A 144,179-nucleotide genomic window follows, 5' to 3' on the forward strand; every position below is an offset into this window, starting at 1 on the left:
TTAACCTATCTCGTCCTACCATGTGTTATTATCTAAAAATACAATTTTTGTGGATAAATTTTCGGGTAGATTTTTGTGTATTTTTATAACTTTTAAGTTTATTTTCTGAATTCTTTTATAATCTTTAGCGAACTTTATTAATATAGACTGTTGGATAAATTTTTGTTGCAATCTAACAACCTAGATTGTGTCACGTCACCCAACAATAACTTTAAATTTTATTTTCTAATTTTCTTTGTTTTTTTTTTTAATTTTTGAAGAGAAAAATCGATAGTTGATTATAAATCCAACAACCCAAGTTTGGACATATGTCCTAACCATTAGGATGGATTTGAGTGCCTGCAAGTGGGCCTTGCCGCCCGCTTTTCGTCAGCTCACTCTCCTTCTTACACAAGTGAAAGTCATGCGCCTGACAAAAATAAAAATTTAAAATCGTGGCTGACGTCATATCACCTTAGTTAGTGGGTTGGGCAATTCTAGCCCGTGTGGTCTGTCGAGCTCCCCTGAAGCCTAATTGATTTGGTAAGGCAGGAGTGATTTTGAGAAGGTTGGGGGATTGGATTGCCTAAGAGCATCTTCAATGGGAGTCCCTATTTAAAGACTCCCACCCCCACCTTTGAAGACTTATTTAGAGGGAGATTATATTCACACACCCCAAATTACTTCTCCCACACCTTTTAATTTGTTTCTATCAAGTGTTAGTGGTGTGTAGAAAATATTAAAAAATTAAAGGGGTGTGGGAGAAAGTAATTTGGAGTATGTGAATATAATCTCTCTATTTACATACTAAAGAGAATCTTCGAGTCCTTAAAAGAATATTCTCTCCAATGACATAGTCTCTATAGTATAAACCCTAAATTTAAGGACTATATAATAAAAAAAACTCTAGGTTAAATCTGGAACGTTCATGTATACAAAAAATAAATAAAAATATGTGAGACTCAGCCTACAGCTATCTGGCGACTAGCATCCACCTGCACTGCTGGAGCAAGTGGATGAGCTACAACATCACTCAAACCCAATATTTGGAAGAAGCATGTAACCTTTTACGTGGGTGGGCCTCCATCCCCACTCATAGTTATCCCTATGTATAGTCCTCAAATGTGAGGAAATTTTTTAGTACTCCGGCCAATTCCTATACCATAGGGACTGGAGCTCCGCCCCACTAGAATTCACAAAGTCCCTAAATTTAAAGACATACGGTGGTAAAGCATGGTAAAGACTTATTAAGGGACTTCACTGGAAATGCTCTAATAGCCCAAGTTATTTTCTTGGGGTGGAGTTGCTCTAGACATAATCTTTTAGCCCCTGGATGGCCTGATAGTCTATTTAAAGTTTTTTTTTTTTTTTTTAACAAACGATATTATTTAAAGGGATGGGAGAGTGGATTAAACCTCACAATGAGCTAGCAATAATGTGATTCAAATTCACTTTTTGCGAGAATCAAACCTAAGACCTCTCACTTACAAATGAAGATAAATATCACTAAACTGCAGTACTAAGTAACCTATTTTAAAAGCATTGCATACCACTTAAATTTTCAATGTAAATTTTTTTTCAAGCTCTCCAATGATTTCATGTTCCCACAAAAGGAAATAAAAACAACAATCATTGAGGAAATGGCCCATTTCTATCATATCCAGTTTTAGAAAAATCTATGTGCATAGTCTGTGCATATCTCAAAAATCCTACTTTAGTCTTAAGATTAAGGAAATGACCCATTTCTGTCAATTTTCCTATATTATTCCAATCATCCTTATAACATGAATATAAGCTCAAAACAAAGAGGACAAAACTTTATCATTGAATCAGACTAAACAGTACGATCCAAAGCATATACATATTGTTGCAGATGAATGAACTAACTCAATCTATAACAGCATATGCCCTCTGCCCTCTGGTTAGCAGGAAAGACCCCACTCTAAACGCGCAGGGCAGGGCGGAGCGTGGTGGATAGCAAAAATCACCTTCAAAGATGAAGATGACAGCCGCCTCCGCTTCTATATTGAAGACCAAGAAAAACAAGGAAAAGAAAAAATAACAAGACAATTACAACAACAAAAGAGATGCTGTTAAATTAACTTTTCTATCCCACTGTGAGTCCTAATTTTCTGCATTTCGACGCAGATTTATGGTTTGCAAAAGGAAATGAAAACTGCCATGAACCAGACTTTCCTACAATGAAACTAATCAAAATACAAATCACCTGTCTCTGTAGGTGAATTTGGTAACATAGTTTAATTACAATAAAACAACATACGTCCGGTCTCAAGAAACTTCTCGTTCATTGCTCTTGCATGTTTCGAACTTCATTGAGGGACGATTCATCTGCATATATTGACAGTAAAATGAAATTTAATTCAAAAGCTTGGTAAAGAGAATCAGACAAAGTTATAATCCAATTACCCTAAACCCTCTACAATAATCAAAATTAGAACAGAGAGAGCGAGAGAGTAGGCATGTATGACCTCATCATAATCATTAAACGAAAAAACAAATGCAGAACTAGACCGAACAGCAGATATATCCACAACTACTACAATGACAGTTACAAATATATATTAGAAGGATCAACAAATACAGAATACGTGTGTTCGTTGGAGTGCAGTTGCAAAGAGAGGTTTTGGGTGGGGATGAACATAACTTGTGTTTAACAACAAAGGGGATTTCTCTAATGATAGTAAAGTAAACAAACTCACTCAACAAGCATTCAACCCATTTGCACATGCGAATTTCAATTGTCAAAATAATTACTGTCTTTTTGCTAAAAGCAAGCATAAACTCAAGCCAAGATTATAAACTCACTACTTTAGCATTTCAAATCACGCCAAGACAATGAATTCACTGTATAAAAGAAGATATGCTATGTGAACTTTACCGTCTTCGCAGCATTTCTTCCTTTTAGTGTCTTCATTGCTGCTTCTGCAAAAGCTTGTGCTGCTTCTGCATCAGCTTCAGCAGCCTCAGCTTCCCTAGCTGCCTCTTCAGCTTCAGCAATGGCAGCTTCCGCTTCTTTCACCGCTTGAGCAGCAGCTAAAGTAGCTTCCCTGGGGGTCATAGTCCTCATCTTCGCAAGCTCCAAATCAATTTGGGCTTTCATCAGGATGGTAGCCTCATCATTGTCAAATTTTGGAGATGCCATATATCTTCCCTCAAAAGGAGACACCAACGGTCTTCCCTCAAAAGGAGATGCCATACGTCTTCCCTCAAAAGCAGAGGCCACCTGTCTTCCCTCAAAAGGATACGTCGAGGTATTTCTTCTTTTTTCAGATAATGCTGGGGTAGGTGCAATCCTATATCTGCGTTTTACCTGTCAAAATAAAAACACAAACTAGTAAGATCAAACTCTAATCAACTCTAACCATATTCAATTCCAGGGTTAACATCCCTTGAGGAACATCATAGCATAAACGAGTGTCCTTTCTTTTTTTTAACAAAGAAAATCCCAATTGAAGCACATGAACAAGTCGGTACTGTAGACCAAGTAAATTATATATCCAAGTACCAGCAAGCATTAAATCATAATATCCACAATATTTATCCATCTAGCAAGAATCAATATGATACAATGACATTTTTTTTACACTCCATTCAAAATTTCCATCCAACTTACACCGGTATCAATATTTTCTTGATTTCATCAACATTTCCATACTTTTACATATGGCATGACATTTCCATTTTTTGTCCAATGATAAAAAACCAACGTGATCAAAGATTCTCAAGCCAAGCCAAACTCTCTTGAAGCTGTGATTCATAAATAATGTCTTAACACTTCCATTTACTCATGTAAAAGTTGGTTTAGTATAGTATGGTATCAAATAAGATATAGGCAGCTGACATACGATGATTTCAATAAACATTTAATATGTGAGTAAATTAGAATTTTACAACAATTCAATCACCCATATCTTCACTGCATTCAAAGTTTGGGGAACAATAAGCCGTCAAAAGAAAGCGGCTTTGTTTGTTTATCTACCAAATCTAAGAAAAACTAAGGTAAAATTCTCAGTCAATCATTGTACTACCATGGAAAAATCAAAACCCAACTCTGAGTTGTTAACATGCAAACATGGACCACAAAAGAAGCAAGTAATAAACATAAAAATAAACCGTTCATATCAGAACCTGACATATTAAGCCCCCACTAAACCTATATCATGGGACCACTACAGAAACACTAAGATCGGACCGAAATGGTTATCTTGAAGCCCTAAACACTAAAATAAAGGGGAAAATCGGAGTAGGCAACAGAAGGAAAGAGAGAGTCGAATGCAAGGAAAAGAAAAATACCGACTTGAACCTCTGCATCCTTCACCCCAAAGCAAGAGCACTGTGTTCTCTCTCGGCCTTTGTTTTTGGCCTTATCCCCAAAGCCAACAACGAAAACAAAAAGGGGAGGGATACTACAAGGTAAAAAGAGGAAAGGTGGACCGAAAAAAGCAGGAAATCAAGGAGAGATAATATATCCGTTTAGATACCTACCTGTTGACTTAAAAGGTAAGGTTCTTTTCAATTCAAGATGTCCAGATACTGATTTATTCAAATAAAGAAGTTCGGGAGATTTATGGAAACTACAACACGTAATACTAAATTTCTTTGAATTTAGAGAGCATAAAAGAAGAATAGACCTACATGCGTACAAATGGAGTGTTTAGCAGTCTGACCAGATTGGCGGAACCAAGGGAAAAGGCACTACATGGGCCATAGAAAAGTGCAATTTATTGTGAGATCAATCAGATCTCGAATGATTAAAAATAGAGAAAATCTAGGATGAAAAAACCTGTAACACTGTTTAAATAGTTGATCTTCTAAACCTCATTAATTAATTCCGGAAATTACCATGTAAGGGAATTTCAAACAGAACAAGCATGAAGTTGACAATCACCTATGAAAATTTGTTCCTTTCATGTATGGAGTAAATTGACATAGTTATTGAAATTATTATTGTCATGTGGCACGTGTAGCTCCAGTTGTAATGAACATATGCTCCCATACTGAAATCGACAGTTTGATCTCCCTACCCCTTTGGCCCCGTTATTATCAACCAGAACTTTCTAGTATGTGGCAAATTCCCAAATGATCCTTTTTTTTTGGAGTACACATTCCAATATGATGACAAACCTCGGAAAACCTAACCTTTTTATAAATGTGTACAACGTTTGATCACTTGCCGTACAACAATCAAAAACCACATTGCATGCAACAATTCTGACCGTTTTAAGTCCAAGTTACTTGTAAGTGTATAAAAATGACAACTCCATGCACATTAAGTAGTCATTAATTGTTTGTTCCACAAAAACCACATAATCTAACACCAATAAAAAACAAAAACATAAAAGCTATACAAATAGGACAACATTTTGAGATTATTAGACCACAATATATTTACCTTAATCAGTTTACGGCTTGCTGTCAAGAATTTTAATTTCTCAGATAATAGCCTCTTGAAATCTTGAGGAGGCCAATATTCGTCCTACAAAATAAATCTCTTAAGGTGAACTCATTACACAAAATAATAGCAAGAAATAATGCTAGCGTATAACATAACTCGACAGCATAAAAAGACAAATAGATGCAACCTATGTATTGACAGTAATTACATAGCATAATTATTGTTAAATTATTGTAGATCTTATTCAGCAGTATGAAAAAATTGAACTATAACCTATCTAAAGTATCGGATTTCATGTACCATATGAGTAGATATCATAACCACTCTTCTTGACAAGGCTAGGCTATCATATGCGGGGTTTACTTTACAAATTACGTTAGGCTAGGAGATGAAACTGGACATTCAAAGTTAACGAGACTTGCACAAGAATTCATTTCTCTTGGAAAAGTGTACGGACTAAACACTGGTCCAACCACTCTTTAAACTTTTTTTTCCTTTTTAATTTCTTAAACTTTAATGAATTTGAAACCCAAGAAAGCAATTCATGACAATGTCATTAACAATGTTGCAGAAGCTTATCAATGAATATCAATGTCCACTTGTCTTGTACCATATACTGAAGGCTATTTTATTACCAAATATTGTCAATCTCCAAGCCTATTAATCGGTGGATCTTTGGATTAAATTACATTCACACTTCCCTACCTTGTGTGTGAAATCTTGAAAGGAAAAAAAGAGACAAAATATCCTCAAGGAATCCAAACAAAGAGTAATAGAGAAAGCAAAGAGTAATATAAAATTTAAAGCTAAATATCCGCAACCAAAAACCTGATGTGTGCAATCAAGTATGTCTGTATATTATACAGAGCCTCCCTGCAAGGGACAATGAAGAGAGGGTTCAACGTGCGCCATCAGCTTAATATATATTCCTTCTTTTTTTTTTTTTTTTTGTGGCTAGCAATTGTTCTTTATTCCCAACCCTGATGCTTTCTAGAACAGCAGTGAGAAGCCCCATATAACCGAAATGTAATAAACTCCTTTAAAATATTCGCTATGAAAATATTAGCTAAGTGAGCACACTGAACTACATCACTAGCTCATGATATTTGTCAACTTCATGAAACATGTAGTAAACAGTTTGATATAATCAACCAATTTATGACCAGATACTAATGAAGTGGGACGTGCCATAGAAAATTGCAAATAACACATAATTTTTGTCAGACATAGAGGCTACCTCTATATATGCAGCAATAGTCGTTTTATTAGATCCACCAGGCTCCTTCAACCTTGTTATAGCTTCCATGATAAGATTGTCCAGCCTACAAGCATTAACAACAACAAAGCATCGAAGTTACAGCAGAGTTTAAAATTTTGAAGTATGACAAGAAAAAAAAAAACTGAATAATAGCTAGTAGCCTGATTTAAAACGAATAATAACTAACTTACAGTCAATAATTGTAAACGATAAAATAGCAGCAACACCTACGATAATTGCAAATAACAAAGACACCAAAATAATTTCTCTTTAATATCATGATTATTTCAGTGCTGGACAAAAGGAATGAAACATTTGTCAGTACGCCCCAATCTAATGTTATTGCTTAACTACAGAGATTATCTAATCCACTTGGGAAAAGAAGATATGAATTCAAAAAGATGACTGGTGTCCCTTTGCTTTTGTGCCCCCAACAAATTATATATGTCCATTACTATTGTTCAAACTACCAGTTCTCTATTGTTTTATAATATGTAATTGTCTGCCCAAGTTAAGGGGTCACCATGTACTTGCAACTGTAAAGATCAGTCCAGTTCACAAGGAAAGAGAAAAACCAGGTAAGCGTCTACAAATTATGGAATAAGAGCAAGCATCTCTCTAGTGAAATCGGACTGCTAAACAGGAGACCATAATATACCTGCTAAACAGTGATTTAACTCTATGGAAGATTTTAGACACCCCATTTGATTTTGTATATCTTCTCAATTTAATCTGAACCCTAACACCTTTAAAAATGAAGTACCTAGTTGGACAATTGATTGAGCCAACCTGCCTTCAGCCTATCACAATCCACTGTAAACTACAAATAAACAAAAAAGCCATGCAACAAAGATTACTGGTCCCCAACATTTAGCATGTCAAATTATGAAAAATTTAGACAGAGAACTCAACTAGTGAACTTCTGAATCTTAATAAGTGTCACACACAAAATGCTCCTACATGTAAAAAAGAGAGATGCAATGCTGGGTGCATTTCAGTTTTATATCTTCATAGTTCAATCAGTTCTCCCATATGAAAATGAAGCCACTAATCTTGCACACTAACCAATCTGAACCCTTCAAGATGTCGTGAATAACATTTACAAACAAATCAACCTGCTGAATTGCACAAGAGTTATTGGTCCTCAAAAACTGAATAGAATATATCAGATGGGCAATATTTAAATACAAGATTTGGCAAGGACTTCTAAAAAACAAGAATTCGAAAAAGCCAAGAAATCTGTCTAACCTCACAATAGATTTTCTTGGACCAGAAATCTGCTGGGTCTCACTAGAAACTGAAATAGGCTTAGCATCCATCATTTCATCATCGCTTTGAACAACAGTACTGAGAGGCATAGAGTTTTCATCCTGTTTAGAAATCGGATGCATTCTTCTAAGTGCTGTCTTAGCTTTCTCTCGAGAGCCCCATCCATTTGCCATGACACTCATATTTCTCCACTTATCCTACCCACGATGATACAAAATAAAATTAAATACTCCATACGAACACAGACCAGCAAATAGTTTCAAAAATCTATTGAAGAATTGATAAAAGCATCGGTACACTTCATGTCCAACGAAATGAGTAGTACAACAAGTATATAGTGTTAAAAGAAACCCTACCTTAAGATCTACATTTGAGCGAGTATACAGAACGCCACTAAATTCTGGATCTTTAAGTATGGTCCGCCATTTTCCTGCGCCATGTTTAATAACTCCAGCTTTAAGGGCTGATTCTTCTTCCGGCGTCCATTTCTGCTTAGGAGCACCCATAGGGGGTAACACAGAAGAACTCCGCCAGAGAATCAATCTGCAAAGCCTTAGTGAAAAGCAGTGTAAACGAACACCAGTAATTATTATTATTATTATTCAAACCCTAAAAGGCTAAAAGCATCCATAGCAAATTTCAACAGCCGAACGAGAAATTTCCATACCACACAAACACAACAAAATCTAAATTCCCAGCATTTATTCAAAAGGAAACCCAACACAATTCAATTTCCCAATCAAATGTCACGAATTTGTTCAAATCACCTCGAAAATCCACGAATCCAGACAATAAGAATCGAAATTACATGAAGGGATAGGGAAAATTACCAGAAATCGGCGTCTGATTCATCGAATTTGAATATGAATTCGATTGCCAAGTTTAAATTCAATTCGGTGTTCAGGGCTCTGAGATTTGATTTGAATTCGGTTCAGAGGGTGCGGGCCTCTCGCGTCCACCTTGGATTTTTGCGGATCGACACGAAAAATCAGTTTCACGCCTTGCTGCCCAAAGAGTGACATGCAATTTCCGTTGTGCTCTGATATGGTAGTGACGTTTACAAAGGGCACGCACATGGGACTCCGGAGCTATTTATTTTTCAAGTTGTGTTTATTTTTCTTTCTTTTTTTTTTTTTTCTTTTTTCTTTTTTAAGTGGAGAAGGGTGATTCGAATTTAAAAATATTGAAATATTATTACAAAATTGAACTAGTTAGAGATACGCTCCATTTCTGATATCTATATTATTGTCCGTTATGTGAGTTTAAAGTACAAATGTGATGTGTTATAACTTATATAAATTGCCAATAATTTTGAAATTTCGTTAATTCAGTTAACTTCGAATTACCGTTGTACCAACAACAAAGAAAAAAAGGGCACGAGTGGGGGTAGCGGTTGGAAGGCACAGACAACAATTTTGGCGGTTCAATATTATCATCTTTATATGCTGAAAACAAAAAAAATTATAAAACGAAACAACAAGGACAACCAGATGCCATAATTGTTTTATTATTGTCATCATCATCATCATTCTTATCTTTCATTTCTTCGCAAGGTAAAAGTATTTTAAAAAATTATGAAACTTTTTTTGTTTTTGCCAACATTCAGATGTATTTGGTAAAGAATTACAATATGAAATCTTAACCATAAATTTCAAATTATAAGATTAAGGATAAACTCAAACGTCTTAGGTTAGAATCAAATCAATTGACTTTGTTAATTAAATGACATTCAATTGAATCGAATTGAAAAGGAATGTACAAATATTGAATGACACGATTAATTTGAATGACATTCGACGGAATTGAATTGATAAGGAATATACAAATATTGAATTTTAATCATAAATTTCCAATTATAAATGCAAGGATAAACTCAAAAATTTAAAGTTCGTGTCACGTCATTTGACACGATTAAATTGAATGACAGAATCAAATTGATAAAAAATAAAAAAAAATAAAAACTATACAAATATTGGCTCTTCATCATAAAATTTCAATTATACATACAAGGATAAACTCAAACATCTTAAGTTCATGTCAAGTCATTTGACATGGTTAATTTGAATGACATTCAACTGAATCAAATTGATAGGATGACAACTAAGGCATCCAAAGTATCAATTTTTATTTTATTTTTAGTTGAGGAGAGGATGGCGATTCGAACTTGAAACTTATTTAACTATCACTTGTGATCAATTAGGCCTCGTTTGTTATGTTGTATTAAACACCGGATATAACTATTTAATAAGAATCAAGTTTGATACTCTTATCTATTAAATTCCCGCCAATTAATACGAACCCACCGGTTTTATCTGCCTCACACCGTATAACTTATGCCGCTACAAATCGTCAGTATTATTTAGTCGGGTTCTGAAAAAACGCTAAAACAAAAACTCACGCTCGCTCTTTCCGAAACCCTTCTCTCGCGATCTGCCTGTGCGGCCATCTTCTTCTCCAACTGAAAGTATTCCTTCTTCTTCTATTTCTCTCTCTCTCTGGATTGATTTCTTAAGTTCTTGTCACTGCCTTTTGGGTTTTCTTCATTGCCATCACCAAGAACTTGTCTTTGTTACTGCAGACTTCGTCAAAGCTTTGCTTTTTGGATAAAAAGCTTGCTTCTGTGATGGGTATTTGAGCTTCTGCCTTACTAGGTTCTAATCAAATTGAATTTTCGTCTAATTTGACATGGGTATTCGATTTCAACGACCGCGTCGGTGCCGGCCATGAAAACCCAGAACCCAACCACGACCGGCGTCCACTGCTTCACGGGGTTGTGTTGTAAAACCAAAAAAAAACAAAAAAGTGTGTTGTTGTAGAATGAGGGAAGGAATGCGATAATAATTCTGCAATCCGTCCAAGACCCAATTCTGTAATCCTTCCAATTCTGCAATTTCTCATACGAGCTCAAGTCTTGCAATCTCTTATTGAGTAAATCTTTCAATCTCTCGTTGAGTGGAGATGTTTTAGTTGCTGCTGCTGAGCTCTCAAAACAAATGGGTAATCACCATTTTTCTTCCTTTTTTTCACTTTTTTATTTTCCTTCCAACAACCAAGATTTGCGCTGGGGCGGAGGCGAAGTCAGTTTGTGCTTGCATATGGGTATTTTGGATTGAATAAGTTTTGTTTATGGTGATTGTGGTTGGAAATTGGATGATTTTGGATTGAATAAATTTTGGCATTGGGCAAGTCATGGGGTTTGTGAGTTGTCTTGGGTTTTGTTTTTCATTAATCATCAAATTTTCTCATTTCATTTTGAATTCCTCTTATCTGATGCATTATCAAGTATAGTATAAATAATACAGTCATTAATTTGATATTGCATCAAACGGTCAACTAATTTAATTAGTATTATCCGTCATTTATCTTATTTGACTGAAATAGTTTGTCCAAACTGCCAAACAAGGCCGTAGAGTCTCTCTTCCATCAATAGGAACTCCCAGCCCTTTGACCACACGTCTTAGCATAGCCTTTGCCGCATGAACATCTACAATGAATTTAGTGTGCTTTGGCAAAACTCGTTGAAATCGGATGTCGTTAGTTATTTAATTGTGACCTGATAAATAGACGAACATAATGTTATTAATAAAAAGAAATTTTCACAATAATAAATATGGTAACAAACAATTTTTTATTTAAGTGAATAATTCTTACAAGGATGACCTGTGATTAATAATGACCTAAACATAAATATTTTAGATTACAAGAAGCATTGTGGACCATGCCCAAGCAAATGGTTAATGCGTATTAATTAAATTACTAATTAGCTTTTGAGAACTCCAGTGTTAATATTTTTATCTTTCATTTCTTCAGAAGGTATGAAAAGATTTTTGATAAATTCATGTATAATTTATGGGAGGCTACAATACTTACATATATTTTATACAATCATCATCTGATGATTATATATACACATATGAATATATGTATTTAATACAATCACTATTTGATAGTTGAGATGGTGATGGTATTAAATACATGTAAGTATTGTAGCAAAATCCATAATTTATAGGGAAAACTAATCAAAAGAGCTTCAAATCTTTGCATTTTAACAAAAAATTATCTACTAACTCTATTTAATGATAAGGACAAAATAATAAAAATTAAAAAAATAAAAAAAAACATAAAAAACCCCACATGCTGGCGCGTATACGCCTCACCCCACCCCTCCATTTCCACTCTTTTTCTCCCCATTGTCAGATACCATTAAGACTTTTTTTTTTTCTTAGAATAAGAGAAAGACTTCAAATTGAATTACATTTCCCTGTTTTATTTTTGTGGTGTTGTTTCTTAATAGTAGTCAAGATGACGAGAGATTTTTTAATGTGCTTGGAACACTAGGTAGTTGACACACTCCGACCTGGAATGTCCACTAGGACTCCAAATCGAGCTGTGCTAGTTGACACTTGGAAGGTGACGAAGCCATAAAGTGTAGTGATGTGGAAAAATGTGAATAAATTTAAACCTAAAGTGCCTAAATACAAGAATGCGCTGGTGAGCTGGAATGAACCAATTTCACACGTGATGTCAGAGGTGAACATCCTCGGACGTACCATACTACTTCTTTTCACTACGCCACGTGCGAATAGGTCTTCATATCTTTCTCGATACTCAAATCACTCTAACAATGAGAGACTAACTCGTACTTTGATTCTACTATCTACCTACGGAAATGATCAAAGATGTGGCTAATCGGAAAGGTTCTGTTTTATCTAGATAGGTGATAAGGTAAAAACAACCATGAGTTTATTGTTCTAGTACAAAACTTACTCCTAAGTTTCGTCATGTAACATCCCACATCGACCAACGGAGAGGGGGTGATGTGCTTTATATGTACATACTCCCCTCCCTATAGCACGAGGCCTTTTGGAAACTCACTGACTTCGAGTTCCATTAGAACTCCGAAGTTAAGCGAGTTTGGGCGAGAGCAATCCCAGGATGGGTGACCCATTGGAAAGTTGCTCGTGAGTTTCCATAAACAAAACCGTGTGGGAATGGTAAGCCCAAAGTGGACAATATCGTGCTACGGCAGAACCGTTCTGGGATGTGACACGTCAGCTCAGGTAGTCACTGTTAATCAGTCTATCAGTCGCGCTGCTAATTAACACATTTATGATATTTTGATATTGTTTGTTACCCTTAAATTGTAAACCAACGTCCTGGCATAATGGTATCATTCCCAGACGCTAGTACTTGTGTCTAGTACCAAAAATCATACTGCCTGAATACTGGTTAACAGTTCTTGAATATCGGACAGTATCGTCAATTAGTAGCGCCATCATAGGCTGATTACAGGCTAGAGCCCACTGGGGTAGTTGGTTTCAGATGATTAGAAAGGAACTGGTCCTGTGAGTTGGTTTTCATTAATTCTAGGGAAAAATACTTACTACTTCGGGGTTTTCTACTGACCGTAGGTATAACAACTCGTACACTTATGCCTATGTTCATCGAAATGACGAGTACATCACCAAAAGAAATTCGGAAAACTAGTATTGGTCGGAACGTCCTAAAGCCGAAAAGGAAGTTGTTATTAATCTACTTTAGAATGGACTTAAACGGAAGTCGATCTTCCTCCTAAAAACCCGAAATGATCACTAATGCGTTTGAAAAGTTTAGTGCTATCGGGGACCAAAAGTGATTATCCCAAGATGTTATTCCGTCGAGTGCTACCGTTTTAGCACCACATTGTCACACAAGACATTTCTGAAAATTTTGACGGAGCAAACTTCGTAGGAATTCTAATAGATGATATACTAACAGATGCTGCCAAGAAATCAAACTATTTATGGTCTTCATTTTCAAAAGGGTTGGTAGAAATGACTAGATATGGTAGTGGAATTGGTAGGTAAATCCCCGGTAATGCACAATTATCGATATGGTAGCCCTGCCTTAGGGCCATCAACTTGTCTCAAATTTTCATCTTTCCTTGGCAAGGAAATTCTTCACTTAAAGTTTAGAGGCGATCACCAAAGCGATTTTCTTGAATGTCAATAAGTCGCCTAATCCGCCCAAAACTTAGGAAAACCTAACACGTTTTTCGTAGTCAACGAGGTGGCAAAATTCAACATTTAGGCTCAAGAATCGAGAATGCTTACATCATGAGTGTGATGAATGCAATACTGCCCAAACTTATGCTCTGATACCAAACAAACATCATCATAACATCCACATGTACAAGATACCTCGTACTGGGAGATTATGGTGATATTTTCCATCTCTTTTCAAATATAGTAAGTGATTATCTATTGACTTGACAAGTTAGCTTACCTTCCGTTGGTTCGGAAGGACTACATTTTAAACCATTTATCAAAATTTTTCATTCTTGAACTATCAAACTTTTTGACATTTCGATCGACATCTACTTTGACCGTGATTCCATAGTCACATCTTTGTGCCGGAAGGCATTCCAGTCAACCTTGGGTACGTGATGACCCCATTGCACTTTGTATTATTTTTTATGCAGACAGACAATCTAGAAGAATTGCTCAGACATTGAAGTTTTAGTTGTGACCATTAATTTTTCAATCACCCAACAAATACTCTATTAAGCGAATCGTTACCGTTGGTGATTGAATATTTCAGAAACTACCGTTGTAGCAAGATGTTATGCATTAATCTAGTTACTTTGTATTCTAGATTGATGGACTTGTTATGCATTAATCTAGTTACTTTGTATTCTTGATTGTTCTTTTAGTCTTCTCGTCACAGTTTTTCATTAAACTCAAGAGAAATTTTCATAACGAATCTACTTGCTAAGGCATATGTGAATTACAATGTTCGATTGCATAGTGTACATGACACTATTGTATCTCACTGTGATGCGCGTTTCACTTCCAAAGTCTTAGGAAGCCTTCTTGAAGGTTATGTGTATTAAGTTTTGTCACATACCACGTTTCACCCTTAGACTAACGGTCAGTTTGAATGAACTATCCAGACCTTAGAGAACATATTGCTTTTGTATGTTTTACAGTTTTAGCCGGTTATGTTAGACACTTATCTCTGCTTATGTTGCATACGACGATATTTATTATTCTGGTTTGGCTATGGTACTATTGAGCCGTAGTATAGAGATTCTACGCACAATACATGATTGATAGATAAGTAATTTGAACATGCATTCGAATAATCGTGATTACAATTTAGGAAATTGTGCTAGTTATATTGTCGCTCGAGAGGGTAGTACGTGAGCGCGGTAGAGGCACTAATCAGACGATGTATGTATATTTCCCAATGGGGGGCATGATGGTAATATTACACCCCCAGGAATTGGTTACTTACTTATCGGGACAACAATGAGTTATCGGTATTGCGGGCTGCAAACCAGTATCAATAACTTATTCGTTGTGTTCGTTAAGTAAGTAGACAATTAGGCCGTCTACGTTAGTATTTTCATCTATTTGTTTATATAGTTATATATTTATTTATTTACTGTTTAGGCTCGACCCAAAGTTACTACATGCTTATTCTTGGAGTACGTGACTCTACAAGTGCATATGTGAAAATTTTCTATGCGCAGTTTTAATTTCAATACAATTATTATATATATGTATTTTGACGAAATGTTATTATACATATATAAATATTTTCGACTTTATTTTTTTATAAAAAGGTATTATAGTATAGTATTGTGAGGAAGGAGAAGGAAAATATGAGTTTCGGGGCATGAAAGAGTAATCACTGCACTCCGATCACGACACAATGACATTCTCTTTTATGTAACCGCTCTAACTTGATACCTTCTTTACATATTTATTTTTCTGCTGTCTTTTCACTATTTTTGAATAACAAATGATTTCAAATTTTGGGGATGAAATTTTTTTAAGGTGGGTAGATTGTGATAACTCGTTCCTAATTTTACAATTTTATTAATTTTGAAAGAGTGATTGGATGAAAATGCCCCTAGAGGTGAGGGTATTGACTTTTGTTCACCAACGTATAGTGAGACATACGAAATATCCTTGAAGCACTGGACGATACGAACGCATAGGCGCAAGTAGAATTGAATTTGGAGCTACGATTAAGATTTTACGGAAACGCGATGGCAATTTTGGTAATTTTTCAAGTAGAGATATTTTCCATTTCAGACCATTCCCGTGCTGACACATGGCAAGAATTCCTCATTTTTCCCGGGGGGGGGGTCCTTTCCTGTCTTGTGATCTCTCTCACTCTATTTTCTTCTTCTTCTTTCACTCTCACTCACCTTGACTCTCTCTTCCTCCTTTTGCCAAGACACACACACACACCTCTACACCTGCACCCACAGCAAAGCAACACCCCCACCATCAGCCCTTGTAATCCTTGTGAACCATTGGACCTAGAAATAGGAGAAAAACACCTTGAAAACCACCTCTCTACACTGCACAGTCCAAGCATTGTGCATCACTTTTCTCCGGTGAATTCTAGCCATTTTCAGCCAAGGTAAGCCTCGAAATTGGTCCCTATCATTGTAGATCATGGCTAGGCTCATGATTAGTAAGTTTTGGGTGGTTTTGGTGTTGTAGGAGCTTGGAAAACACAAAGGAATGTCACTGTTCATTTCTGGAAATTTTGAATCCGTTGTCGTTTGGCCACTTTCCAGCCATTTTTCCGACCAACTCTGATCTCCATTAGGCCTTCTAAGGGTATGAATCTCTTCTTTACATTTCTAACTTCAAAATGGTTATTGAATCATCAAGTTTGGTTAAGTATCAAACTAGAAATTAGCTATGAAAGTTGGGAAAGTTTTTTCCAGATTTCTGGAAAATTTGGCCGTGACCATCATGCTACTTTTAGGTTGTTCCCACGTCCAACTCTGGCCACGATTGGACCGCTAACTGGCATAAACCTCTTTCCCACATTCCTAGATTCTAGTTGGCTTTTGAATCATCAAATTTGGTTAAGTATCGAGTTAGATATTAGCTTTGAAAGTTAGGATGAAATTTCCCAGATTTCTGGAAAACTAGGATCCGTGGTCATTTGGCCACTTTCAGGCCATATTTTCGTCCAACACCATCCTTAACTCGGCCCTAATTTGATATGGTTTTGTTCCCTAAATTTCTAACTTCAAAATGGCTTTTGAATCATTGATTTTGGTAGAGAATCGAGCTCAATAGAAGCTTTGGAAGTTGGACCAAAAACTTGCAAAATTTCAGGAACTTGTGAGGAAGGCAAGTACGTACGTACTCGCAGGCACATGGAGGAACCTAAGATCCCTTCTTAGGTTTCTTGACGCGTCGGACTTGAATCCACCCTCCATTTTTCCGAAATTTGACCCTTTTAAAATATTTTCTTTATTAGGTATACTTTGTATGAAAACGCGTTAGTACGTTACATATTTACATAAATGGCTTCGTTTGTAGGTGAAATGCATCGCAAGGACTCTCGATGCTACGAGGCGAGTTTGATTCAACGACTTGAAATGTGAGTGGGTCTTTTCTTTGATATATACATACATACATATATATATATATATTGGTTAGTTTCCACATATATATATATATACATTTATTAATAAATTCTCTACATGATTGCCATTATTAAATTAACATTGATAAGAAATGCCTTAATACTGGAAAATGATGAAATAATCCTACATGATGCATAGGTAAGCTTACTATAAGGGGATGTCTTAATTATATTTAAGGAAAACTAATGAAAAGTCCAAAAAAACTTTCCTTTTAATGAAAAGCCATTTTTAAAGGTATAGTGAATAGTACCAGGTAAAGGTATAAATGTGATTTTTCGTTAAAAGTGAACAGTACTGGGAGTGTTTTGTTAAAACTCCCTTATATTTATGGTCATGAATAGTATAATATTGGCTAGAATTGTCGAATGGTTGCGGCATGATTATAGTTATGTTATTTGGTCATCATACATTGCTGCACCCGATGTTAGTGCTCGTTCAGGGCCAGGGCCAGTCTTTCATGTGTATGTTCACATCCGCACCGCATGCTCGCCTTAGATCCAAGTAGGTGCCAGTCATGTCGTACAAGTTGCAATAGGCAACTCCGATATCTTGTTGTACATGTTGCAATAGGCAATTCCGACTCGTATATGACCATGAATAGTGCCAGTCTTCATGTGATTATAACACCCTGCTTTTTTTTTTTTTTTTCAAAAGCACTTTCACAAAAAAAGTTTACCAAACACTCTGCTGCGTTATTTTGCAGTTGCTTATTCTCACAACACAACAGAAGCAGTTTTTTTTTTTCAAAGCACATCAATACCAAACCAACCCTGAATTGTTGGAAACATTGGTTTTAGTTCTCTTGGGGATGCAAGGGGTGCTAGCAGTGACGCAACATGCAACCCCAAAGGTGACGCATGTGACGACCTATCCCTAATTTTCTATGTAATTTTATCCCTAAGTATGTAAATTGACGTTTATGCCCTTTTTGGAAAAAGTGGAACCTGACGTGGATGTAGTCATTCGGCATTTAATTTATTTTTCTTGTTATCGTAATTAAATAGTACTCGTTTTTACGAACGCGTGAGCACGAGTTAGACCCGAAACAGACTTGTAATGTAAAAGTTACGTTTAATTAAAGTGAGTTAACAACATGTATATTTGTACACGTGTGTGTTAATTATTTAGTGTAGGAAACTACTGTTTTTGATAAGGTGCGTTAGATTTTGTTTGATTTCAAATTGTACAAAACTTTATCATTTTTCTCTTTAAAAATATGACTCGTGACTTGTTTCACCCACCAATCAATCACTCTTCTATTTTCCTTCACCCAATCAAAACTCTCTCATCTCTGCCCAATCAGAAAATAACCTTCTCTCTCTCTCTCTCTTTCTCTCGTACTGTAGCCCTCTCCTCTCTACAACCACCAAGAACACACATCAAAATTCATAGATCGAGCCTAAAATTATCACCATCGAGATCCTCTCATGCTCACAAACCTATTCGTACCAACCGATCACGAAATGGTTGAGTTTGAACCTCTAACTCGGAGCTCCGACTCGGGTGTAGGTTGTACGACGCTTTCCCAGCTGTGTTACAAGGTTTTGGAAGTTGTGGAAGCATCCACACAACTCCCTAGAGTCCTTAGACTAAGTTTGAAGTGGAGTTAACGTGTAGAAGCACGAGTTTGAGACGTCAAGTTTAGGTTTGAGACTTTTGAGCCAATTTCAGTCCATTTTCCTCCAATTTTTGGACTTTTAAAAGGTATAGACTTGTTCTACTCCTCATGAGCTTCATTTCCATATAAAGTACATCAAAAATGGTTGAAAAATGAAGAAGATATGAAGTTTTGAGAATTTTTCTAGAAACCGACGACTTTTTCCAGAATCTGGTGAACCAGACAGCGGTGGAGGTGGCGGCAGACGGCGGAGTGTAACAACCCGTTCCTAAAAATTATGATTTTTATAATTTTAATAAGTGAAGTTATGAAAATGCCCTTCGAGGCAAAGTGTTGACTTTTGTTGACTACCGTATCATGTTACGTAAAGTTCGTCTTCTTGGCGTATTCTTGTAGTTCTCATCGATACGGATGCGTGAGCTCAAACAGGGCGTGATTTAGAGTTATAACGGAAGAGTTATTAACGTTTAAAGTTAGGGATATTTTGGTAATTTTATTTAACTTGGACTGCTCCAGATTTCTGGAGCAAAGATTTGTGAGGCCACGTGTGTGGCTGGGATGGAAGGAAAGAAAGAAATTGACGGCTGGGATGAGAAGGAGAGAAGAGAAAGGAGGAAAGAAGGGAGGAAGGTGACCAATCAAAAACAGGAGCAATGAGGGGAAATGAGAGAAGAAAAGAGGGGGAGGGGGAGACACGGGTTGGCCTGTGTAACCCGTCGGGAACCACCCACATCGCCGCCTTCCCGACATTTTTTTGTCAGTTTTCCGGCGATCTAACCCTCACCACCACGTAAAAACTAATCCTTATCTTCCCCTCTTCCATTTCCAACTAAATTTTATTAAGTTTGAGCTTGAATTCGAGTAGAACAAAACCTGTGGGTTTCGTGGGTGCCATGGAGAAATCCAATGATCGTGAACTTAACCCAGCAAATTACCACCACCACTAGGCTCCCTACAACCCCAGGAACAAAGCCCAAGAAATGTTTGAGGCATTTGAGTGAATTTGTAGGTTGAATTGAACACACCCAAGTTTAGGGTTTCGTGCGGTTCGAGCTAAATTAAGGCTTTTCCTGGTCAAATTGGCCTTAGTCACAGGTATGAAAGTTGCACCACTCATTGAGCTTCATTCCTGTAAAATTTAAGAATTTTTAGAAATAATTGAATTTTCCGGCAAGTCGAGGCGGTCGACCGCCACCTGCAGCGGCGCATGGCCAGTGGATCACTGATGCAATTTTATGTTAAATTGATACATTGATCTTACATTTGATATCCATATGATGTGATTTGATTATTGTGAATCTAGTTTGATTAAGGTACATTACTTGGTAAAAGTATGAATCGATGATCCGACCGTTGGATTGTCACCAAAATTTAATATGTTATAGTATGTAATATTTGAGGATCATAGGAACTTACGGATCGAGAATCCGATGCCCGGATCTTCCCAAATTGGATTTGTAAGTTCGTAAAATAAAACTTTAATTGCCACTTGAATTTGCAATTGGCGGAGATCCAACCATTCAATCATAATGAAATTTTAGAATGATGTTTTAGAAACATAATATGGATCTTTGGAAGTTACTAATCAGAAATTCAAGGAGCGAATCTTCCAGATTGAGTTACGTAGGGTTGTGGACCCTATCGTCGATCTTTGACTGATGGTTGACTTTTGGTCAATGGGTCTTAAATCATTCTAGATCGTCCTTGAGGGATGTGTTTCATGTAAATTACGTGTTCTATCAGTAAGGATTCTGAGAGGTGATTTGATATTTGCTTTAGGCGTCTGTCGTTTGAGACATCTCGATATTCATGCTAGGGAGTTGTAGTGCGTACTCCAGGTGAGTGGGTTTTTGGTTTTCTATATATACATATGTATACTTTACGTTTTTCCTAGAAATTGTTTTAAATGAAATGTGATTGAAATGCCATGTCATACTTGCGTTATATTTTAGTATATGCATTAGTGTAGTTATACATAATGTTGCATGATGCTGCAGAGCCCAGGTATGCTACAAATGAGTACATTATGATGTTAGTGGTTGTGATGTATATGGTTATGCTAAGATGCATTTGGTACTCATTATCCTGCACCCTGGTGGTAGTGCTCTGCCCAAGGTTAGGGCCCAGCCTTCATGTGACCGTTCACCTGTTGCACCACATGCTCACCTTGGATCCAAGGCAGGTGCCAACCTGTCATACAGACCACATTAGGTGGTTCCGACTCATAGGTGACTTGCGATACTTCGTACAGCCTTCACGTGATCGTAGCATTTGAGCGTATTTATTTACACATAGCCTGTCGTACATACCACATTATGTGGTTCCGACTCGTGTGCAAGAATTGTTTATGAGCTATAGATTCAGTCATACAGGTCAGGTTAGGTGACTCCGGCTGATATATCTTTTTATATTTGCTAGGCGGCGTGTGAGGGCACGTCCGGCCTCCGGCTGACGTGTGGTCGACATGTACGAGTACGTGACTTCGTGTGGAATGTTTTTGTATATTTAAACCCTCTGTTTGAGCAAACTATGAGGGGTTTTCCTAGCCTTTTCGTATATGTCCTTATTAATTAATTATTATTAGTTGTTTCGCATATAGGGGAGAATTATCCTGAGGACGTACGAGGTCAAGTAAGGCTAGGAGGCTACGATCCGACCACATATCACTGAGTGGGCATTTGTTTTTATATATTATATATAAAGTTTATAGTTTCCACAAATATTTTTAGATTGATTTTAAGCCTATTATGCCATGATTTATTTAATTTTAAAAATGCTATTATGATGTTGGGATTTATATATTGTCATGGCATATTCACATACATTATACTTGCTCATCATACATGCTTGCACCGGTGTAGTACTCGCCCTGGGCCAGGGCCAGGCTTCACGTGTATGTTCACATCGCACTGCACGTTCACCTTCGATTCATTATAGGTGCCAGTCCTGTCGTACAGGTTGCAATAGGCAACTCCTACTCGTATGTGATGCGGTTAGCGCTAGTCTTCACGTGATTGTAGTACTAAAGCGTATATTATGATTATACCCAGTCCTGTTCATGTTAGATTCCCTCTGCATGAACTCATGTGTTAGAATAGATTGATGAGCACCTGATTTTATTATGCTACTGTTGAGATATTGTGATTTTAGCGTATTTTTGGATTTACTGTTGATTTGCATTTTATTTCATGCTTATACGTAGTATGATTTTCTAGAAACTATACATGATTTACGGCGAAGGGTTAGTATGTTCGGAAAATAAATGTGTTTTATAAACCTTTGTTTTTGCCCACTCACCCTTCTGTATTTCGCCCTTCCAGGTCTTAGATAGCAAAATTCTCTGTGGCATACGAGGAGACTCCAGTGGTTCTGACATATCCATAATTAAATGTAAGGGGCTTTTCTCGGTTGTGTATTAAGCACTTTAACTAGTTTCGATTGCACACTTTTATTTCATTTATGCTATGAACATTTGTGTTTTATGGGTTCTTCCCACTACTGCACACTCGCTACTTTAGATTAAATAATTGTTAGTTTTGGTTTAAATTTACCCATATTTTTATACTTTATTTTCCTTTTTGGTTACGTCACCTTCGGGTAACGGCCAGCATGCCTCGACTTCAGTCGGGGTGTGTTAGTTTGGTATCAGAGCATAGGTTTGGCAGTCCTGTATTCCTCGTATGTGTTATAAGTCCTAATAATTTTTTATCTCTTATGTTAGAATCATGCCACCTTGTAGAATCTGAGGTTTGGATCGATCATGTTGAAAAGACTTTTCGTGTTAAGCAGCAACATGGGAATCTTCCAACGGAGAGATGGGTCGAGACAACGACTTGGTTCTTTCATCTGGGAGCGAAATCATGATGAGCTCAGGAGTCATACCTGTTGTTTGCTCATGATACCATAAACTGGGATGTTTTCAGGCGTATGTTTGAGGCTAGATTCACACATCCGGAATACAAGGATCGAAAAAGAGACGAATTCATAGAGTTGAAGTAAGGTAAAATGTCAGCCATAGAGTACTACTGAAAGTTCACTGACTTATCTCGTTATTGTCCCGAGATCGTTGGGAATCCCAGAGAGATGCTCTATTATTTTAAGAAGGGACACGTAAGCGACTGCGTTCTTTGGCGACTTTTACTTCATGCTCTACCTACCTAGAATTCTTTAAGGTTTTGCTTCATGTTAAAATTTTGGGAATGCTCCTGATGATGACGATGATGAAGAATATAACAATAATACTCGGAAGAATAATAAGAAGGGGCAATCATCCTCTGGCCCTCAAAAAACTCAGAATTTCAAGAGAAGCGGTAACAGTTCTGGATCGTCGAGTGGTGGTTCAAGTTCCAATACGCCTCGAAGGGGTGGCAAGTCTATTGGTAGCTCACGTTTTTAGAGTCAAATAAACCCTAGTAATTCTAGTGCTCAGTTCTGCCACAGGTGCAATAGTCGACATTATGGTGAATGTAAGAAGGGAAGTAGTAGACGATACACATGCGGTCAGATGAGGCATAGAGCTACTCAATGCCCTCAAAATCAGAAACCTCAACCTCTTACTCTACCACTTGCAGTTCCTTTCCAACAGATTCCAGGTTTTGGTACCTACCAGCAGAAAGGTTATGGTGGTACGTTTCATTACCAGGTGACATATCCTAGTATCTAGGAGGAGCATATCAGTACCTACATGATGTCCTATATTACCAGGGTGGCAATCTGTAGTACCAGGTATGCTGTATCAGGGCGGCAGAGCTCAATGGTATGTTGGAAGACAGTACCAGAATCTTGATGTAGCTTCTAGCAGTGGCAGTTCGACCAAGCAGACTAATCAAACCAACCAAGGTCGAGGTAATCAGGGACGCGGCAACCAGGGAAACAGGGGTCGTGGAGGCAAACAATAGGTATACGGTCACGTCAACAACATTACCTTGAAGGATGCTCAGGGTAACACTGACTTAATCATAGGTACGTTGAATGTTCTTGGCCATCTTGCTAAAATTTTAATTGACTCGGGTGCTACCCATTTAGTTATTCCCATATGTTTGCTCAAAAGACTCAACCTCACCTCACTCCCCTCAATTATGAGTTGGAGTTTTCGATGCCTAGGGGTGAAACTTGCTATGTTGGTTGGGAGTATCGAGGATGTCCTATTCTTATTGAGGATGTCATAATGCCAAATAATCTTGTTCCCTTGGACATCGTTGATTTCAATGTTATCTTAGGCATGGATTGGTTAGATTACAATCGTACCATGTTGAATTGCCACCAGAAAATTATTACTTTCCATCGACCGGGCATGCCTATGGTAATTTTTGTCGGCGAACGTAGTGGTCTAAAACACGAAGTTATCTCTGCCATGAGGGCAAAGCGTATGTTGAGGAATGGTTGTCAAGGCTACTTAGCTCATGTAGTGGTGATTGAGGAAACTTTTGCTCGTGTGGAAGATGTTCGGGTAGTCAGACACTTTCTTGATGTTTTTCCTGAAGATTTACCTAGCTTACCACCGGATCATGAAGCGGAGTTCACTATCGACCTAATTCTAGGTACCAACCTTATTTCTCTAACTCTTTATCATATGGCTCCTACAGAGTTAAGGGAATTAAAAACCCAGTTACAAGAACTTGTTGATAAGGGTTTTATTCAGCCGAGCACTTCCCCTTAGGGAGCTCCGGTCTTGTTTGTGAGGAAGAAAGATGGAACTTTGAGGCTATGTATCAATTATAGACAGCTGAATCGGGTGAAGATTAAAAATCGGTATTTGTTGCCTCGTATCGATGATCTTTTTGATCAACTTCATGGTGCTTGTGTTTTCTCAAAAATTGATCTAAGGTTTGGTTATTATCATTTGAAGATCAGAAGTGATGATGTTTCGAAAACAGCCTTCCGAACTCGATAGGGTCATTATGAGTTTCTCGTGATGCCATTCGGGTTAACTAATGCTCCAACAACTTTTATGGACCTGATGGATCAAGTATTTCGTCCGTACCTTGACAGGTTCGTAACTGTCTTCATCGATGACTTTTTGGTGTATTCTAAGAGAGAGGCTGACCATGCTAGACATTTACATTTGGTTTTGAAGAAACTAAGGGGATATCAATTGTATACTAAATTCAGTAAGTGCCAGTTCTGGTTGGATTAGGTGTCATTCTTGGGACACGTGATATTAGCTTAGAGGGTTCTCGTGGATCCTAAAAAAGTAACAGCAGTGGAAAATTGGGAGCAGCCTCAGACTGTTACTGAATTACGGAGTTTTCTTGGTCTTGCTGGCTACTATCAATGCTTTGTGAAAGACTTCTCAACCATAGCCCTGCCTTTCACAAGGTTGACCAAAGAAGGAGTTAATTTTGAATGGAGTGATGATTGTGAACGAAGTTTCCAACGGTTGAAATATTGTCTCACTTATGCGCCTGTTTTGGCACTTCCCGATAACAGTGGGAATTTCGAGATCTACAGTGATGCCTCTCTGAATGGTCTAAGTTGTGTATTGATGCAGCATGGAAAGGTGATCACGTATGCTTCACGACAATTAAAGTCCATGAGATGAACTATCAAACTTATGATCTTGAATTGGCAGCTATTGCTTTCGTTTTGAAAATTTGGCGACACTATCTTTATGGAGAAACATGTCGAATCTTCACTGACCATAAAAAGCCTAAAGTGTATTTTTACTCAAAAAGAACTTAATCTTCGGCAGCGTAGATAAATGGAATTGATCAGTGATTATGATTGCACTATTGAATATCACCATGGTCGTGCAAATACTGTAGCAGATGCTCTCAGTAGGAAATCTCACGGTTGACTTAATGCTCTTTATGCATGTCATGTTCCTCTTCTCACCGATCTAAGATTTACTGCAGTGGTTTTATGAGTGGATCAGCAAGGAGCCCTACTTGCCAACTTTCAAGTCGGACCAGTTTTATTGGATCATGTTCTCGAGGCTTAGATGAATGACTCAGAACCCTAGGAGTTAAAGTAAGCAGTGTTGAACAACAATAGAGGGATCTAAGGATTAGAAGGCCTGATGGTATGCTCATGCAAGATGATCGAATGTATGTACCGAATGTGGAATAACTGAAGAAAGAAATACTCGATGAGGTGCATATTTCAGCTTATGTGATGCATCCCGGGAGTACTAAAATGTGTCATACTATTCAACCTTTCTACTACTGGCCAAGAATGAATAGAGAAATTGTGGAGTACGTGAGTCGGTGTACGGCTTGTCAGCAAGTCAAAGCGAAAAGAAAGAAACCTCTCGGGTTGCTATAACCACTTCCTATACCCTAGTGGAAATGGGAAGATATCACAATGGATTTCATGTCCAAGCTGCCTTGTACATATAATGGCTATGATGGTATTTGGGTAATTATGGATTAGCTTACCAAGTCAGCGCATTTCCTATTTGTTCGTGAAAACTACCTGTTAAATCAGTTGGCCGAACTTTTCATCTCTGAAATTGTCAAGTATCATGGTGTTCTAGTTAGTATTATTTCTGATTAGGACCCCAGATTTACTTCAAAATTTTGGGTAGCTTTTCAAGGAGCTCTAGGTTCGAAATTACTCTACAGCACCGCCTATCATCCTCAGACCGATGAGTAATCAAAGAGAACTATTCAGACGTTGGAAGACATGCTGAGATCTTTAGTCCTGTAGTTCGGAGATGCATGGCACAAACGCTTACCTTTGATAGAATTTGCCTATAACAACAGCTTTCACTCCAGCATTGGTATGTCACCATTTAAGGCGATTTATGGAAAATCTTGTCGTACACCTTTATGTTGGTTTGAGGTAGGCGAAAGAGTTTTGGTGGGCCCTGAAATTGTAGATGAGACAACACAAAATATTTAAGTGATAAAGGTTAACCTAAAGGCAGCCCAGGATAGACAAAAGAGTATAACAGACAGACATTCGATCGACATAGTATACAAGGTTGGAGATTGGGTATTCTTAAAGCTGCCACCATGAAAAGGCATTGTACATTTCTAGAAGAAAGGAAAGCTAAGTTTTCGATACATCGGACCATATCAGTTCATTGAGCAAGTTGGTAAAGTTGCATATCAACTTGATCTACCTCCAAAGTTGTCAAGAGTGCATAATGTATTCCACGTGTCCATGCTACGGAGATACGTCTCTGATCCGTCACATGTGATTCCACCTCAACCGTTAGAGATTAACCCAAATTTGACTTATGATGAGGTTCCAGTGATGATTCTTGACTGGAAAGACAAGGTTTTCAGGAACAAAACTATTTGTATGGTAAAAGTCTTATGGAGAAACCACTCTGTTGAGGAAGCTACTTGGGAAGCAGAGGAGCGTATGAGATATCTTTATCCACGTTTGTTCCTTAACTATGATTTTTATTAGTGTTGAAATTGGGATGAAATTTTCTTAAGGGGGTAGGTTGTGACGACCTGTCCCTAATTTTCTATGTAATTTTATCCCTGAGTGTGTAAATTAACGTTTTTGTCCTTTTTGGCAAAAGTAGAACTTGACGTGGACGTAGTCATTTGGCATTTAATTTATTTTTCTTGTTATCGTATTTAAATAGTACTCGTTGTTACGAACGCGTAAGCGTGAGTTAGACCCGAAATGGACTTGTAACGAAGAAGTTATTTTTAATTAAAGTGCATTAACAACGGGTAGATTTGTACACGTGCATGTTAATTATTCAGTGTAGGAAACTACTGTTTTTGATAAGGCGTGTTAGATTTCGTCTGATTTCAAATTGTATAAAACCTTATCATTTTTCCTTTTAAAAATCTGACCCGTGACTTGTTTCACCCACCAATCAATCACTTTCCTATTTTCCCTCACCTAATCAGAACTCTTTCCTTTTTGCCCAATTAGAAAACAACCTTCTCTCTCTCTCTCTCTTCTTATTTTTCTTCTTCTCATTCTCTTTCTCTTTCTCTCTCTCTCTCTCTCTCTCTCTCTCTCTCTCGTATAGTAGCCCTCTCCTCTCTGCAACCACTAAGAAACTTCATAGGTCGAACCTAAAATTATCACCATCGAGATCCTCTCATCCTCATGAACCTATCCATACCAACCGATCAGGAAATGGTTGAGTTTTGAACCTCCAACTCGGAGCTTCGACTCGGGTGTAGGTTCTTAGATGTTTTCTCGGCCGTGTTACAAGGTTTTGGAAGTTGTGGAAGCATCCACACAACTCCTTGGAGTCCCTAGGCTAAGTTTGAAGTGAAGTTAACGCGTAAAAGCACGAGTTTGAGACGTCAATTTTAGGTCCGAGACTTTCGAGCCAATTTCAATCCATTTCCGTCCATTTTTTGGACTTTAAAAAGGTATAGACTTGTTCTTCTCCTCATGAGCTTCATTTCCATATAAAGTACATCAAAAATGAAGTTTTGAATTTTTTCTAAAAACCGGCGACTTTTTCCAAAATATAGCGAACCAAAAGGCGGGGCTGGTGCCGACGGACAGCGGAGGACCATCAGAGAAGAAGGAGAATATTCCGTCAAAGTTGATAGAATATTCTGATGCCATCAGGTAATGCCGTTAACTAACGTTGTTACCATTAGCGAAATATTCCGTCAAGTCTGACAAAATATTCCTTGGGTTTGTCAGCATGTGGCCTGCTCATGGGCGAGCGTGCGGCCTTGGGCTAGGCAACGCGTGAAGGCGCGTCCAACCTCTGGCCGACGTGTACAGGTTTGTGACTTCGTGTAGAATGTTCTCGTATATTTAAACCCTCCGTTTGAGCAAACTATGGGGGGTTTTCCTTATTAATTAATTATTATTAGTTGTTTCGCATATATGGGAGAATTATCCCGAGGACGTACGAGGTCAAGCAACGCTAGGAGGTTATGATCCGAACACATATCAATGAGTGGGCATTTGTTTTTTTTTATATATATTATATATAAAGTTTATAGTTTCCACAAATGCTTTTAAATTGATTTTAAGCCTATTATGCCATAATTTATTTAATTTTAAAAATGCTATTATGATGTTGAGATTTATATATTGTCATGGCATATTCACATACGTTATACTTGCTCATCATACATGCTTCCACCGGTGGGCCAGGGCCAGGCTTCACGTGTATGTTCACATTGCACTGCACTCTCATCTTAGATCCATTGTAGGTGCCGGTCTTGTCGTATAGGTTGCAATAGGCGACTCCGACTCGTATGTGATGTGCTTAACGCTAGTCTTCACGTGATTGTAGTACTAGAGCGTATATTATGATTACACCCAGTCCTGTTCGTGTTAGATTCCCTTTGCATGAACTCGTGTGTTAGCATAGATTGATGTGCACCTTATTTTATTATGCTACTGTTGAGATATTGTGATTTTGGCTTATTTCTGGATTTACTGTTGATTTGCATTTGATTTCATACTTATACGTAGTATAATTTTCTAGAAACTATATATGATATACGGTGAGGGGTTAGTATGTTTGGAAAATAAGTATGTTTTATAAACCTTTGTTTTTGCCCACTCACCCTTCTGTTTTTTGCCCCTCCAGGTCTTAGATGGCTAAATTCTCTGTGGCATACGAGGAATCTCCGGCAGTTCTGACATATCCATAATTAAATGTAGGGGCTTTTCCCAGTTGTGTATTAAGCACTTTAACTAGTTTCGATTGCACACTTTTATTTCATCTATGCTCTGAACATTTGTGTTTTATGAGTTCTTCCCACTACTGCGCACTCGCTACTTTAGATGAAATAATTGTTAGTTTTGATTTAAATTTACTCATATTTTTATACTTCATTTTCCTTTTTAGTTACATCATCTTCGGGTGACAGCCAACATGCCTCAACTCTAGTTGAAATGTGTCAACGCATGCTAGAGAAGCAAATGAACTAGCTGGCTCTCCAAATAACACCTCCCATGCAGCTTGCAATTCCATCCTTTCTCCCTAGAAACAGAATCTCGGCAGAGAAGAAAGACACAGCATTGGAAGCCAATCTTCCTCTCAGATCACTCTCCCCCTCTTTTCATATTCTGTCAAGGCTCTTTGGCCATCTCCTTTGTAACTTGTAAATATCCACACATAGTGATGTGGAAATACAAAAACTCAACCTTGGATGCGCAAAATACCTACGGGGTATGGGTAACCGTGGTTACCTGCGTATATAAAACTCATGGTTACGCTTATAGGTAACCGTTTATAAAAATAAACGGTTATGGGCATAACTGCTTATCCATCAAATTTAAATGGACAGTTATATGTATTATCCGAGGTAATAAATGGGTATCTATTTAACTGTTTATTTTAATATATGTAAAATTATAAAAAATAAAAAATAAAAACTAAAAACCTTAAAATTGTTCGACCTGTCCAAACTCCCACCGCTCATCTCTCTCCTCGCTGCACTTTATTTCATCTCTGGCAAAACATTCTGATTTGTTGCCCATTATTAGTCGTTGATGATGGCGGCAGGCACCTGGACGTGCATCCACGACAGAGTTTTACGGCGGATTATTTGTTGGCTAACGATAAGAAAATGTTATAATTACGTAACAAAATTAAAGAATTAAACCCCAAATCGAATTAAAGATAAAATATTAATCAAATAATCAATTGAAGACACTAGAACATTGTTTATAAACAATGAACGAATTGAATTTTCTGTACAGCATTCAACAATTCATAAAAAATAAAATAAACAACATGCGGCTATAAGCTAACTAGATAATGGAGCTCTGTAATTCTCATAAATCCAAATCAATCTCGACCCAACAACCATCGTGACTTGTCGAAATATTAGGATGGAATTTGAATTAATTTGCTCAAGTAATGAGAGGTATTTTATTAGTAAATAAATCAATTCTTAGCAAAGATGTTATATTACGTTCATTGATAATAGGTGAAATCATCATCGTAAACTATAATGTCCGTCATTGGAATGGTAAGAGGACTTAAAAGATTGAAATACGGGAATGCATGTTAAATATACCTATAAACGGCTTAAAAAAAATGTCTCGACAGGTAAAAAATAGGTAAATGGGTAAAAAACATCAAACGGTAAAAAAAGGAAAAACAGGTGAATGGGTAAACGGGTATACGATTAAATGGGTTCAGTTAATCGTTTATAAATGGTTATGGGTATAGGTAAACGCCATAATCATTGCCCATCCCTAACAAGGACTTGGGCCCATGCTTACTTCCCAAACTTCCCAAATACGTGTGTGTGTGTGTGTGTGTGTGTGTGTGTGTACACAATCAACATTTAGATCTGGCTTTACCCAAACTTTTCTGGTTCACCTCAACATTTTGCACTTGTCCAATTGTTGAGCAGTTTTTGGATATCAAATGGACCTCCCCATAAGGTAATTTTGATGTGGTCGATTTCCTTTCTTTTGCAATCAGTTTCACTACATCACCTGCTACTCTAATTAATTATCTACCATTTCCAAGTGTGATTTCTATGTTATGTATGGTCATGCCTAAAGGCATATCGGTTGAAGTAGATTTTTCTTTTTGATCAATCAAAAACCCTTCCCAAATTGTACAAACTTCTTCCAAAGCATACAACTTTCTGGATATAGATGATAATATCTATATAGATCTTATATATCTCGTATAAATTATCTATATATATATATATATATATATATATCATATAATGAAGTACCACATGAGTGGATACATAGGAATCAAAATAATAACTCATGTTATGCTCTTCTACATCCTAGGTCTTTCGTTCTTTCATCTGGCTTATGTTTTTCATGTAACATTCAAACCGAATGACTCTATGAAATTTCGTCGATACTTTCATATATTACAGGTAATGTAAGAGGCATCTCTATTTTTTCACGTAGGAAATCCTTAGAATTACCACTGCTTAGCTTTCAATTCGCCTCTGACCATCAAATGAAATGTGAATAACCTATCATCCTCTCTTTGAAACAAGAGGAGCTTCTGGTTCTGTAGGTGTTTGAAACAATTTTGTCTTCTCCATATTACTATATGATGCGAGAATTATACGCGCACAAATTAAACCCTCTTTTCGTCAATTGTAGTAAGTATGCAAGTAGGGATCGTTCTGGACCGGGAATTAGGAGGGATTGCTAAAACCTTGGAAACTGACTCAAAAACGTAAAAACAAGATAAAACACTAAACTAGACTCAAAGAATGTGAAACTAAACGTTAAAACACTAAGACAAACCAAAAGACTCAAAATGCTTTAAAAACACAAACTAAATTGATTTCTAACTAAATTGAACAATAAAGTAAAGGGGGATTGGATTTGGACGACTTTAAACTAAAAATGGAAACTTGGAAATAAAACAAATTGTAAATATGGATTTGACGGAAATGAATGAATGGATGCTAGCCAAGGGGTTCATCTCCACACATGTTACACTTGCATAATAAAAAGATTTCTAATTGCTTTTCAATAAACCATGAATTCTCAACGCCCCGGGTTAATTAGGTCCGCTTAAATTAACCGTCAAGTTTTCCTTAAATTAATGAATTGGATGATTGCATACGACAATCCAAAGCATTCCTCACAAGTTCCCTACATGAATTGCATAATAGAGATACAAGCAAGAATCATTAAGCATCATGAAAACTATAAGTGTTGACGAGGCATTCGTTACTATGATTGCATGAAACTTATGCCAAGAATATGTTTAACACGATTGTTTATAAGCAACCTCCACTACTTGTGAATATAAGTTCATAACTATTACGTGAAACTCACTTATATTCTAGCGTCAAATTCATGCATGAAAATTAAGCGTTCATTCTTAATAAACATACATAAATAGGTTATCAATTAAACAGTTAAACAAATTGAATTCACAACTTATGAAACGTAATTAAAAGTAATCAAATCATATTACAAACATAAACATAGTTTCGAATCACCCCCTAGCTAAAGGGGGTTTAGTTCCTCATAACTTTGAAATCAAAGAAACACTTAAACATTCCAACAACTCAAAACTTGAATTGTATGAACGTTTAAGCACTCTTCTCTTCCATTCCTTATACGTACAAAACAAAGAGAATTAAAATGAAACTTTGAAATCAAAGAAACACCTAAACATTCCAACAACTCAAAACTTGAATTGTATGAACGTTTAGGCACTCTTCTCTTCCTCGTTATTGTAGCACAAGGTTTAAGGATAGGTTGGTTGGGGGGATGGAAGTGTGGAATGGAGTGGAAATGGAGAAGATGGAGAAGGGGAAGTGTTTGTGTATTACAATGGAAAAAAATGAGATGCTTTGGTGAATGGAATGAATGGGTATTTATAGGAAGAGAATGGGTGTTAATGGATGTTTGTTTAAGGTATTTGGTGGATGGGAAAAGGTGTGGATGGTGGGAATTATGGTGGATGGATGGTTTAGTGGATGTAATTTAGGGTTTATTTAGGTGAATGTGGATGCATGGTTTAGTGGATGTAAAGGATAATGGGATGGTGTGGAATTAAAAGCTAAAAAAAATGGGATAATGGGCATTTAAGTGTGAATGGAATGGTGGGATGCACTAATGGAAATTATGGAATGGAATGGTGGGATGCACTAATTAGGAGGAAGAATTAGGGTGAAGGGCTTAATGCATGGATTTGGGCCAATTAGGGTGAAGGGCTTAATGCATGGATTTGGGCCTAAAATGCCCCCCTTGCATGGCAAGGGAAAGGACTTGGGCTAAAGCCCACGGCAATGGCTCTAAAATGGGCTAAGGTTAGGGTTTAGGTCATCTAAAAGCCCAAAGCCAAGAATAGAAACTCACGACAATGGAAACCTCCAAGAATAGAAACTTCCAACTTTAGAAACTTTGGTTACCAATTCCGACTTCCTTGCTCTTCACTTTCATTTCTTCATTTCTTAAGCTCCTTTGACCTTCAACCTCGTTCATTCCTCGTGCTCCATTTGCATACACCACATTCCAGCTCAGTTTTGCTCCAAAAGCTCCCAATTGCATCATTTCATGTAATATGTCCTTTAAACCTGAAAACACATGAAAGTAGCTTAAAAGACTACTTTAAGGAAGAAAACATAACAAAAATGCATAAGAACTACCTAACTAAGGCGCATAAATATGCTCCTATCACTATATCTCTAAAGTCAATAATTTTATATGAGGAACTACTGAACTCAATCACTTGCTATCGTTACTCTTCAGTTTTCTGTTGAGGTTTATCCTGTAAAGGTACTCAAATTGGATCAATGATCGATTTCTAGGTTTCATTGTAAACCTACTTGGTTACTTCCAATTACGTAAATTAATAGTTCAAACCACACTCAAAGGTAGGGCATTTCCCATTATTATAAGAACTTATGTACCATAAACAATGGTATCTCCAATTATAGCCACTCTGGGGTGTAAAATTGGTCCTTTCTCACCACCCCCATAGTGTATGAGACAAATTCATGCATTTCAATTAGGGTTGTATTCTATAGTTGAAGATATAATTTGTGAAAGCAAGTTCATTTGAGCAACATCTATGTATGGAATTAACAATTAAAGGCGGAATCATGCTTGTATGCACTCAAAAACAAAACTTTACCCATAAAATTCAAGGCCTAATAGTTGTGGTGAACCAAGATTCAACTCAAATCTTAAAGAAAAGAGTTGAGAAACTTTTATACCTTTGAAGCACCTCTTTGCTTAGCAAAGGATATTCACCTATGTGAGGGAATGGGTTATAATTTCCTTTCTATAGCCACTTACATTGAGTGGCATAATTGAAATTAAAACCAATTCTCCCACACACTCTCTATGGCTGGCTATGTGGGTTCATTAGGCTTTCATGCCCTTTGTGTTTTCAAGTTGTCATACAACTTGAGTTATTGGACTTAACATTCAAACCCATTGGGCCTTGAGGCCCAAAATTAACTAAAGGTCTAAAACGAACTTATTCATTTGATTAATTAACATATTAATTAATCCTAGCCATAAATAATTAAACCATTTAATTATCCTTACTTGTCTCCGTTGTTTCTTCAATCTCTAGCTTACACGGTGTACGATCCATTAGGTTCCTTTTAGCGAGGTAGTGGGCGATTAGAACTCTTCAAAACAATTATGAATTGAAACTTGCTTTTCAATTCTCCCTTTAGTGATTATACACATTTAGGGCTTCCACAAACCATGAGTGACACCTAGTAGTATGTCATGGCTACCTAAGCTAATCAGAAGAGGTGGAGAACCTATTCAGTTTGGGATTACAATGCAATACTATCTTTCTCTTATACAATACTCTTGATCACATTGTTTGGTTTGATAGTTTATTCATGTCTATTATCCAATGTGATTCTCTTACTTATATGATTACCTTGAACGTGATTTGGAATGAATTCCTAAATCCCATTCATACTCTAGCCAGAGATTCTAAATCATATCATAGAGTATTTTCCCTCAAACGGTTTGAAGGTTAGAGATCCCTTGTTGTGCATTCACTTGCCTCCATGGCTAAGTAGCTTAACCCCAACTATACCGTGGACATCCTTTGACGGATTGACCTTGACATAGTCAAAGATCAAGGACCTAACCATAAGACAACTATGATGCCTCAGGTCAAATGACTACTTTGCATTATCCCAACCATGAGTTTTCATGTGACATGAGTATGAGAACTCCTTGTTGATCGTATTCAGTGGACTCATTCTCTATTGAGCACCTACATGCTCGTCTTAGTGTTAGTCACATCAATAACTCGAGACCAGTCACTCTCTCTAAGACAAGGTATAACACGTACTAATCTTAACGGACTGTTAATGCCCAATTGGCAATCCCATGATTAGGAACATTAGGATATGTATACGAAAGAGAATGGTCTCATGAATCTAACTTCTTTAAATCACATTCTCCCAATTACATATTCCTTAGACATATCGTTTAAGCATATAACATTTATATGTGACGGCTTTAAACAATTATCTTTGCCCTTTATATTAAACTAGATTAGTTTAACATGTGAATTGTGAAGGAAGATTTGTGAAAAACATGTTCATTTAAGCAACATCAATAGCATGCAATTAACAATTAAAGGCGGAATCATGCTTGTATGCACTTAAAACAAAACATTTACCCATGAAATTCAAAGCCTAGTAGATAGGTGAACCAAGACTCAACTCAAAACAAAGTGAGTTGAGAAATCAATACCTTTGTAGATTCCTCTTTGCATAAGCAAAGGCTAATCACCCAAAGAGAGGGCCTTCATTCCTTGCATCTTAGATCCGTGGATTTGGATGGATGAAAAAGTTTCTCCAAGTTCCCAAAATTGAGAACCTCTGATGATTCATCACCAAGGCATAATGAAGAAGAAATGAGTGACCTTGGAGGAGTTTGATTGCTAGATGATCCCTCCAAGGTGGCCGAAATTTTGAGAGAAAGGAGAGCTTGTGTTCTCATCCTTTCCCCAAAAATAACCCTTAGTAAATTTTAGGCTATAAAGTCCTTTATATAGTCATTTCAAATAAGTGACCTAATGGACCAAAAGCCCTATTCTTTTACACATGGCCTATAGGTTTATTGGGCTTTCAAGCCCTTTGTTTTATTCAAGTTGTCATACAACTTGAGTTAATGGGCTTGACATTCAAATCCCATTGGGCCTTGCGGCCCAAAACTAACCCGAGGTCTTTAACGAACTTATTCGTTTGATTAATTAACATATTAATTAATCCTAGCCTTAGATAAATAATTAAACCATTTAATTATTCTTACTCATCTCCGTTGTTTCTTCAAACTCTACCTTACTCGGTGAACGATCCATTAGGTTCCTTTTAGCGAGGCAGTAGGCGATTAAAACTCTTTCTAATCGATTGTGAATTGAAACTTACTTTCAATTCTCCCGTTAGTGATAATACACTTTTAGGGCTTCCACAAACCATGGTTGACGCCTAGCAGCATGTCATGGTTACCCAAGCTAATCAGAAGTGGTGGAGAACCTATTCAGTTTAGGATTACAAATGCAATACGGTCTTTCTCTAATACAATACTCTTGACCACATTGTTTGGTTTGATAGTTTATTCATGTCTACTATCTAATGTGAATCTTGTACTTATATGATTACCTTGAATGTGATCTGGAACGCATTCCAACATCTCATTCATACTCTGGCCAGAGATTCTAAATCATATCATAGAGTATTCTCCCTCAAACAGTTTGAAAGTTAGAGATCCCTTGTTGCGCATTCACTTGCCTCCATGGCTAAGTGGTTTAACCCCAACGATGCCATGGACACCCTCATGATGGAGTGACTTTGACATAATCAAAGATTAAGGACCTAACCACAAGACAACTGTGATGCCTCAGGTCAAAAGACTAATTTGCATTATCCCAACCATGAGTTCTCATGTGACATGAATATGAAAACTCTTTGTTGATCGTGTTCAGTGAACTCATTCTCTATTGAGCACCTACGTACTTGTCTTGATGTCACACACACCAATGACTCGAGACTAGTCACTCTCCCTGAGAGAAGACATAGCACGTACTGATCTTAACGGACTGTTAATGCCCAATTGACAATCCTATGATTAGGAACGTTTAGGATGTATCAACGAAAGAATGGTCTCATGAATCTAACTTCTTTAGATCGCATTCTTCCAATCATATATTCCTTGGACTTATCGTTTAAGCATATAACATTTATATGAGACGGCTCAAACAATAATGTTTGCCCTTAATATTAAACTAGATTAGTTTAACATGTGAAATGTCCATAAAGTATCATCATATGATTGGTTTTAGGGCACATTTCCAACAATCTCCCACTTGCACTAGAGCCAATCAGCTTAGTCATCAGTGATGATACCTCTTCTGTAGTCATTTCATAAATGGCTGAGTAGTAGGCCTAGACAATGGATATCTATATGTTATCCATAGAAGCAACCTTGAGAATAACGACATCACCATTATACATGATTCTCAATCATGTGGTTCAGTCTCTCATTTGAGTTCGGACCTTGATGAGACCTTGATTCCCTAGCTTGAGCTATCGCCCCATTAGTGTCATACACTTTCTAGTTGGAACCGAATGGAGAGTTCATGAATGAACTTTCCCATCCAAACAACAATGTTGTAAGCTTCTATATGGCAATATATTTTGCATACATGATGGAACACATTAAAGTCATTTACTTTTAACGTTTCCACCCAAATATCTCTTTAGTCATAATAAAGAGATATCTCATTATCACTTCATTCATAATGAAGAGATATTCTATGATGGATTAGATTCATAATCTAATACATTTACACTTCCATTACGTTACTCTAATTCTTCCTCATTCTTGAGGAATCCATCCTTAGTATTTCTTAAATACCTAAGGATTCACTTGACAGTTGCCATGGTTCTGATCCTGGGCTTGCACTGATATCATCTTGTCCCGTTCTAGGTACAACTTATATCAATGTTTTCATACAATATGAAATACATAAATCACCTTTCTGCGTATGCATAAAGGATTCTATTTACGCATTATTTCTTTGGGAGTCAAAGGGTATATTCCCTTTGAGAAGAACAACTTCTTAGTCTCACTAGAATTGTCATTCTAATTGAAGTTTATCATCATATGAGAAACTTCCTAGCATCTCTTGTCTATTTTAGGGATTGATATAATCCAATTATATCTTGAAATCTATCATTATAGATTTCCATCCCATGTATATAGACTATGTCTCCCATATACATTCTATCATTATAGAATGTTTAAAGTCATAACTTTAACGATGAAGAATTCCTTTCATTTTCAAAATTAATATATATCATGTATATATATTCAAATTTAGGAATATGATTAACTCCCACTAATCTTTTGTAAACCTAGTAAACAAAAGATTCATTTACATCTTTATGAGAAATCAAACAATTGATCTTTTTTCATAAGACGCTTATAGCTCCCACTAGCTTGCTAAGATCCATGATGGATGGATCTCTACAACTAACCTGTCTTGTGATTTATAGTTTTAGACATATATTATCAAGACTATCTTAATAATGGTTTCGGAAACCCATATTATGTCCAAACCATTCAACTGAGACGGTTTATAAATCCTTCTGGACTACCTTGGAGCTTGTGGTATAGGAACTAGATTGTCTTAGAAGTATATATCATATATATAAGGGTAATTGATAATGTCCAACGAACTAAATCTTATTCATGTTCATTCTTCTCCTAATGGAGAAATTCATTATCTTACGATGCTACTTTCCTTGATATTTTTCAAGGAAATTAATCTAAAGTGTTACTTTTTCCTTGGATCAAATCTAAGGAGGTAAATACTTTAGACGTCTTACTCATCAACTTACATTTCTTTAATTCTTTGAAACCTTTTGCAAAGTATTCGGACTTGTGTTTATTCAAAATAAACTATAGTCCAACCGAGAGTGATCTTCGGTGAATGTCATACAACATGAGTAGTATTATGTTGTGGATAAGTGCCACTAACATCTAAGTGAATTAATCTCGACAACTTTGTGGTTCTTTCTTCTTTCCAAAAGAATAAAGATTCGAACATTTCGCCTCTATACAATTTTAACAAGAAGGTATTGGATCCGGATCTAACGATCCAAAGCATCCATCTATGACCAACTCGTAACTTATGTTTTAGAGGTATCACAACTCAGTTGGGATTAGTCACTACCTTGCAACCTTTTGGGTTTTAAGCATCATCGTATTCTAAACAGTTAAACTACCACATCATCTCTACTATAGAGACAACCAATTACAATAATCTAATTATTGATTAATAAAGAACAATGTTTTGTCAAACAAAACATTCATCCATCTCTACTATAGTGACGGATTTAAGTTCCTTAAAATTGGAATGTAAAGACAATCTTTAGTATTTTCCAATTTCTTTGGTAGTTCATATGAGGAAGTAAGTACAATCCGCTTTCGCAGAGATCTATATTTTATTCACTTTCCGAATGTGAAGTACTTTCTCTTCTCTTATTAATCTTCTACTTTTTATTAGCACACTTTTACAACAATTGTAAAACATAGTTACTAATACGGAATCATGCATTCAAGTAGAAGAACCAACTGTTTTGAACTATTTCAAGAACATATTACAACACCTTCGAAAGGTGTGTTCTTGACACTTGCAAGACATTTCTTGCAAATACCCCTTCCAATGTCCATCCTTTCATAAAGAAAGTTTGTTCCCTTGGAGTTATTTTGCCTTCTTCATTTGACTTCCCTTTTGACTACAATAGTCATGGTCCCTAAACTCCCACTATCTCTCTTGAAACTTATTTCAAATGTGTTATACACATCAAACGATTTGGAGAGCGTGCGGTTATTGTTCACTATATAGTTTACAATAAACTTAGTGAACCATTAGGATAGGGACACAAAGGTGAAGTCCTTGCCTAGTTTCCGTCTCGTTAAGTGGTTTAACACTTCAACACTCAATAATTCAAAATCATCATAAGTTCATATAAATGGACTATTTTTGTCAACCAACCATTATGTTCTAAACATAATTACAAACTTTCAAGAGTTGTTCAAGGCAACTCTCATTTCTTCATACAACAATTTGTAAGTGAAGAATCATGGCACATAAAGTGTCCATGCCCTTGTGCTTACTTCTCAAGTTCCTTGTTCGTGTAACAAAGAGACAAGCACTAAAGTTTGTGTTGATTAAGGGTTGTTCAAAGCAACTCTTATTTCTTCATACAACAATTTGTATTTGAAGAATTATGACATTAAAAGTGTTGTCCTTCTCATGTTAGACTTATCTAACATATTCTTCCAATGATACATTATCAATAGGAAGATTGTGAGGATGAGACTACTTAGTTACATCTACAAGCCATTAAAGACAATCTATGGGATTGTAGAACTAAGTCCAGAAATTAAAGCATTTGGCTTTTCTTTGTCAAGTTTTGGATAGCGTTTGCAAATATATTGGTAAACAAATACATAACGAATATAAATTGATTGATTTTAAGCCATTTGATTCGGGTCTTTAAATCAAATAGCACCACCCACTATTTTTAGCAAATTCCATATCCCTCATCGGAATTCGAGAGTTTTGGAGGAAACTCTTAGTAGGGTATGGGAGGCTCACTATTACCAAGCCCACCTCACGATGATACGATGTCGGTTAGCAATAATAATAATGAGAGAGTACGCTTACTCATTTGCATCTCTTGCAAGTACCCATCTTATTTGGCCTCTAGAGAATGTTGCCTCACAATGATATAATGTCGGCGCCATTGCACTTAGTTAAGTTATTCCCACCATGCTTAGTTCATGAAGGGGTTCAAGAATAGCCTCACAATGATATGATGTTGGCCATCCTCGTTGCCTACACTCACCTCATCATATGCGTATAGACTCCTCCTGAATGTAAGCATGCACTTTGTACTCCCCATGATAGGGTGAAGCCGGTGTACAAGTCACAAACGATTGGAGCCTACCACGGTGGAAGGCCACGAAGAGATATTCAAAGCATCTCTCGCTTATCAACTTAATATTGATTTGGTTGAGGGTTTTTTAGGTCTCATCACATATAAACATACATTTTAATCCAATTAAAATATTTTGGTCCTATTACAACTATTGGTCCATTTGATTGATTTAGTTGTATATAATACTCCCACTAAGCTTTTAAAACGGTTTTTAAAGCAAGAGTATATGATACTACTAACATAAGGTTTGCATTCATTGATGGACTATATAGTTGCCTTAGGGCCTTAGGATGACTATGAACCTTTGATTCGATTCAAACACGAGCCTAGTGTTGAATCTCGGTCTAGGGATGGAGATTGATTTTAGTTACGCGTTTAATCACATTAAGGCGTGTTGTCTTATTGGGCGTTCGACCCAACTACTCCAATTTCATGCATATCGAATAAAACAAGAAAGGAGTACTTCAAAGTAAATAAGAGCTTATGCTCTTTTACAACAATTGATCAAATCAAATTACTTTAAAGTAAAGAAGAGCTTATGCTCTTTTACAACAATTGATCAAATCAAATTACTTTAAAGTAAAGAAGAGCTTATGCTCTTTTACAACAATTGATCATATTAAATTACAACCAAAATTTAATCTATACATTCCCATGGTTCAAACAAATTTGAAAATGCCTTTCACATAGCTCAATTATAGTAGGCTTAGGTTCATAATCACCCTTTCTTTAATTAATTAACGCTTTAACTAATTAAACTTGAATGCAACATTTTCATTTGGTTTTTGTATCCATAGAATTGATTTAAATGGAGCTAAATGAAATGAAAATCCAATTCTCATTTAAAGAGACAAAACAATTTTGTTCTCTACCTAATTTGGGCCAAAATGCTATGACCTCAACTTGTTTGGGCCATAGTGCAATTAACCTCAACTTTTGGGCTATTTTGCAAAAACTTAAACTTTTGGGGTCACTTTGTAAAAACACAAAAGTCCACTACTTCATGTAATTACAACTAGAACCCAAAAATTTCCACAAAAACTAAAACTTCATTAAAGGAGCAAAACAATTTGTCCTTTTAGTGATTTTGGACCTTTACGTAAAAACGTAAACTTTTGGGTCAAAATGCAAATACACAAAAGTATCAAAACTTTATATAATTGCATAAAAGCCCCACAAGGACCCTAATTGAGTAGGGTGGCCGGCCACTTGAAACAAAGTGTATAAAAATTTCAAAGTTTTTTTGTAAGTGGGGTGTGTGTAATGGAATAAATCATTACACACCAACCCACTAAAATTTCTTTAATTTTTCAAAATAAATATCTAATATATTTAAACCTAAGAAATATTTCAAAACAAAAACTTTATGAAATAAATCAAAACTTTGAAACAAAACACCAAACCTTTTGTTCTTGGCAAGAACATATCAAGAACAATGAAGAACATCCATGAAAACCCATAAGAGCTCCATGAACATTCTTCACCCAAAAACATACCAAAACCACTCAAACTTAAGGGAAATAACATACAACCATACTAGGGTACATAGGGGTTCCAAAAGTCACTTTAAAACACTTTTAACAAGTCAAACAAGAACCCAAAAATCCACCCTTTGGATTTGGCCGAATTTCCCCAAAAACTTGGCACCAAATTTTAGCTCCAAAATTCATGCTCATATGAACTATATCTACAACATTTGAGATGGCAAATTTTCTAACAAAATTTACATTCAAAGAAGCAAGAATAAAGCTTGTAACAATTACAACATTCAAATCACAAACTGTGAACTACAAAACCCAAAAGGATTCACCAACTACTAGACTTAGGCTCTTGATACCACTTGAAGGAAGATTTGTGAAAAACATGTTCATTTAAGCAACATCAATAGCATGCAATTAACAATTAAAGGCGGAATCATGCTTGTATGCACTTAAAACAAAACATTTACCCATGAAATTCAAAGCCTAGTAGATAGGTGAACCAAGACTCAACTCAAAACAAAGTGAGTTGAGAAATCAATACCTTTGTAGATTCCTCTTTGCATAAGCAAAGGCTAATCACCCAAAGAGAGGGCCTTCATTCCTTGCATCTTAGATCCATGGATTTGGATGGATGAAAAAGTTTCTCCAAGTTCCCAAAATTGAGAACCTCTAGTGATTCATCACCAAGGCATAATGAAGAAGAAATGAGTGACCTTGGAGGAGTTTGATTGCTAGATGATCCCTCCAAGGTGGCCGAAATTTTGAGAGAAAGGAGAGCTTGTGTTCTCATCCTTTCCCCAAAAATAACCCTTAGTAAATTTTAGGCTATAAAGTCCTTTATATAGTCCCTTCAAATAAGTGACCTAATGGACCAAAAGCCCTATTCTTTTACACATGGCCTATTGATGCGAAAATTACTTGACACTCAAATTAAACCCTCGTTTGACAATTGTAGTAGAATGGATAAGTGAGGGATCGTTCTTAACCGGGGATTAGGAGGGATTGCAAAATCACTTGGAGATTGACTCAAAAACGTGAAATAAACATTAAAAACACTAAACTAGACTCAAAGAATGCAATCTAAACAATAAAACACTAAAACAAATCAAAAGACTCAAAACTAATTTTGGACGAATTTAAGATTATGGCTTGATTCAAAATACTTTAAAACATAAACTAAACAGATTCTAAGCACTAAAGAACAAGAAAGTAAAAGGGGGGGAAAGTTTTGATTTGACGAAAATTGAAATAACAAAACAAGTTAATAAACTAAGCGGAATGTAAATATGAATTTGTGATGGAATGAATGGGGTGAAGGCTAGCTAAGGGGTTCTTCTCCACACATGTTATACTTGCATACAAGATTGATTCTCAGTTGGTCTTTCGATAAATTATGAAACTCAATACTCCGGATTAATTAGGTCCGCTTAAATTAACCGTCAAGTTTTCCTTAAGTTAATGAATTGGATGGGTTTGCGCAACGCAATTCACAACATTCTCCAAAAGTCCTTTACGTGAACAGCACAATAAAGATACAATCAAAGATCATTAAGTATTATGAAAACTATAAGTGTTGACGAGGCATTCGTTACTATGATGAGCATGAAACTCGTGCCAAGAATTCATTTAACGCGATTGTTTATAAGCAACCTCCACTACTTGTGAATATAAGTTCATAACGATTAGGTGAAAATCACTTATATTCTAGCGTCATATTTATGCATGAAAATTAAGCGCGCATTCTTAATAAACATTCATAAATAAGTTATCAATCAAACGGTTAAACAAATTGAATCCACAACTTATGAAATTCCAACGAAAGTTAATCAATTCATATTGCAAATATAAACATAGTTTCGAATCACCCCCTAGCTAAAGGGGGTTTAGTTCCTCATAACTTTGAAATCAAAGAAACACCTAAACATTCCAACAACTCAAAACTTGAATTGTATGAACGTTTAAGCACTCTTCTCTTCCATTCCTTATACGTACAAAACAAAGAGAATTAAAATGAAACTTTGAAATCAAAGAAACACCTAAACATTCCAACAACTCAAACTTGAATTGTATGAACGTTTAGGCACTCTTCTCTTCCTCATTGTTGTAGCACAAGGTTTAAGGATAGGTTGGTTGGGGGGATGGAAGTGTGGAATGGAGTGGAAATGGAGAAGATGGAGAAGGGGAAGTGTTTGTGTATTACAATGGAAAATGATATGATTTGGTGAATGGAATGAATGGGTATTTATAGGAAGAGAATGGGTGTTAATGGATGTTTGTTTAAGGTATTTGGTGGATGGGAAAAGGTGTGGATGGTGGGAATTATGGTGGATGGATGGTTTAGTGGATGTAATTTAGGGTTTATTTAGGTGAATGTGGATGCATGGTTTAGTGGATGTAAAGGATAATGGGATGGTGTGGAATTAAAAGCTAAAAAAAAATGGGATAATGGGCATTTAAGTGTGAATGGAATGGTGGGATGCACTAATGGAAATTATGGAATGGAATGGTGGGATGCACTAATTAGGAGGAAGAATTAGGGTGAAGGGCTTAATGCATGGATTTGGGCCAATTAGGGTGAAGGGCTTAATGCATGGATTTGCGCCTAAAATGCCCCCCCTTGCATGGCAAGGGAAAGGACTTGGGCTAAAGCCCACGACAATGGCTCTAAAATGGGCTAAGGTTAGGGTTTAGGTCATCTAAAAGCCCAAAGCCAAGAATAGAAACTCACGACAATGGAAACCTCCAAGAATAGAAACTTCCAACTTTAGAAACTTTGGTTACCAATTCCGACTTCCTTGCTCTTCACTTTCATTTCTTCATTTCTTAAGCTCCTTTGACCTTCAACCTCGTTCATTCCTCGTGCTCCATTTGCATACACCACATTCCAGCTCAGTTTTGCTCCAAAAGCTCCCAATTGCATCATTTCATGTATTATGTCCTTTAAACCTGAAAACACATGAAAGTAGCTTAAAAGACTACTTTAACGAATAAAACATAACAAAAATGCATAAGAACTAGCTAACTAAGGCGCATAAATATGCTCCTATCAAATTCCCCCACACTTAGCTTTTGCTAGTCCTCGAGCAAAACAAACAAAAGAAAGAAAACAAAACGAAACAAACTAACCAAAACCAAAAACTAAACCTTCCAACGTTCGCCTCAGGGATTTCCAATGAAACATGACATGTCAAAATTCATTACTCACATGGCTTTTAGTCTTCCTTTCCCTCAAGCACATACTTAATCATATTCACCATTCACTAGTTCGCATTTAATCAATTAAAACATATTTTGAATGTAGTAACATGCCTTAGAGAATTCCTTCAATTCCTCACTCGTTATGCACTCAATTTTCACTCAAATTTTCTGACTACACACCCTACACTAGTTATATGTGAGAAGATTGATGTAAACATGAAAGACTAGTACTCACATACGTTATACAAAGAAAGCAATTTCGGGAGTAATTAAACGTGTATGGATATGATCTCATGAATGGGATGCTACTACTTAGATGCGAGAACCAGTGACACCATATGCTCATACCAAATTCAAACTCCACATTTGAAATGCACAACACTCAAGATAGAAGTCAAGGGTTGTAACGGGGCTTGGGGTTTTGGCTAACAAGGGAAGGTAAGGAATAACAAACGTTCTTTAAGCAATAATAAGTAAAGTAATGAAATTAAGACCTAGAATTCCCTTAGAATGCAGAAATCAACTTTTAAACAAATAGGGGAGATTCAAACAACTCTTAGGGCCTAATTCATTGTTTTGGGCCCTTACTTCAACAACCAATACTTTTCAACTATTTTCAACTCTTTTTCCATTTTTTTTCTTTTCTTTTTTTTTTTTTTTTTTTTTTTTTTTTCCGTTCCTATGGCACAAAAACTCACATGAATACACTTTCCCCCACACTTATTTTCTGCACACATTAATCAAAGGGAATTCATTCATGCTTACTATGCTTCAAGAACAAGGGTACGGATGTTCCTAATCTAGGCTAGGTGAAGATAATGTGGGTTAACAAAGAAAGTAGGCTACACAAGGCTCAACGGGGTTAAATCCTATAAAACAAATGAAAAGGGAAATATGGTAATTTGGCTATGGTGTTCACTACACAACTTCATCTTGAATACGTGTTATGCAAATCAATGACATGCTTTGAATGAAATGGGCATGAGTTCTAGCATTTGGAACTAAGTGATGAAACGCCTTCTAAGTAGCAACCAAGCAAAGAATAATGAGATCATGCAATGACTTTAGAAAACAAAGAATGCACAGATTTTAACTCTCCAAATAAACGTTTAAGCTCAAGTCTCACAGGGATGTAGTGTTAGTTTGAGCTCAGTCCTTCAAGCATGTTACAAAAACTAATTTTTTCTTTGTGATTACATGTGAATTCGTGAACTATAACTACAACCAAGCATAAACCAAAGAGTATATCAAACGTCCACCCATGTTTGTAACTTTCTTTAACCGTCATGCAATTAAAAACCAAATCCTCATCATTGCATTGGAAGGTACCCTACGACACAAACACACAAAAACAACTTTAAAACAACTCTTTTTGGGTTTTTCAAAACAATTTTTCAAATTTTTATGGGATTTTCGAATTTTTAAGTCAAAACACACTAAAACAGTTTAAAAACATTTTAAAACAGCAAGGAACAACACTTGAAGTTATGGGTGATAAAATCCAACAAATTTGCATCAACATACTTAGTTACCCCCCCCACACTTAAATCAAACATTGTCCTCAATGTTTTAAGCTTAAAACACACCAAACAAAAGAAAACATATAAAACAACAACTAAACATACTAAACATGGCAGAATGTATCTAACAAAGAGAAGAGTTTTAGAGATGCAAATCTGGTTATGGAGTGCTTTCTCGGTCTTCCTTTGTTGAATGGGTGGGTTGATCTTGGTGATTCCACAGGCTTACTCTTGAACTGGGCTGGAGGATTCTTTGTGGTCTCCTCCACTCGTTGATTTTCCTTTGTGCTACTCTTGAACTGAGCAGCATGATTCTTTTGGTCTCCCCCGAAGGTCTTGAGCTTCCTCCTTTTATCTGTTTCTTTGTTCAATCTCTCCAATTCGTATTGAAGAGGGTTAGAGGATAGCACAGCATATGCAGTTGCAGCTTGTCTCCACATGCTTCAATGTATCATTTTCACTTGCCTTACTTGCTCCTCTTTGCAGAAGTGGTCCCTTCTCTGGAAATGTATCAACCGTTGAAGATGACTACTCGAGAGCAACGCTAGGTAAGCAATCAGGGAAGGGATTCCAGGCAGTTGGTTCCAGATCGGAAGACTGACTCCAAGTGCCGGCTGATTGCTTCTTTTACTTTGCCATGCTAGTAAGAACAAGGACAAAGAAAAGGACAGGGAAAGAGCATGATATGAGATACTTTTGCTTTTGACCTTGATGATATGAGATACCTTTGCTTTTGAAGAAGCGGTGAATGAATCAGCACATGCTTCCATCTACCGTTTCCTCCTGGGTCATCTGTACTCCAGGCATCTGGTATCATCTTTGGGGAAGAAGAAAAAATTGAGTATTTTGAAAGGCTTTGCTGGGAGTGCGCCCTCAGAGGTGAGAAAGAGTTGGGCATTTTCTTCAGTTCTGCTTTGCCAAAAAAAAATGAAGGTCGACATATATAGGGAATTCAATAGCAAGTGGTGGTACTGTTCTTTTACCGTTGTCGACAAACGTTTTGATCCCGCAAATCCGGCTTTTTGAAATAGTGACGACTCTTCGATCTTTGAATTTGCCTCTTCGATTTCTGAGCAATCGCCCCTTCGATTTCTGAACGATGCCCTTCGCTTTCTGAACGACACGTAGTAGCGCGGATGCGGCTCTGTCTGAGATCTTTTGACAAGTGGCACGCGTTTTCTGCAAAGCCGGGAGCTTTCGACAAATATGCACACGCTTTCTGGAAAGCCGGGAGCTTTCAGCTTTGTCTCCAACATTTGTCGGCTAAAGTGTGCAGCTGATTTCTCGCCTTCCACGCGTCTTCTGAAAAGCTGGGATTGCGTCTGACGAGCTGGCGATCTTTACGCCGGTAATTCCGGTTTTGAAGAGTGGTGTCTCTTCATTCTGAATTGGTGAACGCCTCTCCTTTAATAGAGGTGATTGATCATCTCTAGCATGCACACTTGAAAATTGCCCAGAAATCGTCTCCGGCCCGTTGAGATTTCACTCCATCCAACCCTTCTCTTTTAACTTCGTGAACAATGGCTAGCTCATCCAACCCATCGAACCTTTGCTTAGATTTGAGTCTAAGCAGTGCTCCGGTCGCGCCTCGTCAGGGTAAGGTATGGTGCCCGTCTTTCTTATCTTCCCATGGCCCTCTTACAGATGAGGACTCTGTGATGACGGATCCCACAACGGCTACGATAGTGGCTCGGAACCTCCTCACTCCCAAAGACAGTCAGCTGCTTTCTGGACGGTCCGATGAGTTGGCCGTTCAAGAGTCCTTGGCTCTTAGCGTTCAGTGCGCTGGCTCTGTGTCCAACATGGGCCAACGCCTTCTTGCTCGCTCCCGTCAGGTTGAATCCTTGATGGCGGAGGTGGAGAGTCTTAAGCAGGAGATCAAACAGCTTAAGTACGAGAACCGAAGTTTGCACGTGCTTGCCAACAATTATTCGTCAGGCATGAAGAGGAAGCTTGATGAGCTTGATGACCGTCAAAAGCTTGCGGCTTTCTTCCAGAGGCACCTCTTTCCTGGGTCATCCAGCGTTCCACCAAGGTTTGGGGCCTTGAATGATCTATCTTTGGTACCTCCCGCTCCGATGCCTTCCGCTCCGATGCCTCTTGCTCCGATACCTTCTGCTCCGATGCCTCTTGCTCCGATACCTTCTGCTCCGAGACCTCCTGCTCCGAGAGTATTGCCATGTAGTGGGGCCTCACGTACACAACCCTTGTGAAGGCTCCATCTTTCTGCCATGTTTAGATACAATTGTAATTTCTCAAAAATAAATGAACAAGTTTTTTCTTTTTTTTTTATTACAATCACTCGGAAATCAATGAACAAGGTTTATTCACTGTATTGGGTTGCCTCCCAAGTAGCGCTTTCTTTTACGTCTTGCAGCCGGACGAAACCTTCTTAAGCTCATTTAGGACTCATAACATGGAATTTATCTCTGAATGGGGGGTGATACTTGAGATGATCCGGTAATGGTTCAAATTCTAAAGTGGGTGCCTGGATCATTAACAACATATTAGTATAAAAGAAAATTGAAATTCGGGGAGGCGGCTTACCTGTGTGCTCCGACAAGAACTCAAGGATAAACACATCTTCTTTGAACGTTTCAAGGACTTTGCACTCGCCCAGATGTGGTGTGAGGATTGGTCCTTGTCCTGTGTCATAAAATTCAATTTCTTTGGGGTTGTTTGCCTCAAGTATATCCTCTTCTAGACATTCCCCAGTCACATCTTGCTCTTGATTCTTTGGAAAGGATTCGAAGATGCCTTTCTCACCCTCTTCTTCCTTGGATTGCATGATCCTGCAAGGAATAGGGACATTCAGTGGAATGGGGTTAGAATTAATTAAATTTGGAACAACCTTACTTGAATTAGATGGCGTGGGAGCAATAGGTGCCTGCGGCAAAGGTGTTTCCACCCTTGCCATAGGTTGCGTGTGTTCCTCTTCCTCAAATTGCAACCTTTCATCTTCCTTGTAATTTGATTTAAGGTCCGTTCCAACCTCCATAGCATTTCCCAAAGTTATAGCATTATGGATTTCAAAATCTTCCTTCGAGTTTTCAATAGTTGAGTTGGAGAGTTCACTTTGCTCTTTAATTTGTTTCATGAACCCCATAATCTGCTCAATTTGCTCCTCCAATTTACCCAACTTCTTGTCTTGATTTTGTTCGTCCTTGTTTTGAGTTTGGACTTCATTGCTTTGGGCAGGTTGTGGTGGCTGCATAGGTGCTGTATAGAACTCCTCATATGGTTGCCAATATGCTTCTTGTTGAGCCTCCGTGGCTTGATTTTGTGACCCCTGCACCAAAGAATTTAATTCATTAAGAATTTGATTATAATCTATTGACGAACTTGAATTTAATTGAACATATTGCATATCAAGTTGTGGTGGCTGCATAGGTCTTGAATAGAACTCCTCATATGGCTGCCAATATGCTTCACGTTGAACTTGTTGAGCTTCCCACCACATAGAGTTTGAATGATCCCTCCAATCTCTTTGTGGACATTGATTGGCTTGAAATCCTTGCCTATATGAAGCACCAAATGTAGGGACACTCTGCATTGTGGTCCCTTCGACATACGGCGACAATTGAGAAGTAAGATTTGCCAATTGAGCTTGAATGCTAGCAAAATCCATTTCTTACTTCTCTAGTACCTAAAATCAAAGAAAGAGAACTAAATCAACTATCAAAAGTAGTAACAAACAAAGAAAACAACACTAAGTTAGAAACTAAAACGAAAACAACTAAACCAAAAAGAAAAGAACCAAGGGATTAGCAAAGTTGCTAATCCCCGGCAACGGCGCCAAAATTTGATGCGAAAATTACTTGACACTCAAATTAAACCCTCGTTTGACAATTGTAGTAGAATGGATAAGTGAGGGATCGTTCTTAACCGGGGATTAGGAGGGATTGCAAAATCACTTGGAGATTGACTCAAAAACGTGAAATAAACATTAAAAACACTAAACTAGACTCAAAGAATGCAAACTAAACAATAAAACACTAAAACAAATCAAAAGACTCAAAACTAATTTTGGACCAATTTAAGATTATGGCTTGATTCAAAATACTTTAAAACATAAACTAAACAGATTCTAAGCACTAAAGAACAAGAAAGTAAAAGGGGGGGAAAGTTTTGATTTGACGAAAATTGAAATAACAAAACAAGTTAATAAACTAAGCGGAATGTAAATATGAATTTGTGATGGAATGAATGGGGTGAAGGCTAGCTAAGGGGTTCTTCTCCACACATGTTATACTTGCATACAAGATTGATTCTCAGTTGGTCTTTCGATAAATTATGAAACTCAATACTCCGGATTAATTAGGTCCGCTTAAATTAACCGTCAAGTTTTCCTTAAGTTAATGAATTGGATGGGTTTGCGCAACGCAATTCACAACATTCTCCAAAAGTCCTTTACGTGAACAGCACAATAAAGATACAATCAAAGATCATTAAGTATTATGAAAACTATAAGTGTTGACGAGGCATTCGTTACTATGATGAGCATGAAACTCGTGCCAAGAATTCATTTAACGCGATTGTTTATAAGCAACCTCCACTACTTGTGAATATAAGTTCATAACGATTAGGTGAAAATCACTTATATTCTAGCGTCATATTTATGCATGAAAATTAAGCGCGCATTCTTAATAAACATTCATAAATAAGTTATCAATCAAACGGTTAAACAAATTGAATCCACAACTTATGAAATTCCAACGAAAGTTAATCAATTCATATTGCAAATATAAACATAGTTTCGAATCACCCCCTAGCTAAAGGGGGTTTAGTTCCTCATAACTTTGAAATCAAAGAAACACCTAAACATTCCAACAACTCAAAACTTGAATTGTATGAACGTTTAAGCACTCTTCTCTTCCATTCCTTATACGTACAAAACAAAGAGAATTAAAATGAAACTTTGAAATCAAAGAAACACCTAAACATTCCAACAACTCAAACTTGAATTGTATGAACGTTTAGGCACTCTTCTCTTCCTCATTGTTGTAGCACAAGGTTTAAGGATAGGTTGGTTGGGGGGATGGAAGTGTGGAATGGAGTGGAAATGGAGAAGATGGAGAAGGGGAAGTGTTTGTGTATTACAATGGAAAATGATATGATTTGGTGAATGGAATGAATGGGTATTTATAGGAAGAGAATGGGTGTTAATGGATGTTTGTTTAAGGTATTTGGTGGATGGGAAAAGGTGTGGATGGTGGGAATTATGGTGGATGGATGGTTTAGTGGATGTAATTTAGGGTTTATTTAGGTGAATGTGGATGCATGGTTTAGTGGATGTAAAGGATAATGGGATGGTGTGGAATTAAAAGCTAAAAAAAAATGGGATAATGGGCATTTAAGTGTGAATGGAATGGTGGGATGCACTAATGGAAATTATGGAATGGAATGGTGGGATGCACTAATTAGGAGGAAGAATTAGGGTGAAGGGCTTAATGCATGGATTTGGGCCAATTAGGGTGAAGGGCTTAATGCATGGATTTGCGCCTAAAATGCCCCCCCTTGCATGGCAAGGGAAAGGACTTGGGCTAAAGCCCACGACAATGGCTCTAAAATGGGCTAAGGTTAGGGTTTAGGTCATCTAAAAGCCCAAAGCCAAGAATAGAAACTCACGACAATGGAAACCTCCAAGAATAGAAACTTCCAACTTTAGAAACTTTGGTTACCAATTCCGACTTCCTTGCTCTTCACTTTCATTTCTTCATTTCTTAAGCTCCTTTGACCTTCAACCTCGTTCATTCCTCGTGCTCCATTTGCATACACCACATTCCAGCTCAGTTTTGCTCCAAAAGCTCCCAATTGCATCATTTCATGTATTATGTCCTTTAAACCTGAAAACACATGAAAGTAGCTTAAAAGACTACTTTAACGAATAAAACATAACAAAAATGCATAAGAACTAGCTAACTAAGGCGCATAAATATGCTCCTATCACCTATAGGTTTATTGGGCTTTCAAGCCCTTTGTTTTATTCAAGTTGTCATACAACTTGAGTTAATGGGCTTGACATTCAAATCCCATTGGGCCTTGCGGCCCAAAACTAACCCGAGGTCTTTAACGAACTTATTCGTTTGATTAATTAACATATTAATTAATCCTAGCCTTAGATAAATAATTAAACCATTTAATTATTCTTACTCATCTCCGTTGTTTCTTCAAACTCTACCTTACTCGGTGAACGATCCATTAGGTTCCTTTTAGCGAGGCAGTAGGCGATTAAAACTCTTTCTAATCGATTGTGAATTGAAACTTACTTTCAATTCTCCCGTTAGTGATAATACACTTTTAGGGCTTCCACAAACCATGGTTGACGCCTAGCAGCATGTCATGGTTACCCAAGCTAATCAGAAAAGGTGGAGAACCTATTCAGTTTAGGATTACAAATGCAATACGGTCTTTCTCTAATACAATACTCTTGACCACATTGTTTGGTTTGATAGTTTATTCATGTCTACTATCCAATGTGAATCTTGTACTTATATGATTACCTTGAATGTGATCTGGAACGCATTCCAACATCTCATTCATACTCTGGCCAGAGATTCTAAACCATATCATAGAGTATTCTCCCTCAAACAGTTTGAAGGTTAGAGATCCCTTGTTGTGCATTCACTTGCCTCCATGGCTAAGTGGCTTAACCCCAACGATGCCATGGACACCCTCATGATGGAGTGACTTTGACATAATCAAAGATTAAGGACCTAACCACAAGACAATTGTGATGCCTCAGGTCAAAAGACTAATTTGCATTATCCCAACCATGAGTTCTCATGTGACATGAATATGAAAACTCTTTGTTGATCGTGTTCAGTGAACTCATTCTCTATTGAGCACCTACGTACTTGTCTTGATGTCACACACACCAATGACTCGAGACTAGTCACTCTCCCTGAGAGAAGACATAGCACGTACTGATCTTAACGGACTGTTAATGCCCAATTGACAATCCTATGATCAGGAACGTTTAGGATGTGTCAACGAAAGAATGGTCTCATGAATCTAACTTCTTTAGATCGCATTCTTCCAATCACTTATTCCTTGGACTTATCGTTTAAGCATATAACATTTATATGAGACGGCTCAAACAATAATGTTTGCCCTTAATATTAAACTAGATTAGTTTAACATGTGAAATGTCCATAAAGTATCATCATATGATTGGTTTTAGGGCACATTTCCAACAAATTGTCCATAAAGTATCATCATATAGTAGTAGGGAAGCTAAATTCCTTACCCACTAGGATTACAATTCTAACAGGTTAATATCTAGTCTAAGAGATATGATAGAATTTACACGATCACATTTCTAAACAAATAGGACTGCAACATATATTGAATTTTAGTAGGATGGTTGTTAAATATTGGTTTTATTGACACAATAACTTGGAATTAGGTGTTTTACTACATTGATCATAATTCTAGATATTAATTAATAAATTGTATACTTTTAGGATTGGTGTTGATTGTTTGAGGATTTTATAATGTTAGTTGAGACTTTGAAATAGATGCTTGGGTTTTAGAATGAATAATAAGTCCTAAATTTGAATCACCTTCTCTCGTTAGTTAAAAAAGATAGAAATTTTGAAAATTGGAGAAGCCCTAATTCTCATCCTATTAACTCGATTCAGTTGAATGTCAATCAAATTACTCGAGACAAATGACTTGACATTAACTTAAAATGTTTGAGTTTATCCTCATATTTTATAATTGGAAATTTGTGATTAAGATTGTATTTGCTTCCATATTTGTACGTACCTTATAAATTATGGATTTTGTTACAATACTTACATATATTTAATACCATCACCATCTCAACTATCAGATGGTGATTGTATTAAATACATATATTCATATGTGCATATATTAACCTTCAGATGATGATTGTATACAATACATGTAAGTATTGTAGCCTCCCATAAATTATACTTGAATTTTTCAAAATGCTTTTCATTCCTTGTGAAGAAATGAAAGATAAAAATAATAACACATGAGTGCTCAAAAGCTAATTAGTGATTTAATTCATACGACATTAACCACTTGCTTGGGCGTGCTCCACAATGCTTCTTGTAATCTATAATATTGTTTTTTAGGTCATTATTAATCATAGGTCATCCTTGTAAGAATTATTCACTTAAATCGAAAATTGTTTGTTACTATATTTATTATTGTGAAAATTTCTTATTTTTATTAATAACACAATGTTTGTCTATTTATTAAGTCACAATTAAATAACTAAACGACTTTTGATTTCTATGAGTTTTGCAAAAACACACTAAATTCATTATGGATGTTCACGCGAGAAAGGCTGTGCTAGAGCATGTGGTCAAGGATGGGGGTTCCTATTGATGGAGGAGGGACTCAAGCGATCACAAATGATAGTTAAATACGTCCCAAGTTCGAATCGCCCTCCTCTCCTCAATTGGGAAAAAAAAAAAAAAAAAACTTTGGATGCCCTAGTTTTCGTCCTATTAGTTTGATTCACTTGAATGTCATTCAAATTGACCATGTCAAATGACTTGACATGAACTTAAGATGTTTGAGTTTATCCTTGTGTCTTATAATTGAAATTTTATGATGAAGATTCAATATCTGTTCATTTTTTTTTTATCAATTTGATTATGTCATTCAAATTAATCGTGTCAAATGACATGGTATTAACCTAAAATTTTGAGTTTATCCTTGCATTTATAATTGGAAATTTATGATTAAGATTCAACTTTTGTACATTTCTTATCAATTCAATTCTGTTGAATATCATTCAAATTAATCGTGTCAAATGACTTGACACTAACCTAAAATGATTGAGTTTATCCTTATATCTTATAAGGGTTGTTTTATTGGCACTCCATATATTGATGAATACACCCCACATAAAATTTAAATATCAAATGCCTTGTATGCTCTAATATGAAATGACTTACATGCCCTAATTCTTATTTCTCTCACCACTTTGATTTTTGGGTTATTCTAATCATCCAGTTCTAAAAATTTGCCAACAATTTCATCCGGGTTTTGTTCAAGTTGATTAAAAGACCTATTTAATTTTTGGGAAATTTTGGTGTTTGAATATGTGGGGTGCTGTCAAAAATGGTGACAAAAAATTTGGGGTTGTTGCAAGCACTATGTATTAGACCATGTTAATGGAGCATTCATGCATACAAAAAGACAAGCCTCAATTTTTCTTCCCAGAAAGCTGCTTTTCTCAGAGAAGGGGTTTTCAGGAGGCCTTGAGATGAGCAGCTTCTTAGTGCATTGCCTCCTAAGAGTCACAATTTAAGAGTTGCATTTCTCATTTCAAAATTGGTTTCTCCTCGGATATGCTCTAGTATGATAGCAAGTGGGGTGTGAGGGTAATTTGGGTGAGTAAATGGGTGTATTAAGATAATGTTTAGTTTAAAAAGTAAGTGTGGGGTTTTTTTTTTTTCAGTATGTGAGGTGTAAATAGCAATTTGTGGGGTGCTAATAAAAAAAAACCATCTTATAATTGGAAATTTATCATTAAGGGGTGTATTCTGAGAGAGTTTAGGGAATTAATAATTCTAGGGGTATTCAATTAGAAATTTCAAATTTTTTATAAAAATCTTGGTGTATTCAATTGAGATTCTTAAAGACTTCTTACAATTCCCTATAAATTTAGGTGTATTCAACTATAACTTTTTGAAAGTCTCTAAAAGTTTAGGTGTATTGAAAAAGGAATTGGATTTGAGTGGATTTGTGATTTGGTGGATTTTGGAGGATTTCAAGGTGATATGTATAAATGCCAAAGAGCTTGGCAAATCTCACCTCAACTCTAGAAACTTTGAGAGATTTTGAGCGTACTGCTCTTTGCTCCAGAGAGTGTCTTCTCCGGTCTCCGTCCCGTCATTTCAAATTCTTTGCGAAGGTACCATCTTTCTTCCTCTGCAACTTCTTCCCATTGTTTCGAATATTGTAAGCCTCCTGTTGTTCTTCACCTGCTTCGATTCTAGGGTGTCCTTGTTGTGTAATATTACTTTCGTGCTCGTTTGTGGTATAGGATTATGGGTTTTGTTTCTATTTTTTTGGGTTTTTTTTTAGCGATTTGTTTAATTTTAGGGGTTTATTTGGTTGGCATTGTTATATGTTCTGTGGGGTTTTTTTTTCTAGCGATTTGTTTATCTTTCAGTTTTTTGTTATATGTCAATCTGTTGTTTATACTATGCTTGTAATCCCTATTAATCAATTTGTTATTATCATGTTATGCCTTTTTATAGTCATTATACTTGTTGCGTTAATAACATGTCAATCTGTTGTCCCAATCCTTTTTATAGTCACTTATACTTGTAATCCCTATTATCATGTTATGCTTTTATTGTCACGTCTCATTGTTTTATTATAATGTATCATCTAGTAAGATTATAAATGGGAGATTCACAACAAGAAAAGACAAAAGGAAACTATAATCAGTGGTCCGTGCAAGAGAACAACATGTTGTTACAACTACTTGCTGAGGTCGTAAACAATGGATGGCGTGATGCTAATGGCATAATAAGTAAGCAGACCATAGAAGCCAAAATTGTTCCCGCGCTCAATGAAAAACTTGGGTGTAAAAAAAATTGAAGATCATGTTAAGAACTATATGAAAACATTGAAGGGTCGATTTCAATCAATTTGTCAGTTTTTTAGACATAGTTCTGGATTTGGTTGGGACCTTGTCACAAAGAAGTTCACATCTAGTGATGAAGTATGGGAAGGTTTCCTTAGGGTGAGTTTTTTTTTTTTTTTAAAGAATATATTATTTACACATGATGATCTTTCATGTTTATACATTTTGTATTTAACAATTTTATTATGTTTTTATTTTTGCTAGTCTCACCCAAAGAGTCAAGGTATTCGCGAAGAGACATTTGCAGACTATGAAGATTTGATGACTGTTTTTGGTGATGTAACAACTAAAGGATATAACTCGATTGGATTGGGTGATGATACTGATGCCACAACATATAGAGTTGAAGAAAGTAGGCCAGTCAGAGTAGACGAATTTCCTCCCTTTGATGAGAACGTCGAGCAACTTGATCCATTATTCCAAAGGTCATACTATGCATCATCTTTCCTAGATGCAAATTTTGAGGCTCCTGCTGCTACACCTATACAAAAGCTACTTCCAAGGAAAAGATCTCGACCTGAGTCTGAACCAAAATTAAATGGGACTACCTCTCATATCTTTCTAATGGAAAAAGTTTTTGTTGGAATGGATTCGATTGCTGCAATTGCCTGAAATTCAAGGAATTCATTGCATAATGGCGAAAAAAGAAAAAGATAGAGTAAAAAAAGAAATGGAGAAAAAAGAATAGGAGAAAAACAACAATGTGTGGGATGCTATCAAAAAGACTCCAAACTTGGATGCTCCTAGTCGTTACAAAGCAATTGCGTTGGTTCAAAAATTAGGAATGAAAAAAGAGTTCTTGAAAATGACACCAGAATAACGCTCAGAATGGATAAAATACAATGTGGAGCGAATGTGGTTATTTTAGATTTGTTTACATCTTGGAGTGTTTACTTTTGTTTGATAACATGTTGACTTTGGTTTGGTTATTTCAAATTTGATCTTGGAGTATCTAATTTGTTTGATCATACATTGACTTTGGTTTAAATGATAGAAGAAGTAGTTTGTTTATTTGCCCAACGTATTTTCCCATTCCATTGGTCTTCTTAACATGGAATATTAATGCCATGGTCTGTATAAGTTTCGGTTATTTTCTGAGTTCTTATTTTTCTGTATTTCGAAATAGTACGAAGAGTATATTTCATAGCTATAAAACTTGCACTTGATATTGCAAGGTGTGGTACTAGTTTGAATTGGCTTTGATTATCTCGTTCTGTATTTCCTTAGCTAACAAATGAAGAGAGACTATATACTAAATGAATGATCGACCATTAAAAGCTACGATGTTGAACAGTTGGTTGCTTGATTCATGTTGTGAAAGCAAAATCATGTATTGTACTTCGATATTTCCCCACTACTTATCTTTTGATATCTTGCAGAGGAATGAGTTATTTGCATGAGAAGTAGTTTGTTTCTTTACCTTTCTCTCTATTATGTTCTAATGGATATAGTTTTGTTTTTTTAGGTGATTCTTTATATAATGTCTGAAAACATGTCTGAAGAGGAAATGGAAAGAGAAGATGAAGAATATCATGAAGCCATTAAGTTACTATTGATGGCAATACAAGCAATAGTTCAAGTGCTAAATGCGTTAATGGTTATTATACATGATGATCATATTGAACGTCCATTGGCTCGACGACCTATTAGTAGAACTGGATACGATTATATTAACAAGGTATTGAATGAGGATCCTCAAGAATTTCGAGTGCTATATAGGATGTATCTGGATGTTTTCTTAAAGCTATATGACGTCCTTACGGAAAAGACGCATTTGAAGGGTGCAAGATTTATTTGTATTGAAGAAATGGTTGCTACATTTCCACTCACTATTGGTCAAAATTCTCGATATTGCCAAACTCGGGACACATTTTGGCAGTCACATTTTACAACAAGCAAAAATTTCAACAATGTTTTGAAGGCCTTGAACACAATTGCACCAGATTTGATGGTCCAACCTAGATCCACGGTGCCTACTAAAATAAGAGAAAGTACAAGATTTTACCCTTATTTTAAGGTTAGTAATTAGTACTTATCTTAACCATGTCCTGATTAAACTTGTTTCACAAACATATTCTTAGCTATGTATTGACTCTTATAATTATTTTAGGATTGTGTTGGAGCTATTGATGGAACACATATACCAGCAATGGTATTGGGACTCGAAGTAGCAAGCTATCGTGATCGTCATGGTAAAATATCACAAAATGTATTAGTTGCTTGTAACTTTGATTTGGAATTCGTATATATTCTTAGCGGATGGGAGGGTTCAGCTCATGACTCCAAACTATTACATGATGCTGTATCAAGGAGGAACGGACTTAAAGTGCCAGAAGGTTTGTATTCATTCATTTATTTATTTATTTACAGTAGGATGTACCATAAATAATAACTTTATGTGTTTTAATTTTAGGTAAATTTTTTCTAGTGGATTGTGGATTTGCAAATCGTCGTCAAATTTTAGCTCTGTTTCAAGGTGTTCGATATCATCTCCAAGATTTTGCTGGTAATGATCGTGACCCCGTAAATGCGAATGAGTTGTTCAATCTTCGACATGCTTCCTTGAGAAATGTAGTGGAGAGGATATTTGGTGTATTTAAATCTCGATTCACAATTTTTAAGTCTGCACCTCCATTTCCAATTAAAACACAAGTAGAGTTAGTGTTTAGCTTGTGCAGGGTTGCACAACTTTCTTCGCAAGGAGTGTTGTTCTGATGAATTTCCAATCGGACTGGAAGATGATGAATCTGAAGATGAAGAAAATGATGATGAACTAGGTAATCAAACTCAAGAGCAACAACGACAAATTGCTAATGCATGGAGAGCTGGCATAGCTACAAATATGTGGACAGATGTTGTGAGTGATAGCATTCAAAGATGAGAAATAGAGAATTAATTGTTTTTACGAATTGGAGTATGGAAACACCTTGAGAGCAGCGATATAACTTCGGACTTGCATGACGTAAGTTGCTTAATGTGTGTATGAAATTACATGGCATGGTGACAGCTAATATGGAAGTAGGGCCAAATTGGGTCAAGGTTGTATATCTTTATAGACTTCTTGTCACCTTTGATAGTTAGTTGAAAACATTGGATGTGAACTTGGTATTGCGATTTGGTATTAGTAGGATGAAAATTTTGGCTTGTAATGAGAAGGAAATTGTTGATCAAATTCTCTACAATTCTCTAACTCCATGTAAAGAATTCTCTCACAATTCATGTGAACTGGAAGTTATAATTAATTCATTCAAAATCTCTGGGAATTCATTTTTTTTTTTTTTCTCTCAAACTCTCTCAAATTCTGTAGATTTAAATTCCCTGAAACTCTCTAAGAATCCTAATTAAATACACCCCCAAATATTCAATATTTGTACATTCCTAAGTTTAACGTCATTCAATTAGCCGTGTCAATTGATTTGATTCTAACCTAAGAAGTTTGATTTTATCCTCAGTCTTATAATTGGAAATTTATGGTTAAGATTTCATATTTGTAATTCTTTATCAAATACATTTGAATGTTGGCAAAGACGAAAAAGTTTCATAATTTTTTAAAATACTTTTACACCTTGTGAAAAAATGAAAGATAAATTTTATAATTGGAAATTTATGGCTAAGATTTCATATTTGTAATTCTTTATCAAATACATTTGAACGTTGGCAAAAACAAAAAAAGTTTCATGATTTTTCAAAATACTTTTACACCTTGTGAAGAAATGAACAAGTAGAAGAATAGGAAAGATTGAGACTCATTTATTCATGGATAGCTCTTTAAAGAAAAGGTTTTAGTTCGATCCATTAGATGATGATGATGATGATGATTCTTGCATCTCATTGTCCTCGTTGTTTCGTTTTATAATTTTTTATTCTAAGCATATAAGAAACAAATTGTCATTCACGCCTTCTGCCCGCTATCCCCGCCGGCACCGTTTCTTCCTTGTTGTTGCTAAAATAGTAATTAAAAGTTAGCTGAATTAACGAAATTTCAAAATAATAATCTAACAACTTATATAAGTTACAACACATCACATCCGTACTTTAAACTCGCAATAATATAAATATCAAAATTAGAGCATATCTCGAACTAGTTCAACTTTTTAATAATATTTCAACATATTTAAGTTCGAATTGTCCTTCTCCACTTAAAAATAAAAATAAAAAAAAATAAAAAAATAAAAAAAATCACAACTTGAAAAATATGGTGTGCCAAAATTTTCGTGTAACAGATAAATAGCTCCGGAGCCCCACACACGAGCGCCCTTTGTACACGTCACTGCCATATCAGAGCACAACGGAAATTGCATGTCCCTCTTGGCCAGCAAGGCCTGAAACTGATTTTTCGTGTCGATCCGCAAAAATCCCAGGTGGACGCGAGAGAGCTGCGACCAACCGCTTCAACTTCCCCGGACCCTCTAAACTGAATTCATATCAAATCTCAGAGCCCTGACCACCGAATTGAATTTAAACTTGGCAATCGAATTCATATTGAAATTCGATGAATCAGACGCCGATTTCTGGTAACTTTCCGTATTGCTTCATGTAATTTCGATTCTTATTGTCTGGATTCTTGAGTTTTCGAGGTGATTTGAACATATTCGTGACATTTGATTGGGAAATTGAATTGTCTTGGGTTTCCCTTTTGAATAAATGCTGGGAATTTAGGTTTTGTTGTGTTTCTGTGGTATGGAAATTTCACGTTCGGCTGTTGTATTTTGCTATGGATGCTTTTAGCCTTTTAGCGTATGAATAATAATAATAATAATTACTGGTGTTCGTTTACACTGCTTTTCAGTTTTGAACGTTTAGTGGTGTTTGTTTTTCGATTTTTGATGTGTTTACTTAAGTCGATTTGCAGATTGATTCTGTGGCGGAGTTCCTCTGTGTTACCCCCTATGGGTGCTCCTAAGCAGAAATGGACGGCGGAAGAAGAATTAGCCCTTAAAGCTGGAGTTATTAAACATGGCGCAGGAAAATGGCGGACCATACTTAAAGATCCAGAATTTAGTGGCGTTCTGTATACTCGCTCAAATGTAGATCTTAAGGTAGGGTTCTTTTAACACTATATACTTGTTGTACTACTCATTTTGTTGGACATGAAGTGTACCGATGCTTTTATCAAGTCTTCAATACATTTTTGAAACTATTTGCTGGTCTGTGTTCGTATGGAGTATTTAGTTTTATTTTGTACCGTCGTCGGTAGGATAAGTGGAGAAATATGAGTGTCATGGCAAATGGATGGGGCTCTCGAGAGAAAGCGAAGACAGCACTTAGAAGAATGCACCAGATTTCTAAACAGGATGAAAGCTCTATTCCTCTCAGTACTACTGTTCAAAGCGATGATGAAATGATGGATGCTAAGCCTATTTCAGTTTCCAGTGAGACCCAGCATATTTCTGGTCCCAGAAAATCTATTGTGAGGTTAGACAGATTTCTGGACTTTCGAATTCTTGTTTTTAAAAGTCACTGCCAAATCTCGCAATTAAATATTGCCCATCTGATATATTCTATTCAGTTTTTGAGGACCAATAACTCTTGTGCAATTCAGCAGGTTGATTTGTTTGTTAATGTCATTCATGACATCTTGAAGGGTTTAGATTGGTTAGTTGTGCGAGATTAGTGGCTTCATTTTGATATGGGAGAACTGATTGAACTCTAAATAAAATATTAAAACTGAAATGTACCCAGCATTGCATCTCTCTTGTTGACATGTAGGAGCATTTTGTGTGTGACTCTTATTACGATTCAGAAGTTCACTAGTTGAGTTCTCTGTCCAAATTTTTCATAATTTGAAATGCTAAATGTTGTGGACCAGTAATCTTTGTTGCATGGCTTATTTGTTTATTTGTAGTTTACTGTGGATTGTGATAGGCTGAAGGCGGGTTTGTTGTTCCGTCCACCCTCCATCAATGCTTCTTGGATCAATCAATTGTCCAACTAGTTACTTCATTTTTAAAGGTGTTAGGGTTCTGCTTAATTGAGAAGATATACAAAATCAAATGGGGTGTCTAAAATCTTCCAGAGTGTTAAATCACTGTCATTGGCATATACACAAGCATTATGTGTATTGAATTTAATGTATCATACATGAACTCCTTCAGTAGGTATGTTATGGCCTCTTGATCGATTTCACTAGAGAGATGCTTGCTCTTATTCCATGATTTGTAGACACTTACCTGGTTTTTCTATTTCCTTGTGAACTGGACTGATCTTTACTGTTGCAAGTACATGGCGGCCCCTTAACTTGAACAAACAATTATATATTATAAAACAATAGAGAACTGGTTGTTTGAACAATAGTAATGGACATATTTAATTTGTAAGGGGCACAAAAGCAAAAGGACAGTGGTCATCTTTTTGAATTCATAACTTCTTTTCCCAAGTTGACTATATAATCTCTATAGTTAAGCAATAACATTAGATTGGGGGATACTTACAAATGTTTCATTCCTTTTGTTCAGCACTGAAATAATCGTGGTATTAAAGATAAAAATTTCTGGTGTCTTTTTTATTTGCAATTATCATAGGTGTTGCTGCTATTTTATCATTTACAATTATAGACTATAAGTTAGTTATTATTCAATTAAATCAGCCTACTAGCTATTATTCAATTTTTTTTTTTCTAGTCATACTTCAAAATTTTAAATTCTGCTGTAACTTTGATGCCTAATTGTTGTTGTTAATGCTTGTAGGCTGGACAATCTTATCATGGAAGCTATAACTAGGTTGAAGGAGCCTGGTGGATCTAATAAAACGACTATTGCTGGATATATAGAGGTAGCCTCTATGTCTGACAAAAATTATATATGGTATTTGCAATTTTCTATGGCACGTCCCACTTCATTAGTATCTGGTCATAAATTGGTTGATTATATCAAACCATTTACTAAATGTTTCATGAAGTTGAAAAATATCACGAGCTAGTGATGTAGTTCAGAGTGCTCACTCAGCTAATATTTTCATAGTGAATAAATAAGGGAGTTTATTGCATTTCGATTATATGGGGCTTCTCACTGCTGTTCTAGAAAGCATCAGGGTTGGGAATATAAGAACAATTGCCAGCCACATAAAAAAAGAAAAGAAAAAAAGGAACATATATTAAGCTGATGGTGCACGTGGAACCCTCTCTTCATTGCCCCTTGCAGGGAGGCTCTGTATAATATTCAGACATCCTTATTACACACATCAGTTTTTTGGTTGCGGATATTTAGCTTTAAATTTTATATTATGCGTTGCTTTCTTTATTACTCTTTGTTTGGATTCCTTGAGGATATTTTATCTCCTTTTTTGCTTTCAAGAATTATGCAAAAGGTAGTGAAGTGTGAATGTAATTTAATCCCCAAGGATCCACTGATTAATAAGCTTGGAGATTGGCAATATTTGGTAATGCAATAGCCTTCAGTCATATCATGGTTCAAGACAAGTGGACATTGTTATTGACATTGTCATGAATTGCTCTCTTGGGTTTCAAATTCATTAAAGTTTAAGAAATTAAAAAGAAAAAAAAAGTTTAAAGAGTCGTTGGACCTGTGTTTAGTCCATACACCTTTTCCAAGAGAAATGAGTTCTTGCACAGGTCTCGTTAACTTTGAATGTCCAGTTTCATCTCCTAGTGTAACATAAGTTGTAAAGTAAACCCCGCGTATGATAGCCTACCCTTGTCAAGAAGAGTGGTTATGAAAACAATGCCTCTATTGCAAGGCAAGCCCCTCCCTCTCTTAAACTTCAAAAATAAACTGACATTTTGCAACACTGCACAAATGACATCTACGCTGGGTTCACTGATACGAACTTGTATATCCTCCCAAGGTTAATTACACGAAATCAGATACTTCAGATAGGTTATAGTTCAATTTGTTCATACCGCTGAATAAGCTGAATAACATCTACAATAATTTTAACAATAATTATGCTACGTAAGGCTACATCTATTTGTCATTTTATGCTATCGAGTTGTGTAATATGCTAGCATTATTTTCTTGCTGTCATTTTGTGTAATCAGCTCACTTTCAGAGATTTTATTTTGTAGGACGAATATTTCGCTCCTCAAGATTTCAAGAGGCTATTATCTGAAAAATTAAAATACTTGACAGCAAGCCGTAAATTGATTAAGGTAAATATATTGTGGTCTAATAATCTCAAAACGTTGTCCTATATGTATAGCTTTTATGGGTTTTTTATTGGTGTTAGATTATGTGGTTTTTGTGGAACAAACAATTAATGATTACTTAATGTGCATGGAGTTGTCATTTTTATACACTTACAAGTAAGTTGGACTTAAAAGGTCAGAATTGTTGCATGCAATGTGGTTTTTGATTGTTGTACGGCAAGTAATCAAATGATGTACACATGTATAAAAAGGTTACGTTTTCCGAGGTTTGTCATCATATTGGAATGTGTACTCCAAAAAGAAGGATCATTTGGGAATATGCCGCATACTAGAAAGTTCTGGTTGATAATAATGGGGCCAAAGGGGTAGGGAGATCAAACTGTCGATTTGGGTGTGGGAGCGTATGTTCATTACACGTGCCACATGACACGAATAATTTTAATAACTATGTCAATTTACTCTACACATGAAAGGAAGAAATTTTCATAGGTGATTGGCAACTTTATGCTTGTTCTGATTGAAATTCCTGTACATGGTAATTTCCGGAATTAATTAATGAGGTTTAGGAGATCAACTATTTAAACAGTCTTGCAGGTTTTTTCATCCTAGATTTTCTCTATTTTTAATCATTTGAGATCTGATTGATCACACGATAAATTGCACTTTTCTATGGCCCATGTAGTGCCTTTTCCCATGGTTCCACCGATCTGGTCAGACTGCTAAACACTCCATTTGTACGAGTGTAGGTCTATTCTTCTTTTATGCTCTCTAAATTCAATAAAAATAGTTTTACGCATTGTATTTTCCATAAATCTCCCGAACTTTTTCTTTATTTGAATAAATCGGTATCTGGATATCTTGAATTGAAAAGAACTTTACCTTTTAAGGCAAAAGGTAGGTATCTAAACGGGTATATTATATCTCCTTGGTTTTCCTGCTTCTCTCAGTCCACCTTTCCTCTTTTTACCTAGTAGTATCCCTCCTTTTTTTGTTTTCATTGTTGGCCTTGGGGATAAGGCCAAAAACAAAGGGCGAGAGAGAACACAGTACTCTTGCTTTGTGGCGAAGGATGCAGAGGTTCAAGTCGGTATTTTTCTTTTCCCTGCATTTGACTCTCTCTTTCCTTCTGTTGCCCACTTTGATTTTCCCCCTTTATGTTAGGGCTTAGGGCTTCAAGATAAGCATTTCTGTTCGATCTCAGTGTTTCTGTAGTGGTCCCATGATATAGGTTTAGTGGGGTCTTAATTTGTCGGATTCTGATATGATTGGTTTACTTTTATGTTTATTACTTTCTTTCGTGGTCCATGTTTGCATGTTGACAACTCAGAGTTGGGCTTTGATTTTTCCATGGTAGTAGAATGATTGATTGAGAATTTTACCTTAGTTTTTCTTAGATTTGGTAGATAAACAAAAAAAAGCCGCGTTCTTTTGACTGCTTATTGTTCCCCAAACTTTGAATGCAGTGAAGATATGCGTGATTGAATTGTTGTAAAATTTTAATTTACTCACATATTAAAACTTTATTGAAATCATCCACCTACATCTTCTTATCTGATACAATACTATACTAAACCAACTTTTACATAAGTAAATGGATGTGTTAAGACATGATTTATGAATCACAGCTTCAAGAGAGTTTGTCTAAGGCTTGAGAATCTTTGATCACATTGGTTTTTTATCTTGGACAAAAAATGGAAATGTAAATGCCATATTCTGCTTTTAAATACGTTTTTATATATGGTTATTTTTTATTTAAATAATGGGGTATTGATGCACATATTTACTACGTAAAAGTATGGAAATGTTGAGGAAATCAAGAAAATATTGATATCAGTGTAAGTTGGATGGAAATTTTGAATGGAGTGTAAAAAAAATGTCATTGTATCTAATATTGATTCTTGCTAGACGGATAAATATCGAGGATATTATGATATCTAATGCTTGCTGGTACTTGGATATATAATTTACTTGGTCTACATTACTGACTTGTCCATGTGCTTCAATTGGGATTTTCTTTGTGAAAAAAAGAAAGGACGCTAGTTTATGATTTGATATTCCTCAAGGGATGTTAACCCTGGAATTGGATATGGTTAGAGTTGATTAGAGTTTGATCTTACTAGTTTGTGTTTTTGTTTTGACAGGTAAAACGCAGATACAGGATTGCACCTACTCCAGCGTTATCCGAAAAAAGAAGAAATACCTCAATGTATCCTTTTGAGGGAAGACAGATGGCGTCTGCTTTTGAGGGAAGACGTATGGCATCTCCTTTTGAGGGAAGACCAATGCTGTCTCCTTTTGAGGGAAGGTATATGGCGTCTCCAAAATTTGAAAATGATGAGGGTACCATCCTGATGAAAGCCCAAATTGATTTGGAGCTTGCGAAGATGAGGACTATGACCCCCAGGGAAGCTACTTTAGCTGCTGCTCAAGCAGTGAAAGAGGCAGAAGCTGCCATTGCTGAAGCTGAAGAGGCAGCCAGGGAAGCTGAGGCTGCTGAAGCTGATGCAGAAGCAGCACAAGCTTTTGCAGAAGCAGCAATGAAGACACTAAAAGGAAGCAATGCTACAAAGACGGTGAGGTTCACATAGCATATTTTCCTTTTTACGTTGAATTTATTGATTCAGCTTGGTTTGAAATGCTAAAGTAGTGAGTTTATAATCTTGGTTTGAGTTTATGTTTGCTTTTAGCAAAAAGTCAGTAATTATTCTGACAACTGAAAGTCTGCCTGTGCAAATGGGCTGAATGCTTGCTTAATGAGTTTATTTACTTTACTACCATTAGAGAAATCCCCTTTGTTGTTAAACACAAGTTATGTTCATCACTGCCCAGAACCTCTCTTTGCAACTGCACTCCAACGAACACACGTATTCTGTATTTGTAGATCGTTCTAATATATATTTGAACTGTCATTGTAGTAGTTGTGGATATATCTGGCGTTCAGTCTAGTTTGGCATTTATTTTTTTGTTTAATGATTATGATGAGGCCATACATGCCTACTCTCTCTCTCTCTGTGTTCTAATTTTGATTATTGTAGATAGGGTTTAGGGTAATTGGATTATAACTTTGATTATCTTTCCCAAGCTTTTGAATTAAATTTCATTTTACTGTCAATGTATGCAGATGAATCGTCCCTGAATGAAGTTCGAAACATGCAAGGGCAACGAAAGAGAAGTTTCTTGAGACCGGACACATGTTGTTTTATTGTAATTAAACTATGTTACCAAATTCACCTACACAGAGACGGGTGATTTGTATTATGATTAGTTTCAATGTAGGAAAGTCTGGTTCATGGCGGTTTTCATTTCCTTTTGCAAACTATGAAGCTGCGTCGAAATGCAGAAAATTAGGACTCACAGTGGGATAGAAAAGTTAATTTAACAGCATCTCTTTTGTTGTTGTAATTGTCTTGTTATTTTTTCTTTTCCTTGTTTTTCTTGGTCTTCAAGATAGAAGCGGAGGCGGCTGTCATCTTCGTCTTTGAAGGTGATTTTTGCTACCCGTCACGCTCCGCCCTGCCCTGCGCGTTTAGAGTGGGGTCTTGCCTACTAACCAGAGAGGGCTGAGGGCATATGCTGTCATAGGTTGAGTTAGTTCATTCATACAGCAACAATATGTATATGCTTTGGATCCTACTGCTTAGTCTGATTCAATGATATAGTTTTGTCCTCTTTGTTTTGAGCTTATATTTATGTTATTAGGATGATTGCCGGCAAATACAGTTGGAATATAATATAGAGAAATTGACAGAAATGGGCCATTTCCATATCTTGAGACTAAAATAGGATTTTTGGGATATGCACAGGCTACGCAAATGATGTGCACATAAATTTTCTTGAAACTTAAAATGACCAAATTACCCTCCGTATAAATGGGTTATTGCAAATACTCAGTTAGCATTTTCTCCTTGCTTGTCAAAAAACCTCTCTCACGACCCCTGCTCGACGAATGGCAAAGAGAACCCCTAAACCTTCCAAGCATCACTCTTTCCGGTTCGTCTCTCTCTCTTATCTCTTTCTCTCTTTAACCCGATCATCGTCTCCATTTTTGCTTGTAAATACTTGTTTTTTGAATTTGTTTTTTTGGATTTGTAGAGATGGCAAGTCGAAGAAAAGAATGAAAAGTAAATGATTTTCATGTTGGTTATTACCAACTGAAAAGAAAACGTGAAACAAGGAGCAAGCAGCAAACTGAAAGAGATTGAGAAATAAGTGCAAAATCTCTCCTCTTCCTTCATTCCTTGGGTAATTGAGTTTGTCTCTCGTATTAATTTTTTTTTTTTTTTGAACAAATGGTATCATTTACACTAAAGCGGAGAGGAATAGGCTTAGCCTTACAATGGCTAGTAATAATATGATTTAAATTTGTCTTTCGTGAGAATCAAAGCTAAGACCTCTCACTTATAAGGAAAGAGGAACACCACTGGACTACAGTAGTAAGTGAATTCTAATTAAATACATCATCTCGAATTGGTGAATGACCTCGCACAAGTGCTTTCTTCTTTTGAAGAATAAAAACGCTCATCCTAAGAGAGTTTTGAGAAACTTTATTTGAACCCAGTGACAAGTAATATTCGTTCTACTGTCTACTCTCATATATTTATTTTGTTAAACAAATTTTTATCTTTAGACTGGAGGCCCTCAATGACTCTTGTTTTTATTTTCTTTTGTGGGAACATGAAATCATTGGAGAGCTTGAATAAAAAATTTACATTAAAAATTTGAGTGGATGCAGTACCTTTAAAATAGGCTATCAGGCTAGCCACGGGCCAAATGGTTGTGTTTAGAGCAACCTCACTCCAAGAAAATAGCTTAAGATTAGGCAACCTAATCTCCCAACCTCCCCAAAATCACTACAGCCCTACCCAATCAACTGGGCTCTAGTGGTGCCCGACAAACCACACGGGTTAGAATTGCCTAGCCCATTGAATGAAGTGATCTTACATAAGGCTGACGTCAATCACGTTTTTAATTTTTTTTTTTTTCTCTGTCAAGCACATGACTTTCATGCACAAAAGAAGGAGAGTGAGCCAACCAAAAGCAGATGGCGGGGCACACTTGCAGTCGCACTCAAATCCATCCCAACGACTAGGACATGTGTCCAAACTTGGGCTGTAAGATTTATAATCAACGGTCCAAGTATTTCCAACTTTAAAAATTAAAAAAATAAAAGAAAAATCAGAAAAAAAAAATTCAAAGTTACTATGGGTGATGGCACAATCCAACAGTCTATATTAATGAAGTTTGATGAAATAAAAGATATAAAAAAATTTAGAAAATAAACTTAGAAATTAAAAAAAATACAAGATCATGACACTTGGACCTATGAGATTGGTTGAAAATGTATCCAGATAAATTGTATTTTCGGATAATAACACGTGACAGACAAGATTGCTTAAAAATCATATCCGAAATTAAACATTAAATTATTTTTATTATTCATTAAAATAATATTTTAATACGAATCGCTTGGACAATTCATTTTAGGGGTGGAGATGCACTTGGGCAATTATTGTTAACTAAGATAGAATTACCTTAGCTCAATAGACTGGGCAGTAATTGCTTGGGCAATTTGGTAGGGGCAGGGCCGGTCCTGAGATTTTTAAGACCTGGGGTAACACCAAAAAATGTACCTTAACTTCATAAAAGAAAATTATTTGTTTTCACACATAAGACTTCGATAAAATCATTTTAAAAAACATTTCAAACTTAATAATTTAGAAACAAGGAAAAACTAATTTATTTTATATCAAGAGATGCAAACCAAAAATAGAAGTTCCTTAATTTTAAACAGCAAAAACATTGCTTCTGATTAAACCTCTTGATCTTTTAGTTGTATTTCATAAGTTTAAACTCATATGAAAAGAAATTTGTAAAAGTTGGAAAATAAAAAAGCACATATAGTGTTTCAAACCCGAGACCTCCTTGTAGTCTAACTTCTTTATCATTTGTAGGGGTGAGTACGGTTTGATGCGGTTTCAATTCGGTTTGGTTCGGTTCAGTGCGGTTTTGAAGTCAAAATCAAAATGAAACCAAACCATTTGATTCGGTTCGGAGCGGTTTCAATTCTGTTTTTGAGAAAAAAAATTACCGTTTAAAATTGCACAAAACTGCATCAAAGATGGATTCAAACCTGCAACAAAACAATAGCAAATTCTTCCATAATCTACGCCATACGAGAAATCAAAGCTAACATTTTGTAGGGATTCATGCACGCCAATGGCTGATCATTTCATTTTTTTTTTTATATGAACATATAAAATCACATTTCATATGGTCCACAGGAGTGGTAAATAGGGCCGGTTTAGAGATTTTTTAGGCCCGGGGCTACGTCAAATAATGTGCCCTCACTTTATATAAGAAAATTATTTGTTTTCACACGTAAGACATCAATAAAATTATACTTAGAAAAACACTTTAAACTTAATAATTTAGAAATAAGGAAAAACTAATTTATTTTGTATCATGAGAAGAAACAAAAAAACTCTGGGTTTACAAGTAGATAGATATGAGTTTTGTTTTTCATCTGAACTTTTAAAATGTTTTTGTATAAATCATGATGTTTTTTTTCTTATTTACTGACCTTTTCAATATGGGACTAAAAAAATAATGATATTTTTGAGTCTTTAATTGATATGTATAAGTAATAAATTGGTAATAAATTAAACTTTTTGATGACACGTTATATGATTTGTAAATTTGGTCAATGCATTACTCTTTGTGGAAGATTAGGGATAAATATTTAAAAATAACAACCCACATAGCTACTAGCTATTAATTAAAAATAAATTAACAACCAAACAAAAATTCGTAAAAATTGAAAAGAATAAACACGCACTTAGCATTTTACTTAGGTAATTTTAAACAACAAAAACCATTGATTCTAATTAAACTTCTTGATCATTTAGCCAAATTTTATATATTTATACTCTTATGAAACAAAATTTGTAAAAATTAAAAAACAAATAAGCACACATCGTGTTTTGAACCCAAGATCTCCTCATTAATTCCAAATGACAATGTAAACACGAGAAATTCCTGAAACAAGCGACAAGAATACGTGTACAAAATATATTTTTTTTTGTATTAATGATTTTGGGGTTACAATCTCTTTGTAATTTGGTCCTTTGATTCTATCTTCGTAGGGTGTGGGTTTGTGGATGAGTTGTTGATCCAAAGGGCCGTCGGGGCTTGATCTAAGGATGAACAGTTGATGAATGGATCTTCAAGGGGCGTTGGGCTTGATCTTGAAGAATGGGTGTATGAGTTTGTTGAGGTTGTTGATCCAAAGGGGCCGTTGGGGCTTGATCTTGAATTGGTTGGAGTTCTTCAAGGGCCGTCGGGGCTTGATCTTGAAGGTTGATGGATGAGCGGATCTTCAAGGGCTTCTGGCCTTAATCTTGAAGGTTGATTGGATGTGTGGATTTGTTGAGGTTGTTGATCCAAAGGGGCCGTTGGGGCTTGATCTTAGGATGAACGGATGATGAGCGATGAACACTTTCTTCAAGGGCCGTCGGGGCTTGATCTTGAGTTAGTGGAAGTTCTTCAAGGGCGTTGGGGCTTGACCTTGAAGGAGGATTTGACGAAGAACGCAGAGTGATTTCTTGATCCTTCGGGATTTGCTTGAGAGCTTTAGAGTTTCAAGGCATCTTTCTTTCTTCCTTCCTTCTTTTCTTCTTTTCCTTCTTCCTTTCTTTCTTCCTTCTTTCTTCAAAATGAATGCCTTGGCTTCCTATTTATAGAATTCTAAAACTTGATTTTTGGATTTAAATAATCAGATGAAATAAATCATTTCTGCCAGGTATTGACACGTGTCCTATTTGATGACTTTTCCAATTTATTTCGATTTTTCGTTGAGTCACACGCTACATGTAAAATTTATGTGATACGTGAGCGTTGAAATTTTAATTATTGGTCAACATTCATTTCACCGAAATTTTGATGTCTACAAATGCCCCCACTTCAAGGCGCGTCGTAGACATGTGCTTGTTACGTGTAGAAGATGCGTTTTGAAGTCCCTTAATGTAGATGTCAACCCAAGGGCCGTCGAGGCTTGATCTTGAATTGGGCTGGAAATTTCTTCAAGGGCCATCGAGGCTTGATCTTGAGTTCGACGGGAAGATTTTCTGGTTTCCTCCAATCGTTGATTTTCCGCAGGCTTACTCTTGAACTGGGCTGAAGGATTCTTTTGGTCTCCTCCGAAGGTCTGAACTTACTCTTTTTATTTGGAGTTGAATTTGATTCAAGGATGGTGAACACTTGATTTTGAATCGGACTTGTGATTTCTTCAAGTGCCATCGAGGCTTGATCTTGAACTGGGCTGGAGGATTCTTTTGGTCTCCCCCTATCATTGATTTTCCTTTGTGCTACTCTTGAACTGGGTAGCAGGATTCAGACACATGGCAGGCAAGCACGAGGTGGAAGTGATGACCTGTTTCTTTGTTCAATCTTTCCAATTCTTATTGAAGAGGGTAGATCGGAAGACTGACTCCAAGTGCCGGCTGATTGCTCTTTTCACTTTGCTATGCGAGTAAGAACAAGGACAAAGGAAAGGACATGGAGAAAGCATGATATGAGATACCTTTGCTTTTGAAGAAGCAGCGAATGAATCAGCATATATATTTGTTGTGCTTGTCTCCACATGCTTTGATGTATCATTTTCACTTGCCTTACTTGCTCCCTTTGCAGAAGTGGTATTTCCTTATGCAGGTTTGGCATCTTCTCTTGTAGTATTTGTTCCTGATGCAGGAGTTGAATGCAAACCTTGCATTTGAATGAACCATTACTTCTTGGTGGAAGCGCAAGTTTGAGTGGAGGTTCCGACATATTGCTTTCTCTGTCCTTGTCTTGGCAGCTGAGAACAAGGGCAAAGGAAAAGATAGGGGAAAAGCATGATATGAGATAGCTTTGCTTTCGCCCTTGATGATATGAGATACCTTTGCTTTTGAAGAAGCGGTGAATGAATCAGCACATGCTTCCATCTACCGTTTCCTCCTGGGTCATCTGTACTCCAGGCATCTGGTATCATCTTTGGGGAAGAAGAAAAAATTGAGTATTTCGAAAGGCTTTGCTGGGAGTGCGCCCTCAGAGGTGAGGAAGAGTTGGGCATTATCTTCAGGTCTGCCTTGCCATAAAAGATGAAGGTTGACATATATAGGGATTTCCCAATAGCAAGTGGTGGTACTGTTCTTTTACCCTTGTCGACAAACGTTTTGATCCGGCAAATCCGGCTTTTTGAAATAGTGACGACTCTTCGATCTTTGAATACGCCTCTTTGATTTCTGAACGACGCCTCTTCGATTTCTGAACGAGTGCCTCTTTTGACAAAGCTGCACGCGTTTTCTGAAAAGCAGAGAAAGCGTCGCCGAACTTTGCGCTTGTCAGCTAAAGATGTATAGCTGCGATGATGACCTCCACGTGATCTTTTGACAAAGTGGCACCCGTGCTCTGAAAAGCCGAGAAAGCGTCGCCAACCTCCACGTGTTTTCAACTTTGTCGGAGATCTTTTGACAAAGTTGAACGCGTTTTCTGGAAAGCCAAGAAAGCGTCGCCTAACTTACGCTGGAAAATCCAGCTTTTGAGATTTGCAGAGCGATGTCTCTTCACTTTTGAATAAGCGGCCCTTCGATTTCTGAACCAACGCCTCTTTGATTTCTGAGCAAGCGCCTCTTCGATTTCTGAGAAAGCTCCTCTTCCTTTTTATAGAGGTATTGATCACCTCTAACATGCACACTTTGAAGGTTGCTCATTCCTGAAAATCATCTCCGGTTTTTTGAGTTTTAACTCCATCCACCCATCTCTTTTAACACCTTTGAAAAAATGGCTAACCCATCGAACCTTAGCTTAGAATTGGGTCTCAGCAGTGATACAGGTGCGCCGCGTCAAAGTAACGTATGGCGCCCTTCTTTCTTATCTTCTAACGGTCCTCTTACAGGTGAAGACTCAGTGATGCAGGATGCAACAACAGCTACAATAGTAGCTAGGAACCTCCTTACACCAAAAGATAGTAGGCTGCTTTCAGGACGGTCCGATGAGTTGGCCGTTCAAGAGTCCCTCGCTCTTAGTGTTCAGTGTGTGGGCTCTGTGTCCAACATGGGCCAACGCCTGCTTGCTCGGTCCTGTCAAGTGGAATCATTGATGGCAGAGGTGGAAGATCTTAAGCAAGAGATTAAACAGCTTAAGTACGAGAATAGAAGTTTGCGTGTGCTTGCAAATAACTATTCGTCGGGCATGAAGAGGAAGCTTGATGAGATGCAAGAATCTCAAGGTCGCATTCAAAGTGACCGCCAAAGGCTTGCGTCTTTCTTCCAGAGACACCTTTTTCCTGCGTCATCAAGCGTTCCACCAAGTATTGGGGCCTCGAATGATCTATCTTCGATGCTTCCCGCTCCTGGAGTTTGGCCAAATAGTGGGGCTTCACGTGAACAACCTTTGTGAAAGCTCCATCTTTCTCTTTCTTTGTTAGATACATTTCTTTTCTTTTTTTTTTTTTTTTTTTCGCACTTGTAATTTCTCGAAAATCAATGAACATGCTTCATTTTATTTAGTGTATTGTGCTAAACACAGAGAAAACATGTACATCACCAAGATTTTTTTTATTCTTTTCTTTGCTTTCGGTGGCGCTGATCCACCATTCATTTATATATATATATATATATTTCAGATGGTGCCAGAAGCACCACCATTGTTTTTTTCTTTCTTTTTATTATATATATATATATATATATATATATTTTTTTTTTTTGCACATGGTTCCAGAAGCACCATCATTGTTTTTATTATATATATATATATATATATATATTTTTTTTTTTCTTTTTTTTTAAATTTTTTATTATTCTTTTAAAAGATGCTTCCAGCATCATCATTGCTGCTTTTTTTTTTTTTTATTATTCTTTTGAAAGATGCTTCCCGACATCATCATTTTTTTTTCTTTTTCTTTATATGGCCATCTGCAAGGCTGAGTTCATGGGTGAAAACCCAGGCCGAGTCTGAGAGAAGACGGAGGAGATCTTTGGGTGTGAGTTGACAAACTTTGATTTTGTCAATCACATTCAAAGGCAGCAGCAGAGGCAAGCAGACGGATGAGATCTTTGGGTGTGAGTTGACAAACTTTGATTTTGTTGATCACATTCAAAGGCAGCAGCCATGGCGGAGGTGCAGAAGCAGCCCGATCTTGAGGCAGAGTGTAAGGCGTCGAGTTTGAAGACCGGCTAGTCGTTTGACAGCGGTCAATGAAGCTCTTCGTTGATTTTGATCAAGGTGGCCAGAATGACGAGCTCGAGGTAGTTAGTGGATGTTGTTGCTACGGCTATGGAGCTTGAAGAGCTGAAGCAGCGGAGTTCGGAGAGTTTGAAGATGGAGCACAGCCGTAAGGAGGTCGATGATCGAAGGAGGAGTGACCTCTCGGACTCCCAAGCCACGCCCAGCTCCCTTTGCAGCTCCCAAAGTCGGAGCCTTTAGTCCGAGAGAAGACCTGTTGAAATAGCCAGACGAACGAAGTTTGCATCTCCTTCTGCACCCTGCTTAAAATCCCCTGCAAATCTTCGAAGAAGAGAATCTCTCTAATCTGCAACGTGTAGCTATGGAGCTCTCGGATTATGAACACCATGGAAGAGAAGGCCTTTTTTTTTTTTTTTTTTTTTTTTTTTTTTTTTTTTTTTATACAGAGCAGCACGCAGATTCCCCTGCTTCTCGGAAACCCTCCTGCCATTGCATCTTCCGCTTGATGATTCGGAGCGAGGGTGGAAGGTCGACGCTGTTTGCCTTCCGTGCCGCAATTGGTGATGTATCCCCAATACTCATTCTTCTCAATCTCCCACAACCGAGCAAAACAATTGAGAACACCAACCTCGAACTGCCTTGAATGGACACCATAGTTGTTCTTGATAAACGGATCGCCCAAATTGTTGATGGAGAAATGCTGAAGCTGTGTTAGAGCACCATAGTCGAAGTCCAAATTGTACGGATAACCCAGATGGTGCTCGGTCCTCTCGATGAGGGTTTTGCGAAAGCGGGCGAGGACGCTGGCCACGTACATCTCCTTATCGTCAGTGAAACCGCCATTGGATTCAGGCTCTATCACGGCGAGGTACGTGGTGTGCACGTTCCGACCGAGAACCATCTGTTTTTTTCGGTTGCCTTTGTGGTCTTCGGCCAATTTTCCAAGGAGATTGCAGTCATCAGTGCTAGTTACGATCAGAGGCAGATGAGATGAGATTGAGCTCGTGGATGCTGCTGGCAGACCCGAATCGGCGCTCCCGGCGAATATCGTCCTCGATTTCTTGCTGGGTTCCTCAAATTGAAGCCGCAAGCTTCAAACTTTTACCAGATAGGAGTCCTTTTGCTGGGTTCTGGATGCATATCAGTTAACGACGTCGCAGCAGTTGATCGACGATGCAGGGAGAGGTGAGGTGGAAGATGCCGGAGCAACCATTGACGACGGCGAGTATGGAGTTGTAGTCGAGGAGTCCGATCTGGAAGATACGGAGGCGCGACTCTGCTGCTTTCCCTTCGGAATTAAACCTGCCGTCTGTTCTGTCTCCTGCCCAAACAAAGCTCATAGTTTTCAGTTTCCAATTTCTTCAAGCTTCGACAGAACTTGCTTGGAGTTCGGTCTAAGTGATGGAGAAGGAGCACAACATGCCATAGCAAGCTGAAAGAGTTTGAGAATCCTTTCTTTTGTGACGGGGATTTCTCCGTAGCCAGCGCTGCTATTGAGAAGCAAATCTGGATGGAACAAGTCATGAATTCTATGTCTAAGCACTGCATTTCTCATGAAATCTGGCAAACTAAAATCCTTATCAGGAGTTGTAGGGTTTTGGTTGATGGGTTCCTTCCCTGTGAGAAATTCAAGCAAGATAACCCCAAGACTGTATATATCGGTCTCTTCGTTCACATCCCTCATTTTCATCAGCTCAGGTGCTTTGTAGCCTTCGGATGCCGAGACTTCAAGCATTTCATGGCCAGTAGTTGGATTCAGCAGAAGATGGAGGCTGAAATCGGATATGAAAGGGCAATAATGGTGACCCAAGAGTATGTTTTTCGACTTGAGATTGCCGTGAATTATCGGCCTTTCAAAGCCGGTGTGAAGGTGATCCAAGCCTTCGGCTATACCAACTGAGATTTTATAGATTATGGGCCATTTGTGAGAGTCAGGATTGCTTTCTCTCACAAACTGAGCCAGATTGCCGCGCCAATAAAACGGATGAATCAAAAGCTTCTCACCTCTCGGCCCTGCATAAAATCCCAAAAGAGGGACCAAATTATGATGCCTTATGCACCCCAAAAGCCGAATAACTTCACCAAAATCTTGAACTTTTGCAGTGCAAACAGGCCTCAAAAACCTCAGCAACTTCACCGAGTTGCTGCTCTGCAACAGGGCCTTATACAGCGTACCGAAGTTTGATTTTCCGATCACTTCCCCCGGAGCATCCAGAATGTCACATATTGTTAAGTCATCCCCATCCTGAAAAGTCACCAGCTCCTCTGCCTCCACGACTTCCTCTTGCTTCTGCTCTATTTTTTCCATATCCTTTTGCTCACTCTTTGCAGTTTTCTTGCAGTAAAAGTAGATGAAAAGTAGGAAAAACACCAAAGTTGTTGATGAAGTCAGTGCAAGAATCAAATTTAGCACCTGGGTTCTGTTCATTGTGTCAAAAAAAACAATTTCTTCATGTGAAACATTGGAGGAAAACCCAATTGAGAGATCTGGTTTTGATGTGGGGAGTTGAGAAGATGATGAACATACTGCAGGTGTGGATAACTTTCATGGGGAAAGATTTAAATGCAAGTAGGAGTCCAGAGGATTGGGATGGAATTGCAGGCAATACTTCATCGTCCTGATGTACAGAACGAGAGCTTTTGACTTTTTCAGTGGGGCTTGAACTAACAGGCATATCTACAGATTCTGGACGGGTGGGGGACGACGGGTCCTGGTTGGATTGCCCACCTCCTGCTCGATAAATTGATGCAGAGAGCGGCCGATTTCTCTGAGGGAGCTAATATAAGCGATGTGGGCCTTGGCGAGGGCGTAGCGCTGGTGAGTCGGAGTGAGGCAGCAAAGCTGGTGCTTCACTTCCATAGTAGTGGAAAGGTTGCTGGGCATGGGTGCGAGGAAAAAGAAGGACGCCATTGGGCTGATGCCAATAGGCTCACGGTTTTGGACTTTTATCCTCAACAATCCAGCCCACTCACGGTTTTGTCTTTTATCATCAACAATCCAGCCCAATCATGGTTTTGGGCTTTATCCTCAACAATCCAGCCCACTGCCATTATTATTATTTGTATTATAACATATTTTTTTTTTTTTTTGAGTAGAGAATATATATATATATATATATATATTTTTTTTTTTTTCTAATACATAGTAACATATGTATTTTTTTTTCTTTTCTTTTGTAATAAAATTGACTTTCTTTAATGAAACATTTATTTATTTATTTTGATGTGACTGTACTTGAAGTTTTGAAGTTTCAAGTTGCCTACGTACTCTTCCAAAGAAGAGATCAAGTCATAACGTAGTTCAAACGAGTGATGGTTTTGATGATGATTTTGCCGTACACAGTTTATGCTCTTGCGGGCCAGGAGCGTGGTGCATTTGCTTTAGGGGTAGTAGCGCTTCAAAAATCTGCCGTTGATGGGGCCGATCTTCAACCCGTCTTCTGCCATGATTAAGTAGGCGCCATTGGTGTAGATCTCTTGTATCACGTAGGGTCCATCCCACTTTGTTGTGAACTTGCTTTTTGTCTTATGAGTTGTAATGATAGGCCTACGCAATGCTAGCACGAGATCTCCGGCTTGGAAAGACCTTGGGCGGATTTTCTTGTTGAATGCCTTGGATAACCGTGCTTGGTAGCATTCCAAGTGTTGTTGAGCTTCGAGCCTTCTCTCATCCAGCACTTCCAACTCTTGAAGGCGCAACTTTGCATTTTCTTCATCAGTCAAGCCTTCTTGTATAGCCATCCTTAGTGAAGGGATTTGACTTTCGAGCGGTAGAACAGCTTCTACGCCATATACAAGAGAATAAGGTGTAGCTCGGGTAGGAGTCCTATGTGTAGTCATATATGCCCAAAGTGCTTCACTTATTCTTTCATGCCAGTCTCTCTTTGTTCGGCCGATTACCTTTTTCAGGAGGTTGCACAGTGTCTTGTTGAATGCTTCTGCGAGACCGTTGGCCGGAGCATGATACATGGAAGACTTATGCTGCTTGAACTTGTATTTGTCACAAAGCTCGTCCACGAGTCGGTTGGAGAACTGCTTTCCGTTGTCAGTGATAATGTAGCGAGGCACCCCATATCGGTGGATGATATGCTCCTTGATGAAACGAACAACAGTTTCCTTTTTTACTTCCCTTAAAGGTATGGCTTCAGCCCACTTGGAGAAGTAATCTGTTGCAGCTAGGATGTAAGCTTCCCCTGCAGATGACTTTGGCGTAATTGGTCCTACAACGTCCAATCCCCATGCGTCGAACGGCCATGAAGCAACTGTAGGGTGTAATGGTTCAGGCGGTTGATGTATGAAGTTGGCGTGGAATTGGCAGGCTTGGCACCTTTTGGCATGTTCTAGGCAGTCCTTCACCATACTTGGCCAGTAGTAACCCATTCTTTTAAGCCGGAAATGTAGCTTTGGTCCAGACTGATGTGCCCCACACACACCTGAATGTGCTTCTTCCATGGCTTGATTAATTTCTTCCTCACCTAGGCATCTCAGGAGTACTCCTTCAAAAGAGCGTCGGTAGAGTGTTCCTTTGTAGTAAAGGAAGCGAGGTGCTCGTCGACGTATTTCGGAACGATGTCTAAGATCATCTGGAAGCTTTCCGTGCTCTAAGTAGTCGATCAGCGGCTATCTCCACTCTTCAGCATCGACTGGAAGTACTGAGATGACATTTGTATCATCTAGTGACATTTCATTAACGAGCGGAATCACCCACCTTTGGCAAACTGGCACGTCTGCAACTTCATCTTTTCCTAGTGTCATACTCGAGGCTAGATTGGCGAGAGCGTCTGCCATTTGATTTTCCTTTCTTGGCACATGTTCTAGTGTCACAGCTTCGAACTTTTGTAGCAGTTGGGTCGCTAGCCGGAAGTATGGGACGAGATCATCTTTCCTCACCTCATATTCAGTTAAGAGTTGATTGATTATGAGCTTGGAATCGCCATACACCTCAAGAGCTGTGACTCCCATGTTGATCGCCATTTGGAGCCCGATTATCAATGCTTGGTACTCAGCAACATTGTTGGAGCATAGCTCATTCAGTTGGAAGGAGTAAGGTAGTATTTGCCTTTGTGGCGTCATGAATACTACTCCTGCCCCCGCTCCGTCTGCTCGTGCGGATCCATCGAAGAACATCGTCCATGTCGGGAAAATATTGATGTAGAACACCTCTTCGTCAGGCAAGTCGTCTGAGATTTTCCAATCAGCCGGGATTGGATGATTGGCAAGGAAGTCTGCTAGCGCTTGTCCCTTGACGGCTTTAGCTGAGACGTAGATGATCTCATATTGATTAAGAAGCAAAGCCCATTTAGCGAGTCGCCCCTTCAAGACTGGCTTAGACATAACGTATTTGACAGGGTCGGCTTTAGCAACCAAGTGGATGGTGTAAGCATGCATGTAATGTCTGAGTTTCTGAATGGCAAACACCAAAGCGAGGCACATCTTTTCTATTGGGGAATAGTTCAACTCAGCGCCGGTGAGAGTCCGACTGAGGTAGTAAAGTGCTCCTTCTTTTTGGGATTCATTCTCTTGCGCCAAGAGTGCTCCGATTGAATTTTCCTGAGCAGCAATATACAATATGAGTGGTTTCCCGGGCACAGGTACCCCCAGGACAGGTGGACTTGACAAATATTTCTTTATGCTTTCAAAAGCATTATGGCACGCTTTGTCCCATACGAATGGGACATCTTTCTTCATAAGGCGACTGAACGGTTGACAACGCCCTGCGAGGTTGGAGATGAAGCGTCTAATGAAGGCTAGCCGTCCTTGTAGACTTTTCAGCTCGTGCAGGTTTCTTGGCTCAGGCATGCTTTGAATGGCCTTGATCTTTGATTGGTCTACTTCAATACCACGGTGCTTGACGATGAAGCTGAGGAATTTTCCAGAGGTGACGCCAAACGCACACTTTAACGGGTTCATCTTGAGGTTGTATTTTCGCAGCCTTTCGAACACTATTCGCAGATCCTTCAAGTGGTCTGATCTTTTCTTCGTCTTAACCACCATATCATCTATGTAACATTCTACGTTTTTGTGTAGCATGTCATTGAAGATTTTCTGCATTGCGCGTTGATACGTAGCTCTAGCGTTCTTTAGACCAAAGGGCATCACCTTGTAGCAGTAAATACCTTTTGGAGTACGAAAGGCTGTTAGTTCCTCGTCTTCGAGGGCCATGCGAATTTGATTGTACCCAGAAGAGCCATCCATGAATGATAATGCCTCATGGCCAGTGGTTGCATCCACCATGATTTCAATGATTGGCAAGGGGAAGTCGTCCTTTGGGCAAGCATCGTTGAGGTCCCGGAAGTCTACGCAAACACGTATTTGTCCTGATTTCTTAAGGACAATGACGATGTTGGAGATCCACTTGGGGTATTGCACTTCTCGAATAAAGCCTACTTCGATTAGCTTGTCGATCTCGACCTCGATTTGTGGGATAAGCTCAGATCGATAGCGTCTTTGAGTTTACTTTATCGGTCGTGTTCCAGGCCTGACCGCAAGATGATGAACAGCGATGATAGGGTCCAGGCCGGGCATTTCTTTGTAGGTCCAGGCAAAGACGTCTTTGTACTCTAACAACAGCTGATAATACTCCTCTATCTCATCTGTACTTAATAATGCACTTACGAAGATAGGCTTTGGTTCCTTGCTTGTACCTAAGTTGAGTTCCTTGAGATCATCGACCGTGGCTTGCCCCCCGTCTTCGAGCTGTGGTGGTGCAGCAGTGACATCTTCCTCGGGGATTTCGTCTTCTTTACCTTCTTGAACCGTGATGTGGAAAACATCTTGGATCTCCTCTTCAGTGTTGTCTTCTCGAGCTTGTTGGCATAAGGATTGTCTGGTGTGGATGATAGTACGCCTTCTCACTTTCAGTGGTCCCTTTGTGTCGACCTCCAAGATTGCTTGGCGCTTCATCCTTGAAGGAATCAAGCTTCGAACGTCATCTTTTTCTCCTACCCCATCGAGCTTTTCTTCCTTTGGTGTTGTCTTCCTCTTTCCAAAAGGCTTCTCATTATCTTCAAATTTTTCTGAAGCTGATCGTCGCAGAGGAGAGATAACTGTGCTGCTTTGTTTCTTAAGCTTTAACGACTGTTCAAAAACAGAGTTTTGGGATGTTGGCGCGTTAAGCCTCTTGAAGACAGAGGTTTGGTCTTGACCACCAATGCGATTAAACACTGAAGTTCTGGAGCTTGAATGGCTCATCCTATCGAAGACCAACGTCTGAGGGGAGGGTTTAGGCTCTTCTTGGTCTTGTTCAATGCTCACGCTGATGTGTTGAGCGCTAGTGTTTTTCGCTTTGTTTGAAATCATCACAGGTGCATTTGGTGTGAAACCAAGTCCGGCTTTGTTGTTGTCAACTCCGTAACCATGCTCCTTCAACTTCTTTTGAGTTTTGGTAAGGTTACGTTCTTCGTCATTGACGGTGTTTGAAACCTTCCTTCCAGCCACCACAGAAGAAGTGAAGTCGTACCCGGCCTTTGACATGAGTTTGTAGGCGTTAGGGTCGAAACCTTCCTCGGTCCTTTTGGTTGGAAGAAAGCTTGATTCCACCTTCTTTGGTAGAGCTTTTATGAAGCCTTGTGGTAGTCTTGCGACCTTAGCACCCCCTAGCTGTGTCAAAGGTAAAACTGCATTTGTCTTGAGCAACTTCACATTATTCCCGTGCCACTGTGTGTCGACTTTTCTTGTTTCAGTTTCGAATGGAGATTGACCATTCTTTCTTCTTGACATCGGGATATATCGAAATATGGGTGCGTTCGGTCCTTCTGACGGCGTCCTACTCCCTTTGGTTGTTGCAGGTTTAGCAAACTCGTCATCGTCTTTGCTTGAAGATGGCACAGTCTGCTCTTTTTGCTTTTTAGGCATGACTTGCCACTCCTGCTTTTTAGATGCTGCTTTGCCCGTGGATTTGATATCTTCCGGAAGGGCTTCGGGTACCACGTCTTCATCCATGTAGAACTTGGCGTCTGCAAAGTGTGATTCGGCTTCGGTGAATGGCTTGGTATCACCTTGGATCACCTTCACTCCTTCTCGGTAAAATTTTAGGCATTGGTGAAGGGTGGACGGCACTACCCCATTTGCGTGGATCCAAGGTCTTCCTAAGAGCAAGCTGTAGGAAGTTCTTGCATCAATCACGTGGAATATCGTGCTTGATTTGAGCTCACCAATGGTCATCTCTACTCGGATCATGCCCATCGCCTTTTGTCCTCCTTGGTTAAAACCCTGGATCAGCAGACGGCTCAGGGATAGTTCATTCACCTTGATGCCGATTATGGTCATTGTTGATTTTGGCATGATGTTTATGGCCGACCCACCATCCACAAGCATGCGGTTGACTTTGTATTCCCTTATGTACCCTGAGACGAAGAGAGGACGGTTGTGAGGCTTTGATCCCAGCAGTAGGTCTTCGTCAGTGAAGTTAATTGTGTCATGGGTGGCACAACATGTGGCACATTCATGTGGCTGAAGCTTCAAGCCTTCGTCGTTACTTTCTAGCACTTCGTGGTCGTCGAGACCTGCCAGGACTGCTGCTAGTGCTCTTCGTATCCTTTTTGGCAATGGTAGCGCTTCCTCGATGCTAAAGTGTGTTGGCAGACCTTCTTCAGGTGTGAGGGTCTTTTCTACCTCAGTGGCGATAGCTTTGCCTTTTGAGGGCTCTTCTATTTCTACTTCAACCATGTGACAGGCCACGGTAGTGCACTGTTGGAAAAAGTCATTCGGGAAGTACTCACGCAAGGAAACGGGAATGCGTGGCTTCTGCTCCATAGGTTCCCTAGCATATGTTGTTTTATTATGCTTTATGTTTCTTTTAGGCTTCGCATTGTTGCGTCCGTGGTGATTTCTTCTTTGTTTCACATTTGGCTGTATGACTCGTGGTCTTGGTTTCCTTGTCTTTTTGTAGGTTACCAATATCCATCCTTCTTCATTATCAGCATGTGCATCTTGGTCGCTTCTCTCCAGTGATGGTTGTGTAGGGGGTGCCGTGCAACTTGAGCATTCACGGGAACGGTCAGGTGTCGTTTGGAGAGGTACAGGATTAAACGATCCAAACGCAATTGTAGTGGTATGCGTTGCGGCCGTTTCCTCAAGATCGAGCTCAATTTGCCCTTGTTGTGCTAGCTTCATGATGAGTTCTTTAAGAACAAAGCACGTGCCAACAGGATGGCTCACAATACGATGGTACTTGCAGTACCTAGGATCGTTTGTGTGATTCATTTCTTCAGGACGCTTGCATTCGGGTAGCTCAATCACTTTTTTTTCCAGCAAGTCATCTAACATGGTAGCCATGTCAGAGTCAGGAAACGGGTACGTTTTCTGTTCTAACTCTCTCAAGGTGCTCTTGTATCTGTCTTGGGTGCGAGGAGGCTCACTTGTCTTTATCTCCTTCGCTTTCTTCTTGGAGGGGAGGAGATCTTGATGGGCCCTGAGGAGGTCTTGATGGGCGCTAAGGAGGTCTTGATGGGGGTAGTGTTGATGGTGAAAGCTTCCTTAGCGGGCTTCTTCCCGATCTTGTCTACATTTGGGGCGAATACTTTATCCTTATTGAAGTTAGTAATCGGCTCCTTTTTCCCGTGATTAGCGATACTCAGCTTCATGTCGTGGGAACGAGTTGCTAGTTCTTCGAATGTTCTTGGTTTTATGCCTTGGAGGATGTAATGTAACCCTCAGTGCATGCCTTGAACACACATCTCAATGGCAGAGGTTTCAGAAAGCCGATCTTTGCAATCCAGACTTAAGGAGCGCCATCTATTTATGTAGTCAACGACAGGTTCATCTCTCCACTGTTTCGTATTGGTCAGCTCTAGCATGCTTACAGTACGACGAGTGCTGTAGAAACGGTTGAGGAATTCCCTTTCTAGCTGGTCCCAACTGTTGATAGACTCAGGTTCGAGGTCAGTGTACCAGTCAAAAGCGTTACTTTTCAGCGAACGCACGAACTGTTTGACGAGGTAGTCTCCCTCTGTCCCAGCATTGTTGCAAGTTTCAATGAAATGGGCGACATGTTGCTTCGGGTTGCCTTTTCCATCGAACTGCATGAATTTTGGGGGCTGATAACACCTTGGCATTTTCAAAGCATCAATCTTCTTGGAGTAAGGCTTTGAGTATAGTACGGAGTCATGCGAGCTTCCTTCGTACTGTGTCTTGATAGTGCTTGCGATCATCTCCTGTAGCTCCTGGATAGAGAGAGATCCCATGGATGTCGTTGCTTGGTCTAGCTTCGGCTTCTCTTCGACTTTCTCCGCTGGTGGCTCCTCTTCTTCGTCGCCTTCTTTCTTTAATAGGCCAACAATTGGGTCAACTTTCACGTCGGGCAGCGCATCTAGTTGGTTGACAAGTGCGGCAATCTGCAAGTCCTTCTCTTCCACAGTTCGTGTGAGCTTTGCGATTGCTTCATTCATCTGAGCTAGCTGTTCCTCGATTGAAGTTGCTCCCGTGGTCATGACTTGTATGGTTGTACTGCCGCTCGAATCAGCATCGGAGAGTAGGGACTCTGAGTATTTCCTTGGGCTCTCCCCTTTTGATGCCCTTAGCGAGGCTAGGGTGATCACAGGCTCGTACCTCAGGTGCTCTTGTTCCTTTGACAGAGTTAATGCAGGGGCGGAAGCCGCGGCAAAAAGATCTCTTGCCTTACTTCGGGTTATGACGCCCGAAATATCACCACTTGCGGCGATGATGTTCTTGTTCTTTGCTTTGATTGCAGGAACAGCTTGATCCTTTCTTGATGCCATTTGCATTTTTTGATGATTTGAGGATAGAGATGAGAGGTAGAGATGGTCCCACTGGGCGTGCCAAATTTGTAAACACGAGAAATTCCTGAAACAAGCGACAAGAATACGTGTACAAAATATATTTTTTTTGTATTAATGATTTTGGGGTTACAATCTCTTTGTAATTTGGTCATTTGATTCTATCTTCGTAGGGTGTGGGTTTGTGGATGAGTTGTTGATCCAAAGGGCCGTCGGGGCTTGATCTAAGGATGAACAGTTGATGAATGGATCTTCAAGGGGCGTTGGGCTTGATCTTGAAGAATGGGTGTATGAGTTTGTTGAGGTTGTTGATCCAAAGGGGCCGTTGGGGCTTGATCTTAGGATGAACGGATGATGAGCGATGAACACTTTCTTCAAGGGCCGTCGGGGCTTGATCTTGAGTTAGTGGAAGTTCTTCAAGGGCGTTGGGGCTTGACCTTGAAGGAGGATTTGACGAAGAACGCAGAGTGATTTCTTGATCCTTCGGGATTTGCTTGAGAGCTTTAGAGTTTCAAGGCTTCTTTCTTTCTTCCTTCCTTCTTTTCTTCTTTTCCTTCTTCCTTTCTTTCTTCCTTTTTTCTTCAAAATGAATGCCTTGGCTTCCTATTTATAGAATTCTAAAACTTGATTTTTGGATTTAAATAATCAGATGAAATAAATCATTTCTGCCAGGTATTGACACGTGTCCTATTTGATGACTTTTCCAATTTATTTCGATTTTTCGTTGAGTCACACGCTACATGTAAAATTTATGTGATACGTGAGCGTTGAAATTTTAATTATTGGTCAACATTCATTTCACCGAAATTTTGATGTCTACAGACAAAACCACCAATTCTAGTTAAACTTGTTTGTCATTGAACCAAATTTTATGAATTTATACTCTTATGAAAACATATACAAATATACCACACTAATAATTTTGGTGCCCCTAATTATATTGGGCCCCGGACGGTCACCCTGCCTGCACTGGGCCTGGGCAGGCCTGTTGGAAATGTGCCCTAAAACCAATCATATGATGATACTTTACGGACATTTCAAACTAATGTAGTTCATTTCAAACTAATGTAGTTTAAATGTAAAGGGCAAAGATTATTGTTTGAGCCGTCTAATATAAATGTTATATGCTTAAACGATAAGTCCAAGGAATATGTGATTGGAAGAATGCGATCTAAAGAAGTTAGATTCATGAGACCATTCTTTCGTTGACACATCCTAAACGTTCCTGATCATAGGATTGTCAATTGGGCATTGACAGTCCGTTAAGATCAGTACGTGCTATGTCTTCTCTCAGGGAGAGTGACTAGTCTCGAGTCATTGGTGTGTGTGACATCAATACAAGTACGTAGGTGCTCAATAGAGAATGAGTTCACTGAACACGATCAACGAAGAGTTCTCATATTCATGTCACATGAGAACTCATGGTTGGGATAATGCAAATTAGTCTTTTGACCTGAGGCATCACAGTTGTCTTGTGGTTAGGTCCTTAATCTTTGATTATGTCAACGTCACTCTATCAGGGTGTCCACGACATCGTTGGGGTTAAGCCACTTAGCCATGGAGGCAAGTGAATGCGCAACAAGGGATCTCTAACCTTCAAACTGTTTGAGGGAGAATACTCTATGATATGATTTAGAATCTCTGGCCAGAGTATGAATGAGATGTTGGAATGCGTTCCAAATCACATTCAAGGTAATCATATAAGTACAAGATTCACATTGGATAGTAGACATGAATAAACTATCAAACCAAACAATGTGGTCAAGAGTATTGTATTAGAGAAAGACCGTATTGCATTTGTAATCCTAAACTGAATAGGTTCTCCACCTCTTCTGATTAGCTTGGGTAACCATGATATGCTGCTAGGTGTCACTCATGGTTTGTGGAAGCCCTAAAAGTGTATTATCACTAACGGGAGAATTGAAAGTAAGTTTCAATTCACAATCGATTTGAAAGAGTTTGAATCGCCCACTGCCTCGCTAAAAGGAACCTAATGGATCGTACACCGTGTAAGGTAGAGTTTGAAGATTCAACGGAGATGAGTAAGAATAATTAAATGGTTTAATTATTTATGGCAATGATTAATTAATATGATTATTAATCAAACGAATAAGTTCGTTGAAGACCTCGGGATAGTTTTGGACCTTAAGGCCCAATGGGCTTCGAACGTCAAGTCCATTGACTTAAGTTGTATGACAACTTAATGAATAATGATTCACAAAGGCCCAAATAGCCCAATAAATCCCCTTAGGCCGGCCATTTAGAGGAGGGTAGTGAACTTGGATTAATTGCAAGTTTGCCACTCCATTGTGAGGTGGTATAAAGACATCTTTATAGCCATTTCATCCTTAGGGTTGTCTAGGGAGTAAAGATGAGAACACAAACCTCCCTTTGCTCTCAAAGAGGCCGGCCAATCTAGAGGGGAATAGCTAGCAATCTTACTTCCTCTAGGTCACTCATTTCTTCTACAATATACCTTGGTGTGGAGACTTAGAGGTTCTCAATTTTGGGAACTTGGAGAAACCTTTTCATCCAACCAAATCCATGGATCTAAGATGCAAGGAATGAAGGCCCTCTCTTTGGGTGATTAGCCTTTGCTTATGCAAAGAGGAATCTACAAAGGTATTGATTTCTCAACTCACTTTGTTTTTGAGTTGAGTCTTGGTTCACCTATCTACTAGGCTTTGAATTTCATGGGTAAATGTTTTGTTTTAAGTGCATACAAGCATGATTCCGCCTTTAATTGTTAATTGCATGCTATTGATGTTGCTTAAATGAACATGTTTTTCACAAATCTTCCTTCAAGTGGTATCAAGAGCCTAAGTCTAGTAGTTGGTGAATCCTTTTAGGTTTTGTAGTTCATAGTTTATGATTTGAATGTTGTAATTGTTACAAGCTTTATTCTTGCTTCTTTGAATGTAAATTTTGTTAGAAAATTTGCCATCTCAAATGTTGTAGATGTAGTTCATATGAGCATGAAATTGGAGCTAAAATTTGGTGCCATGTTTTTGGGGAAATTCGGCCAAATCCAAAGGGTGGAATTTTGGGTTCTTGTTTGACTTGTTAAAAGTGTTTTAAAGTGACTTTTGGAACCCCTATGTACCCTAGTATGGTTGTATGTTATTTCCCTTAAGTTTGAGTGGTTTTGGGATGTTTTTGGGTGAAGAATGTTCATGGAGCTCTTATGGGTTTTCATGAATGTTCTTCATTGTTCTTGATATGTTCTTGCCAAGAACAAAAGGTTTGGTGTTTTGATTCAAAGTTTTGATTTATTTCATAAAGTTTTTGTTTTGAAATATTTCTTATGTTTAAATATATTAGATATTTATTTTGAAAAATTAAAGAAATTATAGTGGGTTTGGTGTGTAATGATTTATTCCATTACACACACCCCACTTACAAAACTTTGAAATTTTTTTAAAAACTTTGCTTCAATGGCCGGCCACCCTACTCAATTAGGGTCCTTGTGGGGCTTTCATGCAATTATATAAAGTTTTGATACTTTTGTGTATTTGCATTTTGACCCAAAAGTTTACGTTTTTACGTAAAGGTCCAAAATCACTAAAAGGACATATTGTTTTGCTCCTTTAATGAAGTTTTATTTTTTGTGGAAAATTTTGGGTTCTAGTTGTAATTACATAAAGTAGTGGACTTTTGTGTTTTTACAAAGTGACCCCAAAAGTTTAAGTTTTTGCAAAATAGCCCAAAAGTTGAGGTTAATTGCACTATGGCCCAAACAAGTTGAGGTCATAGCATTTTGGCCCAAATTAGGTAGAGAACAAAATTGTTTTGTTTCTTTAAATGAGAATTGGATTTTCATTTCATTTAGCTCCATTTAAATCAATTCTATGGATACAAAACCAAATGAAAATGTTGCATTCAAGTTTAATTAGTTAAAGCGTTAATTAATTAAAGAAAGGGTGATTATGAACCTTAGCCTACGATAATTGAGCTATGTGAAAGGCCGTTTCAAATTTGTTTGAACCATGGGAATGTGTAGATTAAATTTTGGTTGTAATTTGATATGATCAATTGTTGTAAAAGAGCATAAGCTCTTCTTTACTTTAAAGTAATTTGATTTGATCAATTGTTGTAAAAGAGCATAAGCTCTTATTTACTTTGAAGTACTCCTTTCTTGTTTTATTCGATATGCATGAAAGTAGTTGGGTCCAACGCCCAATAAGACAACACGCCTTAATGTGATTAAACGCGTAACTAAAATCAATCACCATCCCTAGACCGAGATTCAACACTAGGCTCGTGTTGAATCGAATCAAAGGTTCATAGTCATCCTAAGGCCCTAAGGCAACTATATAGTCCATCAATGAATGCAAACCTTATGTTAGTAGTATCATATACTCTTGCTTTAAAAACCGTTTTAAAAGCTTAGTGGGAGTATTATATACAACTAAATCAATCAAATGGACCAATAGTTGTAATAGGACCAAAATGTTTTAATTGGATTAAAATATATGTTTATATGTGATGAGACCTAAAAACCCTCAACCAAATCAATATTAAGTTGATAAGCGAGAGATGCTTTGAATATCTCTTCGTGGCCTTCCACCGTGGTAGGCTCCAATCGTTTGTGACTTGTACACCGGCTTCACCCTATCATGGGGGAGTACAAAGTGCATGCTTACATTTAGGAGGAGTCTATACGCATATGATGAGGTGAGTGTAGGCAACGAGGATAGCCAACATCGTATCATCGTGAGGTTATTCTTGAACCCCTACACGAACTAAGCATGGTGGGAATAACTTAACTAAGTGCAATAGTGTCAACATCGTATCATCGTGAGGCAACATTCTCTAGAGGCCAAACAAGATGGGTAATTACAAACGTTGTAAATGAGTAAAGCGTTATTCTCTCATCATTATTTTTGCTAACCAACATCGTATCATCATGAGGTGGGCTTGGTAATGGTGAGCCTCCCATACCCTACTAAGAGTTTCCTCCAAAACTCTCAAATTCCGATGAGGGATATGGAATTTGCCAAAAATAGTGGGTGGTGCTATTTGATTTAAAGACCCGAATCAAATGGCTTAAAATCAATCAATTTATATTCGTTATGTATTTGTTTACCAATATATTTGCAAACGCTATCCAAAACTTGACAAAGAAAAACCAAACGCTTTAATTTCCGGACTTAGTTCTACAATCCCATAGATTGTCTTTAATGGCTTGTAGATGTAACTAAGTAGTCTCATCCTCACAATCTTCCTATTGATAATGTATCATTGGAAGAATATGTTAGATAAAGTCTAACATGAGAAGGACAACACTTTTAACGTCATAATTCTTCAAATACAAATTATTGTATGAAGAAATAAGAGTTGCTTTGAACAACCCTTAATCAACACAAACTTTAGTGCTTGTTTCTTTGTTACATAAACAAGGAACTTTTGAAGTAAGCACAAGGGCATGGACACTTTATGTGCCATGATTCTTCACTTACAAATTGTTGTATGAAGAAATGAGAGTTGCCTTGAACAACTCTTGAGAGTTTGTTGTTATGTTTAGAACATAATGGTTGGTTGACAAAAATAGTCCATTTATATGGACTTATGATGATTTTGAATCATTGAGTGTTGAAGTGTTAAACCACTTAACGAGACAGAAACTAAGCAAGGACTTCACCTTTGTGTCCCTATCCTAATGGTTCACTAAGTTTATTGTAAACTATATAGTGAACAATAACCGCACGCTCTCCAAATCGTTTGATGTGTATAACACATTTGAAATGAGTTTCAAGAGAGATAGTGGGAGTTTAGGGACCATGACTATTGTAATCAAAAGGGAAGTCAAATGAAGAAGGCAAAATAAACTCCAAGGGAACAAACTTTCTTTATGAAAGGATGGACATTGGAAGGGGTACTTGCAAGAAATGTCTTGCAAGTGTCAAGAACACACCTTTCAAAGGTGTTGTAATATGTTCTTGAAATAGTTCAAAACAGTTGGTTCTTCTACTTGAATGCTTGATTCCGTATTAGTAACTATGTTTTACAATTGTTGTAAAAGTGTGCTAATAAGAAGTAGAAGATTAAATGAGAGAAGAGAAAGTACTTCACATTCCAAACGTGAATCGAATATAGATCTCTGCGAAAGCGGATTGTACTTACTTCCTCATATGAACTACCAAAGAAATTGGAAAATACTAAAGATTGTCTTTACATTCCAATTTTAAGGAACTTAAATCCGTCACTATAGTAGAGATGGATAAATGTTTTGTTTGAAAAAACATTGTTCTTTATTAATCAAAAAATTAGATTATTGTAATTTAATTGGTTGTCTCTATAGTAGAGATGATGTGGTAGTTTAACTGTTTAGAATACGATGATGCTTAAAACCCAAAAGGTTACAAGGTAGTGACTAATCCCAACTGAGTTGTGATACCTCTAAAACATAAGTTACGAGTTGGTCATAGATGGATGCTTTGGATCGTTAGATCCGGATCCAATACCTTCTTGTTAAAATTGTATAGAGGCGAAATGTTCGAATCTTTATTCTTTTGGAAAGAAGAAAGAATCACAAAGTTGTTGAGGTTAATTCACTTAGATGTTAGTGGCACTTGTCCACAACATAATACTACTCATGTTGTATGACATTCACCGAAGATCACTCTCGGTTGGACTATAGTTTATTTTGAATAAACACAAGTCCGAATACTTTGCAAAAGGTTTCAAAGAATTCAAGAAATGTAAGTTGATGAGTAAGACGTCTAAAGTATTTATCTCCTTAGATTTGATCCAAGAAAAAGGTAACACTTTAGATTAATTTCCTTGAAAAACATCAAGGAAAGTAGCATCATAAGATAATGAATTTCTCCATTAGGAGAAGAATGAACATAAATAAGATTTAGTTCGTTGGACATTATCAATTACCCATATATATATGATATATACTTCTAAGACATGTTAGTTGTAAGAAGATCCATCCATCATGGATCTTAGCAAGCTAGTGGGAGCTATAAGCGTCTTATGAGAAAAGATCAATTGTTTGATTTCTCATAAAGATGTAAATGAATCTTTTGTTTACTAGGTTTACAAAAGATTAGTGGGAGTTGATCATATTCCTAAATTTGAATATATATACATGATATATATTAATTTTGAAAATGAAAGGAATTCTTCATCGTTAAAGTTATGACTTTAAACATTCTATAATGATAGAATGTATATGGGAGACATAGTCTATATACATGGGATGGAAATCTATAATGATAGATTTCAAGATATAATTGGATTATATCAATCCCTAAAATAGACAAGAGATGCTAGGAAGTTTCTCATATGATGATAAACTTCAATTAGAATGACAATTCTAGTGAGACTAGGAAGTTGTTCTTCTCAAAGGGAATGTACCCTTTGACTCCCAAAGAAATAATGCGTAAATAGAATCCTTTATGCATACGCAGAAAGGTGATTTATGTATTTCATATTGTATGAAAACATTGATATAAGTCGTACCTAGAACGGTACAAGATGATATCAGTGCAAGCCCAGGATCAGAACCATGGCAACTGTCAAGTGAATCCTTAGGTATTTAAGAAATACTAAGGATGGATTCCTCAAGAATGAGGAAGAATTAGAGTAATGTAATGGAAGCGTAAATGAAATAGATTATGAATCTAATCCATCATAGAATATCTCTTCATTATGAATGAAGTGATAATGAGATATCTCTTTATTATGACTAAAGAGATATTTGGGTGGAAACGTTAAAAGTAATGACTTTAATGTGTTCTATCATGTATGCAAAATATATTGCCATATAGAAGCTTACAACATTGTTGTTTGGATGGGAAAGTTCATTCATGAACTCTTCATTCGGTTCCAACCAGAAAGTGTATGACACTAATGGGGCGATAACTCAAGCCAGGGAATCAAGGTCTCATCAAGGTCCGAACTCAAATGAGAGACTGAACCACATGATTGAGAATCATGAATAATGGTGACGTCGTTATTCTCAAGGTTGCTTCTATGGATAACATATAGATATCCATTGTTTAGGCCTACTACTCAGCCATTTATGAAATGAATTACAGAAGAGGTATCATCAATGATGACTAAGCTGATTGGCTCTAGTGCAAGTGGGAGATTGTTGGAAATGTGCCCTAAAACCAATCATATGATGATACTTTACGGACATTTCAAACTAATGTAGTTCATTTCAAACTAATGTAGTTTAAATGTAAAGGGCAAAGATTATTGTTTGAGCCGTCTAATATAAATGTTATATGCTTAAACGATAAGTCCAAGGAATATGTGATTGGAAGAATGCGATCTAAAGAAGTTAGATTCATGAGACCATTCTTTCGTTGACACATCCTAAACGTTCCTGATCATAGGATTGTCAATTGGGCATTGACAGTCCGTTAAGATCAGTACGTGCTATGTCTTCTCTCAGGGAGAGTGACTAGTCTCGAGTCATTGGTGTGTGTGACATCAATACAAGTACGTAGGTGCTCAATAGAGAATGAGTTCACTGAACACGATCAACGAAGAGTTCTCATATTCATGTCACATGAGAACTCATGGTTGGGATAATGCAAATTAGTCTTTTGACCTGAGGCATCACAGTTGTCTTGTGGTTAGGTCCTTAATCTTTGATTATGTCAACGTCACTCTATCAGGGTGTCCACGACATCGTTGGGGTTAAGCCACTTAGCCATGGAGGCAAGTGAATGCGCAACAAGGGATCTCTAACCTTCAAACTGTTTGAGGGAGAATACTCTATGATATGATTTAGAATCTCTGGCCAGAGTATGAATGAGATGTTGGAATGCGTTCCAAATCACATTCAAGGTAATCATATAAGTACAAGATTCACATTGGATAGTAGACATGAATAAACTATCAAACCAAACAATGTGGTCAAGAGTATTGTATTAGAGAAAGACCGTATTGCATTTGTAATCCTAAACTGAATAGGTTCTCCACCTCTTCTGATTAGCTTGGGTAACCATGATATGCTGCTAGGTGTCACTCATGGTTTGTGGAAGCCCTAAAAGTGTATTATCACTAACGGGAGAATTGAAAGTAAGTTTCAATTCACAATCGATTTGAAAGAGTTTGAATCGCCCACTGCCTTGCTAAAAGGAACCTAATGGATCGTACACCGTGTAAGGTAGAGTTTGAAGATTCAACGGAGATGAGTAAGAATAATTAAATGGTTTAATTATTTATGGCAAGGATTAATTAATATGATTATTAATCAAACGAATAAGTTCGTTGAAGACCTCGGGTAGTTTTGGACCTTAAGGCCCAATGGGCTTCGAACGTCAAGTCCATTGACTTAAGTTGTATGACAACTTAATGAATAATGATTCACAAAGGCCCAAATAGCCCAATAAATCCCCTTAGGCCGGCCATTTAGAGGAGGGTAGTGAACTTGGCTTAATTGCAAGTTTGCCAATCCATTGTGAGGTGGTATAAAGACATCTTTATAGCCATTTCATCCTTAGGGTTTTCTAGGGAGTAAAGATGAGAACACAAACCTCCCTTTGCTCTCAAAGAGGCCGGCCAATCTAGAGGGGAATAGCTAGCAATCTTACTTCCTCTAGGTCACTCATTTCTTCTACAATATACCTTGGTGTGGAGACTTAGAGGTTCTCAATTTTGGGAACTTGGAGAAACCTTTTCATCCAACCAAATCCATGGATCTAAGATGCAAGGAATGAAGGCCCTCTCTTTGGGTGATTAGCCTTTGCTTATGCAAAGAGGAATCTACAAAGGTATTGATTTCTCAACTCACTTTGTTTTTGAGTTGAGTCTTGGTTCACCTATCTACTAGGCTTTGAATTTCATGGGTAAATGTTTTGTTTTAAGTGCATACAAGCATGATTCCGCCTTTAATTGTTAATTGCATGCTATTGATGTTGCTTAAATGAACATGTTTTTCACAAATCTTCCTTCAAGTGGTATCAAGAGCCTAAGTCTAGTAGTTGGTGAATCCTTTTAGGTTTTGTAGTTCATAGTTTATGATTTGAATGTTGTAATTGTTACAAGCTTTATTCTTGCTTCTTTGAATGTAAATTTTGTTAGAAAATTTATACTCTTATGAAAAGAAATTTGTACAAATTGGAAGGTAATTAGACACACATAGTGTTTCGAAGGCAAGACCTCCTCTTTAATGTCAAACAACAAACACCACTACTTCTAGTTAAATTTTTTTATCATGTGACCAATTTTAAAAATTTATATTCTTATAAAAACATATTTGAATATACTGCCTTAATAACTTTAGGGCCCCCAACTATTTTTGACCCTGGATACGGATGGAGTTGCTCTTAGCCCAAATAGCCCCCTCTACATTTAGCTTTATGGCTGGAGATGATCTCAAGTCACCAAAAATTCTTTTAAAAGTATTTGATAGAAAAAGGTAAAAGCTAAAACTGTTTTTGGGTTGATATAAATATTTAAAGTGTTTCTGCTATGAGCTTCCTTCATGAAACACTTCAAGTGCTATTCTGGAAAGCACTTGATTTTTAAATTTTAGTGTACTTCAAATAGAAGCACTTTTGAACAGAAATATTTTTTGAAGAAGCATTTTCAAATGGGCTATTTTTTTTAGTACATCGATATTTTTACATTAAGGGGCAAACGGGCTATTAAAGATGAAATCAAATTAAATTTCTCAAAAGTTTATTACTCACCAAGGAAGTTAAGACTCATTTTTAGTTACGCCTTCTATTTTGATTTCAATTTGTTCCATATAACTTAAAAGTCACTATTTTATTTCATAAAACTCAAAATTTGTTCCACTTTGACTTATGGACTCTCTATTCTCTTTGAAACTTATAGGTCACATCCTATAACAAATAATGAGACTCAACATCTAATAAGACTATAACACATGTATAATAAATTTAATTATAAGTCTCTATTTGTCAACATTTAATAATAAAAAAATATTAAGCTTAAAAGGAATTGAAGAGATAAAGAAATAATAAAAAAACCCACATTATCTATTCTAAAATTGAGGAGCAATTGACTGTTCATTTGGCTACAGTCAATTGTTTGCCTCTTGATTTCATCTTATTTACAATAAAACCATGAGATTTGGGCTGGGTTTGAAGGTTATTTATTTGAACTGAGAAGGGTAATTTTGTTCGGAGGGTTTAGGACGAATTACCCCTTTATTTCACCTTATTTGCAAGAAACCCTTTATATGTGGACTAGGTTGGAAGGGCAATTTTGTCCTGTCGGTTTTGGCTAAATTTTGGGGTTGCCGTGTAGGGTTGCATTTGCTGCCCTTCATTGATGGTTTCGGGGAATTGAGGCTCTGACAGAGAGCGGAAGAAACAGAGAGAGAGAGAGAGAGAGAAAGAGAGAAAGAGAGAGAGATGCCGATGGGAAGACAGCACAGGGGAGAGGTATGGGTGATGGATTTCAAAACTGGGAAAGTGGGTTTTGTCTTCTCGGTTTTGACTGAATTCGAGGGTTGTTGTGTACAGTTTCATTTGCTGTCCTTGAATGAGGGTTTCGGGGGGATGGAGACTCTGATAGAGAGCGGAAGAAAGAGAGAGAGAGAGAGAGAGAGAGAGAGAGATGACGATGGAAAGAGAGCGAAGGGGAGAGGTATGAGTCATGGATTTCAGAAGTGGGAGAGTGGGGATGGTCAGAGAAAACCATACAGGTTATCCGGATCTACCGCTGCATGCCTGGATTTCGAAAGATAAGTGCTTTTTAAATTTTTTTTTTTTTTTTTTTTTCTATCAGCTTGGAAAGATAAGTGATTTCGAAAGATAAGTGGATTATTTTCGAATTTTTTAGTGTGTTAGGTCAGATTTTGGGGGAATCATCAGAGATATTAATTTCCCTTATTAGTTTGCTTTTCTCTCATTTTGCACATTCATCTCTCTGTCTGCCTGTTTGTTCTCTGTCTTAAGGTCGGTTCTTTTTTTTTTTTTTTTTTTTTTTTTTTTTTGGGGTTTTTTGTATGGCTTTTTTTTTTTTTTTTTCTTTTTGTTTTCCAGGTTATAGATCTAATGCTCTTTTGTATACCAATCTTGGTTTTGTTTTTCTTGGAAAATTGTTTTTATCTGATTGTGGATTCGTGGGTTTTAATTTCTATGGTTTGTTGCAGGTTGCAAAGCAAGAGGTTCTCACCTCAAGATTCAGTTTAAGGTACTGTTATTATTATTTTTAGGTCTTAGAATTTAATGTTTCGAACTAATATGATGATTTGGTTGTGAAATGTGGGATTTGTGTCCGGCTTCTGTTGCGTATGTGATTTGCTTTAGTTTGGTTTTTGATTGGATAATATTTTGATTTGCTTTAAGAGTTCTGATCTTCCACTATAATTGTGATTTGATTTATGAACTGATATTCACACATTTGAAACTGATGTGCAGACCATCATGAGGATCACCACACCCATGATCATGTTCATGATCCTGGCGTTTCTTCTGTCAGCATAGTTTGTGAAGGGAACTTAGAACTTGAAAAGGTAGGATCTCTGTTTTGTCGTATTTTGCAATATATTTGATAATTTCTTCTGTGTCTTCCATGTGGACCTGTTGCCTTTGAATGAGACAAGTACACATTTGAGGGCCAGTTGCATCCAGAGTCTTTGTCCAGGCATGTATGAAAGAAAACCTGACAAAGACTACTGATTTCGTTTTTATTTTTTCAGGCTAACATATGTCTTGGTACACTGTTGTTGAAACGAAGTGAGGACATATATCGTATGAAAGGTCTTCTATTAGTTCAAGGAATGAAAAAGAGATTTGTCTTCCAGGTGAGAAACTTGCTGCTAATGGACATTGACATCTTTTTTATGTTAATGGATTTTTGGATCGTGTCTTTACTTTCTGATAGAGAAGTTTGATTTTAGCTTATTTGTTTCTACGGATTAATGCATTCAAAATATTATTTTGTATGATTTTTTACATACGTTTGTGGATGAAGGGTTTAGGTGCTCTGAAAATGCCCACCCTTATTTTTTTTACACCAAGTATATATGGCAACCCAGGCATTCCAACTTGCTCAGGTACTTCAATCTTTTTAGTTTTTGGTAATTTTTGCCCCTGTTTGGTTGTTGGGAAGGAGAGGGAAAATAAGGGAAATCATCAAAGTTGATACATATAATTTGTTTTTAGTCACATTGATTTTTATTGTGAGAAATTATGTGATTATTTTTTTATAATTACCTGTGGAATTGAATAGTATTAGCTAAAGCTCTCCCACTGCTCAGTTGTATCTATATTAAGAAATTGTTGAGTAGATGGACTACAAAACTCAAATTCCCTCCTTCTGTATATTTGCAGTTGCTTTTCCGTGTAAATCTTCTCTTGCAAAGAAATTCAAAGGCCCCTAATTGTATTCATGGACTACAAGTGTAATTATACAATGTACATTATTATTTAAATATAAAAAGGTATAATTTATATATAGTCAATTTAGACTCATTAAAATATACAATCTTTAAATACAAAAGTAAATTTGAAAGAAGTTGAAGTAATATATGAATGCTAAGTGATTTATTATGTTCAAAATTGAAATTGGAATCATGCTGTTCTTTGATATGAATGAAGTGTGGTGTTCTCCTTCAAAAAGTTGAAATTAGGTCTCTCCATCCCCTTAATTTCATTTTCTATTAGCAAAGAACTGGGATACCAATGTATTTATGTGTATTGTTTCAATTTCTATGTTTGCTAATCTTTTCCCAGGGAAATACTTCATTTAAGGAAAAGCCTGAAATAATGTTGTCAAGTGCTATACTGAAGCTATCAGATTGAACATGATGTGTGCAACTTAGATTGCAACCATGCAATTGCTTACTTGGAGGTAATAGTCATTCTATTGCATGCATATCTTTAGAATCTTTGTTTTTTATAACTATTGGTGAAAGCACTGTAGACCAAATCATGTTATATATGCTTATTGTAAACAGTTATGTTTGTAAATTTGAAGCCCAAATTAACATAATTTTCTCCCTTGTCTGACCACGCATTTATGAATGTTGGATTAAAATGTGTTTATTTTTGGGAAGAAATGAGACGGTTGGTTTGAGTTTTAGAAGCCTTTGTTTTTCTGCCTTTTATGGCAATGAAAAAAAAGGGGGAAAACATTGGTCTTAATTGTAATTTCCAATTATTTACGCTGTTAGTAGTTAAAATTAGGGGAATGGCTATTAATATAATTTTTGGTGTATTTTAAGTTTCTAATTCACAAACTGAGTGAAGGTCACAATAAGTATTAGTCACTATGAGAGTGTTGGACTATCCTCATTCTGGAACCAGGTTTAAGAGGCCCCTGACAATGACATTGAAACGGGTATATAACCCTCTTCTTTTTGTCTTTTAGTCTTTCGCTTACTCGAGCATATGCTGTCATTCAAAAGTAGTGGTCTGGTTAATGTACCTGCAGTGTCAGTAGTTCCTCTCTTTTTAATGGAGTGATTCCCTTTCTTGGGCATGTAAAATCTTGGTGTCTGTAAATATACACATCACATGACTTTTAACACAAGTCTTGCTTCTATCATTTGATGTTACAGTAGGTAAGCTCTGAATTTAATGAATTGTTCAACTTTGAATTTAATGAATCGTGGTGTTTTATCTTCTGAATTTCTAACCTATTAATATTGGAAGACTAAAAGATTATTCCAATGTATTGTTTCTAGATTTATTCAAATTAGTAGTGAACTGATGGTATTTATAAATTTTAATTTTTTTTTCTATGATTTACATGTTGATGCAGATTTATTCTTTACGATTCGCTGGTTAGGGTAAGCATTTTGGTGAGCTTTGATTTTGTGAGGGTAAGCTCTTAATCTTTCCTCTATCGTTTTGAAGTTCATCCTATTGTTTTAATTTAGAGCTATTTTAATGCTTTTATGTTTGTTGTTCCGTGCTGGGAAATTGGAAAGCTCTGGAAACAATATAGTTCTTGAGCTAATGTGAAGATTTTGGGTTGAACATTGTGCTGTGAAGATATTGGGTTTAATATTTGATTCCGTTTTTCATTTTGCACTTACAAAAATAGAGGATTGTGGTTAATTATTGTGATGTGAAGCTTCTATTTGATGTCGACTTAATGAGTAGCGATGTAAATTAAACTACGTATTTTATGGATCAATTCACATATCTCGCTTTTTCTTTCATTTGGAGATAATTGTGTAAATGTGTGGTTTTGTGAGCGTTACTCATATAAAACATGCGTTCTCTAAATTGTTACATTTAAGAATGCGATTATATCGCTGTAGCATTTTCAGTTAAATTTTCTATGAATATTATTCATAATTTGAAAACCCGCAGCAAAGCGCGGGCAATCCTGCTAGTAAGAAACTAAGATAAGGGGGTAAACTGGGATCAAAATAGCACAAGGAATCATTTTCGATCAATTATGGAGTGAATTTTTAGTTTCATAGAGACAAATTTTAAATTTAAGGGGGCAAACGCAAAATTGAGTTTCAGGGGTAAAGTGAAGAGAATTTTGAGTTTTAGGGAGTAATGACTCTTTTGAGTTATACATCTCTCTCTTCTCTCTTTCTGCCGCCGGCCATCCCCTCTCCGTTCCTTATAATTATTCAATAAATTAGGCCTACAACAATATCAAATTTAATTTAAAAAAAAAAACTGAAAATTGCAACTCATAGTCTGAATCCGTAAAACGTATGAGCTTCAAGGACGTGCAGTTGAGTTTTTATTCTTCCTGCTTAATAAGGGGTAAATGTAATTTTTCTACTTAATTATAAAGGCTTGAAAATCATGGGCTTGCTTCGTTGACCTATACCTAATAATAAATATAAGCCGTCATTTAGTACTATGGTCTAGTGATATTCTTCTTTACTTATAAGAAATAGGTCTTAGGTTTGATTATCGCCAATGGTAAATTTGAACCACATTATTGCTAGTCCATTGTAAGGCTAAGCTATCCCCCTCCCTCGTAGTATAGAACATATCGTTTGTTAATTTTTTTTTTATTACAAATATAAGCCTATTGACTAGGTCTAAAACAAAAAAATAATTATTGACATAAGGCTAATTGTTAAAGATTTCTTTGATTTATGCGGATGGAGCGTTGAATGTCAATACCAAGCTGGGTGGTGTTGGAGTGGTGATACGAGACTGGAGGGGTGGTTTCTTGGCGGCAGGGGAGCATCAATACCCATGCATCACTTATGTGCCGCTCCTGGAGTTATTTGTTGTGAGGTACGGATTGCAATTGACCGAGAGCAAGGTTTCAACAAGTCGTGGTGGAGAGTGATTCCATGAATAACAGCACTTCAGAGGACCTATTCAGACTCTTATTATATGTCTTATAATTCCTATAATCTTATTACATATCTTAAAATTTTCATCATTCATTGTATTCTTGATTCGAAAGAAGGAAAAAAAAATCTCTTATTTTCTCATAAACCAAATATGATGCATCTCAAATTCATATTGTTGTGAAAAGAAAAATTCATATTCGGGTCAAAATTCGGAAGGTCTTCATTTTCGTCTTAGGCCTCAATTTGAATAAGGACAACTCTGTAAGCGATAATGGGGAAGGGTAATAAACTCAAGACTTTAGGCGTGCAAGAGTGAATGCTCTTAATCAACTAAGCTACAAACGACTTGTCCATTAGACTCATAATGGATACTTGAACGGTGAGCAAATACGGTATCATATTCCGGATGTTTCTAATTCATTATCTAAATAATTCTGAATATAAAGCCTTTTCCCATGTCATAGGTTGTACTTTATTCCAACCTTGTTCCCTCTTTTTTATTTAAATCTTCACATTTCCTTTCCGGATTGCATGACAGCCACCTCAAAGTAGAAGCATTTTTCATGATTGAGAATCCTTTCCGGATCCTCGTTGTAAGGATTCCTGGGATCAATTCGTCTTAAATGTTTATCATACATCATCCAACTAGCTTTCGTTAGATACTGTTTGTATTCAATTTTTAATAAAAAATTCAAAATGATTTATGGTTGCAGGATGATTGATGGACGGATATACCGTTCATCATACATCGTGCAACTAATTTTCATTTACTGTTTGTGTTCAATTTTAAATAAAAAAATTCAAAATGATTTCTGACAACAGAATGATTGATGGACGGATATAATAAACTGATCCTAGGATTCTCATAAAAAGAAACTGGATAGAATCCTATTCCCATTTTCCAAAGCATCACCACAAAGTTTCTCCAGCTCAAAGGAAATATTCCTCCAGCTGTTTCTATCCCCAAAAACAAAATCCAACCCATCACCTCAATAAAACCTAACAATGTCATAAACCTATAAGCTTCCAAAAAATCATAGTTGTCCAATGTTGTACCCTGTAAACAACGTCCAAATTTTTGTCCATCTCGGTAAGAATTATGCTAGCATTAGCCGCACGTAGCACAACTCGAGTTGAGAACTCAAATGAAATAAGCTAAGCGCATAGAATATATCAACCAATGTAACATTCAAGCAGAAGTTCATATTATATATAAAACAGGGAATCGAATTTTGTTCACAATCGAAAAGGAAAAAAACGAAAAATAGACAAAATAACAGAGAAAAATCTGACAGCCCAAATCAGGGAATCAAATTTTGTTCACAATCCAATCAAATGGACTTCACCTTTCACTTCATATTTTTGATCCAGAACTCCAATCAAAAGCAGGCATCGAGCAGACAGCAACAGCACAGAGCAGCCAAACTGCAACAATCACAAAATCGGATAACAGTGACGTACTTCCCCTGTCTATAAACGACAACATTCTATAGGTGTACTACAGAAGATTATTGTCGTATGTACAACCTCATAAACATCAAACACTTAAATGACTGGGTTGCCCTTGACTCTGAGGACATAACATAGAAATGAGTTTCAATTTCGAGAATGATCTAATAAATAGATAAAAATGACTAATTAATGGAATGCATTCTTCTAAGCAAAGAATGTAATCGTATGTGTTTTAATTTTTTTCATACAGCGTTATATTATTAGTTTACAATGTCACAGCGGATTTGTGTCGCATGCTTTTTGTCTTTTTTTTTTAATAAAAAATTAATATGAAATATTGATGTGACTTAATCGTAATCATTCAAGTAAGAAAAAAAAAGGAAATGAGAGAGATTATGTAGTCAAACTTGGATTTAATAGGATTTTAAAAGACTTTAAAATCTTAATGTAGTCAATTAAAAGATTTTAAATGATTTTGGAATCCATTCAAATCTATGTGTAGTCAATTAAAAGATTTTAAAGGATTTTAAAATTCATCCTAATCTAAGTGTATTAAAAAAAATTAAGATTTTGGAGGATTTTAATAAGTTGTGAATTTTGTGGGGTTTGAGAGCAAGAAGAATATATAACCAAGACTAAAAAGAATTCAATCTCACCCCCTTAAGATTTCAAATCATTTTCCATCTGGGCAATCCACAAATCTTTACCAACCCCAGCCACACACAGGTAACCACCATATACTTTGGTGGAATCTGTTATTATGTTCCTTAGACCTTAATTAGGCATGTATGATCATCCAAGGACATGATCGATCTAGGATTATGGTTAATATTATGCTCTAGCCATTCTGATTTTTTAATGCATGTGGTACTACAAGCACTACTGAAGTACCACAAAGTATGTTTATGGCAAAAAAACAGTCGGTGGTGATGGTTGGTGGTGGTGTAGTGCTCAAAAGCTCACCAAAGTTACGTTGATCTATCAATTGAGAAAGAGATAGAGCCGTGGTTGTGTGAAAGGAGACCCGAAAAGGGAGGGGATAAAGTGGTTGTTGAGTACAGTAGGGCAAGGGGAAATATATATATATATATATTTAATAAAAAAAATATATGAAAATCTACCTCAATCCACCAAAATCTACAAACTAAATCCATTCAAATTCTTTAAAATCCATATGAATTTTGTAAGAATCTTAAATCCTCCTAAATTCTATCAAATCTATTAGTTTTAAAATCTTTTAAAATCCTTTAAAATCTATTACTTACCCAACGAAACCTAAAATCTTCTTCCGTTGGGTAAGTACTTCTGCATGAAAAGGGGTAAATTGGGAACAAAAGTCATCGCCCTCCGGCCAAGACTAGGACTATTCATGTGAACCCATCTTTCAAGAAAAAAGGTGTAAACCAGGATTGACTAAAGGACAACCACCAGGGATCGAGTTGTGCCAAACTCAACAAGACCAACCCAGATCTGAGTCAAGACAACTCGGTTTCACAGATTTGACAAAACGAAATACAGAAAGTAAAAGAAGTAGAAGAAGAAGAAGAATGAGAAGGAAATTACATACCAGCCCTCCATACAGCCACTGCTGCTGCTTTGTTGTTGTTGGGGGGGAGGCTGGGCATACTGAGGGGCGTAGGGAGGAGGGTACCCTTGGGGGTACCCCTGAGGTGGAGGGTATCCCTGCGGTGGATATCCCGGCGGCGGATAAGCGTCTTTAGGATATCCTTCCGGTGGATAACCTATTCCAATTCCAATTTACACAAACAAAAGTGGCAAAAACACAAATCAGAACAAAAACCAAGTCACAAAATTCAAAACTTCATCAAACTACTTCGACTCTTTATACAGATCTAAACAACATTAAGAAAAATCCCAAACATGGAAATCTACTTACCCTGAGGTGGAGGAACACCAACAGGGGGCTGCTGCTGGTTGTAGTAGCTCATTGTTGTTGGCGGTGTTAAAAGAAAGAAAAAACAAAACACCCAGAAAAAAATTCTGAATTTTTATCTTTTGTTCCTGGGGCCGTTGCTCTTTTGCTTCTGCAATAAGTTGAGAAAAGTTATAGATGGGGAGAGAGAGAGAGAGAGAGAGAGGAGAGGGGAGGAGGAGGAGGAGGAGGCGTGGGGGTTGGTTTTCGACAGGCTGGGTCGGTTGTTCGTTTTAAATACGTTATCTGTTTTTTTTTTTTTTTTTTAATTTTTTTTATCCAATAAATAAATTGGAAAGGCTGCAAATGTTGAACGGGGACATGGGAATTGGGAGGTGGGTTTTTATCTGGGGAAAGAGATTTTTTTGGATCACTACCACCTAATTATTCTCATCAAATAATCTGGTTTAGAGTCAACATTTTGGTACGTTCGGTGGGATCAAGTGCTAAAATTACGAAGTTCATTCCAATTGAGACAGTCAGTAAAAAAGAAAGGAGTCATAGGAAAATCAACGACCGACCTACTAGTCCAAAGTTCGGGACAAAATTTGCCATAGGCACAAAATCCTCTTGCTACCGTGACACTTGAGGCTACAAGAGCATCGCGCTGGGAAAAGGAAGTTTGTCTCGGCAGACAACCTCGCAATACAAAAGTCCTTAACAAAACCACAAGCATTTTAATTGAAGGAATAATGGAGGACTGCGATGAAGATGGTGGTGAAGGCTCTGATCCACCGATTAGGTCGTTTCTTCGAAGATGACTTGATGAGCAGTCCCAGCAGGTTGAAAAGACAATCAGCCAAGAAGTAGACAGTTTACTTAAGGTGATACGCAATAATGGTGATACATAGACCAGATTGCTCGAACTATTAGTTAGTAAAGCCTACGAAGGTGGACCTGTCGATCATTCCTGACAATTTCCACTGAGGAATAACCCTTTACTAACAGTACAAGCCGAGCTAGGATTTGCTTGGCTCAAAATGACCGACTTGGAGAAAAGAGGGAGATCAAGCAGTAAATCGGATGGATCTAACCAGAGCACGGAAATAGCAACCTTCAATATGATCGAAGTCCAAAGAATGATCGATTCAGCCTTAAAGAAGGGGTCGAAGTTTCCAAAGTTCACTCATCCATATCCCGCATTCGTGGAGAAATTTGAGTATCCTAAGGGCTTTAAAATTCTGGACTTCAGCCTTTTCGCCGGAGAAGTATCCCTATCATCATTATAACATATAGCTCGTTTCACTGCTCAATGTGGGGATGTTACTAGCGATTTTCATAAGCTATGTTTGTTCAATTTTTCACTAACCGACTCAACTTTCGCGTGGTATATCAATCTCCCACCCAACTCTATCTAATCGAGAAATTTCATGAGCAATTATATCGGTTAAGGAAGGATGTATCAGTGTCCTCTTTAGCTCGAATGGCTCAGGCCTTTGACGAATCACCTATGGAATATCTTACAAGGTTTAAATCGGCCAGAAATTGGTGTCGGGTACCTTTTCCTAAAGTTGAGTTCGTTAAGATCACTCTAAACGGCCTTTATGTAGAATACAAAAAGAAATTCCTAGGGGTGAACTTCTGTGACATGTACGAACTAGCTCAACATGTCAAGCAATATGACTATTTACTCCAAGATGAGAAGGTTTCGAAGTCCTCGTCTCGAGGAACAATTTACAAAAACCCCACGGTCAGTTATGCGTCAGTCGAAGCTAAAGAGTATACCAGTATAGACGCGGCCGAGATAGTAATCAACAAACCATACATATGCAAGGCGTTAGCTCACACCAATCCTAAAGATGCCAAAACTCGCTTGGCCCTTGAAGAGTCTACCCTCAAAATGTCAAAAGTTTATACTTTCGACATTACTAAGGTCGACACCATTTTCGATCAATTCCTACTCGCTAAAGTTATCAAACTTTGGCCGGGGCATAATATCCCCGAGGCCGAAGAACAAAAGGGAAAAATGTATTGCAAATACCATAACTCGAGCAAACACACGACAAACAACTGTGTCATATTTCGAGACACCATCCAAAGCTGGATTAACAACGGTAAACTCATGTTTCCAGAAAAGCAAATGGGTGTCGACATTGATCCATTTCCTACAACGATGGTGAGCATGGTAGATGCTTGTCTACCTAGGGATAAAGGAAAAGAAAAGGCCGAGTTCATTCCAATGCGACACGTCCCAAAACAGAACTGTCGACCACGATTAAAAATCGATTTGTTCTCAAACGAGCCACCTCAAGATTTAATCAGACCGGCCGTTGTCAAATCAATGTGGAGCTCTAGCATCGAGGAAGCTAACAAACTAACAGTCCTGTGTGGTCGTTGCAAAGCAGACGTCATTTTAGCTGAGTCAAAAGAAGAGCCACGGCGGATGGCAGTATCGCAAACGTCTATAGCCGTGGTGACATCCCATAAAACACTTGGAACAGGCCAACGTCATAAGGTCTTCAATAGGCTTGGTCCCCAAACGCAAGATACCAAGCCATCTTCAGCTAGACGACACCTTGATTTTAAAAGCGCCGTTTTATAACAAAGATTATTACGTGCGCAGCTCTAGTAGTTCAAGTTCACTCGTGAACCAGCGTACTTTCAAGCCCCCTTAGCCATGTGACCAACGTTGGTATACCTATCATTCCCCTAATGGTGTATACACCGCGTTGTCTAAGTCGCAGAAACATCGGCATCAAAGAATGGATTGTATGGCCCGCAGATAAGCAGCCCAGGAAACTTCAGTCTCCAAGTGGCAACCGAAAGAAAAACCCAAAATGACGATGAACGACAACCTCTGACTATTATGAAAGTTGCTTCAATGAAAGCAGGTGATCAATCGTGATTTTGAAACCACAATTAAGGAATCCGAAAAACAGATCAAACCCTTTCTTCGGCCTGGGGAAATGAAAGCTCACCTTGAATACTTCTGGAAGGAAGCCGAGAACAAACTTTTTCCGCCACCCATATTCGAACCGTTGATCAAAGTTAGACGAAATCTACATCCGCCGTTGCTCAGGGAGGCTTTAGAGTACATGCGAGAGTTTCACAAAAAACACTCGGCTAATGACTTATACGGTTTGCCGAAAGCATGTCAAGATACTATTGATCTCATTCTAACTTGTCCAAATATTAAACAAATCATCCAAAAAACTTCGGATTCGGGGTTAAAAGCTAGGTTCTAACATATACACGAGGCCCGAGTCCTCGGCTTTGATGTTGATCCATATATTGATATTGACACAGCCGAGCTTCCATTCTCTCTCGAGGACTTTGGATATTTGCGATACCATTTCGAAGTCATTTTAGCCGTCTTCCTTTTTAGCTTTACGACCGATGAAATAGAACGTGTTGCCCAATTAGATGCTTACCTTAACACCAAAGATGCATGTATCATGTATTAAGAACAAGCTCGTATCACGACACAAATCCCGAACCCAGTTCCAATTTCAAATAAACCCGAGACCGACGAATGGAACGAGAAAACTCATGTAGACATATCATAGGAACATACTCCAGTGACAACCGAGGAAAAGAAAATGATACTCCCCATGCAAATCCAGAAGAAGAGGATCTAGAAAAAGAAGAAGATCACGACTCGATGGGCCCTTCCATCCTCGACAACATGGAAATTAGTATGGTCCATGTCTTATCTTCCGATTTTCGGCCAATCGCGTCCCAACCAAATTCCTTGGACGACAATGTAGTTGTTGAGGAAGCCACACAAGTCAACTTTGTGGCTGTTAAGGAAATCGAGCTCGCAATGAAGGAAGATAAGCTCAAAGTGTCTCTCGTCGAATTATTTCCTTGCTCGTCATCGGTTAATCTCTATCATTTGAAGCCGTTGTATGTTATAGCTCACATCGACGGGTATCCAGTTTCCAAAATCTTCGTCAATTGTGGCATGACGGTCAATATCATACCCGTCTCCATCATGAAGGCACTACGTCGCTTTAATGACGAACTTATTCCATTGGGGATCACCATGAGTAGTTTTGTCGGTGACAAGTTCCAGACCTAGGGGTATTTCTGTTAGAAGTAAATATCACAGGTAGCAATCACATGATCACGTTCTTCATAGTCGATTCAAAGACTAAATATAACGCATTGCTCTAATAGGACTAGATCCACCAAATAGGCCGTATTCCATCATCTTTATATCAAGTCCTCATTTCTGGGATGGCAAATCGATCATGGTTCATCCGATTGACAATCAGCCGTTCGAAGCTAACATGATCCAAGCACGTTACTATGATGACCATGTCGGTTACATCACCTTGCACTATTTCAATGATGAAGGACGGTCGACGCGGATGTCAGTTTAGAAAGCCATCGAGGTTGGTGCCTAGATTGTACACCAGGAGGCGGTGAGACTTGGGTTGGCTAAACTTATTACCGAGCCCGATGTCTAACACTAAACAGACCGAGCGATAGGTTGCGGTTTCATCTACCATGGAATGATTGATGGCTCACTGATATACTATTTCTAAACAACCAAATTCAGGCATAAACTATGTGGAGTTTCTCGTTGAATGAGATAATGGCCACGTCCTTTCCTTTGACAAAGTCCAAGCTACCCCGGCCGAGCTCAAAGACAGTCGGCCCCAAGTCAAAGACCCATTAGAGGAAATAAATGTTGGAACGACCGATGACCCTTGGCCATTATTTATTAGTGCTTTATTACCCCAACCCATGAAAACTGACCTTTGTAAGTTACTAAACGAATTTAAAGATTGTTTTGCTTGGAGTTACCATGAGATGCCTGGTCTATATCGAACTCTAGTAGAGTATGAATTATATATCAAAGCTGGTTGTAAGCCTTTTCGCCAACCCCTTCGGCGATTCTCGACCGAAGTACGACTCGAAGTAAAAGATGAACTAGTTCAACTTTCAAAAGCCGGGTTTATTTAGACTGCTCGATACGTCGAATGGTTGGCGAATATTGTACCCGTGTTAAAGAAAAGTGGGGCTCTATGCATTTGCATCGATTTTCGTAATTTGAATTTGGCAACCCCCAAAGATGAATATCCGATGCCAATCTCAGATTTGTTAATTAACGCCGCAGTCAGTCATGAAATGTTGTCCTTCATGGACGGCCATGTTGGCTACAACCAGATCTTTATCACTGAAGCCAATGTTCACAAAACTGCCTTTTGTTGCCCAGGGGCACTCAAGACTTACGAGTGGGTAGTCATGCCATTCGACCTTAAAAATGTTGGTGCCACATATCAATGTGCTATGATCACCATCTTTCATGACCTGATTGGTACAATTATAGAAGTATATATCGACGATGTGGTAGTTAAATCGAAGAGTTGTTGAATGCATCTAGATGATCTTCGGCAAGCTTTCCTTCGTATGCTCCAACATAATCTTAAAATGAACCCAGCCAAATGCGTATTCGGTGTATCAACTAGTAACTTCTTGGGTTTTCTTGTACACCATCATGGTATCGAGGTGGACACAAATAAGGCTCGCGCAATCATCGACGCTCCACCCCGATAACCAAGAAGCAACTCCAATCTTGACTCAACAAGATAAATTTTCTCCGCCGTTTCATAGCTAATTCTGTAGGAAAAGTCAATGCGTTCTCTACGCTTTTGAAACTCAAGGATTTGGATAAGTTCGAGTGATGCGAAGAACATCAAGCGGCTTTCACGCAAATCAAGGTTTCCTTTACAACCTTACTCATCCTCGTACTGCCTCGGCGGGGTAAACCTCTTAAGCTTTACATTTCGGCGGTCGAAGAGTCCATCGGTTGCTTACTTGCATAAGACAACAATGTCGGGTGTGAACAGGTCATCCTTTTATCTCAGTGGAATCTTAATTCACCTGAAATCAATTATTCAGCCGTAGAAAAACTCTGCCTAGCATTGTCTAAACTTCGGAATTACATGCTCCCTTCTGTCACTTAGGTCATCGTTCAAACCGATGTTATTCGGTATATGCTCACCTGACCAATGGTCAAAGGCCGAATAGGGAAATGGACAATGGCACTTTCTGAATTTAGTTTGCAATACGTGCCACAGAAAGCTATCAAAGGACAAGAACTAGCCGATTTCTTGGCTCAACATCCTTCTCCATATGGTTTCGAGGGCAACGACGTTGAAATAGGCATGGTGGAAATACATGATAATTATTGGACGATGTATTTTGAAGGCTCTAGTACTTCAGCCTTGGCCGGTGTAGGGATCCTTATTCAATCCCCAGATCAACACCCTTGGTATTTTTCTCTCAAGCTTGATTTTGACTTTACAAATAATCAGGCCGAATATGAAGCTCTTATCATCGGCTTCAGCATCCTTCATGACTTAAGGGTAGCCTGCGTACTCGTCTTCAGCGATTCAGAACTTGTAATTAACCAACTGAATGGAACTTTCCATTGCATGAGTTGTACTCTGGCGTCCTATCACATGGTTGCCAGCTATTTGGCCAAGTTGTTCGACAGTATCACGTTCAAGCACATCTCCCGAGTTTGAAACACCGATGCAGACAAACTGGCTCAAATAGCTTCTAGAGCACAACTCTTAGGGGGTGAGCTAGGTCGGGCGATACTTGTAGTATGACGATCACACCCAGCCTTGGTTCATTAACAAGTTCTCCAACACGACCACGTGATCTGTACATGAGTCATGTCCCTACCTTTGTTGTTGGAACGAGAGGTTTCTGTAGATGTCTACGCTGTCGAGACATTACTAGACGATTAAAGAAAGTCGAATATGCGATATCTCAATAACCCTAGTGATAAACACGATCAACGGTAAAGGTCCATGCCACAAACTACGTGTCATACCAGAATGAGTTGTATCGAAAAGGTGATGATGGTTTATTGTTACAATACCTTGGCCCGCAGGAGACTACCCAAGCAATTACAGATGTACACGAAGGAATTTACTGGGCTCATCAATCTGGACGTAAGATGCGTTGGCTGCTTCGTCGACACGGTTATTTCTAGTTGAGTATATTAAAGGATTCTATTGAGTACGCAAAGGAATGTGTACAGTGTCAAATTCATGGGTATATACAAAGAGTCCCAGCCGAATTACTCCACTCGATTACCAAACCATGGCCGTTCAGAGGATGGGCCATAGATGTAATCGGTAAAATTACACCATCTTCTGGAGTAGCAAAACATGCATGGATACTTGTGGCAACCGATTACATCACTAAGTAGGTCGAAGCAAAATCATACACCGAATTGACATCCAAGGAAGCTTGCAATTTTGTAAAAGAAAACATCGTGACTAGATTCGGCATACTAGAAACGATCATAACTGACAACGGCTTGATCTTCACTGTCGAAAGGTTCAAAGAATATATGGCGAACTTGAAAATCCGACTCGAACAATCCACACCATATTACCCACAAACAACTGGACAGGCCGAAACAAGTAATAAAGTTCTAATCGGCATTCTTGAAAGAATGATAAAAGAAAAACCTGGTATGTGGCATTTGAAGTTAAACGAGGCTTTATGTGGATATTAGACCTTACTCTGATCAGCAACCGGGATAACCCCATATGCGTTGATGTATGGCCACAACGCAATGTTACCAATCAAGCTGAGTATAAACTCGTTGCGAGTAATTAAGCAAAGTAGTTTGTTCAGTGCCAAATATAATCAAGCCATGAGGCAAGAGTTAGAGGATTTAGAGAAAGCTCGGCTTGATGCTTACAATTTATTAGTAGCACAGAAAAAAATCACCGAGCAAGCCTATAATCAACGAGTCAAACAAAAAACGTTCAGCGAAGGAGAGTTAGTTTGGCAAACCATGTTGCCTGTAGGAATCAAAGATCCTAGATTCGGAAAATGGTCGCCGAATTAGGAAGGATTGTTCATCATCCAAAAAGTTCTAGGCAAAGGGGCATACCATCTCAAAGGCCGAAGCGGTCTAATTCATAAACTACTAATCAATGGGAAATTTTTAAAGAAATACTACGTAGTCACATAGGAGATGCGAGAATAAAAAGTTCATTTCATTAATTTTTCAAAATGACGTACAAGTGAAGTTATAAAGGATTCCTAAAGCCAAAATCCTAAGAGGTCGAAGGAAGGAAGGCTTCAAGAGCAACCTTCATTTCCAACCATCTTACGTCGCCCATTGTGACTTTGGCTTGCCTTGTTCTTTTATCAAGCTAAAGTTACTGTATCTGCTTTGCGCTATCCGCGAAGTCTGTCAATCAAGCCTTATTCGCTTCAAAATTCTTTTCAAGTTCTGAAGCAACATCTGACTTTTGCCTTTGAAGCTCGGCGGTTTGACGTTGAAGTTCGGCAATTTGATGATCAAGGCCAGCCAACTGCATTTTCTTTGCTTTTATGGCCTCAACCTCTGGTCGACTGGCTTCATGAGCGACCTTTGCAGCTTTTAGGTCATCTTTGGCCTAGAGACCCTTTTCAATGGTAGTAAAATACTGTCGGGTCCACTCCAAGATATTGGATAAGTGGACGACACTTTTGGTGCTCAGTAAGCCATCGACTGCAAGATCGTTCAGGCACTCTCCTACAAAGTCGAGGCTTTTACTTTGAAAGACTTGTGAGGCCAAAAAGGATAGGAGTTCTTTTAACTTGGTAAAGGCATTGGATTCGGCTGCGGGCGTGGAAGGCTCGACCGACGCGGTAGATGGCATGGCTATTCTAGAAGTACTTGAGAGGAGAGTATCGAGCTTGACTTTACATGAAGGCTGCACATGAAAAAATTTTAGAAAAACAAAAAAGGAAAATCGTAAAGAAGATAGTAAAGAGAATTTGTTTTAGACCTGCCGAGAGGAGACTTTGGCCATGTCCCCTGGTTCATTGCTCGAACCTAGAGAGCTTAATGGCCGAGCCCAGTGTTTAAGACTGCTTCTCAATTCACCTGGCCGATGAAGGTTATCTATGTTCGACGGCCACTGAAGTGGCCAGGAAATATACATAACACCCTTCGGCACATAGAATTTTTTATGAAACGAGTAATTGGGCACCTAACATTTAATATTTTTTGGTTTAGAATTCTGATGCGAGAATTATACGCACACAAATTAAACCCTCTTTTTATCAATTGTAGTATAAGTATAAGTAGGGATCGTTCTGGACCGGGGATTAGGAGGGATTGTTAATCTCTTGGATTTGACTTCAAAAACGTAAAAACAAGTTTAAAACACTAATTAATGCGAAGAATGCAAAACTAAAAGTAAGAAAGACTAAGACTTAAACAAAATATGGGGGGGGGGGGTTTAGGTTTGGACGAGATTAAACTAAAATGGATAAAGTGCAGAGAAAACAAATTGTAAATACGGATTTGACGGAAATGAATGGATGGGAAGCTAGCTAAGGGGTTCATCTCCACACATGTTATACTTGCATACAAAACGATTTCTAATTGCTTTTCAATAAATTATGAATTCTCAACGCCCCGGGTTAATTAGGTCCGCTTAAATTAACCGTCAAGTTTTCCTTAAGTTAATGAATTGGATGATTGCATACGACAACCCAAAGCATTCCTCACAAGTTCCCTACATGAATTGCGTAATAGAGATACAAGCAAGAATCATTAAGCAACATGAAAACTATAAGTGTTGACGAGGCATTCGTTACTATGACTGCATGAAACTTATGCCAAGAATTTGTTTAACGCGATTGTTTATAAGCAACCTCCACTACTTGTGAATATAAGTTCATAACTATTATGTGAAACTCACTTATATTCTAGCGTCATATTCATGCATGAAAATTAAGCGTTCATTCTCAATAAACATACATAAATAGGTTATCAATCAAACAGTTAAACAAATTGGATTCACAACTTATGAAACGTAATTAGAAGTAATCAAATCATATTGCAAGCATAAACATATATTTCGAATCACCCCCTAGCTAAGGGGGGTTTAGTTCCTCATACTTACAAAACAAAGAGAATTGAAATTAAACATTGAAATCAAAGAAACGCCTAAACATTCCAACAACTCAAACGTGAATTGTATGAAAGTTTAGGCCCTCTTATCTTCCTCTTCGTTGTGGCACAAGGTCTAAGGATAGTTGGTTTGGTGTGGATGGTTTGGGGAGTGGTGGAAATGGAAGAAATGGAGGAGAAGTGGAAGGGAACCCACGGCAACAACAAGGTTGCTGTTTTTGTGTTTGTGTTGTGGTGTTGTGTATGAAATGAGATGATGAATGGGGAGTGAATGTAAGGGTATTTATAGGAGGAGTGGAGGGAACATGACAGCTAGGAGGTGGGTGGAAATGTGGCTGCAAGGTTAGTGAATGATTATGAGTGAATGCATGTGTCAATTGCTAGGTTGGAAAGCTGGAATTGTGATGGGAAAACAGCTAGGAAAGCATGTGTGTGCTGTGATTGCATGTGTGTGTGCTGGAATTGTGCATGAAGGCCACGGCAAAGGTGTTAATGGTGCTACAAATGCATGTGAGTGGAAGCTAAAAATGCAAAGGTGATGCTGGAAAGGCAAGGGAATGCCACAGCAAAGATTGGAATGTGGAGAAAGGGGTGTGAATGATTATGGGATGCTGGAAATCTGGAAAGGCACGGCAATGATGCTTGTTTGTTGGTGAAAATGTGGCTGAATGGATGGATGGAATGGTGTGATTGAATGATTAAAGTGCATGTGTAATGAATTGGAATGACAACTAGGTTATGAGGGGAATGCATGTGGCTGAAATTGCATGTGGAAAGGTAATGAATTATGCACAGCAATGATGTTGAGAAAGAATGTGTTTGTTGTAGTGTGTTGTTGTGGTATTGTTGTTGGTTAAGGCTTGTGAAAGCATGATTAAAGATGCATGTGAATGAATTATACAATGGGAAAGTATGTGAATTAAAGGGATGAAGGTGGGTTATGCATGTGACTTGTTTGTGGAATGTAGGATGGGATACACGGCACAAGGGAGTTTGTGTTGGTAAATGGCTGAAATATGCATGTGATGAAGAGTGAATAAAGAAATGCATGTAGGGTTAGCTAGGTTGGCTTTGTTTGGGTGCATGTGTTGGCTCAATTATATTGTTGGGAAAACATGTGGATTAGGTGGTGTAATGATGAAGTGGGAGGTGGAAGAATGTGGTTGGAAAGTGGAATGATGAAATGGGAGTGCACGGCAACAAAGGATAGAAAAAGGTTGAGTGGTGTGTGTAATTGCATGTGTGTGCATGTGGAATAAAGAATGAATGGTGGAAATGTGAGTGAATGATGTGCATGTGTGTGAATGCATGTGGAATTAAGAAGAGTATGGAAGTGAATAAATCATAATAGGGCTAATTTAAAGGGCTAGGGTTTAAGTACATAGAATGGGCCTAAAATAGGTTGGTTTGCATGGCATAGAATGTTTGATTGGGCTAGAGGTTTTCCATGGCTTAAAGGATTTGTTTGATTGGGCTAGGCCCTTTGTTTTATGTCCCCAAAGAGCATACAAGGCTTCAATTTCGTCCATCCTCTTTGCTCCATGATTAAGCTATCCAATCCATGCCCAAAAGTGCCCCAAATAGCCTCAAAATGCACTTTCTTGCTCCCTAAGCCCTTAGAACCTGAAAACACACAAAAGAAGCATAAAGGACTAAAATAACTAAAGAAACATAACGTAAATGTACGAGAACAAGCTAAGTAAGTCGCCTAAATATGCTCCTATCAAATTCAAAACCAGGATGTTAATAGAAAGATGATGAAGGTTCTTACGAAGGTCGAAGTAACCTCCTGTGAAGGAATGCCAAGATTTTGATATTGGAGATTAATCGATGTCTCTACCGTCGTTTCCGTCTTGACAGTAGGTACTGCTTCATGCCCCACGTTTGCTTCGGCAACAGAAGAGTTAACTTTTCGATCACCGGCTGAGGAATGATGGGTGGCAGCTCAGCTAGTTGGGGGCACTTCACTAACAAAGGTTCTTTGCTCTCGTTCTCGTAGACAGAAAATGGTTGTTCATTAGTTAAGAGGTCCAATTAAATAGAAAATTACTAACAAAAATGATCGTACCTCTTCTTCGACGACGATTATTTGTTTCTTTTTTGGATTTGGGGATGGGTTCTTCTCGGCTAGAGTGGCCACTTTCCCTACAGCAGCAGCTACTGGGCCGACCGTGGGAGTAACAACTAGCCCCGAAATTACAAGCCCTCGACCAATGGAAAGTCGACTAGTTCGACCACGACTGGAACAATTGGGGGAACTTTAGTAGTCTGAGCCATCAGATGATTTCGCGGTCTTCTCGCCAAGACCTCGACAGCAGGAGGAGGGAGAGATAAGCTAGGAGCAGTTGCCCTTTGATGCGAGAATTACTTGACACTCAAATTAAACCCTCGTTTGACAATTGTAGTAGAATGGATAAGTGAGGGATCGTTCTAGACCGGGGATTAGGAGGGCTTGTTAATCTCTTGGAAACTGACTCAAAAACGTAAAAACAATATAAAACGTTAAACTAGACTCAAAGAATGTGAAACTAAACGTTAAAACACTAAGACAAACCAAAAGAATCAAAATGCTTTAAAAACACAAACTAAATTGATTTCTAACTATATTGAACATTAAAGCAAAAGGGGGATTGAGGTTTGACGAAAATTGAAATAACGAAACAAGTTAATAACTAGACAGAATGTAATTGATGAAATAAGATGGTTGGTGAATTAGCTAGAGGTTCTTTCTCCACACATGATATTTATGCATATGAATCAATTTCCAGTTATTTCTTCATTGAATTATGAATGACAATGCCCCAAATTAACCGTGACATCACTAGTTAATCCTCATATTTTCCTTATATTATTGGATTGGATGGCATCATTCGACAACCCAAAACATTCTCAAAAGTTCCCTACATGTCATCATAATAAAGATACAATCGAAGATCATTAAGAAAAATGAAAACCATAAGCATTGACAAAGCATTTGCAACTATGACATCATGTTACTCATGCTAAGAATTAAACTTAACGCGATCGTGACAAGCGACCTTCACTACTTTCAAGTATAAGTTAGTAACGATTATGTGAAACCTTCTTAAACTTTAGCCACATATTCATGCATGCTAATTAAGTGTCGACCCTCAATCAACAAACACAAATAAGTTAATCATCAAATAGTTAAGCCAATTGCATTCACGAATCAAGAGTTCATAACCGGAATTCATCAATTCATATTACATAAATAATCATGGTATTGAAATCACCCCTAGCCAAAAAGGGTTTAGTTCCTCATAACTTTGAAATCAAAGAAACACCTAAACATTCCAACAACTCAATCTTGAATTGTATGAACGTTTAGGCACTCTTCTCTTCCATTCCTCACATTACAAAACAAAGAGAATTGAATTTAAACATTGAAATCAAAGAAACGCGTAAACATTCCAACAACTCAAACGTGAATTGTATGAACGTTTAGGCCCTCTTATCTTCCTCTTTATTGTGGCACAAGGACTAAGGGATGTTGTTGGTGTGTTGAATGGATTGGGGGATTATGGAAATGGATGAGGAGTGGTGGAGAAAATGGTGCAGAAAATGGAGAGACACTCACGGCTAAGGAAGAAAATGGAAGTGTTTGTGGTGTGTTGTGTTGTGAATGAGATGAGATGGTTAATGAATGAATGCAAGGGTATTTATAGGAGGAGTGGAGATGTATATGGCTGTTTGTTTAAGGTGTTTGTGGCTGCAATGATGAAGAATTGCATGTGGAAATAAAAGGGAAAGCTGGAAATGTATGGAAAGCCCACGGCAAAGGCTTGTTTGTTTGATGATGATGCATGTGATGGGTGGGAACAAAGGGGGAAACATGGCACAAGGGTGCTTGAGTGAATGATTGAATGTGCATGTGGATTAAAGAATGAGTGGTGGTGTAATGATGAAGTGAATGCATGTGGAATTGCAAGGAGGAAAGCTGAAATTGTGATGGAGAGTGCACGGCATTGGGTAATGTTGTGTGATTTGTTTTGTGGTTAATGGGAATGTGGTTGAATGATTAAATAGACATGTGGGGTGTAATTGCAAAGTGAATGAATAATGAATGCATGTGAGTTAAAGAGGGAGAATGTGGTGAAATGATGAACTAGGAAGGTGGAAATGCATGTAAGATGTTGGAAAGGAAATGGGAAGCTCACGGCAAAGGAGTTGCTTTGTTGCATGTGTTGGCTGTTTTGTGTTGGAAATTATGATGAATGCATGTGATGAAGAATGAATAAAGAAATGCATGTAGGGTTAGCTAGGTTGGCTTTGTTTGGGTGCATGTGTGTTAATGGTGGTTTTGCATGTGAATTGATGGATTGTTTTTTATGGAATGGATGGTTCTTTGCATGGCTTTTGAAGTGATTGTGGGCTTTGGAATTGGAAGGAAATGCATGGCCTTGGGGTTGGTTTAAGAGAGAATGGGCTAGGCCCTTTGTTTTATGTCCAAAATGAATACAAGGCCTTCAAATTCGTCCAACACTTTGGCTCCAATCATATGCTATCCATTCCAAGCCCAATTTTGCTCCAAAATGCTCCAAAATGCATCTTTTTGCTTCCTTAGCCATATGAACCTAAAAACACACGAAAATGGCTTAAACTACTAAAACAACTATGAATTAACAACATAGATGCACGAAAACAAGCTAAGTAAGTCGCCTAAATATGCTCCTATCACCCTTGTTGTTTGACTTAAGATCACAAGAATCCCTCGTTCCCCCTTCTTTGCCTTCTTTTTTATGCATTTTTTGGGTGGGGCAACGTTACTAGTTGCTCCTATCTCTGGGCGAGGTCGTTTGCTCGGTGTGACTGGTACAATAGTAGCCGTCATTGGGGTAGGAGAGGCCATTGGAGCTCAAACAGTTGCAGCCTTCTTTGGAAGAGCATGCTTTTTTTTTACTACAACTATCATGGCCCTGTCAGCCCGTTTTGTTGGATGACTCACTAAAAATAAACTCAAGTTAGGTTGAAAGTTTTTTAGAAAGAGATAGAAATAAATAAAGGACGTATACCTTAGGCTGCTTCTTTGGATTTTGGGGTGGGAGCTTTCTTTGGACGGTCGCTGAAGACATTTTTGACAATATCTTCAACCGGTGTGCCAAAGAACTTTTGGATGTATGTGTCCCACCAATCAGCAAAGGTGCTAGTGCTATGAGTTTCAAGGACGTTCGGTTGAATGCGAAATTTTGTGCACCTCTCTTAAAATTCTTGGTCAGCCTCTTTACACTATCTCGTTGATGAACCAGAGAGGGGTTCTCGACTTAGAAGAGATTGAGAAGTAAGTAGAGGCATAGGGCAGCCTTGAAGGTAGCCAAGTTGCCAAGCGATAAAGTGGTTGTCGTAGATTTCCTAACTCGAGCGTCGAGCATCACAACCGAGAGGAAGGTCAGGAGTTAGCACGATCACCCTTAGTTTTGTTGAAGATCGGCATCTTTGGTCTCATCCTATACCGAGGATGGAAGTTTGATAGAAGAGGGGTACTCATGACGATGACAAATAAGGGATTCGGTGTCAGAAAGATCTTTTGGGCCGAAGAAGTACTTGAAAACTTCTTTGGCCGAGTGAAGAAGAATTGGTCTGGAGACCAATTGAAGGCCTAGCGCTTCGGAGGACTTGAAACTAGGGATTTATGGCTTCAGGCTGGCGAAGTAGACTTGCAACCAGAGTTGGAAAACCCAGAGTGGGCCGTTCTGGTGCGGATCAATTTTGGCAACGGTCGCTTTGGCCAAGTAGCGCATGAGGTTGGTGAGGATGGCTGAACTAAGAGCTAGGGTGTGACCACTAGCTAGGGCTTCGGCCACTGGCATGTTTTCAATCAAACACTTATTTGACTTGGCATAAATAATAAATTTGTTGTACCAATAAAAATAAAAAGGCTTCATGTTGCTCATTTCGTAGGTCTTCCTCCCCTCGGCTAACAAAGTGTTAGATGAGAGTGTTATAGTTAAAGAAGTTCTTGGGCAGCTTCTGAACTTCTTCTTTTGGGGCTTCTTAGTCGTTCTTCTTTAAGGCCTCGGCGGCACGTTCGTTGAATAATGATTTAAGGTTTAAGTCAAATTGGTACCTAAGAAGAACGACATCAACTAGAAGACCAGATGGAAAAGTGCCAAGGATGGCAGATATGTCGAGCACGGTCGGGCCAATAGGGCTGAGAGGGAGTACCATTGTGTTGGTGACCGAGCACCAAAAACTCAGGGCTGCCATGAGAAGCTCTCGGTCCATGACAATTTCAACAGTCAAGAGCTTAATGGCATCATAAATGCCGAGAGTTTTCCACTCCATGCCAAAAAACTTTTCCATTCGTTCGACCCAAGCTGCCCAGGCTGCAGTGGTCGAAGGCCTAGCTCCTTAGGCCTGGCCAAATTCCACTTCGACCAATCATACCCCTAGAGTAAGGGTTTTAAGCAGTGGGTCTTGAGTATTTCGGTAATGGCTTTTGGAACGACGTCCTTGAAAAGCGGTCCCAAGATCTGATGGGTGGCATCTAAGTCGCCTTCAAACTATAGGGTCTTGATAGCATTTCGATCTATGAAGTCATTGCATTGGGCGCACTCATCAGAAAACTTGGTAATAAAGGTGTTGGAGACCATTGTTGAAGATTTGAGGAATTTTCTGGGATTGTGGAAGTTTTCTAGGTTTCAAAATCTTCTAGGCTGTGAAAGCAAGTGGTAATAAGGATTCAAAAATTTTGAAAGCGTAAAGTTTTAATGAAGGAGAGTTGGGTACTTATAGGCATTTTTGGAGGAAGATCAACAATTTTGTTTTAATTGGGGATGAAATCGACCGGAGGATTTGGAAATCATGATGAATATTCAAAGAATTCAGGTGAAAGGACTGAAAAATTCGCAATTGAGACGGCATGATGGCGTGTGACGGTGAATTTAATGGTGAAAAGACGCCTGAGTGTTTGTACGTCTCTAAAAGGCCAAAAACTCACAGATCATGGAAGAAAGTCCAGTTATGAGGGGGCGTTTCAGTATCAAATGTGTAATACCCTGAAAATTTAAATATATGAATTAGATATTCATAATTATTAATATGTGGGGAAAATAAAAAATAAACTGATTTATGATTATGAAAAATTGAATTGAGAAAACTTTAAGTTTTATTTCTGGGAATTTTTATAATTTACGTCGGTTTTTCCTTGTCGATAAGTGAAATGACGAAAATGCCCGAGTTGGATAAATTGAAATATACGAGGACATATCCTATCCTTGCATATATTATCGTTTTCTTGGCATATTTGGATAGAGTTTGATCTCACGAGCGTGTAGGCAAAAACCGTTCGTGAAACAAAGTTATAACGAATGAAATAGAAACAAACAAGCGTAAGGGTAGAATGGTCATTTTGCTACGAATCTAGAAGGCTCCATAATTTTGGGAGCTTGTCATGGAAAAGAAGGGAAAAAAAATGAAAAAAATGAAAGAAAAACAGCCACGGGAGTGGTGAGAAAAGAAAAAGGAAGGAGGAGGTGACTGACCAATGATACTAAGAGAAAGGAGAGAAAGAAGAGGGAAGAAAATGAGAGGAACAAGAGGAAATCACCCAACCAAACCGGGTCATCCCGTAACCCACGGCTCAACCCGGCGGAATTGATGAGTTCCAACGCATTTTCATGCAATTTCTCCAGTGCTTAGAAACCCCACATCACCTGGAAGTGACCTAGCATCCATTCCTCTTCCAATTTCATCAAAACACCGAGTTAAATGGGTTTGATTTAGGGATAAACCCACCGGCGTGTTCGTGGGGATGCGATGGCAAATTCCACCATTTCTGAATGTTATCATGTCAACAACCACTACCAATAAACTCCTCTTAACCCCTGGAACAAAGCTCAAGAAATGGTTAAGGCATCGGAGTTTGTTTGGAGTCGAATCAAGAACACTTATTTCTAGGGTTCCGGCGGGTTTGAGGGAAATTGGAGCTTTTCTCGGTCAAATTGGACTTGGCCACAGGTATAAAGTTTGTGCTGCTCTTAGAGATCTTCATTTATGTAATTTTTGAGAATTTTTAGAAATAGTTGAATTTTTCCAACGAGTCGGGGCGGCTAATCGCCACCCGCAGCGTCACGTGGCCAGTGGGCCGTCTCTGTCTCTTTCACACTATTTTCGATATTCTGAATCTATATTTAATGTACATATGGTGTGATTCAATTATTTGGATCAATTTTGTGGTAGTTAGTCACTAAAAGGTCGAAGTTAATGAATTTGGAAGTGGATATGTGAACTACGAAATGCTTGATCCAGCTTAAGAGTACGTAGGCAGTCTAACGAGACGTTAAATGCAGCCATAAAATATGCAAGGTTAAATAAATTCAAGATTAAAGGTTGCTAGAATGGAAATTGGTCCATAAAGGGAAATGTCATTAAAATATGAAGATAGTGTCGTACATTTGGTATGGAATTATAATTAAGAAGCGTTAGTGAAACTTAAGCAGAGATTGTAATTGTAGATGGTTAACTAAACTACAGTAAATATTTTGGGCCTACCCACAAATTTAATTCCTGAAAATAAATATTTCGGGGCTGGGGCATTACAAATGGTATCAGAACGAATGATCCTACTCTACGAGATGCACTATTCGTGAGTCTTGTTGGTGTGAATTATGACATGTATTGTGGCTGCATTAATTCATCTTTTTAGGAATAAAGTGGCATTCATGTTTTATATGTGAAATACATATATAAATTGTATTATGATTGTGGTGCAATTTCGTTGGTAAATATGAAAGTTTCATTAGTGGGAATTGTGATTTGCCTTTATAATGCATTATTTCTAAGTTCTTTGAGTAATGAGAAAGTTATGTGAAATATATATATGTGTGTGTGTGTGTGTGTGAAAATCATCATGAAGTGAAATGAATTGGATTGACATTATGTTATGCATTATGAGATATTATTGAGTTGTGGGTGTGGATTATAAATTGTATTGATATTGCATTATTTCATAAGTTCTATGAGTATGATGGAAATTATGTGAAATGCATATATTGTGAATTATGATGCTTTGAATTGAATTGAATGGGTGTAGGAAAATTTTAAAATATCGTATTCATATTATAGCTTTGAAGTTGAGCATTTGATTAAAGTTTTGGATTAATCTTGAATTGAATCGATATTATACTATGCATTATGAAAATGTTGAATGTTAAGGTGATTGTGAGGTGGTGATAAGTAGATGGAGAATTTGTATTATACCTGGCACTTGAGAAATTAAATTGGGCAAAAAGGCCCGTGGATATGTGAATTGGGCAAAAAGGCCCATGGATATAAGGGTGAATGTGAATTTGGGCAAAATGACCCATGGATGTGAATTGGGCAAAATGATCTGTGGATGTGGAAAATGAATGGGCACAAAGACCCAGTGTTCTGGAATAAAAGCCCCTTGTGTGGGCTGCGAGAATGGAAGGAAAAAAAAAAAAAAAAAAGGGAAGAAGAAGAAGAAGAAAGAAAAAGATATCTTTTGGCCAACGTTAATTATTGTTGGAAATTTTAATATTTATGGAAGGTATGGTGATTTATCGAATGGGAATGAAATTATAAACTGTGGTTGTGGTTTGCCCATTGTAATTGATTGGTGGATGGACATGAATGAAATTGTGGAATGAAATTTGAGTTCATTTAATATAAATGATTTTCCAGCTGAGTTTTTTTTTTTTTCCCGTTTGATGAAAAGAATTGACAGGAAAAGTTTATAATTACAAATTTGATTGGTTTAAATTTGTAAATGTAAGAGGAAATTGTTGGACCACTATTAGTTAAAAGAGATTCATTGATGCTCCATTTTCTACACAATTTGTTGCCTCTTGACATGCCAAAGTATGTTATGTGGTATCGTGACAAATTTGGGGGTGTTGTGTGGATTCATGACAATATGTTCATATACTTCTTTTTATTTTCTTACCAATACGAAGGATAATTGACACTTTAATCAACTATACATTATGGGAATGAAGATTTAAACTCCAATGCGGAAAGAAGAATATTGGCCCTAATCAATATGATTGTGCCTATATGTGCATTGTTTGGATTTTGTTAGAGAAATATTTCGCATTATCTGCACATATGGTTAATAACAAAACGCATGCCATGTGTGTGTGATTAGGGATGCCTTAAGTTCAAACATAATAGGTGAACATATTTTCAAGATCAACCAATATCCTTGATTGGTTGATGCATGATTAATTTCAAGCTAAGGTTTCTTTATAATTAGGGCATTTAGTTGTCCTTGAATAGCTTTTGGAGCTCTTTGTCTAGTTCATGCCCTCATATGGGAGGCTCTCCTAGAAAGAGTTCAAGAACATATATATATTTGATTCCCATACTGTTCATAAAACAACGAAAAGGAAAAGAAAGAAAAGAAAAGATAGGGTTTTTAATTTTGTCTTGAGTAATGAAGTAAATTGCGGAAACAAAGAAAATCAAGGATTGAGATTTTGATTTCATTCCATGGTAATGAAAATTTCAGATCTTTATTTTATTATAGTGACTGTTGATAGGAGCATATTTAGGCGACTTACTTAGCTTGTTTTCGTGCATCTATGTTGTTAATTCATAGTTGTTTTAGTAGTTTAAGCCATTTTCGTGTGTTTTTAGGTTCATATGGCTAAGGAAGCAAAAAGATGCATTTTGGAGCAAAATTGGGCTTGGAATGGATAGCATATGATTGGAGCCAAAGTGTTGGACGAATTTGAAGGCCTTGTATTCATTTTGGACATAAAACAAAGGGCCTAGCCCATTCTCTCTTAAACCAACCCCAAGGCCATGCATTTCCTTCCAATTCCAAAGCCCATAATCACTTCAAAAGCCATGCAAAGAACCATCCATTCCATCAAAAACAATCCATCAATTCACATGCAAAACCACCATTAACACACATGCACCCAAACAAAGCCAACCTAGCTAACCCTACATGCATTCTTTATGCAACTCTTCATCATTCCACCATTCATTCTTTATTCCACAAACAAGTCACATGCATTCACACACCAACAAAACAACTCCTTTGCCGTGCATTCCCACTTCCTTTCCAAACATCTCACATGCATTTCCACCTTCCTACTTCATCATTTCACCATATTCTCCCTCTTTAACTCACATGCATTCATCATAATTCACAACACAAAACAGCCAACACATGCACCAAAACCTTCAATGCCGTGGGTTCCCTTTGGAATTCCAGCATCTTCACATGTCTTTCTAGCTTTCCCTTTCATTTCCACCACTCATTCTTCATCATTTCAGCCACCTACATGTATTAATTATTAAACTCTTCATCATTGCATCCAGAAAATGAGCAAGAAAGCTTCCCAAACACATGCATACACACACTATTTTCAGCACACACATGCATTTCCAACATAAAAATCTGCCTTGTGCCGTGCACTTTCAATGCATTTCCAGCTTTCCCTTTTATTTCCACATGCAATTCTTCATCATTGCAGCCACAAACACCTTAAACAAATAGCCATATACATCTCCACTCCTCCTATAAATACCCTTGCATTCATTCATTCAAAAATCATCTCATTTCATACACAACACACCACAAACACTTCCATCTTCTCCCTAGCCGTGAGTTCCTCTTCATTTTCTGCACCATTCCCTTCCATTTCTCCTCCATTTCTTCCATTTCCATAATCCCCCAATCCATTCAACACACCAACAACATCCCTTAGTCCTTGTGCCACAATAAAGAGGAAGATAAGAGGGCCTAAACGTTCATACAATTCACGTTTGAGTTGTTGGAATGTTTACGCGTTTCTTTGATTTCAATGTTTAAATTCAATTCTCTTTGTTTTGTAATATGAGGAATGGAAGAAAAGAGTGCCTAAACGTTCATACAATTCACGTTTGAGTTGTTGGAATGTTTAGGTGTTTCTTTGATTTCAAAGTTATGAGGAACTAAACCCTTTTTGGCTAGGGGTGATTTCAATACCATGATTATTTATGTAATATGAATTGATGAATTCCGGTTATGAACTCTTGATTCGTGAATGCAATTGGCTTAACTATTTGATGATTAACTTATTTGTGTTTGTTGATTGAGGGTCGACACTTAATTAGCATGCATGAGTATGTGGCTAAAGTTTAAGAAGGTTTCACATAATCGTTACTAACTTATACTTGAAAGTAGTGAAGGTCGCTTGTCACGATCGCGTTAAGTTTAATTCTTAGCATGAGTAACATGATGTCATAGTTGCAAATGCTTTGTCAATGCTTATGGTTTTCATTATTCTTAATGATCTTCGATTGTATCTCTATTATGATGACATGTAGGGAACTTTTGAGAATGTTTTGGGTTGTCGAATGATGCCATCCAATCCAATAATATAAGGAAAATCTGAGGGTTAACTAGTGATGTCACGATTAATTTGGGGCATTGTCGTTCATAATTCAATGAAGGAATAACTGGAAATTGATTCATATGGATAAATATCATGTGTGGAGAAAGAACCTCTAGCTAATTCACCAACCATCTTAATTCATCAATTACATTCTGTCTAGTTATTAACTTGTTTCGTTATTTCAATTTTCGTCAAACCTCAATCCCCCTTTTGCTTTAATGTTCAATATAGTTAGAAATCAATTTAGTTTGTGTTTTTAAAGCATTTTGATTCTTTTGGTTTGTCTTAGTGTTTTAACATTTAGTTTCACATTCTTTGAGTCTAGTTTAACGTTTTATATTGTTTTTAAGTTTTTGAGTCAGTTTCCAAGAGATTAACAAGCCCTCCTAATCCCCGGTCTAGAACGATCCCTCACTTATCCATTCTACTACAATTGTCAAACGAGGGTTTAATTTGAGTGTCAAGTAATTTTCGCATCAACTGTTTTTGGTTGGAATTTTTGCTAATGTCAATTTTAGTCGTTTGGTTTGACATTGTGATATTTACTTAGCCACTGACGATTATAGCTAGAATTGATGGGGAAGTTTGTAATTTTAATTTCAATTGGTTTGGTTACCACATTTATAAATTGTCATTGTTGAATTGGTTATTGCGAACCAAGTTGAGGACAAGCACTTATTCTCGTGGCTATGTGATAAATAAGGTTTAGTTTTGTTGGCCAGTAGAGTGTTACATATTTAAATTTTCCTTTTTAATTGATGAAATGTGAATGGTATTTTGAAAGAGTGAGTCACTCATTTATTATATTTGTGGCTGCACTTTGAAGTAAATTAAAAAGAAAAGCGATTGAAAGAAAGATTTAAAAGGCTTTAAATTTTTACCATGGGCAATTTAGTTAATTGCAAAAATGAAAGGAACCATAGAATGAGAATTTATGTTAGTGGTGTTGCGAATTTGGCTTTAATCTTCTTTCCATTAACCACTGAGTGTGATTGGGAATTTCCAATGAATTAGGTTAAAATTTTTGATATTCGGTTTGTCAATTATAAAGCTTTGGCTTGAAATTTTGAGATTCTACTAGGTTACTAATGGATGACTTAGAATTTTGATATTAAATTGGCCGAGAATAGTTATGGTTGGAAATTTATAATATGTATGCTGCCAATATTGAGTATTTTCTGATGTTGGTATCGTCAGTGATGGTGGCTAAAAATTTAGAAGAAGAATTGTGGTAACGGCTGTGTATAGCCAATGGAGGCCATGAGAAATTTTGGCTTAAAGTGGATATTTATTTTGCCAATGGGCATGGTTAGAATTTCTGATAATTATTTTGCCAATGAATGTGTTTGGGAATATGAGAATGTGAGTAATAATCACGATTATAATTTGTTGTTTTGCTTAATTTTGAAACTTGAATAAAATCGTAGACGGAGGAAATAATTCTAATTCCTTTTTGTTATTAGATGGTTGAAATCTCGGGGACGAGATTTATTTTAACCGGGGGGGGGGGGGGGGGGGTGAATGTAATACCCTAAAAATTTAAATATATGAATTAGATATTCATAATTATTAATAAGTGGGGAAAATCGAAAATAAACCGATTTATGAAAAATTGAATTGAGAAAACGTTTAAGTTTTATTTCTGGGAATTTTTATAATTCAAATATACGAGGACGTATCCTATCCCCGCATATATTATCGTTTTCTTGGCATATTTGGATAGAGTTCGATCTCATGAGCATGTGGACGAAAACCATTTGTGAAACGAAGTTATAACGAATGAAATAGAAACAAACAAGCGTAAGGGTAGAATGATCATTTTGCTATGAATATAGAAGGCTCCATAACTTTGGGAGCTTGTTGTGGAAAAGAAGGGGAAAAAAATGAAAAAATGAAAGAAAAACGGCCACAGGAGTGGCGAGAAAAGAAAAAGGAAGGAAGAGGTGACTGACCTATGATACCAAGAGAAATGAGAGAAAGGAGAGGGAAGAAAATGAGAGGAACAAGGGGAAATCACCTAGCCAAACTAGGTCATCCGGTAACCCGCGGCTCAACCCGGCGGAATTGATGAGTTCCAACGCCTTCTCATGCAATTTCTCTAGTGATTAGAAGCCCCACATCACCTGGAAGTGGCCTAGCATCCATTCCTCTTCCAATTTCATCAAAACACCGAGTTCAATGGTTTTGATTTCGGGATAAACCCACCAGCGGGTTCGTGGGGGTGCGACGGCAAATTCCACCATTTCTAAATGTTATCATGTCAACCACCATTACCAATAGACTCCTCTTAACCCCAGGAACAAAGCTCAAGCAATGGTTGAGACGTTGGAGTTTGTTTGGAGTCGAATCAAGAACACCCATTTCTAGGGTTTCGACGGGTTTGAGGGAAATTAGAGCTTTTCCCAGCCAAATTGAACTTGGCCACAGGTATAAAGTTTGCGCTACTCTTAGAGATTGGACTTGGCTAGTGGGCCATCTTTGTCTCTTTCACACTATTTTCGATATTCTGAATCTATATTTAATGTACATATGGTGTGATTCAATTATTTGGACCAATTTTGTGGTAGTTAGTCACTAAAAAGTCGAAGTTAATGAATTTGGAAGTGGATATGTGAACTACGAAAAGCTTGATCCCGCTCAAGGGTATGTAGGCAGTCTAACGACACGTTAGATGCAGCCATAAAATATGTGAGGTTAAATAAATTCAAGATTAAAGGTTGCTAAAATGGAAATTGGTCCATAAAGGGAAATGTCATTAAAATGTGAAGATAGTGTCATACATTTGGTATGGAATTATAATTGTGGAGCGTTAGTGAAACTTAATTAGAGATTGTAATTGTAGATAGTTAACTAAACTACATTAAATATTTTGGGCCTACCCACAAATTTAATTCCCGAAAATAAATATTTCGGGGCCAGGGTGTTACAAAATGTCATCATTGAAGACAAACATGCTAAGGAGATGCCGCGTGGAGTTTGACGAGTTTGAGATTGTGCAGTCATGCCTTATAAATGTGTCTAAGTGGTTGGGATTTTCAAGGTGTTTTAGGGATATGCTGAAAGATTTGTTTCACTTCTTCAAGGTTAATGCTCGGCCAAGAGTTTTAGATCGAAGACCTCAGAAGCGAGGGGACAATGTTTGGACCCAAAATGTTATTTTGGGCTGAGGTCAGAAATATTCTCGGCCCGATAATGCTTATTTAGAATCTTGTCATGGGCCGGCCTTGTCGAGGTTGGCCGAATCTTGCTACGAGGAGGATTATTTCGAATAAAAGTGAAAAAGTCGAGTCCTCGCATAATAAGGAATCTTAAGCTAAAGGTGTTGAGAATTTGAGAATGAATTTGATTCATTATAGAGCTTGGTTCAGAGACCTACTGAAACTAGGATTGGCCGAATCCTAATCAGATTAGATTTAGGAGTTTTAGTCCGGATACATTTTTGGTTCGGCTAGGAATAGGTTCACTGCTATATTAAAAGGGGAGTGCATTATTCAAAGCACCTCCAATTCAACACACAAACTGCCCTGCGCAAACTCTCGCTCTACGCGAAACCTCTCAACAATCTTGAGATTTTTATTTTCTTTTTCTGCCAACACATCCTCAATTTGGATAAACAGCACTGTGAAGGCAACCAGCGAACATCTTCAGTTTAGATAAACAACACTGTTGTCGAAGAATCAGCCGACCGCGGAGCACTTTCAATTTGGGTAAACAGTACTGCGTCGAGATCGACTGATTACTTATCCAAGTCTCGGCTGTCAAGGATTTTCGAGTCTTTGTTGGTAAAGGTCATCTCATTAGCCTTCTCAGCGAAATGAGGTGTTACAAGTTATTGGGCTCGACACATTGAACGCCAAGTTGTTTATGATTGGATCTTCACAAGTAAGTTTTAAAGTTCAACATTCTGACGGCCGAATGACATTCACCATCAAGATATACATCTTTTTTGAGTACTTGTGTCCGTATAGTTTGGTGCTAGTTTGGTGTGCTTATACTCTTACAAATATAATCATCGTGACCGAACCCGGGGTCGACAATCCGTGAACTTTGCAAGACTAGCAGCCTTGTCTGTAGGCTCTAGAACCCGAATGCCGAGACGTGTTCCTTGCTCGGCCACAGTTGCAAGATTAAGAAGTTAGCAACGCGCTTAACGCAACATCAACACAGTTTACTCCCCGACCGAGCTCGGCTGACTAGTTGGCACACCCCACACGCAACCGAAGGACGGAATTAGCTTACTAATTACTCGACCTGCATACCATGTGGGTTTGGTAATTTTTAGGATCAACAGTTATCGAATAAATAAATTGAAAGGCAGTAAATATTGGAATGGGACATGGGAATTGGGACAAAGGAAGGGAAACCGAAACGTAAAACACCCGTTTAGAGTGCTCTCTGTGTAAAACAAAGCATCAATTCTGTCACTTTCATGCTCATTTTCGCCGTTCTTCCACTGTCTGTTCATTTAAATACTATTTTCAACAACCACCCAATCAATTAAAATACACACGATCAACATGCAGTGAATTAAACCATCAAATTTTATTGAAAGGGTTATTATATTGTCGTCTTTGATAATATCAAAATTTGCATTATTAAAAGTGGACTTGTTAGATTAAATACGTTGATATACCATGCTAACAGCGGAATTTACTGGCGAGGTTTTGCTAGCAACAATTTTTTTCCCGTGAAAACTGGTCTTTTCCTTGGAAATTTTTTTTTTACTAGCGATGTTTGTTAATGCAAATTAGTCTGCAGTAAATAGGCGGCTAACAAAATTCTGTTCTGTTTTATTTTTGACACGTTGCATTGTTTTAAAGTATGGAACGTGCAAATGGAATGTAAAATTTGTATTGATGCCTTCGGCAAGAATTTTAACACTTTGAAAAGTTGTTGTAAAGTTGTTTTATATCTCTATTCGAAAAGAGAGTGGTTTTGTACATCTTTTTCACATTTTGCACAGCTCAACTTAATTATTTTTTTATCTGTTCAACCGAACAACTAAATGAAAAAAATATATGAAAAATAAAAATGGATGTGCATAATTTATTTCTATGTGAAATTGTTGGAGTTATACATCCAAATAATTTACATAAAATAATAAAAAGAAAGGGTAAAAATTTTATTTGTTCATATTAGCAGATTATAAATTATTTTATTTGTTCATATTAGCAAATAATAAAATATTTCATTAAAATATGTGTAATAATTAGAGACAAAAAGGTTTTATCAATGCGGTTAATGAGTCAATGGCATGTGGCCAGGTTTTATTTTTTATTTTTAACTAAACCATAATGTCAAATCCACTCCAAAATGGCTATTATGGAAAGACAATGTTGTGAATAAATTTATTAAATAGAGAAAAAATACAAACAAGGCGGGAGGACAAGAACCTTACCTTCGTAGAAAACTAGAGCTCTTAAGCCAGTACAGTCTAAGAGACCTAACAATAAAAGAGAAGAAAAAGGAAAACCAACCTTTTTTGCTTCGCACAACTAAATCTATGACCAAACTAGCAAAACCTAAAATTAGGTCGTGAAGAAAGGTTATATGAATGTAAGCAGACATCGCAAAAGGAGGAAAAGAATCCCAATATAAACTCCTAGAATGATCCACACCAAAACTAGCCAAACAATTAGCAACTGCATTACCCTCTTCAAAAATATGAGTGACACGAACATGCATACAGGAGAGAAGAGCAAGACAATTAATCCAACAAACATGCAAACTCCAAGGAATCTTGTGAGAAGCAGAAGAAAGAAAAAGGACCACTAAAGAAGAATCACATTCAATCTACAAAAAATTCTAACAGTTTGCCGAAACTAAATCCATTTCATGAATAACCGCATGCAACTTCGCTTCTAAACAATAAGCAATTCCAATTGAAGATGCAACAGCCTAAACAACTGCCAAAATGATCTTGAATAATACCCTCAATCTCTGCCACCATGAGCCGCACAATCAGTGTTAACTTTGAACTAAGAAACATGAGGAGGTAGTGGTCACAATCGTACCGTCCTCTAAAATTTGATGAAAATTTTGATTTTGGTTCATTGTACAACTTAATTCTTTGTCAATGGCTCAATTAGAAAAGGTAAAGGATTGTTTGATTTAAAATGTCAAAAGCAAAAAATAAGAGGACGAATTGGTATGAAATTCGTTATTTACAACTTTACACTTACAAGTAAAAAAAAAATCACTAAATTATAGTATTAAGTGAGATGTTAATTTTTTTTTCAACGTAATAAAACATTGATAACTAGAACAAGTTTTGAATTTTTTACATGATCTCGTCATTTTGTAGCCAGTTTGTATAGACTATTGACTCGCAACTTGCTATTTAAACTAACCTTTCTTTTGTTTGACCCAGAACAAAAACTATTCTTTTTCTTGAATTTCCTTTTTTACTTAGTTTATCCCCAATATTTTATAATAACAATTAAAAATTCTTGTACTCAAATACGCACAAACAAACATCTACATATGTTGCAACCTAACACTATAATAGTTTAGCTATGTAGTATTACGATCTAGTGGTAATCCTCTTTACTTGTAAGTGAGAGGTTTTAGATTCGATTCTCACCAAATGTGAAATTGAACCACATTATTGCTAGTGCCATTGTGAAGCTAAACCCACCTCTTCGTTTAAAATAGATAATATCGTTTGTTCAGAAAAAAAAAAAAAAAAAAAAGCACTATAATAGTTTAGTTATATTTCTCCTTGTTAAAGGAAAGAATTCCACAAGATAAGTGTCAAATATTGTGATTGATTAGTAGTTATTTGTTTCCTTACTTTGTATACATCTATGCACAATTATTGGCACTAGAGTAGGATCTTGATATGTAAGTGTAAATATGTGATCCTAGCTATGTGAATATACTATGAATATTATTCCTATCATATCACGTTTCTCTTGATGGCACCAGAGCATTGACCTGGGAAAATACGAAACACAAACACAAACCCTAGCCTACACAGCCATGGGAGACAACGAAGGAGAGAAGCCAACCAAACCAGGCATGACTTCAAACCCTCCTGGCGCAATCCTTGTGCCATAGCCCTTGGTGGAAGACAACTATAGCAAATGGGTTCAATCCATGAGCATGGCCCTTGGGTGAAAATTAAAAGTAGTTGTTGGTGGTGTGCTTGATGGATTGCAATAGCTAGAAAATTAAAAGTCGAAAGGAACAAAAAAACCCAGAAAAAAAAATCTGAGATTTTATCTTTTGTTTTTGGGGTTGGCAGTGACCGGTTGTTATTCTTTTGCTCCTGCAATAAGTTGAGAGTTAATGGATGGAGAGAAGGGGGAGGGGTGGACAGGCTGTCTGTGTGACGTTCGGTTTATTTTTTATTTTTTTGCAAATTAATATTTTTACACTAGAAGAAGAAGGGTTCAGCTAAACCATATAATGAACAGCCTTATTTGATATCAAATTCGTTATACATGAGATTCAAACTTAAGATCTCTTATTTTAAGTAAAAGAAATATCATCAGATACTTAATGGTTGGAGGTTTGTTTTAAATACGTCATTTGTTTTTTTCTAAAGTTTTCTTTTACAAATAAATAAATTGGAAAGGCAGCAAACGTTGAAATGGGACGTGGAACTGGGAGGCCGGTTTTTAAGGTTTTTACTAGGGAAGGAAAGGAAGGGCTAATTTTAAATTTTTATGTAAACTACGTATTAATATATTCCTGTTTGTCAATAAAAAAATAGTGAAAAGACTATTTAACCTTCTATCGTACAAGAATAATGATGAGTAATAATGAAATTTCACAAATCCAAATTTTATTGTATCTTATCGAAACCTCACTTACAGTGATGTTATTCAATATATATCTAATATTAAGAGAGGTTTTTTTTCATTAAATGCTTTACCCATTGTTATTAGAAGTTTAGGCATGATTCAAAACCTCATGGCTCTCACATACATCCAGTGAGTGATAAAATGTTTTTGTTTAATGTGGAAGGCAGCAATTCTGCTTCGACAAAGCCGCGACTTCTGCTTTCATCTCCATTTCTTTCTCTCAGAAACTTCGCCCTCTCTCTCAGAAATCCCCAACAATACTCTATTGCTCATAAACTACCAAGCCAGTAGAAATCTCTTCGATTCTGCCTCTCAGAAACTACAAAGCACAACGTCCGCTTGCTGAAGTACCTCCCATTTGTACTGAAGTGCCCCAACCAAACTCATGTAAAAGCTAGGATCATGTAATAAAAACGTTAAGTACTGAAGTGCTGAAGTGCCCCAACCAAACTCATGTAAAAACTAGGATCATGTAATGGTTCTCCTTCAGACATAAGAAGTTGTGTATGAGGTTTTGCTAGTGTAGGTGCTCGTTTACATGTCTCGTACCAGCCTTTTTGAGCAGCTCCTTTACATACTTGGTTCGACTCACAAACAGATCTCCATTTTCTTTGTACTCCATCTGTAATCACAAGAAATAAGTCAATATTCCCGTATCTTCCCGTATCTTTCAAATCAAAGATCTCACTGAGTTGTGTTATGACTGTTGAGACCTTTGTTGAATTTGAGCCTCTCAATATAATATCATTTACATAGAGAAGTAGAATGATAATATCAACCCCAACATGTTTTACAAATAAGCTTATATCATAGAGAAGGAAACACTCCTGTAAACTTTGAGTTCCAATCTCTTGGAGCTTGTTTAAGTCCATATAGTGACTTCACCAACATACATAATCTGGACACTTTTGATCAACAAAACCTCGTGGTTGTTTCATGAATATTTCTTCCTGTAACTCACCATGCAGAAAAGCATTCTTGACATCCAGTGGTCTGAGTTCCCGCTTGTGACAAGTTGTAAGTGCAAGAGTTAGCCTTACTGTAGTGTGCCTAACCACTAGACTGAATTTCTCAGAATAATCCAATCTATGTTCCTGTGTATACCCCTAAGCAACTAGTCGAGCTTTGTACCTTGCAACACTGCCATCTGGATTCTTTTAGCCTTATAAACACATTTGCTTCCAACAACAGATCTATCTCAAGGGGGAGGCACAAAAATCCATGTCCCCTGAGCTTTCAATGCATCATACTCCTCTTGCATTGCTCGCTCCAATTAGAACTAGATGCTGCACTCTTGAAATTCTTAGGTTCTTCACAGTCCACAATCTCAGCCAAGAATCAAAAAGCCAGCATAACACATGTAATCATCATCTAATTGAAGTGACTTTAACTTAGGTAATTCAGCATAACATGCAGTATAATCTCTTCTACTTATAACACCTGATTGCAATCTAGTTCTCATATTATGCTTCATGTGATTTGCAGAATTTGAAATAATAGTAAGCTCCTCATTATCAAAAGCTGAGATCGAAAGTAATATTAGAGTTGTGCACGATCTAGGACGGACAACAAGGGTTGGGATTGATCTTGGAGTAGATGAGCTTGAGGGTAGTGTTTCGAATTCCTGTAATGGGACTAATCAAACTTGAAATAAGAAATATTTGATACAGCAACATAATTTAACATTTGTAAATTACGCATTGCAGCCACAAATTCAAACCCGAGAAGAACAAAGAAGCTGCTTAAGGAGACCGACCGAACCTCTACGGCGCCGCTGGAGACGACTCGACGACGTTGCTCGCTACGATTAGACAGCGTAGCTCGTGTCGAGATCTGGAGGCTAGAAATGGTTGCTGAAACGTAGAAGAAAGTCGTTCAATTAATGGATAGATGAAGATGGGAGACTTCGAGATCGAGATCGAGATCGAGAGGAGTCGGGAAGACTCTGGAAAATTTGAGATAACCTATATGTTAGAGATAAACGGTGGACATTTAATCTCCCTATAATAAACGGTGGAAAAGGTTCGGGCTGGGGGCTCTTTTTTCTGAAATTTGTACCCACCCCGTCCCGCCTTGTTTTGAATTTACAATATATAGACCTGAGCCGAACTCGCCCCATACTGCATGAACTTGCCCAGACCCGCGGCTCCAGGACCTGTTTGCCCAGCCCTAATGAAAAACATGTATTGAAAGAATAAGATTCTTGGAGTGCAAGTTATAACAAATTGCACCCTTGTACCCAGCAGCATTTATGGGACTGCAAGTTTAACAAATTGCACCTTTGTACCCTGCAGCATATCCCATAATATATACATATAGATGCCCTAGATTGGAACTTATCGTCATTGTAATGCTTAAGGTTAAGGGTATATGGCTAAACCAAATATTTTCAAGTCTCTCAACATTGGATGTTTATCAAAAAATGCATAGAAAGGTGAATTCATATGCAAAGCTTTACATGGCATTCTATTGATTAGATACACAACATGAGCACATGAATATAACCATTGTTGTGACAATTCTGCAGCATTCATCAAGTGTAATTGCAGTCTCAACTATATGACGATGTCTTCTCTCAGCTAAACTATTCTACTAAGGAGTGCAAGGGCATGATATTCTGTGAACCATTCATTTATCTTGCAAGAATTCTTTAAAAGCATTACATGTAAATTCACCACCTCCATCAGATTGTAGAGATTTAATATTTGATTCCAAATTGTACTTAACAAACTTGTAGAACTTAATAAAAGTGGAGAAAGCCTCTGATTTATTGAAAAGTGGAAATAACAACAGAAATCTTGTACAATCATCCACAAATACAACATTGTATCTGTAACCTTCTATAGACCAGAGGAAAGACCCCATACATCCAAGTGAATTCTATCAAATGTTAAAACACACCTAGAAGAGTCACTAGGGAAGGGTTTCCTAGTCATTTGTCCATAGATACAATCAGAACATATTGAGTGACTATCATCTATAGAAGCAGCAATTTGAGATTTAACTAGCATGACTGACATTATTTCATTAGCTGGATGCCTCAATCTGTGGTGTCAAGCTAAAGACTTCACCAATTATCCCACAAATGCACTTGAACACTATCTTATAGATACAGGAATCTGAAACAGTTGCTGAGGTCTACTCCTTCCTTTGTACAAGATCACCTTTGGCACTTTGTCTTGCACAAAGAAATTAGTGTCATGACAGACAAACAAGAAATTAAATCTCCATATAATTGTTGCACAAACATGAGATTAACTGTGATTGATGGTACTTGCAACACTTTCTTTAAAACCAATGAACGTGATGGTGTTTTAACAACTATGGAACCAAAATTCTTAATAGGTAAACCTTGACCATTGCCTATTTTTATCTTCTCAGAACCTTCAAAAGATGCAACTTGATTAAGGCTTGCAAGATCAGCTGTCATGTGATGTGAAGCTGCTGTGTCCAAAATCCAAGATGGTTGATTGGAATGTGATGTTGATCCTTGAGCAGAGAACCCATGCATTGAAGTGGAACTTGATATGGAACCTCTGGCATATGAATTTGCTGTCGAGGAACCTAATTTGATTAATGAACAGCAAAGTTGGGTGGATTTGGAATAGCTGGAGGAAATTGATTTTGAAAGGAATGAGTCATATATGGTGGAGGTCCAGAAGGCTGATATGAATAATTGCCTCTGTGAAAACATTCTAGAGCAGTGTGCCCTCTTTTGCCACAAATTTGACATTAAGTGTTATATCCCTGTGGAGGACCTTGAGAATTTCTGAAGAATCAATTTGGAGCAGTGTGTACGCTTCTCTGACATATCTGGCATTCAAGTTGTTGATTAGTTCTGAAACCAGTGTTACTAGACCAATCATTATGCCTATTGTTGTTAGACCCATTTCCTCTATATCCAGACTTAAAGTTGCCACCTCCTCTCTGGTGATTACCATTGTAGTATCTTTATTGACTGTCGATGTAGTTTGATGGTGCAGAAGATTGCCTAGAAAACCCATCATTGGGAGGCTCCATTATTCCAGCAAAACCTGTTGAGGAATCAGGAAAATATGGCTGTTGGTTCACAGATTGTTGAGAACCAAATGCAGGCAATTGAGTTAAAGTTATTTTGCCTACTGTACTTGATGATTCCACACCAGAAGAATCGGAACTAGATGCTCCCTTTTGATATTGAGAATTTGCAGAAGATCCTTACATGTATAGAGCAGACATATTATGAGTCAAACCCACCACATCATTTTCTCTTTCAGCTCCTAAAAGAAGTGCCCTGAACTCCTTCATTGAAATAGTATACTCTCTTGCAAGAATCACAATTCATATAGTTGCATATTCCTTTGGTAATCCTGCCAATTTAGCAGTCATAACATCATTATCAGAGATGTATTCTCCTGCAGTAGTCAGTTGATCCCTTATAGACTTGATTCTTAGCAAGTACTTATCCATTGAATCCCCTCATTTTTGCATTGTATGTAACTCAGTCTTGAGATGATTTCCGTTTTATAAACCGAGGCATATCTTTCTTCAAGATTGGTCCACACTCCATGAGCTGTTTTGCATCCAATAACATGTTCAATTATATCATCTGTCAAAGTTGCAATCAATAGACTCAACAATGCCATATATGTTGTTTCCCTGTCTTGAAAAGCTGTTGTGACTTCCTTAGTGACACCAATTTCAGTATTTAGAACAAATTTAGGAGGACAAACTGCAGATCCATCAAAGTGGTCAAACAATTTATACCCTTTCAACACAAATTTGAACTGAAGGGACCACTTAGTATAATTGCTATTATTGAGTGTTATTGTTAACATTCAAAGTACTCCTTCAATTTTAATCACAGAAGACCCCATTTTTCCAAGATTAACTAGAAATCACTTCTTCATTCAAGAGACTAACTTTTCAATCAAGAAACTACTTCTTCAACCAAAGAAAGAAACTGACTACAACTATCAGATAAACTTCAGAATCTAATGGCTTTGGCCTTGAGATTCAATCCAAAAGGGTTGTTGGCTTTGGCCTTTTTGACAAACTCAAATCACAATATCAACTGCAATTAATCAGACAATGGCATTGGCCTTCACAATATTATCTACTTTTAACCAACATTTCAAAAGAAATTCATATGAATGAATCTAATTTGTAGCAAGAAAAAGTACCCCAAATCAAGAAAGAATGATATGGTGTAAAACTTCGAACATTGAACCTGACATTTCTTCAAATCTCACTTTTGTAGCATAGATTGCAATGGTGGTCACAGTCGCCGAAATGGATGAGAAAGCCATACAGTTTGCAGGAAACATTGGAGAAAAACCCAGAAAATCTTCAATTCTTGAACTCGAAACCCAGATGCAGAAACACTCCAGACGAATCCATATCCCCAAAGATGTCAACTTCGAAAACTTCCAATCCAGGAGCTACAATCCCACAGAAGAGCTCTGGCTCGATACCACATTAACAGTATTGAATTGAAACTAGAATAATGTAAAGGTTGCAGAAATCTCAGAGAGATGAACAACGGAAGAAAACTAGAGGGAGAGAGAGAAATAAGAACAGTTTGTAATGAATGAATGTGAAAGGTTACAACAGAATATTTGTAGTTGTAGCAGCAGCCTAACTATCTACACTTTGTTAGGCTTAACCCATACACCACATTACACTTGTCTGACCAACTATTTAGTAAACCAATCCACATATGAAACCTGGACAGTTATTACTTTTGAGTTTCTTCTTTTTCTCTTCTTTTGATTGTGTTACTTATCTGGATAGAGTTGTTCCTTGGTTTGGGGAATTTCTCTAACACTAAATCTGTGATCGTAAAGGCAAGACAATTATTTGGGTGGTTAAATTGGTGAGGCGGATGGTTAAGAATTCTCATGTTTTTCCTTTATGGATTGTAGTCAAAATATTTGTGCAAATTGATTGAGCTAGAAAATGTTTTGGTCGCTCTCTAAGAGCAAGTCCACCCCTTGTGGGTAGGCCGGCTCACAACACACAAATAGGGCAGCCTCGTCTTTTTTTGCTCTAGGCCAGCCCAAAATGTGCTGAGCTATGGGACGGGCCATCTGACGTCAGGCTTGCGTCAGCCTAATGTCAAAGCCCATTGAATTTTTTTTTTTTGGTCAGGCGCGTGTGAAACACATGCGAGTGGGGGCGCGTCCCCGACAAAAAAAGTGGTGGGGCATGCTGTTGCAGCATACCAATTTGCATCCGTGAGTGACCACGTGGCTCGTTATGGGCCGTTGGATTTCGAACTGCTAGTTTTTTGGACCGTTGGATTTCCA

At 37.6% G+C, this 144,179-nt stretch overlaps 7 protein-coding genes and 2 long non-coding RNA genes across 19 annotated transcripts; 4 read left to right on the forward strand and 5 right to left on the reverse strand.

The window, feature by feature from the left end:
- Positions 1 to 1,770: 1,770 nt before the first annotated feature.
- Positions 1,771 to 8,950, reverse strand: LOC103964453 (telomere repeat-binding factor 1). 2 transcript variants are annotated; one of them, XM_009377387.3, is made up of 7 exons: positions 8,753 to 8,950; positions 8,279 to 8,465; positions 7,902 to 8,119; positions 6,633 to 6,717; positions 5,393 to 5,476; positions 2,879 to 3,310; positions 1,771 to 2,328 (listed from the first exon to the last, which is right to left on the reverse strand). In XM_009377387.3, exons 2-7 carry the CDS (start codon positions 8,426 to 8,428, stop codon positions 2,269 to 2,271), a joined length of 1,029 nt encoding a protein of 342 aa, XP_009375662.2. In that variant the 5' UTR covers positions 8,429 to 8,465; positions 8,753 to 8,950; the 3' UTR covers positions 1,771 to 2,268. The 2 variants fall into 2 exon arrangements, with proteins under 2 accessions (XP_009375662.2, XP_009375661.2); XM_009377386.3 differs by having other exon boundaries at positions 8,279 to 8,474.
- Positions 8,951 to 57,051: 48,101 nt separating this feature from the next.
- On the forward strand, positions 57,052 to 59,171 carry LOC103964471 (uncharacterized protein At2g29880). Its single transcript, XM_048575013.1, is given in 4 exon segments — positions 57,052 to 58,111; positions 58,113 to 58,259; positions 58,365 to 58,768; positions 58,770 to 59,171. Coding segments are annotated over 4 exon segments (957 nt in total). The 5' UTR covers positions 57,052 to 57,916; the 3' UTR covers positions 58,981 to 59,171.
- A 148-nt stretch (positions 59,172 to 59,319) lies between these two features.
- On the forward strand, positions 59,320 to 61,065 carry LOC103964470. The gene is made up of 3 exons (XM_048575012.1): positions 59,320 to 60,496; positions 60,574 to 60,666; positions 60,839 to 61,065. Exons 1-3 carry the CDS (start codon positions 60,310 to 60,312, stop codon positions 61,039 to 61,041), a joined length of 483 nt encoding a protein of 160 aa, XP_048430969.1. The 5' UTR covers positions 59,320 to 60,309; the 3' UTR covers positions 61,042 to 61,065.
- Positions 61,066 to 62,399: 1,334 nt separating this feature from the next.
- Positions 62,400 to 69,935, forward strand: LOC103964451 (telomere repeat-binding factor 1). 4 transcript variants are annotated; one of them, XM_048575090.1, is made up of 7 exons: positions 62,400 to 62,674; positions 63,002 to 63,199; positions 63,358 to 63,575; positions 64,847 to 64,931; positions 66,184 to 66,267; positions 68,406 to 68,837; positions 69,386 to 69,935. In XM_048575090.1, the coding sequence occupies exons 2-7, from the start codon at positions 63,050 to 63,052 to the stop codon at positions 69,398 to 69,400; spliced, it is 984 nt and encodes a 327-aa protein (XP_048431047.1). In that variant the 5' UTR covers positions 62,400 to 62,674; positions 63,002 to 63,049; the 3' UTR covers positions 69,401 to 69,935. The 4 variants fall into 4 exon arrangements, with proteins under 4 accessions (XP_048431047.1, XP_048431049.1, XP_009375658.2 ...); XM_009377383.3 differs by having other exon boundaries at positions 62,401 to 62,674; positions 63,013 to 63,199; XM_009377385.3 differs by having other exon boundaries at positions 62,402 to 62,674; positions 63,013 to 63,199; positions 68,406 to 68,842.
- Positions 69,936 to 77,394: 7,459 nt separating this feature from the next.
- LOC125472915 lies at positions 77,395 to 77,990 on the reverse strand. Its single transcript, XM_048574991.1, has 2 exons — positions 77,927 to 77,990; positions 77,395 to 77,891 (listed from the first exon to the last, which is right to left on the reverse strand). The coding sequence occupies exons 1-2, from the start codon at positions 77,977 to 77,979 to the stop codon at positions 77,573 to 77,575; spliced, it is 372 nt and encodes a 123-aa protein (XP_048430948.1). The 5' UTR covers positions 77,980 to 77,990; the 3' UTR covers positions 77,395 to 77,572.
- An 839-nt stretch (positions 77,991 to 78,829) lies between these two features.
- LOC125472926 (putative kinase-like protein TMKL1) lies at positions 78,830 to 80,077 on the reverse strand. Its single transcript, XM_048575026.1, has one exon. It carries the CDS (start codon positions 79,910 to 79,912, stop codon positions 78,830 to 78,832), a length of 1,083 nt encoding a protein of 360 aa, XP_048430983.1. The 5' UTR covers positions 79,913 to 80,077.
- Positions 80,078 to 99,554: 19,477 nt separating this feature from the next.
- LOC103950964 lies at positions 99,555 to 103,496 on the forward strand. Of its 7 annotated transcripts, none has more exons than XR_007254885.1 (7): positions 99,555 to 100,352; positions 100,580 to 100,674; positions 100,861 to 100,965; positions 101,136 to 101,217; positions 101,897 to 102,014; positions 102,927 to 102,987; positions 103,096 to 103,312. It is a non-coding gene; the product is annotated as an uncharacterized LOC103950964 (long non-coding RNA). The 7 variants fall into 7 exon arrangements; XR_007254889.1 differs by having other exon boundaries at positions 101,143 to 101,217; XR_007254883.1 differs by having other exon boundaries at positions 100,580 to 100,965.
- A 2,129-nt stretch (positions 103,497 to 105,625) lies between these two features.
- LOC103964450 (cysteine-rich and transmembrane domain-containing protein WIH2) lies at positions 105,626 to 108,032 on the reverse strand. The gene is made up of 3 exons (XM_009377381.3): positions 107,792 to 108,032; positions 107,462 to 107,636; positions 105,626 to 105,867 (listed from the first exon to the last, which is right to left on the reverse strand). Exons 1-3 carry the CDS (start codon positions 107,841 to 107,843, stop codon positions 105,822 to 105,824), a joined length of 273 nt encoding a protein of 90 aa, XP_009375656.1. The 5' UTR covers positions 107,844 to 108,032; the 3' UTR covers positions 105,626 to 105,821.
- Positions 108,033 to 140,636: 32,604 nt separating this feature from the next.
- LOC125472918 lies at positions 140,637 to 143,595 on the reverse strand. The gene is made up of 2 exons (XR_007254892.1): positions 143,102 to 143,595; positions 140,637 to 142,603 (listed from the first exon to the last, which is right to left on the reverse strand). It is a non-coding gene; the product is annotated as an uncharacterized LOC125472918 (long non-coding RNA).
- Positions 143,596 to 144,179: the final 584 nt, after the last annotated feature.

This window comes from the organism of the source record quoted next, unplaced genomic scaffold (assembly GCF_019419815.1).
Source record: "Pyrus x bretschneideri cultivar Hongxiangsu unplaced genomic scaffold, Pyrus_bretschneideri_v1 Contig77, whole genome shotgun sequence".
Taxonomy (NCBI): Eukaryota; Viridiplantae; Streptophyta; class Magnoliopsida; order Rosales; family Rosaceae; genus Pyrus; species Pyrus x bretschneideri.

What these genes read in the sequence shown, in the direction of transcription:
- LOC103964453 (XM_009377387.3), bottom strand. Translation starts at nt 8,428, where the DNA reads ATGGGTGCTCCTAAGCAGAAATGGACGCCGGAAGAAGAATCAGCCCTT. An exon ending in GCTCAAATGTAGATCTTAAG is followed by an intron (nt 8,120 to 8,278) that starts GTAGGGTTTCTT and finishes CATCGTGGGTAG; the next exon opens with GATAAGTGGAGAAATATGAG. An exon ending in CAAGCCGTAAACTGATTAAG is followed by an intron (nt 3,311 to 5,392) that starts GTAAATATATTG and finishes TTATTTTGACAG; the next exon opens with GTAAAACGCAGATATAGGAT.
- LOC103964470 (XM_048575012.1), top strand. Translation starts at nt 60,310, where the DNA reads ATGGTATTGGGACTCGAAGTAGCAAGCTATCGTGATCGTCATGGTAAA. An exon ending in CGGACTTAAAGTGCCAGAAG is followed by an intron (nt 60,497 to 60,573) that starts GTTTGTATTCAT and finishes TTTTAATTTTAG; the next exon opens with GTAAATTTTTTCTAGTGGAT. An exon ending in TCATCTCCAAGATTTTGCTG is followed by an intron (nt 60,667 to 60,838) that starts GTAATGATCGTG and finishes TAGCTTGTGCAG; the next exon opens with GGTTGCACAACTTTCTTCGC.
- LOC103964451 (XM_048575090.1), top strand. Translation starts at nt 63,050, where the DNA reads ATGGGTGCTCCTAAGCAGAAATGGACGGCGGAAGAAGAATTAGCCCTT. An exon ending in GCTCAAATGTAGATCTTAAG is followed by an intron (nt 63,200 to 63,357) that starts GTAGGGTTCTTT and finishes CGTCGTCGGTAG; the next exon opens with GATAAGTGGAGAAATATGAG. An exon ending in CTATTGCTGGATATATAGAG is followed by an intron (nt 64,932 to 66,183) that starts GTAGCCTCTATG and finishes TTTATTTTGTAG; the next exon opens with GACGAATATTTCGCTCCTCA.
- LOC125472915 (XM_048574991.1), bottom strand. Translation starts at nt 77,979, where the DNA reads ATGCAATGGCAGGAGGGTTTCCGAGAAGCAGGGGAATCTGCGTGCTGC. An exon ending in GAATCTGCGTGCTGCTCTGT is followed by an intron (nt 77,892 to 77,926) that starts ATAAAAAAAAAA and finishes AAAAAAAAAAAA; the next exon opens with AAAAAAGGCCTTCTCTTCCA.
- LOC125472926 (XM_048575026.1), bottom strand. Translation starts at nt 79,912, where the DNA reads ATGAACAGAACCCAGGTGCTAAATTTGATTCTTGCACTGACTTCATCA.
- LOC103964450 (XM_009377381.3), bottom strand. Translation starts at nt 107,843, where the DNA reads ATGAGCTACTACAACCAGCAGCAGCCCCCTGTTGGTGTTCCTCCACCT. An exon ending in TGGTGTTCCTCCACCTCAGG is followed by an intron (nt 107,637 to 107,791) that starts GTAAGTAGATTT and finishes GAATTGGAATAG; the next exon opens with GTTATCCACCGGAAGGATAT. An exon ending in AGTGGCTGTATGGAGGGCTG is followed by an intron (nt 105,868 to 107,461) that starts GTATGTAATTTC and finishes TGATTGTTGCAG; the next exon opens with TTTGGCTGCTCTGTGCTGTT.